This window comes from Tauraco erythrolophus, chromosome 25, assembly GCF_009769465.1.
Source record: "Tauraco erythrolophus isolate bTauEry1 chromosome 25, bTauEry1.pri, whole genome shotgun sequence".
NCBI lineage: Eukaryota > Metazoa > Chordata > Aves > Musophagiformes > Musophagidae > Tauraco > Tauraco erythrolophus.
In genome coordinates, this window is record NC_141489.1 from 2,816,236 (window position 1) to 2,957,400 (window position 141,165).

At 48.1% G+C, this 141,165-nt stretch overlaps 4 protein-coding genes across 18 annotated transcripts; 1 reads left to right on the forward strand and 3 right to left on the reverse strand.

Annotated features, from left to right (window-relative positions):
- Positions 1 to 348: 348 nt before the first annotated feature.
- SPOP (speckle type BTB/POZ protein) lies at positions 349 to 27,375 on the reverse strand. The gene is made up of 10 exons (XM_086626596.1): positions 27,317 to 27,375; positions 12,650 to 12,792; positions 12,173 to 12,294; positions 10,379 to 10,530; positions 10,146 to 10,273; positions 6,335 to 6,512; positions 5,734 to 5,789; positions 5,169 to 5,291; positions 1,420 to 1,562; positions 349 to 668 (listed from the first exon to the last, which is right to left on the reverse strand). Exons 2-10 carry the CDS (start codon positions 12,725 to 12,727, stop codon positions 524 to 526), a joined length of 1,125 nt encoding a protein of 374 aa, XP_086482722.1. The 5' UTR covers positions 12,728 to 12,792; positions 27,317 to 27,375; the 3' UTR covers positions 349 to 523.
- An 11,206-nt stretch (positions 27,376 to 38,581) lies between these two features.
- On the reverse strand, positions 38,582 to 46,223 carry SLC35B1 (solute carrier family 35 member B1). The gene is made up of 9 exons (XM_086626546.1): positions 46,033 to 46,223; positions 45,795 to 45,898; positions 45,004 to 45,134; positions 44,443 to 44,473; positions 44,082 to 44,239; positions 43,623 to 43,749; positions 42,968 to 43,074; positions 42,579 to 42,732; positions 38,582 to 42,222 (listed from the first exon to the last, which is right to left on the reverse strand). Exons 1-9 carry the CDS (start codon positions 46,221 to 46,223, stop codon positions 42,170 to 42,172), a joined length of 1,056 nt encoding a protein of 351 aa, XP_086482672.1. The 3' UTR covers positions 38,582 to 42,169.
- Positions 46,224 to 47,045: 822 nt separating this feature from the next.
- Positions 47,046 to 80,236, reverse strand: FAM117A (family with sequence similarity 117 member A). 10 transcript variants are annotated; one of them, XM_086626748.1, is made up of 12 exons: positions 79,960 to 80,096; positions 79,227 to 79,334; positions 76,489 to 76,626; positions 72,660 to 72,748; positions 62,441 to 63,243; positions 54,777 to 54,937; positions 51,322 to 51,438; positions 50,678 to 50,791; positions 50,227 to 50,361; positions 49,504 to 49,711; positions 49,020 to 49,140; positions 47,046 to 48,542 (listed from the first exon to the last, which is right to left on the reverse strand). In XM_086626748.1, exons 5-12 carry the CDS (start codon positions 62,529 to 62,531, stop codon positions 48,203 to 48,205), a joined length of 1,287 nt encoding a protein of 428 aa, XP_086482874.1. In that variant the 5' UTR covers positions 62,532 to 63,243; positions 72,660 to 72,748; positions 76,489 to 76,626; positions 79,227 to 79,334; positions 79,960 to 80,096; the 3' UTR covers positions 47,046 to 48,202. The 10 variants fall into 10 exon arrangements, with proteins under 10 accessions (XP_086482874.1, XP_086482872.1, XP_086482873.1 ...); XM_086626746.1 differs by having other exon boundaries at positions 72,660 to 72,751; XM_086626747.1 differs by lacking the exons at positions 72,660 to 72,748; positions 79,960 to 80,096 and adding an exon at positions 80,215 to 80,236.
- A 236-nt stretch (positions 80,237 to 80,472) lies between these two features.
- KAT7 (lysine acetyltransferase 7) lies at positions 80,473 to 94,060 on the forward strand. Of its 6 annotated transcripts, XM_086626737.1 has the most exons (15): positions 80,473 to 80,512; positions 82,270 to 82,417; positions 83,723 to 83,899; positions 84,080 to 84,319; positions 84,848 to 84,930; positions 85,166 to 85,255; positions 85,903 to 86,001; positions 86,166 to 86,276; positions 87,138 to 87,329; positions 87,530 to 87,619; positions 88,529 to 88,669; positions 90,161 to 90,254; positions 90,452 to 90,598; positions 91,492 to 91,598; positions 92,236 to 94,060. In XM_086626737.1, exons 1-15 carry the CDS (start codon positions 80,498 to 80,500, stop codon positions 92,335 to 92,337), a joined length of 1,836 nt encoding a protein of 611 aa, XP_086482863.1. In that variant the 5' UTR covers positions 80,473 to 80,497; the 3' UTR covers positions 92,338 to 94,060. The 6 variants fall into 6 exon arrangements, with proteins under 6 accessions (XP_086482863.1, XP_086482864.1, XP_086482865.1 ...); XM_086626738.1 differs by lacking the exon at positions 85,166 to 85,255; XM_086626739.1 differs by lacking the exon at positions 84,080 to 84,319.
- Positions 94,061 to 141,165: the final 47,105 nt, after the last annotated feature.

Below are 141,165 nucleotides of genomic sequence, written 5' to 3' on the forward strand. Positions count from 1 at the left end.
CTCAGCTGGAAGGACTTAAATTCTCTTTTTTGATATAAATACTACTGGAGCTCCCATCAGGTATTTCCTTTCCAGAACCTCACTGGGAATTCTTTTTACCCCTCCAATGCTCTCCAAAGCTAAAATGTCCTCTTGCTCCAGGCATCTGACGATTTGTTCTGTGCTGCCAGACGCAGAGATGTCGTTTTCCCCAGTACCACTGCTGGGTTATTCCGACTTGGGCCGGTGCCTAAACCAAACCCTGTACTTAATTGACTCAGCCAAGTCGAAGGGAACACACAGACGATGCAGCGACAGGGATTCTTTAGGTTGAACAGCCCCAGAGCCCCAGGCCCACCCTCCCCCCTCTCCCCAAGTTACTTGGTGCTGTTTTAAAAAGTCTGGGTGTCACGAAGCAGTCTCTTCCCCCCAACAACAGAGTAAAAGCTCCACAGATTTCGCTGTCTACCTGGTGGTCAAGGTTACAGCAGCAACAGCTGATGCTGCTTCCAGAAAAACATGGGGTGTTGTGACAGGTGGGACTTTAGGATTGCTTCAGTCGCTTCCGTGGGGGTCCCAGAAAGGGACACTGTGCCGAGGCCAAGGAGCGATACGCCTCGGCCACCAAATGGGGATGTGATACTACCATAGACTTCCAGCCTGATGTCTCCATGACGTCAGAGGCATGACTAGAAACAAGAGAGAATAAATCTGAAGTTATCTACAGGGGATAAAAAGGATTAACTAAATAGATTCTTTCCACATGTCCGAGAAACCTGACGTTCTTAGCATACTGTTCCAGGATCACTCCTGATGCCTGTTAGGTATCTTTTGAGAAGACTGTAAGCTTTGGCTCTGCTGGCACAATTGTATGCTGCACAGTCCTTCAACTTCAGGATGAAAAGCTTAAACATACGTGATCCCAGGTGGACGACAGCAGGAACACAGTGCTTATCTGCTCTGACTCTCAGCACACAAGTATTTTAAATCAATATAAGAAGCACTGAGAAAAACTGCATTAACTGACAAACAGGACTAAAAGTGTTTCCAGATGTCAAAGTAGTTGGTAGTCATTTTACAACTACTGGAAAGTCTGTTATGAGTTGCAAGTAGTCCCTCAGTATCAGAGACTACCTGATATCTACCACCTAAAAGTTCTTGTCATCTTAGGAAAAGATCCAGAACATCCCTCAGAGACAGTCCTGCTGTACACTCTGAACAGTCCCAGTAGGACAAGACTAATCTGCCCTTAGGGTAATGCCACTTCTGGGATGTCAGATAAATAAAAGCTCACAATGGGAGAACTAAAAAAAACAAAACAAAAAAAAAAAAAGAGGAGAATTTCCCCTGCATGTGACAGTTCACAAGTTGTGAACCTTATTGCTAATAAACACCACTTTCCTCCGGATTCGTTGCATCCCAGAACAAACGGAAACTCACTAGTTAATGAAGTCCACTGCTTGAGTTTTCAGCTGATCAGCACTATGTAGGTCGGCCAGAATGAGGATTTCAGCTGCGTTTTCCACAGACAGGTTACTGCACAGGGCGTCCTCACACATCACCTTCAGACGCTCCAGAGCGTACTGCAAAATACAAACCAAAGCACGGTCACAAAGAAGAAAACCCCTCACCAGGTGCCATGGAGCCTTACTTGTGCTCCTTCACTCTTCAAGCTACTCTATCATGCTGAACAGACCGTTTTGCTTTGCTATGTGCATCTGAACTGTACTCAAAGAAGTAGCCACAAGCAAAAAAAAAAAAAAAGAGAATCATGATGCGCCCACCCTGAGGAAAAGCAATGGAGAGGAAACATACCCACCATAGCTCTCATCCCGGCCTTCTTGTGTTACAGGCTTACTGGTGCTGTGCTCGTGCTTTGAAATGAGAATTTCAGGTCACCTGCAATACTTACTACCTCAGTTACTTCAAGGCACAGAATGCTAAAGCCAAAGCTTTGTTCTCACTCTGTTACTCCATGACAGGACCACCCGGGTTCAGTGGGAAGACCTATCTAACAGTGAATGCTCCATAGGTGTTCCAGAGATGTTTAGGCAGCTTGCACTCAATTTCTTTGCCATTAATGACAAGCACATTAAGATCAGCCCTGCTCAAGTACATGTTACTAGTTTAATACTAAAATGTTCAACAAATGCCCCTAATTTCTTGCAGCTATCCAGCTGGAAACGAAACATCACGGCACGTCTGTAATGTCCTGGCAAAAGCTCTACTCTAACTTGACATTCTCAGTCAAAGAGTTTCTACCATTCCACTGTGCATTTGCCTCCACATTTTTTAGATCCACAGGGTTGGGCCATGTCAATGGTTTGAGAAATTCAAAGGATATGCTTGGAAAGGTGCTGTCTACTAAATTTTACACTCTGCTTTCCGCAGCACTTCAGTCAGTATTGAAACAAGCAGACACGGCCAAGATTTTCAAAAGCAACCCAGTGGTCTCAGGCAGACTTCTGAAAGGTCAACACTTAGAAAACTTTAAGCCACTCGTTATCAAGAAATGGAATCCAAATCCCAAACTTCAATCTTTTACAATATAGCCGGGAACTGTGAGACTGAGAGACTTCTGAAAATCTTGGTATGCGTGATCTCATTACGGGGTTTGTGGCTCTTTGGAGGAAATAAACTGAATATTTGTGAATAGTTCTGAATATTCTAGATCCCATGATCACACTTCACAGGGATTGGGCAAGTAGTCAATGCTAGTGCAGTTCTTCCATGAGAAATAACGTTAGCACTGCATAAATCGTCTTAAAGATTAAACACAGGTTAAGTCTCCTTCACGTTACGACTTCAAATTGAGTGACATTTTAAAAAACCAAATCTTTAAGATTGTTATTTTTTTTTATATGACAGATAACTGCATTTGAGAGTATCCTTCATGCTGTTTATAAGGCTTTTTTGGACAACTTAAAGATGACATAGTAGTTCTTCAGCCTGTGATGTTGCATTCGGAAAATGGTGCCAGATTTGTACGGACTGTTCCGTTGACCTGAACGGAGAGCTGGAATGAGCTCGCCTGCATGACGACAGGAGCGCTCACCGTGCGATAAGCACTACTACTATACATCGATTTTATATTCTGATTTGAGATTTTCATCTCATTAGGATTAAATTTAAATGTATAATTTCAGATTACAGAAACATTTTTTCAGTTAAGACTCGGCAAAAATAATTGAGTCAAGTGACGCATGTCACCCTTAGCCAGGACGGTTTTCTCCCACCAGAACATCTGAGAAGGCAAATCATATTTACTTGCTTAATCTGTATCACTAACTAAAACGGTTTCAAAGGAGGGGCAAGTCATTAGTTCATGTTATGGTCTGTCAGTAGCTTAAAATGCAGCAAACAAAGCTTAAAAGTTATTCCTTTTGTAAATTGAATATTCTCCTCCATGCACGTACAATTTTTATTTCTTTTTTTTTTTTTTTGCTACAAATAGTTCAGCTTCTAATTACATAGCTGGGCAAAAGTAGCCATTCTGGTCTCTCAGGTACCAAGATTTCCCCTTCCCCCCTTTCTTAATTACACTTTAAAAAACCACCCTACCTAATAGCACACGTACCCAAGAGGTTGAAATAGTATCTCCTGGGTTGAGAAGACGTGCTTTGTTTTGGTTTTGGTCTAATTACATATTTTCCCCAAGAGACAGGAGGAACTCAGAAGAAGCTGTTTCAGTCTCTTGAGTAAATATTAGATATTTTATATGCTTTCATGAAAGATTTTTTATTTCTGCTTTTAAAAGACACGCAATGAGTTTAAAAGGAAAAAAAAGTCTACATTAAAAGCCAGGAAGCTAAAAGTTAAAGCCTACTCTGTCCTTAATGTACTGCTTCTTACTTACACTTGTCTCAGTTAAAGATGGTATCTGAGCTCTCGATCAATACTCTTTAAATATTGAATAAAATATGTGGCAGTGATTATAATCAGGCCAAGAATCTCCTTGTATTATTTCCCATTTTAATTCTAGTTGCAGTGGCCTAATAATGACGTATGGAGCATTTCACCTCTCAAATCAGCATTTTTGATGAAGCCCAGGTCGGCAGCGACAGGGGATCTGATGGCCGTGTGGTGGTTGCGTGGAACAAGGTTACATGCATCCACATCTTAAAATCCACCACTCTAACTGGCACCCACGAGAGATTCCAAGGACTGAAGAAGCATGGAGACTGAACTACGCTCTCACCCCTAGAGGTGGTCCCTCCAGGTCAGAGTTGAGGCACATTGGCAGGGCAGTGTGGAGAATCTTGCACTGCTGCTACCCGTGCTGAACCTGTTCGATGGATAAATTCAGGACTTTAGTCTCCAGTGCTGTCAAACTGGCATCTTTCACCAGCACTAAAGTTCACTTTTAAGAGAAAAAAAAAAGAAAAAGGAAATAAAATTTTGGTTATATATTACGAATTTCCACTGGTTAATACGGCTCACTGGCCAGCAGAGCACTCTCTTCGGTCCTTGGTGCTGCAAAGGGAAGGAGGCAGCGGTTGTCTGGCTGGCAAGGCCACGGTGCTGTGCCTGCTACACGGGGACTACCAGCAGCCTTCCAGGCAGACCATCCCCAACACCTCCCTGGCAAGGACCCTGCAAAACCACAGATGGGTTAGGCAACAGGGCTTTCTCCAGTGCACCCCTTCTCTCCACAAACAGCAGGGACTGCCACTGCAAAAAGAAAATAAAACAACAGGACCTTCCCACTCTTGGCTATCCATCACTTTAGAGCATCTCTTGAAGCTGCTGATACCAGCCAGACCAGAAGGAGAAGCAGGCCCTGTTTGCCAAGACAGAACACTACTTTTGAGATTTGGTAATAATCACACTAGGAAAGAAAAAAAAAAAAATCACCAGGTCCACCTTGAAATTTTCTTCTCTCCCCCAAGTCTTATGTTAGATTATGCTGAATAGAGATGTCCTCTGAAATTTTAAGAAAATGCTTAAAAACGAGCAGTAGAGACAGAAATCCCTGATTGTTATACATTAAGATACGTAATAGAGCTATAGGTATCTTACAAGCATCTATACTACATCCAGGTTTACCTATAAGTCACAATCAATCCAAAGAAACTACCCAACCACGATGATCACACGAAAGCTTAGTGCAGCAATCTCTGAGGAGCTATGTGTAAAGCAAGGCACGTGTAATTCCTGGTTCTCTGAACATCCACAAATCCCAACTGTACCTTGTCAGCAGCTGCCAGCAAGTCATCAGCCATTTTGTCAAGATTTGGTGCCTTCCCCGTGTAAATAAAGCACATCATTTCCTTAAAAACTTCAGGCTCCACATCATTGATTTCAACCCGATTCTGTATCGGAAAAACGAAGCTAATTAAGATTCTGACGAGATGCTAAAGGCTTCCTTCTACCCAAGCTCTTTCAGTATTCAGAAATTTGCTACAGAAATAAACTCTTTAGAATGCGTACTACTTGCAAAAGAAAAAAAAAAAAGGGAAAGATACGTGGATGGAATAAGAAAAATTCTACGGTGTATTTCACATTCTCTACTTTTCCCTATCCCACCCCAGACTCCTTCCCCAAGAGTAACAAAGGTAACAATTGCCTCCTTGATCCCTTTCTTCCTCCCTTCAGGACAGCTGAAGCAGAGACCTGCATCTAACGTGAGAAAAACAGTTAAAAGGTGACAACAGTCACGAACACTGCCTAAGAAAGTTCTGTCCAGTGATGCTAACAGTGGACTAGAGAGCCATTCACCTAGCTGGAGAAGTTCTCCTTCCTTCAGGAACTTACCTTTTTACTCTCTTCCATCTCATGCTCAAACATGGCGCTGAAAACCGGGGAACGCGCTACGGCAGTGGGGAAAATAAAACACAGTTAGAGATGCTCTTTTACGCTGCAGGAAATGCTACGTGCAGCCTGCTAACAACTGTCCTGCTGCTTAATGCAGGAAAAATTCTCCTGCAGTAGACAGGACAAAGTCAGTACAACTGTTAAAGAAGTATAGGTTGTGCCATAATGTAACGTGGCTTCCAACTGAGTGTGGGAGAAGTTCTCACGTCCTTTCAAACAGTGCACGCAGGTGGTAAGTTTCTTCACTTTATAAGAAAGTATTCCTCTGGAAATGCAGTAACTTGTCCTTACAAATGCTTTAGGAACACATTATAGCACACTACAGCCACCAAAGAATCCTCCTACCAATAGGAGGAGACAAGCAATTAAAAATGGAGTAGATATTTCTTCTCTCCCCGTTCACAGTTCACAAAACGGTCTTTTCCTACAGCTCTGCCGTTAAAAGAGCTGCAGAAGCCTCCTTTAAAGAGGAAGCAACTCCAAAAAAACCATCATGTTGTTGCCTCCTATCCTGCCAATGCCCATCCAACCCAGTACCGACCTGCTAGGATGGCTTTGTGAGCCTGGAACTCCTGGCCTGCAACGCACAGGCAGCAGTCCGTGAAACGTGAGTTCTCCCAGAGTCCTCCCAACTCATCCGCCAAGCGGCACTCTGGGACCTTCACCATGTTCATCGTGTTCTGGCCGGAGATATTGACCGAGTCCTGCACCACGCTCACCTGGACGGGAAAAAGAGAGCAAACAACCCCAAAACTCAGAAGCACACACTGGAAAACCTCAGGTCCCTACAGAAGTTTTTATTTCCAGGGCAGGCGAAGGGAAATGGAAAGCAAAACCCACATCTCGCAAGACAAATCACTGTATGACTAAAAATGTCTCCTATTTTTAAAGCATCCTTTCTACCCTGCCTTAGCTTTGTTCTCTGCTCCTCCAGAGTGTCCATCCCAAGTCCTAAATCACACCAGCAGGTTTTCTTCACGACCCCAAATTAACAGCACTTCTTTGCCATTTAATCATAACTTTATTAAATGGTTTCCTAAGGAAGTGGAACCTTATTTTTCTGCTTTTATAGACACCGTTCCTGACCTAGTTTTTTCCTTCTATCAACACTCTGAAACCCTCCCCAATCAATAATGCAATACAGACAGCAGTCCAAATGAAAATGAAGCACACAGAGAGCTCCTAGAGCCGAGCACTGCATCCACACATGTATGCAAGGGCAGCATCCGACCTCCCCAAATGTCTTGTTGCTTCTGGTTCTAAACTTCTTAGAGAGTTCAATGTTTCCATCCCATTATAAAATCAAAGAAATAAAACCCCCCACCTGAACAGTAAGTTTAAAAAAGCAGCTTTATGTCAAGTAATTCGGAAGATTTGGGGAAGGCAGATAGATTCCTCATCACCTGCTCTAGAGCAGACACAGTTAACAAGGACCACAGGTAACCACACTGGCTGATGAGTAACCTGCACAAAGAGAACCCTTAAGAGCCTGTTGTTGTTAAACACGCAGTAAATCAGCAGTAAATCACACCCCTTCTACAGCAGACTGCAATTAGAAAGATCAGAGTGACTAACACTACCCCGCTACAACAAAGAATAAAGGGAGAAGGTGATTGACAGGGAAGCTATTTTCTGGATTTGCTGTCGAGTCCCAAGTTAAATTTCAGCTCTATTAGTAACCAGTGGCCAAAGAACAACAGACAGCAACGGGAGCTTTACAGTTATGTACAAGGAGAAGGAAATTGTGCAGCGATGGAGATAACAGGAGCATCTTCTAAGGAAAAAGCTGCTGACAGCATATACCCTGACTCTTGAGAAACCTCCCGTGGGTTTCTGATGGCAGCCACGTCTTATACAAACTACACAACGCTCAAACCCAAACAAATATCAGATGCTGCTTGCCAAAGAACATTAATAATTAGCCAGAGCAAATGTGAGGAAGCTAGTGTTCTTCATCATTAATTTGACAGCTACAACATCTTTTTGCCCTCTGACATCTAAACCAGCAACATGGACTCAAGGATGGATGAAAACCCATCAGATTCCTTAAAAAGGAATTCTAAGATGTAGAATCCTTGCTGGAGTCCAATACTAATTACAGACCAGCCAAGAGTCTTGCGAACCGTGTCTCAAATCAACAAATACATCCTCTTCATACACGAAAGTCAGTCAGTTACTGGCATGAAAATCTATTTCATGGCTTTTCACATAAGGAGTTTAGGCTGGTAGATTTCAAGTGGTGACCAGCCTCAAAAGTCAAAACAGACAAGGTTTTGCTTAAGCTATTTTCAACATCTTAGCAAGGGAACCAATGCTACCTAGCTCAGAAGAGAGCTATTACCATAACTTTGGGAACACTGTGCTTTTTGGAGATTTACTGGAATGGCATTTACCTACGATGCTGGAATATAATTTAAGCAGCAAAAAGTAATGCAGTTGGGATATGAACATTCAACCCCACCTGCAAAACAGAGGTTGAAAAATCCCCAACTGACAACTAAACGAGGTCAGATTTGAAATGCTTGACAAGGAACATAATTCTCTGCCTTAACAGCGTTTTCAGCAAGACATTATCTGTGTTGAGCACCGGACCAGAGCAGAGAGCAGAAGGCTTTTTCCTTTCAACTTTAATAAAGCAATGGGAAGGTGCAGCAGAGACACTCAGCAACCTTCTGGTCTACAGAAAACTCCAACATATCCCCACACAACAAGCATCTTAACGTCCAACACTGCTAACTCCTTAGACAGTTTCTACATACAAAAACACGCTTGCTGAAAGTACAGATGTGAGCAGCATCGCCTGGCACCTGTGGCCAGCAGGGAAGCATTAGGAGAGCATATGGTACACCAGTTTACATGCTAAGAGACTTATAAGCTCAGGAAAGAAAAAAAAAAAAAAAAGAGGAAAAAAAAAGAAAGGAGAGCAGGGAAAAAAACCCACCACATACAAGCTGTTGAAAGTTCTTGACAAACTGTTTCCAGACAACAAAACCCTTCCCTCTGTTATCACTAAACTTCAGATTTCTTACATGCTAGATGTAGAATAAACTGGAAGAGAAAACAGAAGGTATCAAGGCCAGGTGAAGCCAGCAGCACGTTTTCTCTTCACCCAGAATAAAAAACCACTGAGCTGAAGCTTTTGAAGGGAGTAATTCAGTAAAGAGCGGGCTGGCTTGAATTAGTACTGGTTGCCAAGACTACTGGTGGATCTCAGGATTATCGACATCACACCTCGTAAATTCCCTTCTTGTAATTAATTTTTGAGTTTCACTCCATAATTGTAAGTTTTCTGGCTCTTTTAGCACGAAGGAAAGAATAATTGTCAGATCTACAGAGGTGTCATCTAAGATAGTGTCCTCTTCTCCCCTCGTATCACTGCAAGTGTTAAAGGAAGGGCTCTCTCCACTACAGTAATAATTTATGCTACTGATTGAATATACATCCTTTAGCAGATGTTTGTTAATTTAAATATGGGCATGCTTCTGATGTCCAAACAAAACTGAAAAAAAAAAAAATGGAAAAAAACCCAACAAACAGCTGTTAAACAACTTTGACTGAAGCATTTCTTTCACTCCTGAAAGAAAACACAGCAACAGAAAAGACTCCCATAAAAACACTGCAGGAGATCCAAAGAGAGAATAACTTGTTCTACCTGTCTTCTGACAAAAATCACAGCTACAGGAGGTATTTTGCAGTTGAAAAGACCATGGATGTTGGATAGCAGCAGCTCTGAAGACACTAAAACAGAGCTTGAATTTGCTCATTAAGGTTTCTAAACTGAAATACCTAGTTTTAGAAATAACTGTCCATCTTTGTCTGAAATTAGTATTAGTGAAATAGTAATTTTGCAAGCAGTTGTAGAGAAATACAATGACAGAAGATTGTGGTTATTACAAAGTTCCTTTTTCTGAAATTTTTCTTTTCGCTGGCTGTATAGACACACTTAGGAAAATAAAGAAAAACTCTTCTTTGTTCAGTAGGCAAGTAACAGGTGGGTCAGTTTCCACTATAGAGCCAGTGCTGGTTATTATCCCAAGTGAATTTCAAATTAAGGATTGCAAACGGATGAAAACACTAACCCAGAAGCGAAATGATAATCAAACCTGCTTAATTCCTACCATCATCACAAGCAAAACCAAAAAATAAATGGAAGTGAAACATGATGAATCACACAGACAAAAAGCCACCAGCCACACAAGAGCACACACACACAAACAAAACCTAAGTGCCATATAAACATCCAGCGTCTCTCCCGATACCTCTGACTCCTTAAAAGCAATCATGAAAAATAAGGTCACATCTACCCTAAGCTAATGGAACTGCTATTCTTTCAGCTGCACAGGAAGACGTACCTCACAGAAGAGAGTGAGTTTGTCATCTGGAAGAAGTCCATTGGCCTCATCCAAAAGGAAGTCTCTTCTAATAAATTTTTTGAATCCCCAGTCCTTGCCTTGTACAAATCGATACGCTCGCTGGCTCTCTGAAAGAAAGACATGGTGCTTCAGACACCAGCTGAGTGACTCGCTTGATCAAACAGCCAAAGACAAACAACTGACCCCATCAGTCAGAAAGAGTTTTTACGCACCCATTGCTTTCGTTTCTTCTCCTTTAGCATTCAGGATGGAGAATTTGAACTTTGCTCGAACTTCACTTTTTGGACAGCTCACCAGCAGCAGATAGAGGGATAGATAATCTTTGCTTTCTTCATCCAAGCCTTTCGGGTTCACACGTAAACACCTGTAGGAGCAGGCATCTGAATGAGATGGCAGGAACAGTTTTTCACAGGTCGTTCATGGCTTTCAGAGAAATGGCACTGTAGAATTTTCACAATAAAACATACAGCAAACAAGTTCTGTTTAACACCCACTGAACCACAAGAAAATAATACATAGGCAAGGAAGAGTGGAAATGTGTGTTACAGTCAGCCCCATGCTACATCTCCAAGACACATAATAATATACAGGCAGTAACTATGGACAAACTAAATAAAAAAAAAAAAACACACACAAGGGAAAAGAGGAGGAGGTATGGTTTAAATTACTGGAAAGCACCCTGGATGTCAACTTTCATAAAAGCAAAGTGAAAGAAATAGTAGAACAGAGGCAATGGATTCAAGGAAGTACAACAAATCCAGAGAAATGGTAGGTAGAATTCCACAGGAAGCAACTGAAAGGAAAACAGATTTTCTGGAAGGCTGGCAGTTTCTCAAAAACATAATACTGTGAGATAAAAAGAGAAGAACACTCCTGTGTGAAGAAAAGGTAGTAAGTGCAGGAAGAGGCTAACTCCTAAGCACTTCCATGACCTGAAACCTGGCACAGAATCTAACAAGAAGCAAAAACTGGGCCAAATGACTAACAGCTAAAACACACGAGGACAAAAAAAAACCAGAAAGATCCAGACATTAGAATGAGACCTGACTAGCAAAGGTTATAAAGGTAAGTAATTTAATAACAAAAAGCAGTCCAAGAAAAGCACAGGTCTGCCACCCAAAGGAAGGGAACACAAACTGTATCACACACACACTAAATTATTTAGTGGTAATTTGATACAATCTATACTAAGGAGATTTAAAGAAAAATGGTAAAACACTTAACATCATCAACAAGGGATAAAATAAGGGACCACGTGTCCATGGATCTACAAGGTCAGATACGACTCACATAGATAGACTTTCTGATCAAAGTTCATTCTGAGTTACTGGAAATTACTTGAGAATTCAGGGAAGATAAGAAAGATTTTAACGGAAAAGAAAACGACAAAAATAATGTCATCTTTAAGAAGCAGAAACTCCTGGGCAGGAGTTTTAGAATACAGATATGACCAAAGTACCAATGTCCAGTCTCCTAATTCACAAAAAGCTGCCATAAAGAGAAAGGTGATACAGTAGCAGCAGTCTTAAATTGCAGGATTTAGAGTACAGGCAAAAATTACTTTTTTAACAACATGGAGTACTAGGGACTGAAACTAGGAGGCTGAAGCAGAGCTTGGATACACTGGCTGTGGACTCTCATTGGCTTATAAGAACTTGTTAAGATAAATATCAGCCAAAAAAAAACCCCAAATTAAGACATTAATAATCCCCCGTGGCATGTCTCTGCTTCGAGGCAGGATGTAGTCTCCCTTCCAGCTATGGCTTCTACTCCTGATGTTTTCCATTATCAGAGAAACGCTGCAAACGCCAGATCCTCACGTTTGTTTTGTGTGTCCAAACACTCTGCTGAAGTAACAGTACTTTGTCCCTGTGCATGTTGTACATCCAAGGAAGCAAAAACCCATGTGCAGTGCAAGTATTTTTAAACATATTTCCTGTTATAAAAGCCCAAATTCTTTCACACAGTTGTACAAACGGGCTGAACCTCTCTGCTCTATTTCTTACCATTTGAGTTTATCATTGGCTCCAGATGAAAAGGTTGAGCTTTTGATGACCTCACCCATTTCTTCTCGGCAGAAGCTAAAGTTGTTTATGGTCCACATGTAGGAAAACTTCACCACCTTGATCTTAAAACAGAGGATAATAGGTGGTTTAGGGTCATGCTCATCCACCCAGACCATCTTAAAGGCAAAAACTGAAAACCTGGAAGTTTTACTGAGTCACTTGAGTAACGAATTGCCCCCAAGCCCAAGACAACAGTCTAGAAATGGCTGGCTGTGGCAGCTGGACCACTCCAACTGCCTCCTCCAAAGTTCTGCCAAGGACAGAGGGCAACATTCTACAGTTGTCTTGGTAAATGCCCATTGTTAGCATGCATGGCATTGTCTCAAAATCCAGACTCTAAGCTCGTTTTGAGTAAATTCCTTACCACAGGTTCTAAACTCCTTATGTCAGGAGTATCTCTGCAGAGCGTGGAGTTACCTGTGTGTAGCACCAGCTCTCTGCTACAGGTCCACTCGACATTTCTGCCGGAGGAGGAGGACTCGGCACCCTTGACATCGCCAGTTTGAAGATTAAACAGAATTTCACAACTCAGCAGAAGAAATTTATAATTGATCTTCACCCTGTCAATCCCAAAAGAGAGAAATAAAAAAAACAATGGAAACAAAAAACTTCAGGAGTGCTTTTAAATCTCATCGACACAAGTTAAAGACATCATGCTTTCTCCCCCGTCCCCGGCACCTTCAAAACACGATGTTAAACATTTTCAAGTGTTACCATATGTTTTCTGAAGAGGGGATATATCATCTTCACTCATTCTTTGAATATGCAGCTCCTTATAGAAATAAGCTTAGCATATGATTTCCTTTAAAGAGTTCAAGAATCAAGCAGGAGACTCCCCACTTCACTTGGGACTTACTGCTTTACCCTGAGGCCACCATTTCAACTCCCTACTTATTCCCTATTTTCATTTTGAGAGTCTCAGACTATCAGAGCTCGGATTTAACAAACAAAGTTCTTAATCTGAAAAAGCTACAGGTAGCAACATGCAACCCAAACTCAACAGCAAAACAAAACCCTGGGTCCAGCACGACTCCGGTAACATCAACAGAATAATTCCCTACAGCTTAAACCTTCTCCTGAAGCCTTACTATTAGGAAAGGTGTTGGTAATGATTTCTCTACTTCAAACCGAATCCTTTTGGCCAGAGGGAAGCTCTCGTTGCCTTAATATGCTAGTGAAGCTCCCAAAAACTGTGACCTGCAGAGAACAGATGGGGTTAAAACCACTGCAACACACCTGAACGGATGCACAGGCAGAACTGCCAACACAGGCACCTCGCTACCAGAAGGGAGGTTTTAAACCAAAACAGAATAATCAACCCATCTCTGACTTCTGAGTCCGGATCTCTAAGGGAGATACACAAAATATCTTCAAAGATGAGCTCAGAAACTGGGATTCATAACTTTGGCAGGTACAAAAGCATCGCATGCCTTACAGTTTAGCCTTCTGCTAAACACTTTCTGTTTCACAGGTGGTATTTATCTGCCTTCCTCTTGCTGCACAGGACAGCCAGTGAACCACAAGAACTCTGCTGCAGTTAGTTTTGACCTCAAAAGGATAAAAAAAAAAAGAGTGACTAAAAGACATGAAGTTGTTACTTTGCAATATGAATTGCTTTAAATATAAAGGCTGATATTGAGGTTCATTGGGGGAGAAAGGTAAAGCACAGAGAATATATCCCTAAAAATCCCATACCTCAAAACAAGAGGAGAATATTCACACTAAGAACAGAAACATATATGCACATAATTCCCCCCAAACTGCTATCAACAGAGCTGGAGTCTGTAAGTGCAGTTGCAGGGAAGGTCTGGATTTGAGCGCGGGCTCCAGTTGCAGACCAGACCCCTCCCAAGCAAGGCTGGCATCAGCCTCCGCTCCAGTTTATGGTGGTGTGTTCAGGTTTTGAGTTCTATGCACCTTCAGAAAGTACCTGGAAATACTGGCACACAGGCAGAGGGTGTCCCTGCCCACGGCAGGAGGGCTGGAACTGGATGATCTTTAAGGTTCCTCCCAACCCAAACCATTCAGTGATTCTATGATTAGAATAGTAAAACAAAAGTTGTTTTTTTTCCAAGTTTAATTTCTTTTTAAAAAGCACAAGTAAGCCCATGTAAACACTAAAAGAGAGATACTGGCTATGAGGAGCCAAGAAATAAGTATTTAACCCTGCAGAGATGCACACTTAACTCGTTAGAAATCTATTTCCTGGAGCAAAGCTCAAGGGCAACCAACAAACTCAAGATCTGGGCTGCACACGACCAGCACTCGTGCAAAACCAGGCGCTCTCCCATCAAACTGCTTTGCAAACTTCTTGCATTCGCAGTTTGTGCTGTGCGTGTGGAATGAGGGAAAAAAAAATAATCTAAAAAGCTTGATTTAAAACTCAACATTTTAAAAAGAAAGGCACATCAATATGCACTTTAGGCACTTGCTACAGGTTTTATTACATTAAACTTAAAATTATTCCAATTCCTCCAAAAAATTCAATTAAACCACTGTGTCATTCAAATTAAGCCCAAATTAGCACACTAGTTCTGAATGCTTAGCTAACTGGCCTTCCATGGGCAACATTCAGTCTTGCCTCTGAGGATATCATCATCACCATCATCATTGCTTCACTGGCTCCAGTCACAAGTCTTTGAGGGACAGATAAAACCTGGAATTCCAGCCCAAGCAGCAAGAACCACCTCCTCCTCACCGGGGCTGGGGAAGAGATGCTTTTTTGGTGGTTTCAGTCTATGGGCAGGAGAGACCCAAGCTTTTTCCTTCCCCTCGGGGTTCACAGCAGCACTGCTCAACTCCACCCAAGCTGCTGCATTGTTCTGTTCACAGTTATTTTTAAGCTGCTTTATTCCAGTGATCTGTTTTGTAGCACAGACACAAACGACAGGGACACAAACTCCTGAGGGATCAGAAGCAGCCAGGGAAAGGATGGAGTTTCTTGAGCTCACCTCCTCATTGATGGCAACCTGTCTGCACACTGAGCAACACGGCTAAGCCTAATGAAAAGGTTTGACAGGAAGAAAGCACAACAAATAAATAAAACACAAGAGCGAGACGCGGTATCAGATTTTTGTTGTTGTTGTTGTCAAAATTGCAGTTGGTTTTAAGCGATTTTAGTTTTTAACTAGCATCTTTTTACTCAAACTACTTGCATAAGTATTCAGGTCTCTCTTAAAATACTTCCTTGTGCAAAGTGAGAAATAAGGGAACATTTAAGAAGCATCAGAGGGATGAAGAAAAGATGTAAAAATAACTTAGCTTAGAATAACTTTTGAATTCTCTGAAAAGACGACACTACGGCCCTCCAAACATCTCCCCATACACCCGGCCAAGACAGGTGTGAATTAAACCTCAAGCCACAACCACCTACTTGGTCTTCCTCCTAACAGGGATTTTGGGCACAGCCCATCACCGTGAGACATCCTAAAGCTGCACGTGAAGAATGGCTGGAGTCAGAAGCAGCGTCCATCAGCATCTCCCCAGTGACTCCATGAGGCCACGACCCTGTTCTCCTCATCTGGCTTCAGAACAATCACAAGGAACAGATCCAGATCAGTTTGGATAAGGAACCAACTTCCACAAAAGGTATTTTTCAACAATAAGCAGTTTTCTATAAGAAGACTTCTTCTTCCAGGTAAACCGAAGCAATTAAGTATCTCTACACACACATTAGAGAAGTGGTTTAACAGGAAAGGTAATTACACAGTTAAAAGACTCCAGTGGGTCCTGCTTGAAGACAAATGGGTAAATTTAGTGGTAACACTTCCCTTTATGGCATGAAAATGAGGGATTAACGAGGAGGGAAAGAGGAGACAACAACTTTTTGTGTTACAAAGGCAGATTCCTCAAGCCAACTGGAACACACTGAGAAGGTGAAGGGTTTCCTGGATGCAGGGCAGAAGTTAATCCTAAATCCCTCACCCGTCTCCAAAGAGCAAACTCCAGAAGGCTGTAGCCATCAATCATATAATTGGGGAAGGAAACAGATAATCATGTAGAAGCAAAAATTCAAACTTTAACAGCTACTTTTGGTATTCCAACAGGATTTTAAGGTGCACCTAAATATTACCTCCATCTAACATATGCAAAGAAGTTTTAGAAAGCTTCCGTGGTCTAAAGAAAAGACAAACGTATGAGCTCAAGATACACAAGACTATTTAATATCCTCTGAGTAACTGTCACTTTTATATCTTATATCCTCTCCTCCCAGATGGCTTGGATAGGCAGGTGGTAATAAAAGTTATGACAACGTGCTAATAGAATTGCTGCATGCCAGTCCGTCATCCGTTATGCTTTTAAAACAGCCCAAAGCGGACAAAGGTTCTAGATTTTAAAGATTTTCTATTATTTGGAAAATATTTTCAGTCTGGTACGTCAAAGCTTTCTACAGATGCTTTGTAAGGCAGTAAAATACAGTTTAAAAAAAAAAGAGAAAGATGTTAAACTCCAACATACTCCAGCTCAATATGGCAATCGACCACCAAATACTCGTCATCAAATGACATCACTGGTACTTGTACTGCTGTGGCAAGTCAAAATGGAAATAAACAGGTAATATCCATCACTGTCTTTTGCAAAAATTACCAGTAAGGAAAAATTTGCTGCCTGCGTGGCTTAGCAAGCACACATCCAGCAGAAGCACATAAAAGGTGACTGAAATATATCCTTAAAAGTGTGCCTTAGGGCTGAATCACTTTTCTGGCATGGACCAGTATTAAATGCATTTTAAAAGGAACCACAGCTGACTTTACTAAAGTTTCTGAAATCAGCAGGGCAGCCCTGTGTTTATTTGTTCATGAACACTTAACACTTGCACCAGTTCACACTTCTTCACTAGCAGTTCTGGCACCTCTCAACCAGGAGTGAACTGGAAAGTGCTGCAGGCAGAGGTTTTAGGAAAACATTTTGTAAATAGTTTGGATATCGCAATTCTTTCTGGCCAGGAGAGGTGGGAAAAATTGAAGATATAGGCATAAATATCAAGTCACAGGAAACAAAATACAAAATATTATCTTAGGGACTCCTGTGAGCCCATGTAGTCTGTGTGACTCTTACTTCCTTGGATATAAAGAATAAACAGCACTTGTCTCTGGATATAGTTAAGATTACAGTGAAGAAAAAGAATAATTCTCACTTCACTCAAAACCACTTTCAGATGAAGACGTTTTAGCTAAGAACCAAGCCAGAACAGACCTTTTTGAAGCACAGGAAGTGTTCCATTGCCACTTGGTCCTCGTAATTGCCTCCTGACTTAGCAGCTGTGCCGAGACATCTCAGCTCAAAACTTCATCTACTGTAGGAATCAACAGTCAAAACTATTCCGGGAGCATCAGAGACTTGACCTGAGAGAGGTGAGGAATCTCAACTCAACAAATAATTCCAGAAGAGGCCTCAAAATTACTAGACTTTTGGTAAACAGCCTGTCAACTTCTACTTCTCAAGATAAACCAACTACCTTTTAAGAAACCAGTAGTTTACACCAGAAATTTCCAAGTATATTTGTTTTCATTAAGTTTTATTCCACAAAAGATAACTTACAGAAGTCTGTAAAAGAAATATATTTTTAATTAGGTGTTTCAAAACCTGGGGTGGTTGCTTCTTGGACCAGCAATGTATCAAAGACTATCCAAGAACAGAGAAAAGGAGCAGGACAAAGATAATTGGAGCAATAAAACAAGGGGATGACATATAGGAGCACAGGAAAAGACCATTATCTTCCTGCATTCTTCAAAGCCTTGGAAAGGACAATGGAAGGTTTGAATTTGCTGCTGTAAAGAAAGAAAAAGGGGGAAAAAATATATAAAAAAAGGCAAGTGAAAGAGCAAAGTGGCATTGTGCTATCTAACTAGTGGATGAATAAAATAAGTAAGTTTTCAGATTTGAATGTATACACTAAACAGGATGCAATAACAATGGGCAAAGCACTTGCACAGCCTGTGCTAACGACTGCCAAGGGATACTGATGGCAGGAAATCTTGTCCAGCTACAAATGCAGGTTGAAAGTCAGGCACAAAGAATTCCAGAAGTTCCACAAAGTTGCCCAATTACTGAGACGGTGGCGTAGAAGAGACTGCACCAAGGTAGGAAACAATCTGTACCAAAGTGGTGGATAAATTAAGCTTGAACACTCTGTAAAAACCAGGAGCGTGTGCTTTACACCTTCCTCTACCTTCTGTGCTCTTACACCCAAACCAGATCTTACCTAACCTGTACCCTGCTGAGCACCACAAAACTGCTGAGCTCAAAATGACACATGGAGTTTCATTTACAAACTTCAGTCCTAAGAGAACAGACTGGAAAATCGACACAATCATAGCAGAGAGATAAAAGGAACGAACTGGCATCCAGTTCCAAGACGCACGCCAGGCTAAAGGACCTACAGCTTCCCATTGGGAAGCAGAGACAAACTGGTTTCCTTAAAATACAGTGCAGGTGACCTCTCTTAACAGCTGCAAGTGCCCGTGCTTTCCTCTGGATTCACTGGAATTCAGTCTGTGAGTTGTCCCCACTACCCCACCAGCAGCACTCAGGAACTGGGATGAGTACCTTCCTTTTATTATATCCCAAAGCTGCCAAGTACATTGGAGAAGGCCAAATCCCTGAGGTCACAACAGGGTCCTCTGGACACTGCAGAAAAAGACTTTAATTAAGCCAGACGAATATACCTGAATTCAGTGTACTTCAGAAAACTCATTAGCAAGTCGGAACATCCAGAAATACTTTTTTTTTTTTCCCCCCCAAAGATGACCGATCATGGAAAAGTAAATAGGAGTTACCTAGAAAAATCATTTTCAACACAGCTAATAAGGAGAGAAAGAGTTATCTCAAAATGTACTGAATATTGGCAGCCCAGCAGAATTTAGTAACTAAAATTCCATTTGGAGAAATATTCCAAAACAAAGGGCTTCTTTTCCATTCTTGGATCTTTTTTTTCCCTTAAACCCATTTTCCAGTTATAAAACAGGAAAAAAAAAAGGGCTTGGTCACCTACAAAAATCATAATTTGTAAGAAACTATTAAGGGATGGGACAATTGTCAGTGAATCAGCAGCATTGTCAGGAGAATTACAGGTTTTAGACATTTCCTAAGAAAAGAAAAATTATAATTCTTTAGCTGTAGAGCAGTTACCATCCCTTCCCCCTCCTGCCCAAACCACCAGATAAAACAGCAAACAGCTAAAACTAAACCAAGGAAAGAGAGGAAGTTGGTGGTCAGAAGCAGCCCAGAGTTTTCTACATAACCTTTTGCTTTGATAAACAAACCTTCACTGAAAATTTCTGCTCTTTATTCATTAAGTCGGGTTGTGTTTTTGACATTCTTCTAAGACTGCTTCATGCCTGTTTGAATAGATGCAGAAAACTGTGTCCCCTTTAAGCACATCCAACCCTGACTATAAATCACCCAAAGTATATTAGAAATACATTTACACCAGAAAATACAAAAAATAATCCAAATTCTTAAAAGCAAACATTTTTAATTTTAGAGTTACTATTGCATTTACATCACCACTGATTTCCCTAGATGTTTGCCTCTTCTTTAACTCTTTCTACTTTCATCTTTAATCCTCTTGAGGTATGTCCTGAGATGCTTAAAATTTAAATCGTCAAAACTGTTTTTCCTCAGATGTTCATCTTCCTCGTAATTTTTTAATTCAGATCAGAAGCATGTTAAAAAGAAATGAATCTCTCACTTCCTTTTTTCTCCAAATTCTCCTTTTCACCTCTCTTCCCTCCTGCCAATCCATTCCTGCTCCTTTCTTTCCTCCCACAAGGAAAAATGTTATTTGCACACACAGCTTTGGTCTTACAGGGACAAGCAGCCTGAGCAGAGTTCTGTCTTCAATAAGAAACCTGATCTTATTTTTGGAAAGCAGGGTTTCGTTATTGCCCGGGAACTCTTTTATTTTAGATTCTCCCTCACGGGCAAATCGTAAAAAGTATTTTACAGCTTCAGTTTCTACTTGCTGGGTCAATCGTTACCTGTCACTGGTCAAGCAACTCAGTTGCCATTTCAGCAATTTTTTCTTAAAGCAAAACATTTGCACTTTCATAGCATGTAAGTCATCTTCCAAATTAAAAGATAAAGCCACGAAAACGACTCTTTCCCAGAAAACTTGCTAACATGCCAGGGAAGCCTCTCGCTCCGAAAGCAGGCTGGCAGCAGCAGGAGTTCTGCTCCCCTCTGGAGATTGTTGTTCTCCTGTAAAAGCGACACACTGCTAGGAATACCTCACACCTCTAAAATCCCAACGGATTCCCGGGGAGTTGAAAATAACTGGAAGAAAACGCCTAAGTGGTATAATGCCCAATCAGAGAACAAACAAAAACTGAAAATGAAGCAAGACTGAATTTTCCAATCGTTGTGCTGAGCCCTGGTGCCAAACACTGCTGAAGCCCTCCGCGGGGATGGCAGATCCAACCTCCACAAACCACCAAGACTTTAATCCCCTCCGGAGCCTTTTATTTACATCAACTTCCCAGTAATACAAACATCTGGTAGCCCTCACGTAACATGTTCCAGTTGCCATCCTGTGTTGATATTTCTCAGAGCTCATCAAAATCAACTTGAGCTGAAACACAGGTTCTGCCACCATTATTCCGGAGATTAAGCTTTCAAATTATCAGATGTTAGAGATGACAATGCCTGGCCAAAACCAGATGTCAAACTACTGGATTCTTTCACCTACTTGCCATCGCAGCGTGACTTCGAAACGGTTATGAGAATTGTTTTAACCTGGTAAATGCAAAGATGATGATACAAGTGCCAAATAAAAGCGCTCTCAGAAGCGGCACGCAAACTCAGGTTTTTGGAAAAGCACAGAAAGAAATCAACCACTCGGTTCACTCCGACAGAAAGCTCACTCCAGGACTTGCTTCTAACAGATAATAAATAGCAATTACAAGCACTGGAAGAGACTCCCGTTTCCAGTCCATCCTACCAGGTAATGCTCCTCCAACACTTGTGGGTTTATAGGCAGGAAGAGTCCTTAATTTTCAAAGTTACTTGATTGAGTCTTTTCTCTGACCTTCTCAACATGAGAAGGAATAAGGAGCCGGGAATCAAATTCCAACCAACTTCCACTTCCAAACCATCTGTATTTTCCTTAAAAGTCAGCCGCCGTGTTTTCTCTAAAACATATCACGCTGACTTCAATAAGGCGTGATGGTTTCGCTGGCATAATTTTAATAACCTTACTCACATTACCATCGAAAAAAATCACATCTTGCCATAAATCACACTCCAAAAATAACACAATTACGGCATTCGCCTACACCCCTATTTGAATTTCCTAACCATTCAAGACCAAGATTATTGAATTAACAAGACAAAGAGTAAAGAAAAGATTTGGTAGCTTAGATATTCTATATTTCATATGTTTTCAGTCAACAGGAAAAAAGACTAGGCCAGAGGCATTATTATGTGTCCATTTATATTAGTGACACTCAGAAGCAGGGCAGCAAAGCGCATTCTTTTCACTGCTTTTGGGATTAATGTTGTGACTTGTGTTAAAAGTGGATGCAGGGAGCTGATTGGCAGCCTTTTGGTTTAAATTATACATTCTAAGCTGCTGTTGGCATCAGCTGTTTATTGAATCTTCATAAAAAAACAGTGGGAAACGTAAAAGTACACCAACATAAATTCCCAGGAGATACCTACATTTATTTCCCTTTTTACACCAAAAAGCCACCGCCACAAACCGTGTCCAGCCTTGAAGAATAAACCAGTTCTTGTTGCTTTTGTTTTCTTCCTTTATCCCTTCTGCTCTTCCTGCTATTTTCCCCATCAATAGGAAAACTGAGTAAGCTACTGGGCAATATTATCTAAAAAGAAGTATCAATTCTCTGCCAGTCACAAACCAACTCTAAATCACACAAGTTATAAATCTTGACCACTGAGTAACACCAGGACTTTTATCACACTTGCAGATTTGGTCAGGTTGGCACCAATTCAGCTGAATATGATCAATCATAACACTTGTGCTTGTGCTCCCTGATTAAAATTAAATTATATAAAATTTAAACAACAGTCATTTCAGTGTCATCTTAGTTGCTAGAAAGCAGAGGTCTGGAAGGCAGAACACGACACATAACGGCAGTTTTCAAAACTTCTGGGCTCACACATCTACACCAACATGCTGCTGTTCTCTCCGGGAACCAGCATGAACAAAATCACAAGCTAACAGGAAATCTTCAGAAAATCGTCTGCCTCTCCCAGGCAGTAGGGAAATACTCTTCTCCAAATTTCATTTACCGCCCACAAGTGCTTCTAAGAAATTAATCAAGCTGATACATGTGGTTTTTAAGCACAACTTAAAAGGGAAAAGCACAAGGTTGCACACTTCTACACAAAAGCAGCTGAGGAAATGAAGGCACCAACATAGGGGTGTCATTTAAAATGATTTTGAAATTACAAAGGCAGATCCGGAAGGTCAGGATAGAATCACAGAACAGAATCATGGAATGGTTTGGGTTGGAAGGGACCTCAAAGATCATCTAGTTCCAACCCCCCTGCCATGGGCAGGGACACCCTCCACTACACCACGTTGCCCAAAGCCCCATCCAACCTGGCCTTGAACACTGCCCAGGGATGGGGCAGCCACAGCTTCTCTGGGCAACCTGTGCCAGTGCCTCAGCACCCTCTGAGTGAAAAATTTCTTCCTTAGATCTAATCTAAATCTGCCCTCTTTCAGTTTAAAGCCATTGCCCCTTCTCCTATCAAGTTTAAAGCCATTTCCCCTTGTCCTACCCAGCCTCCAGCAGCCTGCCCTGTATGCACCCAGGGCAGGAACCGTACGACGTCATCACCATCACAGATTCCTGACATGACAACATACTTTAACAGTCAACATGGACAATCTGTAGGCACGATTCAAGCTGTGTTAACTGAAAACTTTTCCACTAGCCTCTCCATGCAGCACCACTTGGGAGGCAGCCAGGCAGCTTCTCTGCATCGCCATCCGGCAGCTCCGGACCACTCCGCGTTTGTCTCCACCAGTCCTGCTGCTAAGAGCATGTCTCTGAAACCAGGGCTCTCACCTGAGCTTTTCCTTCAGGCACAAAGGCAAATTTTAAATAAAAAATACAAATTGCAAAGTATTTCTTCTTAAGAGAAGATAAGTGAGGCCTCGCTAGCTTTAAACGCTCAGCTGAAGAAATATAACTTAATAATCTTGGGAAGTCCCCTACTAGTAGACCACTGCTACTAGAGAAACTACATACAATTATGATATGATTTATGATTTGTCGAACAAATTTCTGCAGCAATGAGCACAGAACGTGGGCAGAACTGTAACTAAAGCCACATTTAAAAAAAAACCCAACACATTCTTATATTAAATTACTTCTTCAGCTGATCAAGTCCCATAAGCAAATTTCTACTTCTTGTTTGGCTCTACAATCAGTAAGTTTTTCTAGACCATGTTCTCTGTCCGTGCAATTTTGCTTAACTATCAGATATTGTTACAGCCCAAACAGAGGTATTCACGTGTTATGTTCACTGTGGAGATAGCTGTTTACGGGTAAACATGAGGACCCAGCCTTCCTGGAAAGAAGGGAAAAAACCAGAACCACTACACATCACTGTTCAAGTCCCACAAATAATTCAGTGAACCTCTGCAAGCACCATTCCTGCATACTCACAGTTTAAAAAGTGTAGTTCTTTATGTTCTGTTTGGCATCTGATGATAGGAGTTTCCATTTTTGGAACATCACATCAGTCTTTTCAGGCTGATGCTGTGCAGATGTCACTGGTACGTCTGATGTCACACGTTAAAGTTCCAACTGTAACTCTGCTAACTCAAAGGGTGGCATGGTAACTCTAGAGTAGTGATTCAGAGTAACTTACACTGCTAGTCAGCAATTTAAGTGCCCCAGTGTCCAGCTATACTCTATATAAATTTACACATCTCATGACATGAAACGTTTCTAAATCAGTAACAAATTGCAGTGTTTAGAGTCCTAAACCTTCTAGTATGTTTTCAGAAACAGTACTACTGAACTTATGGGACTCCTCAGTATTTAAAATGCTTAAAAATTAGCATATTTTCAAATTAATATTCTGACTTTTTCTGTATGTGAGTCCCTCAGGTGTGCACAACGGAGTCCTTTTTTGCTGGAAAATTATTTCTGTTATCAGAAGCTGGATCAATTTTTTAAAAGCATTAAAATTACTGTACATGATTCCCAGCCCAAGCATTACATCAGACCCAATTTAAAATGCACAACATACACACTAGATTTCTAACAAAAGCCATTTTTGAAGTCCACAGTCATACAGTATAACCTGTTCAATAAGACCTACAACACAGGGTAAGAAAAGCTGAACTGAGATCTCAGTATGAAAACTGTAACACTATTTTCTGTAGTCAGTGCATCTAAACTCACCAGGATCCTACTGGCTCCTACTATACAAACGGCCAAACCAGTGTCTTCCAGTTAGGAATTCAGCATTGGAGTGTTTAATCCCTCCCCTGGTCCTTTATAAACTACACAGATGTCCAAAAATCCATGGAGTTGTAAGCCCAGCTACACCTCACAGAACATAACGGCGCAACTCCTGCCTGTAGCCAAAGAATTTACTCACAGTACAAAAATGAACTCCCAAGTCTTTTCCGGGCATTTGCTACACAGTCAGTGGTTCTGCATCTTTTCTGTCCTAAAAATGTAGAGGGGGGGAAAAAAAAACCCCACAAACAACAAAAAAACAACCAACCACAAATTAAATTTCATGTGTGCTACGTATTTTCTTGAATTCTTGGCCAGGCACAGCAGCAAAGAGGAGGAGACTTCCAGAATCACTCAACTTCTCCCTTCCAAAACACTGCTACAGCAGTAAAGGGGCATTTAACAACATGAAAAGAAGTTCTATTTTACAGATAGTTATTGAGAAGCAACAGCTTCTTTGCCTCCTCAGAGGTATGAACACTTCAATCTCAAGTTTAGTTTCCTGTACCATCATGTGTTTCTAGAACTCAGGACACATGCTTTACCTGAGAGGTCTCTCAAGCACAAAGCACGAGACATGACGCAGAATCAGCTGATGAACTGAGAATCAAGCAGCAACACTATCAATAAAGTGTTTTGTTTTCTTCTTTTTTTAAAAAAAACCCCACATTTTTGTTGTATTTGCTCTCTGTGCTGAGTACGAAACACTGGCAGTCAGAGGCTGGAGGAATACAGCAAGATCTTACATAATACTCCAATCGTGCAGAAAATTGAGCCAAAGCTAGGAGCGAAGGAATTTTACAAAATTACAGTGGATATTTCCAAACGTGGAACTCTGAATGCGCTCGATAACACAGCGATAGCTCCTGGTCGTCCAAGAAACAGGTATCTTTCCCAGCTTTACACTCAATTTCGCAGAAATAACGTGCAGGAAGAAAGGAAGCGGATTATTTCAAGTTTACAGGTCCACAGCGAGGCAGTGGAATGGCAAGCCCCACGAGCGAAACGCTGAACGGAAGGGTGTGCCAAGAAGAAAGCTGGTAAGTCCCTCTTATTGCAAACTGGATTGGTAGCTAGAAAAATCACACAGGGCAACCAACTCAGTTCACACCTAACACTGGCTCCGTCTACAGGCTCAGCTGCAGTTCAGAGATTAACCCTAAACCTCCCCCCACACTGGTCAAACTAGCTCAGGGGAAACTGTTTCTAACTAACAGAGAAGACTCTCGTGAACGGAATCGTTTTTAACATTTATCAGGTAAAATAAACCTAATACTAGTGTCAGTGCTGGTACCTTCTCCATGTTAAAACATCAGCAAATTTTAAGATCAATTACACAAGAAATAGGGTTTTTTTAAGGACTCCACTGTGACCTGTGCAATCAGCAATGGTGCTGCTCACTGAGAGCATGTGTCACACCAAACTTCCCTGTTAACTCCCTCCCTGATCTGTATCCATATGCAAATCCTGAAGGTTTTGGGGAGGAAATGCAATTAGTTTTGTAACAGTGGTAACTATGCTCAAGTAAATCAGGATATCAGCTTTGACAGCGGTTTCTACAATCTTATGGGAGGTACAGTTCTGTATTACTGTCCTCTACTGACACAGGGACAGGATGACAGCGTGCAAGGTACTTCTGCTATCACGTTGTCTTGATCTCGCTACGCAGCCATGACAAAGTATCATTAAGAAAAAAAAAATATGTTTTTTCTTCGGGTCACAACGAAACAAGTGGCATAACGAACCCAAATCATTCTGGGCATGTGGTTGGAAATCGTCACTGAAAAAGAAGCAAGTCAGTTACACGTTTTTCTTAACTAATTTAGGGGTTTTTTTATAACCAACAAGTTCTATTTTATAAACCATAAATAATAGTGGAATTCTCCAGACTTTTATAGGGCTTCACATTGACCCACCCCAGACACAAACACTTAGAAATCTAAAGGCAAAAAAACCCAAACAGAAAACACAAAAAAGGATTCTGTTTCATTACATCACAATGATGCCCTACAATCACAAATGTAAACACATCTAGTAATGCTGAGTTACAGAAAAACGCCAACAAATAACATCACATTCCATATTTTTCTCCCCCAAAAAACTGTCAGAAAAAGACAATTCCACCTCACAGGCAGCTTTGCAAACACCAGGAGAATAACATTTTAGCTTTAGAACACCATCTTAGCACTGATCAGGATAACGAGCCGCGAGCATCAGCACTCTGCCATCCCCTCGCCTCAGCGCCACATTTCCCTATGAAAGGGAATTCCTTCGCCTCTCCACACTGCGGGATGCTGCACCATTTCCCTTTAACCCCACCACAGGCCTGAGCCACACCAGCACGATCCCAGCTGCCCCGGGGATCCGATCCATGGGAAGTCCCGAGTTCCCTCCTGATTTAGAAACGCGGCCCTCGGTGGCGAAGCCACGACCTGTCATCCCTTCCTTGGTTATGCCGTTAGTCCCTTCGCTTTTTCCACTCCAGCCTCCATTCTCCTTCTACCGCTCGCGCTTCCTTCCTCAGTTCCCGGCTCCCCACCGAACCTCCATCCCTGGATCCCGAGAAATCCCTCACCCAGCCCCCTCCCCCCCCCCATCCCCGCTCTCCCCGTCGCTGCCCCCTTCCCCCAGCTCTCACCTCCCGGCCCCACGACTGACTCCCGCCGCCGGAGGACGCCGCGCTCCGCGGCCGGGAATCCCGAGCAGCCCTGTCCCACGGAGGTGCGGCGGGTGGGGATGGCGCCGCCGGACTCAGCCCCCGCTCCGCAGCCGGCCCCCCTAGCAGCACAGCAGCGGCCGCAGCTCACTATTTAGCAGCATGTCTTCCTGCCCCGGCTCCCCCCGAGCTGCCGCCGCGGCTCATTATCGCGCAGGTCCCCGCAGCAGCCTCCTGCGCATGCGCCGAGCGCGCGGACGGGCAGGATATGGCCGTTCCCGGCGCTCCCCGCCCCGCCGCGCATGCGCATCGCACGCAGGACACGCCTCCGCGCAGCCCCGCCTCTGACCACTGCGCATGCGCACGGCACACAACACACCCCTGCCCACACCCCTCCCTCTCTGACCCCCGCGCATGCGCACGGCACACAAGACACGCCTCCCCGGAGCCCCGTCTCTGACCACTGCGCATGCGCACTCCAACCCCTTGCACCGCCCTACCCGTCCCCGCGCAGCTGCCGGTCCAGCCTCCGCGCATGCGCAAGCGACTCCCCACACACCCTCGGCTGCGCATGCGCGTCCGTCCCCGCCCTCCTGCCTCACTAGTCGGCGGCTCACTTTGTGGCAGCGCGGTGGAGCATGCGCCGTGCGCCTCGGGCTGCCCTCATCTGGGACACGGCCTCACTATTTGGCAAAGAGCTGCTACTGTCGCAGCGCCATTTAAACAGCCGGCGGAGAGAGGGGGGGCTGGCCCGGGCGGGTCTCTCACCTCCCGCCGCAGGACCAGCGGGGAACTGCCCCACACACCAGCTGCGGCGGGGGGACGACACGACCTTCCCCCCGTCCCTGTGGAGGTTTCCAGTCCTCGCCCGATTCCTTTTGCTTCTTTCCCCCGCACGGCCCCTCCCACCTCACCTGAGAAGGATCCCGCCGCCCGCCGTCCCCGCGCGATCTCCTCATACTGCCCTACACTGACACAGCCGGCCGCCCCGCAACACTCGGCGCCGCGCCGCCGGGCCGGGGGCGGCGCACTGCGCCTGCGCGGGGCGGGAAGGAGGGAGGGAGGCGGGGGAAAAGGCGGGAAAGGCGTCGAGCGAGGTGGCCGCGCTGTCAGCCCTGTTCCTCACGGCTCGGGGGCCAGAGGAGGCCACGGAGATGATGCGAGGGCTGGAGCACCTCTGCTCTGGAGCCAGGCTGAGAGAGTTGGGGCTGTTCAGCCTGGAGAAGAGAAGGCTCCGGGGTGATCTTCCAGCACCTAAAGGGGCTGCAAGAAAGCTGGAGAGGGGCTTTGGACAAGGGCGTGGAGTGACAGGACATGGGGCAATGGCTTTAAACTGAAAGAGAGGAAGATTTTGATGGGATCTAAGGAAGAAATTCTTCCCTCTGAGGGTGCTGAGGCACTGGCACAGGTTGCCCAGAGAAGCTGTGGCTGCCCCATCCCTGGGCAGTGTTCAGGGCCAGGTTGGATGAGGCTTTGAGCAACCTGGTGTAGTGGAAGGTGTCCCTGCCCATGGCAGGGGGGTTGGAACTGGATCATCTTTGAGGTCCCTTCCAACCCAAACTATTCAATGGTTCTATGATTCCGTTGAGGGCTGGGCTTACTGGTGTGTAGTGAAAATAGAAACGTTTCTTCCCCCTTCTCTCACTTCAGGCTGGGTCATAGGCCACTTCAGCACGTGGGTCACTAGTGGTTGTGAAGAACAGCTCCACACACTGCACAGTGAAAATTTCTTGCCAAAATTTAAGATGCTTGGTGAGGGTTGTTTTTTTTTCCAAGGCATAGTGTTTATTTCAACCTTTTGGAAAAAAAAACAAACAAACAATGTTAAAGCAAATATGTGTCATTCAGTGTTGCTCATCAGCCTGGGCTGCGGCTCCAAGGATGCCGTTGCATCTTCCACAGCTAGGAGGAAATGGCTTGCCTTTTGTAGGCAGGGTCTAAACCTTAGTTAATTAGTTAATTATATTCAGTTCAAGCCAGCTGGGTAATAATAATTGGATGCCATAATTCCCCCTTTTTGTTTTACAGTTTTTTGTTTTCAAAGGTGTTTTCAAGAAGGCTTTGTGGTGAGCAGAGACCCAGTCCATTCATTCCAACTCCAGCACGCTTCCCTCCCGCGAATATCACATCGGAGCTTGCGGCTTTACCTTCTTCACCGAAGGACTCTCACTCCAGCTCTGGCTCTCGGCTTGGGCTCCGGCGAGGGAGTCAGGGTCCTCAGGGTCACCAGTTGTTGCTCACCAGCCTGGGCTGCAGCTCCAAGGATGCCACTGCATCTTCCACAGCCAGGAGGAAATGCCCTGCCTTTTGTAGGCAGGGTCTAAACCTTAGTTAATTATATTCAAGCCAGCTGGGTAATAATAATTGGATGCCATAATTCAGGGGTCTAGATCAAATGCTTAAGGGAGACTTTTTAGATGTTCCTGTACCTACAAGGAGGTCATCAAGCAAATGGAGTCAGTACATGGCACGAGGATGAGAAACAAAAGTAAAACCAAGAGAGATTCAGACTGGGTATAAGAAATTTTGTCATCATGAGCATTTGGACAGGCTGCCCAGAGAGACTATGCAGTCTCTATTGGAGGTTTTCAAGCCCTGATTAAATAAAGCCCTGAGCAGCCTTGTGAGCTCTCGCAGGTGACTCTGCTTTGAGCAGGTTGGACCAGATGACGTCCTGAAGTCCCTTCCAACCCAAATTATCCTGTGATCCTAAGATCTTGTCTATGTATGAGTCTTCTCTTCTGGTTTGTAATGGTTTGCAACCAGAGGAAGCAAAATTTTCCTTGTTAGTAGTCCTTAATTACTTCAATATTTGCAGAGAGGTTTATCCAGAGCTAGCCTTTCTTTCCTGCCAGTTTGTCTCACGTTACAGTGAATTAATCTAATTATACATAAAGCACCTCGATAACTGACTTAGCCAGGTTACATAATACATATCACAGCTACACTTACTTAAATGAAAAATGCAGGGGTTTTTTTTATCTCATATCTCATTCTCTCAGATGAAAAATGCCACTTCTCATAGCACAATTGCTCCTGTACACTAAGCTGCCACGTTTGTCCACTACTGACTCAGAGACTACTGTCTGGTTTGTTGCTAACGTTTTCTGCAGTGCCCTGGGTTTTCTTGGCAAGTGTGTCATCCAAGTCATGACCAGTTCTTGGACCTTGCTTGATTCTTTCATTTCACAAACTGCTGCCCACGGTGACAAAACAGCAGGTAATGCTGCACTGTAATGAAGAAATGCCATAAAACTGCCTCTTGGGAAGTAAGGACTTGGTATTAGCATTCCTGTTCTGGCTACACATTTCTCCTAGAAATTGATTTTCGTACCTTATCCATCATCCTGGATTTTATATTCCAAATATAAACTGTGGATTTTTACTAATGTATTTATTCTCTTGTAGTTGAAGTACAAAGGGAAATTATAGCACCAGTTTTAGAGAAAACAAAGAGATTCCTCCCCTCCCTTAGAGCTTTTCAGCTGCAGAGTCTTGATACATAAGGTTTCCAGATAGAACCAACAGAAATCTGGGATTCAACGTTGACCGTGTGTCACTCTGCAGTAGGGAGGTCAACCTCTTTTGCAGTTTATGACATTCTGATCAAAATTCTCTTGTTCCCAGGAAGCAGAAAATTAAATTTGGTATCTGTGAAAATGAAGATCGAATTTCACCTCTCTTCCATATGAAAAAGGTATTTAGTGTCAGTTCTGCCCTCCTCGGCGGCAGATAGAAGTGAAATACTGTCACTTACTCTTCACAAGCCCTACCACCTTCTGTCTGTAACACAATTCTGTAATAAATTACTGGACAATTCCTAGGTGCAGGTACTGCTTGAACCTTCAAAACTCGCACGGAGACGTGCTGATACGTGTGTGTTTTGACAGGAGTGTGCATGAGAGAGTACCAAACTCTCAGGTGGAATCACTTGGAGTATAATTCTCCGTGTCACTGGGATGATACAAGACAGGTGTTTTTTTTTTCTGTATGAGAAGAACCAGTAAATGCTACTGCACATGTGGGTTTGGAGGTGTTACTTTTGTGTATGTGTAAGTTTGATTTTTAGGTGAAGCTGATTAAACTGATGTCCGTGAGAGAGTTGCAGGCAAGAATTTTAAATAGCTCCTGCTTTTTAATATTCACTTCCTCTTTGGTTTTAATTATTTTGTTCCGACGTTTTCCCTTTCAATTTACTAAAAATCTAGAAATGTAATTAGAGAGAGGCTGAACTCGGAGAAAGCTGCCAGCATGATTAAATATATCAGCCATCCCTTTAGTGGGAGACTGAAAAACAGGATTCTCATAATTATCTCCCTGTTATCCAGGAAAGAATCTGCAACACGTACAGATACGGAGTTATTGAAAATGCAGCACTAATTAAAATCTCATATAAGCTCCTGATGATCGGGAGAGTATGAAAACGCAGTTATTCAATTATTTCCTGTATTTGCTATCTTTGTTACAAAACCAAACAAAACCATTCTAAACAAAACCCGTCTCCAATCACTGGGGAGACTTAATGAGGCTTCTGTGTATGCAGCAGTCCCACAAACATCACAAGTTGCTTGGTTCACCTCTCCTTGTACCAGTGGGACATCTACACAACTCGTTTTCCATCTGTAATGCAGCAGGAAAGCTGTGGTACGTTAACAAAAAGTAACGGAATCATTGCGTGGTTTGATATGATAACTGTTTTTTTTTAAATTTAAGACATAAAAAGAATCATGATATTATAGGCCTTTATGATTTTGTTGTGAAATAGTAGTATTTGTCTCATAGCCAGTTAAAAATCTAGTATCTAATAGGTTGTCCTTCCCATCTGACTTCTGCTGGGGTATCTCCTCCACCCTCTTGAAAATGTCATGCTCTCACCTAGCCCCGTACAAAGTAAAAAACATCATTATTATTTATCTCGTTAAAGGAGCCTCAGCTTTGGCACTAGCAGAGCACACCAGAGGACAGTAAGTGCTGATGTGGTTTGTGATGAAAAGAAAAGCTTCTGAGATACTGCCTGCTTTGAACCATGTCAGTCTGAGCATCCTCCAGGGAAAGGAAACTGGTGAGCTTTTTCTTTTGCAGCCCTTTTTCCCAAAATTTAATTTGCAACAGAATAGCACGTACTGAGCTAGATGTTGAGTCCAGTATCCCCACTTTGCCTTCATTATAAATCAAGTACTCTTCAGTGTTGCATGGAGTAGGAGGGTAAGTTGAATATTGCCCATCTTTTAAAACTTTTAGGAGTGTAGAGAAGTTAAATAGCTTATTCATGTATATATATATCAAAAAAAGACAAGATTGGGAAACTGGTTGCTTCTGGTTTCAAAGCAGAGATCCAGAAGAACATAGGAATTAGGCGGGTGTTAGGCATCCGGATTCAAAACTATGACTGAAAACAATTCTTTTCAACAAATGCATAAAATTACAGGTACCTACATTTTTCAGGTACTGCCCTTTCTGATCTGAAAGTTCACTCAAGCGTTGCCAGTTTCTGGTTACGGACACACTCCAAACCGTCGTTCCCTGAGCACTTCAGCAACTAGCTCCTACTGCCATCGCATTTGGATCCTGTATTATTATCCTGTATTATTAGTACCTGTGTCCCTTGGAGCATGAAAGGATAAATTCGCTCTAGCACAGCCACCACACACATACAGCATTAAATTCAGTGCAAAACACAATAATGATCAGCACTTCTATGAGAAAGTGCCTGCAAATAGCGGTGGGATAGTCTCTTTTTTTCACATACAAACCATTCCCAGGTCTGGCTTTACTGCCGTACATATTTCTTGTCAGAATTTGCTTTCCTGACTTCAAAATACTGTAAGATAACTTAACTTAGGCATTGCTGGGATTGAAAACCAGTTTTACTCGTGAGAAAACAAACATTGTTTAAAAAATCTTGACCTGCTTTGGAAAAGCTCTGACTTGGAGATTTTAATTGCAGGGAATCTGTTCATAGTGCTATTTTTGCATGTATTGGAAAAGTATCAAAGCTCATTTTTTAGAAGAGGAAATTATACTTTAAAATGCACTATTGTGAGAAAGTGACTCCCTAATGTCTTTGAGTTGGTGCTTTGTTTCTCGTTAGAAGCATCTCCTGTCTTCCCTGATGAGCCTGCTCTTGTTTCCAGTGCTGGTTTGCTTTAAGATGCTTTTGATCCTGGATTCATTAAAACCTGATCCTGCTGCTTCCCACCAGCCCTAATGGTCTGTGAAATTATTTTCCTTTCTCCAAGACACTGTTAACTCTGCTAGCACCTGCAGAGTAGAGGAGCTCAGAACATTGTCAAAAGTCCCACGATTTATTCAAACCAGCTTTTCTCCACAAACAAGGATTAATCTTCGATGTTAGCACAGCGATCTTCCTTAGCGGAGGAGTGGGAACGAACTGCAACAGAGTCTAAAGGTTATCACTGCTGTTTTCCCCTTCTCACAGGAACAGAGAGATAATTGGACAAAAGACTCGGAAAATCGAGGATAAGATTCACTCTGTATAACAGTGCATGAAAATATGAATGAGCACAAAGGGCTCAAACAGCTGAAAAAAAAAAAGAGGTAAATCAACTAAGAAAGAAGTAGGGAATGATGAAGCAAAGTGATGTAGTGAAGGAAAAACATAAAACTGCATTTGCATTCTGGACCCCAAGCTCTGGAGTCCCCAACACAAGGACATGGAGCTGCTGGAGTGGGTCCAGAGGAGGCCACAGAGATGATCCAAGGGCTGGAGCAGCTCTGCTCTGGAGCCAGGCTGAGAGAGTTGGGGCTGTTCAGCCTGGAGAAGAGAAGGCTCCAGGGAGACCTTCCAGCACCTTCCAGTACCTAAACGGGCTACAAGAAAGCTGGAGAGGGGCTTTGGACACGGGCATGTAGTGACAGGACACGGGGTGATGGCTTTAAACTGAGAGAGGGGAGATTTCGATGGGATCTAAGGAAGAAATTCTTCCCTCTGAGGGTGCTGAGGCACTGGCACAGGTTGCCCAGAGAAGCTGTGGCTGCCCCATCTCTGGAAGTGTTCAAGGCCAGGTTGGATGAGGCTTTGGGCAACCTGGTGTAGTGGAAGGTGTCCCTGCCCATGGCAGGGGGGTTGGCACTGGATGATCTTTGAGGTCCCTTCCAACCCAAACCATTCTGTGATTCTGTGATTCTATGTACTTTATCGCACAAATTCTAGCAAGTATCAAGACTTAAATATTGCCACTCTAGAACATTCTCCCAGACCTGAGCAGCTTGATGAGGAGCTAATCAGCTCTTTGGTTTTGCCCTCTCATTAGCAATGTCCTGCAATGACTTTCATGGCATTAAATTACTGTGGCCAAAGCGGCAGTAATGAGAATTCAGATGTTTTATTTCAGCTGAAGAGGCACTCAGTTATTGCATGGAAAATTCTTCTCTAGAACAGTGATTTCAAACCCAAGCATTCAGAAGTCATGAAGACCAACCCAAAGTAATGTTGTCCATGCAATATTTTGGTCCTGTTGTGGATATTTGCATCCTGTAGTTTTTAATTACATGATCACATCGTCTTTAACCTGATTTCCTAGGGAGGCAAAGCTTATGTTGTTTGATGTTCCCATCTTCCTGCCCCATCCCTCAATAACTTCTAACTCAGCAGCATTTCCCAACCAAATTCCAAAAAAGAAGTAGAAGTTCATTGCATTCTGTCACATTCCATCAAGGTAGATGTTGAGAAAAGGGACCTTCCCCAAGACATTATACTAGTTTAATAAACACTAGTGCATCCCAGAATATATTAACTGTGGAGAAAGCTTAAACGGGAGCCACAATCCACCACAAACCTCACATCTGTAGGAAACCAGATGTTGCCAATTCCTGCATTTACAGAACAACTTTTTTCACTGCACTGTGCTATCCCTTTCTGTGACCAGGTAAGTTTACAAATGATTAAATGAAATGTTGCCAAGTTTTACATAACTCGTACTTCCTAAAATATTTACTGACTGCAAAAATCATTAATTTCTTCCTGGGCATTTCCTCAATTATCAGATAATGATATCTTGCTGCTCAGAAATATTAACGAAGCTATCTTAGCCAGTACCCCTGTGATTTTAAGTGATAATATGCTCGTGCAATGTAAAAGGGAAAATAAAATCTTAGAATTTATGAAACCAGAGAAAATAAAGCTTATGTCAAAACCATGCACTGATTTACAGCATCCAACTCGACGCATCTCAGGCCTTGTTATTCAGAACAGTCGGTAATTCAGCTGTGCTTTGTGTGCTGAGATCCAAGTTTTCCGTCTCTCCAGGTGTGGCTGTGAACACACCTTCTTGCGGATCTAGCCCAGCCATTCATGCAAAAAATATAAAAACTTGGTAAAAAGTTAAACACTTCGGGTTATGGAATTGCCACACAGGTCCTAAGGCAGGGCAGAAGCTGCTAATCCAACTTATTTCTTAATCCTGAGACCAGGATTTTGTTTTTCTTGCCACGTTCACTGTAGAACTAATTAACAAATTATAGCCTGTGACATTCACTGAATGAGATCTCTCCAGACCTTGGGAAAATGGACACTACAATTCCGAGAATAAACTAAATCAGGGCAGGCTGCAAACTGGTCTGGAAAGCAGCCTCAGCTCCTCAAAGCTGATAAGGACCACGAGAGGCAGCCTTTGCCTGGAAGACAGTTTGCATTGTTCTGAGAAGTGGTTTTTAGAAGTTTAGCTGATGAATGCCCGGCAGTCACGCTGCCGGAGGACACAAACCCAACTGTCTACTTGTTCCACTACCACAGAAACTGGAGACAACGATTCCTACTGTTTGAGCACAGTGAGATGCTTGAGATTTTTATTCCCTTATAGTGGTTAATTTTAGGTGGGAAACAGTCCTTTGGAGGACAGTTTTCTGCTGTCGATGGGAAAAGGCCATTCCAGACGAGCCCAGTATGCCTCTATTCGTGTTCCAGGGCCACATTCAGTCCTTAGAGTGGTCTTTAAACAGTTAGAAAGGGGAAATTACAACAACATTTGATTAAAAAGGTGTGGGGTGCTAGTCCCACCTGCAGAAAAGCAAATCATTATGTGCAAGGACCATTATGGAAACCTTTCCTTGCTGTCCTCAAAACTATGTATTCCTTTTAAAATATTTCACTTCATTCCCATTTGCAAGTTTCAGTCGAGCAAAAGACTTATTCTTTATTCCAAGTGATGGAATAAACGATGTTTCTGTGACTGACCTGGCTAGATTTTAACTTCTATGGATTCTTCAGCATCTGCTCTTGAGAATGCCTAATCCTGCGCATTTGTGCTGCTCTTGGAGTAACAAGACCCAGTAAAGGACCTGAACTGAACCTTCTTCCAGGAAAAAACACACCACCACCGCTGACTGGTGGTCTTTTTTTGCATCCTCCTGGCAAAACACCTCTACTGAATGAGTCAGTATTTCAACAGGTACTGTTGAAACCATGCTGTCTTCTGAACACTTTTTTTTTTTTTTTCCTCTTTAGAACAGGTTAATTGCTCATAAAAACTTTGGAACTAGGCTGTGAGCTTACCAAAGTAACTGGACTGTGATGATGAAGAAGGTATTACAATCATTCAGGATCCTTTATGTGCCTAAATATACAAAAAGGATGAAAATGACATTGCAAGTGCTGCAGAAAATTATAGCAAGAGAAAGGAAAAAAGTCATATGATCATTTCTGCTAATTTAATTCTGAAGCTTTAAATGCACTTTTCCTCTTATTTTTTTCCTTAGAATATTTAAAACCTTAAATACCTCATTCCAGTGTGACAACCAGCCATCTCAGTTTCAGTCTGAGGCAATTACTGGTTTTCAGGTACATCCCTGGCACACTGTTGCTGAAATTCTTCAGTTATGAACTGCAAATCTAAGTATGAACCTGTTTATTGCAAAAGTGTGTTTCAAATATCCCATCCCTCTCGGCCTTGCAAACTTCTTCCGTGTAAACTTACTCCGTGCTAAAGCAGGACTCCAAAGCTAGCATGTGTTTTCCCCATGGGTGCTGTTTTGAGTCTCGTGCCTTTCAGCCTGCGAAATCTAGCAGGAATTCCCATCTCCTTTGCAAGACTGGGTGGAATCCTGCAGGAGAAGCTCACGTCACCATCACCGACTCTGAACTGAGTGGCACAGCACAAATCCCAGTTGTTATTAAGAACGGCTGTTGGGGTTGGTGTTTTTAAGCAGGATCTTCGAGATCTGCAATTCACTGATTTCAAACCAGTAAGAACAGCTTCCTTGTCCCTCAAACTGTTGTCATTTGAGTCTTTACCATCCCGTGACCAGGAAATTATCCGTGTTACGCAACTATACCCACCTCTACGCATACCGTAGCATCTACCTTATTCTACGTGCTCTCTAAACATTTTGGGTTTTTTAAACATCTGCTGATGGAGTTGCAGAAAGAGCTCGTAAAAATGAGGAAGATGAAAGGAAAAGGGACGCAGCTGCCAAGTTCTCCCCCTGCGGATGCCATGTCTCAGTGAGCTACAAAAGAAAACTCCACCTTGCTCAGCCGATCCGTCACCAAGTTCCTCGTGGAGGGACGACAGGCGCAAACACGGCAGCAATGGAATCGGCTGTTTATTCTCAGCGTGCGCCTGACTCGTCTCATCTCTCCGGAACCACCGAGAACTGACAAGGTTCCTAGGAGAATTCTGGCAGAAACGTTTTCAAAAAACATCGGCCGCGATGCCAGGGGCTGCTGCTGTGCAGGAAGCCAGCTGCTGGTGTTCCATGAGGACGGAGGACACGCAGGTGTGCACTACTTATTTATACTCACTACTTATTTATACTTGTTTATTTATGCTCTTTGTAACAAAGGCCATTCTGCAGAAGAGATGGTGATTGTCTTGAAGCTTCTAATGACTTAGCTTCGATGTAGTCTCTGCTGATGGTCAAAAAGAGTTAAGCAGAATAAAAATGGAAGAAGACCTTGATTTCCACGTGATGTTTTTACTGTAAGCACAAAGATTCCAGAAGTTATATCACTAATTAACCAGGAACTGCTTTTTTGTTGTTTTTCTCCTTGGGTTTCTTTAAAATGATTGAGATAAGAGTTCCCCCTGCTGGTAACCGGCTGAGTCATAAATGGACTCGGGGTTGGGACCCTGGAGCCAACAAAAAGTAGGAGAGAAGAAGATGGAATCTCATCATAACTTCTCAGTCTGACCTTTATGTTTTGCACTTGCACGGCTTTGCCTAAGGCACTTAATGAACTAATCCCCTACTCAGCTGATTTCCCTTCCTCTTCTGCTCAGAGAAAGACCAGTCACATCTGCTACGGAAGGAACAAACCACAAGCATTCCCTTTTGGAACTACTTCCCAAGTCAGCATTACACAGTGAGTGTCCAAAGCACCTACCACCTTGGCTGCAAAGGGTGATGTTTTACACTTCACAAAAACTTTTCATTTTGGAAAATATGTCATTTTCACAAAACCACTGCTTGCTTACAGCTGGGGAAAGACAGACAGGACACAGGACTAGAAAGAACAAGGTAGTCTTTTTTTATTTAACTAGGTTTCCGCCCCGCTAATAAACTGGAAAATGTCTAAGAAAAAACAAAACAGAGACAAACCGAGCCGTAGAGAACCCGGGCACTGTGTTTTAATTCCTTGAGACCTCTGAACTGCTTATAGGTGCACGTGCTCCCACAGAACTCTTCCTCTTTGAGTGAGCAAAATACAACTTGCCAGCCGTAAAGATTCCTTTGCCCAGCCATGCCCTGGGCATTACGCAGTGTCTATATAAACTGGAGTAAGTTCTGTCAACTCTTTGTACATTACTCATCTCTTACTCGAAGACAGAAAGCTGTTCCTGACTCTTCACCAGAAATTCAAGCATTGCCTCTGAAGACACTTGCACCATTTATTAAAAAAGCCAAAACACTATTAAACATAACTATCCCTCTACAAAAGGTGCCTCAGAGAGGAGCTTCCATTTCTTAATATGGAAAAAGTAACATGGAGGATGAAAACTATTGGATCCTAAGCCAATTCCTGTGAAGTTTACCTTCTTTAAATAAAGAAACAGATGAACTCCAGCAGGAACATCACCACGAGCCACCAGGCAGGCTTCTCAAAACGTGGCAACCAGTCTGCCACCAGGGAGAGGTATTACAGCAATCTTCCTGGCAGCTCAAAGCTGGGGACTTGTTTTGTGGCAGTGGTGTTCGAACTATCCAAGAAGAAAAGCCAGTGCTGATTTGAAAATAGCTTCTGGAAGGGCTTTTGTAGCCTCCTCTGGGATCTCACAGTACGTGAGGTCTGGAGAGAAGACAGCAAGCTGTCCAAGGGACTCTGAAGGATTCAGACTCAAGATAGGTACAAGAGCTGCCTTTGTTTTAAGAAATTCTTATTGACCAAGAGTCAGAGGCACAGCAAGAACCAAGCTGGAGCGATACCAGGAATAGGCTTTAGAGCTAAAGTGGGTCAAGGGAGCCTGCAGCAATCAGGAGAGAGAAAATCTTTTTTATTTTCCTTCTCTTGGCAGACTGATCTTTAAATCTGTGCTCTGAATACAGACAAGTTGAAGATAGTGGTAAAGACAGATCTCAGCTTAGAAAACAGACCCTAGGAAACTCCCAGCTTCCTTCTTTCTGCTCCATGTTGGAGCTGCTGCAGTGTGGGGAAGGGGGCAGACCTGTGGGTTCGAGCAAAAGGTCCCTTGAAACTCTGGTGGCTTCTTTTCAATGGTTAGGGAAAAACTAGCAATTAAGTCTTTGTTTCGTTTTCAAGACACTGTCTCTCCTGGAGCTACACCTAGACTCGGAGCGAGCAGCGCTCAGGAAGAGCACTTTTCCCAGCATTTTCACAGAAGAGGTAACTGGGCTTGAGGTGCTGGAAATCAAAAGATCTCCGATAGATGTCCTTCAGTGATAGCCGTGGAGAAGGGCTGCTGCTTGCTCACTCCTCAGTTTCTGATCCCTCAGCTTCCCAAGAGCTTTAGTGGGTACAGAATTATTGCCAATAAGCAATTCTGCTTCTTGGGAATCAGAGTGATTTCCCTTTGACTTGTAGCACACGCTCTAGAATAGCGTTTGTAACTGCAAAGACTCAAATACACTTAACAGGTGACATGTTTGAACAGAAATTCCAAGATTATCCCAGGGAAGTGGATGGTTGAGAGAGTACTTCAGTGATTTATAATGCCTTTTTCAGGTGTTTGTATTTGCACGATGACAGGGAAGCTGGTCTGTTCTTATGTTACATCACTCATTTAATAGAAGGGAAAACAAGCCAGGAAAACTAACAGAACTGAGAGCTCACCTGGAATCTTTTTGCTGCTTTTGGTTGCAGAGTTTGAGAATTGGTTAAATTTAAGACAGTGCTAAGAGATCGAGGACTGCAAGTCCTATAAACACAGGGAAAAGCTAGTTTTATGATTAAATCACATAAAAGATAATGAATTCTTATCTCTGCCAGTGTTCATGAACAAGTCAGGCAATTTCTCTGCTCCCTTTTATAAAATGGAAATAGCATTCATTACCTGGGAGAGAGACTGGGAAGGAAAACTGTCTTCATGCCTTCAGGGAAGCCCGAATCCCTGAGCAGCTGCTGCACCAGCACATGGTGTTCATCAGGTGGTACTCACGGAGTAGAGGCTTCTACTTCAGGATTCTCCACCACTGAGCACAGGTTTGTTTGCTACTTACCACTCGACCTTTGAGATGGTGTGAGCTAGCAAAGAGGTGAAGGCGACAGAGAAAAACCCTCTAATTGCTTTGGGTTTAATTCTGCAAGAGACACGGTGTCTGAGCAGAACTATGGGATACGAGACAGAGAAAATGAAAACCGAATTTGAGGCCAAAAAAGTTGTAAGAAGTGCTGGAGGTGTGGGGGAAGCAGGGGACAGAAAGAGACACTTACAACGGCCGAAAGGGAAAGGGATCAAGATCCCATCTGGAGGGGCAAAAGGCCAAAGCCACAGAACAGATGGAGACCGAGCGACAGCTGGTAGAAACACGCTTTCATGTGTAAAGTTTGCTCTGTGGAGAATTCTGCTCTCCAGCTCTGAAGGCATCATTATGCCACCAACTCCTCCCCATCCCGCACTGGGGAGCTGGCCTGTGCCGGGAGCGGCGTTGGGAAGCTCGCCGTGATGGTGCTTAATTAACAGGGGCCCTTGCAACACTGAGAAGCTGTTGTCACACAACCTTGGCACGGTTCTGGCAGCAGAGGGTCCTGCTCCTTCATCAGCAGAGGGGATGAAAAGAATTCATTTGGGCCTCACTGGTTAAATAGGTTTCCAGTAAACTTTTACGTACGCCAAGAGTTGCTTCTGGTTCAGAAGGGCTCGGATGAAGGAAATAATGCAGCTCGGTGTTCATACGTATTATCTTAACGGCAGGATGTCTTAACTGGCTGCTCCAGTTATGGAAAACTCATACAATCAAGCAGAAGAGGGGGTTGTCTTCAACAAAGGCGTTTAATCCAAGGATCCTTCCAGGCCGCACCATAATTCCAAGACTTGCCCTCTCCTTGCAGAGAGGTGTGCTCCTTCTCCCCACGGTCAGCCAACGATACTGAAATTAAAGTTCTGGAAAAGTGGCCATTGTCACTTTTTCTTTAATAAAGATATGAAGGTTTTTTTCCTGTTAAGGCAAGAATTTCGTCCTGCTGCTAGGATCTAGTAATGCAGCTTTGATTACAGAAAAAAAAAAAAAAGCTGAATTACAATTAAAACAAAAGTATTACACTTTTAAGACAATTTAGAATTAAAAAACTAAAACAAAAAAAAAAATTACAAACACTCTCCTTCTGATTACCTATCCTGAGTCCAGTTTCATAACAGATTTTGAGGTACAAGACAATAAATTAAAAGTTCATTCCAACTGCAGAGATCAGCCACTTCCTCAATGTGACGTCTTCTTTACTCCCTTCCCGAATTTGGCATCGAGTCCAAGGCCTGCGAAGAGAGAAAATAATCCATGTGCACAGCAAATTTCTTCACGCTTTTTTAAACAAACCTAATACAGGGAACTTTGTGAAAAATCAGCTTAACAGCCCCAATTTACTGATGGTCACTCAGAGATAGGGACTTACTGGTGTGTGGGGGTAAACCAAGACCTACTAGATCTGCCAGACATCCTGTTCCTCCTTTCCTGCACTGATAAGGCTACTAACGCTCTTCCACCTGGTGTTTTCACACACAATGGGAATTTTTTGACCACCAACCATCTTTGGTTGGCTCTCCCCTCACTATAGGTCACCTCTGTTCAAGCTGACAGTGGGAAGTCCTCGGGTGTTTGCTCCCAGACTCACCCAAGAACACCAGGACGGTCCCCACCCACTGCATCGTGCTGATGGGGTTGGCAAACAGAACGACGGACGCTAAAATGGTGAAGAACTTGCGGGTGGTGGTGATGATGGAGCAAGTCAGGGGGCCGAAGTACACCACGGTCATGAAAATAAAACTCTGTAAGAAACAAACAAGACGTCTTTTGTCACTCTGCCTGGAGAAGTACAACGCGGATCATGTTTTCAGACGAAAAGCCATCGAGCCAGAGCCAAAAGAATCTTATTTTGAAACCTGATTATTTGCATGCAAACTTAAACCAGTTTTACTCCGAAGGTAGCCTGGACAGAAGTGGCCTCACTTCTTCTGGGAAAACACATCCCACACTGCGGAACGGGGGAAGCGCGGAATTTACCTGACCCAGCGCACTCGTCAGGCCGAATAGCAGGATGTTGTAAGTGATGCTGGGGTAGCGCTCTGTAAAACTCAGGAACTCCCAGAGCTCTCCAGTGAACAGTATCCCTGGAGGAAAGATGAAAACCAGGAATTACGAGCCCCGAGGCAGCCCGAGCAGGCACTGCCTACGCAGCGTAATTTCGGTTTACGCTCAGAACCCAACAGGAGCTACTGAAAGCAAAGACTAAATTCCACAGAGCGGAAAACAAAGCGAACAGGAGAAAAGTGATCACCTTCCTAATTAATGAATGAATGAAGCAATCATCAACTGCTGATAAAACAGTCCCTAGCAATTAATGAGAAAGCTCCACTCTTTAACTGGAGTGGAAAACTACACTGGTAATGGCTGGAGCATAGAGGTGGCCAGCCAGGAGGACTGCTCCCACCTGGGCACGCGATGGGCAGCTACACTCTGCGGGGAGCGGTGTCCTCTGCTGGGCATGAGAAGATCTGCACTGAGCAGCCCCGACAAAAAAAAGCCAGCCCCAAACATAATGTTATTTGCAAAAAGTGTTCCAGGCCCGTTTTTGGAGAAGGACACATCGTCTCTTCCCATGGGGTGTTCCCGGTCAGTGTCCGGGCACGGCAGCTGTGGGTTTTGCAAAGTTCCTTACCAGCCCCCAGGAACAAGGTGGACCAGAGATTAACGTTGAGCATCATGTGATTGGAACCCGTCTGGTAGTGAGCTCTCATGTGGTCCTGGGACACACCGGTCAGCCCGTCCAGGGTCAGGGACAGCAGCTGGGACGAGACGGAGATAAGGGAAAGCAAAGCAAACCTTCACTCTTCATGGCATCTCTACCGGAAAACCTGGAGCGTTTTCCCTCTTTTTTGACATCCCAGTCACCTATTCGATAGCCATTACATGACCTCAAAACACACTCGTCCACCAGTCTCACCCCACACGCCCCCCACGCCCAGGTGTCCTCCCAAGGAAGCGTTTCCACATCAGCCTTAGGGAACATGTGAGGTACAAAGGGCACGGCCTTATCTGTGCAGTAACCTCGGCTCCTCCTCGGCCCTGCCAGGGCTCTGTGTGCCCTGCCAGGGCTCTGTGCGTTGGCAGCGCTCACCAGGAGAAGTTCTCCGTAGCCAAAGACGTGGTCGTCGCTCCCAGCCCCCTTTTTCGGCTTGTAGAGAAACAGGGCGACTCCCGCCACGATCAAGAGGACGCAGAGGTACTTGGCCGGCGGGTACTTCTTCCGCAGCAAAGTCACTCCTAACAGCATGACTGCGAAGAAACGGCATCACAAACCGCTCCCAAAGCCTCTCCCGGGATTCTGAACTCGGCCCGACGCGACAACACGCGGACGAAACGCCACTCGCGCTTCCCGTGGCGGAGCGGGCAGGAGGAGAGGGGTTTGACAAACGAGCTCCTCCTTGAGGGCCCTGAAAAATCCCCACAAATACAGGAGAAAAGTGGAATTTGAGTACCTGGAATGGGCTTGCAAGATTTGCCGAGGACCTGTAAGAGAAAGGCCGTATTAACCCTCCGCACGCCGTCACTGCCTGCGACAAGAGAGATTGTGGCAGCACAGGGTGGCTGTGCGGGATCGGACCACCCTGATCCGCTCCCTCCGATAAAACACCGGATACTGCAGAAAAAAGGACAAAAACCCCACCACAGGGCGACTGCTAAACCAGCAGTGAACGTTTCACAAATTGCCTCAAGCCAGAGAAGAACACAGAAGACGTCTCAAGCCCTCCAACATCAGCACCAACTCCCAGTTAGCAAATTCCCATATTTTTAGGGATTGCTCTTCCCTTTCTGGAACAGCCCAAGCTCCCTCAACCCCCTCTCTACACACCCAGTGCTGAGTGAACCGCAGCGATCCAGCATCACTACAGAAAAATAAGTGGGAAAAAACAGAGTTTCCCTCCACATCATCTCCCCTCCTGGATAATTATCACCGGCCGGTTCTCCCATGGCATCAGCTGCCCCAGCACGGCGCCTGTTTCGGGGCACCCCTGTTAGGGGGCACGTTTGACGCCCACCTGTGTCGGGTAGCTGACGAACTGCAGAGCCGAGTTGCTGGACACCATGGCGCCCAGGTAGGAGAGTGAGCAGGCGGCGTACAGCCAGCTCCGCGTGCGGTCCGCTTTGACGGCATCGAAGAAGTGGATCACTGGGAGGAAGGCAAAGAAGAGGAAACAAGACCTCAGAAACAAAAACCCAACACAAGAAGGACATGGAGCTGCTGGAGTGGGTCCAGAGGAGGCCACAGAGATGATCCAAGGGCTGGAGCACCTCTGCTATGGAGACAGGCTGAGAGAGTTGGGGCTGTTCAGCCTGGAAAAGAGAAGGCTCCGGGGAGACCTTCCAGCACCTTCCAGTACCTAAACGGGCTACAGGAAAGCTGGAGAGGGGCTTTGGACAAGGGTGTGTAGTGACAGGACACGGGACAATGGCTTTGAACTGGAAGAGGGGAGATTTGGATGAGATCTAAGGAAGAAATTCTTCCCTCTGAGGGTGGTGAGGCACTGGCACAGGTTGCCCAGAGAAGCTGTGGCTGCCCCATCCCTGGGGGCAGGTTGGATGAGGCTTTGAGCAACCTGGTGTAGGGGAGGGTGTCCCTGCCCATGGCAGGGGGGTTGGAACTGGATGGTCTTTGAGGTCCCTTCCACCCCAAACCATTCCGTGATTCCATGAAACTCCGGAGAGCCGCCAACAGCCGCCGCCACCGCGAGGCACCTTAAGAACGTCCCGGGAGAGGCACAACGCTCCCGCCGGTTCCTCCCGCCCCCGCGGCGCCTCCCGCAGCCGGTTCCCGCCGAGCCCGACTTACGGAGCCGGGCGAAGGCGGCGTTGATGACGCACTGGATGAAGACCAGCGTCAGGGCGAACGTGAACTTCTCCGGCTCCGCGCCCTCCCCGTACCGGCCGCGCGTGCTGCAAGGGCGGGACAGCGTCAGGCGGCGGCCCGGAGCGGCCTCCCCGGGGCACGGCGAGACACCGGGCGCGGCCCCGGCCCAGCGGAGGCTCCCGCGGGCTGTGCCCCTCCCGCCCCCCCGGTGCCCGCTCACATGCTCTCCTGCAGGATGCCGTAGTAGAAGTAGCAGGCGAAGACGCCCAGGAAGCAGACGGGCAGGCGGAGGCGCTCGGGCAACGCGGCGCCGGTCGCGCTCGCTCCCATGGCGGCGGCGGCGGCGCGGCCGCTCAGCGCCGGGGCCACGTCCAGCACCGCATCCCGCGGCGGCGGCGCGGGCGGCCTCATACGCCCGGCCTGCGCCCGCCCGCCGCGCAGGGCCCGCCCGGCCAGTCCGCCGCGCTGCCGGGCCCGCCGCGGGGCGGAGGCGGGCGGGCGACGCAGGAGCCCGGGCGGGGCCGGCGGGGCCGGGCGCGCTGAGACTCTTCGGAGCCGCCCCCGGGCCGCCCCCGCCGCGGCTCAGCCGCGTTCACCGCCGCGGGGCGCCCCTCGGGGCGGGCAGTAACCGGGGCAGCCCCGGATTGGGGACCTTCGCTGAGCGCGGCCCTTGCGGTGACGCACCCCGATGTGGAGAGCGGGGATTGGCTGCTGCACGGCCGGGGGCGGGGCTAACGGGCGGTACCCGGTTGGCGTTCCCGCCGTCGCCCGAACGACTCGGGAAGCGCGTGCGCGGGGCGGGCTCGCGCTCCGGTCCCCGCGGCGGGCGGGGGGAGCGGGACCCCCGGGCCCGTTGCGGGTCCTCGCTCGGGAGCGGGAACCGGGGGCCCCGGGAGCCGGTGCGCCGTGGCGGAGGCGATGGCGCCTCAAAGCTGAATTTTCAGATTCCCCGTCCCGCCGGCTCCGGTGCGCGGCAGTTCCGGGGCCCGGCGCTTCCCCCCTCACCCCCGCTGCCGCGCGGTCCCGGCCCGAGCAGCGGAACGGCGGGTCCCGTGCGCCCCGCAGGGTCACCGGGGACTCGGCCCCCGCCGGGCGGGAGGAAACCGGCCCCTGCCCGGCGCGCAGGGGGCGCCGGGGCAGCCCCGGGAAGGAAATGGGCTCATCCCATTCGCGGCAACTCCCCCCAGGGACTCGCTCCGGTTTAGATGGATCTGTCCAATCCCAGAGAAGCGCTTGGGATGCCCGAAATGTTTATTTTGTTTCTCTTTAACCGGCAGCACCAGCATCCGCGAAACCCCCCGGAACACAAACGCCACCGGAACGTTCCTGCGTCGCGCGCTGCGCCGCGGACGTAAAACACCAACTGCGACAGCTGCAAAAATAGTGTCTTTGGAAGAAAATAGAGTTTCTACATCGGATACAAGAAACGGTACAACCCCGAGCTTGCGACAAACACGAAAATCAAACATTTTGTTGTCCAGAGGCTTTCGCCATCCCCGTTCCCGTTTCCCGTTCCGAGCCCAGCCCTGGGTGCAGCAGAGGGGGTCTGTCCCCCTGCTCCGCGCATCCCACCCACCCCGGGAGCCACCCGGGCAGCAGCGGATTCTCTACAGCAGCAACAACCCCCGGCTCCAGCAGGGACCTTCACGCCCCGGCGTTTTCCTGCCATCCCTCCTCCTGCAGCACGGCCAAGCACCTGGAAGGCTTTTGCCTGTTCACAGGGAGACCAGAGCGGCAGCTCCAGTCTCAAACACCTCCCTCACGCTCAGCCACACCAGCTTTCCAGAGCACAGATCCATGGAAGCTGCGTTTGGTCACCGTCCCCATTTAGTACGGGATCCTTAAAGCTCCAGGCTTGCCGTGAGGGCATGGGCACGCAGGGGTGGCATGGCCAGGGATCCACGGCTGCCCTGCCCCCTCGGGGGGGATGAGCTGCCTTCACAGTGCAGATACACAATGTTTTCTGCTCCAGTGCATCCCACAGGCCCCTTCTCCCCACTTCCAGGGCAGCCGCAGGGTGCGGGAAGCCCCACCTGAATTCTCCCAGCTCCACCCTCATTCCCAGAGCAGCAGAGCAGGAGTTCGCCTCCGCTCCCTGCAGCAGTGCCCGGCTGCTCGTCACCAAAATCCAATCACACAGGAAACAAACAACAATCCAACACGGAAAAGTGCTCTGAACGGGGGAGGCTCAGGGAAACGAGCCTCTCCAGCAGCCAGGAGTCCCGTGGCACGCTGTACTTCAGTTTCTGTCATCCCTGGAGGAATCCTGCCGTGGTTCCCCATCCCAGGGCCGCCTCTCGGCTGTCACGTCCCACCTCCAAGGCACTGGTCTCCCCAGGCTGGCACCGAGGAGCCAGCGCGGCTGTTGCTGGTGCACTTTCCCAAGGGCTTCACACCACGAGAGAGCTGTGGAAGACGACGCTCTCCTCCGGCTGGCCGCGCTTCCAGGGTTCGTAATTCCGTGACGGAGCCTTGGACACCTCGCTGAAGCCGTCCACGGCTGCGTCCTTCCGCATCCCAGTGAACGGGGCGGGGGCTGCGGGCTGGCAGGATGTAAAGGTGCCTGCAGCAGGGCTGGAAGAAGCTGGAAAAGCCCTGAAGAGGAACCCCACGTTTGGGAAGAGAGGCTTCACCAGGCTGACGGGGCAGAAGGCAGAACCGGTGGGGTTGAAGTGCACTTTGTTCTTATCCGGGCAGGAAGGCTGGAAAGCCGGATCGGGGCCGGGGGGGCTGAAGGAGAGACAGAGCAGACGCAATTAGGAATGGAGACTCCCAAGGGCACGGAGCAGCCACTGGGAAAACACCTGGAGTTGTGCACTCTGCAAAGAGACGGATTAAAACTGAACTGCCTCTGGGAGCTCCTCGGGTCCAGAGCAGCACGAAGAGCCGGGGTTGTTCTGAAAACACCCTTATTTTCAGGAGAACCACCCCTTCTCCTCAAGAGGCTCTGCTGGCCGCGAAAAACCTCCTGCCTGGGAAGGACAAGGAACCACAGGATCCTTCGGAGCGTGCCTGAGGGTCAGCAATTCAGCTTTCGCCTCTTCCCACCAGGGCCTGAGAAGCCACGTTTTTGCTGGAAGTGTTTCCCTAGAGGCTGCTCCCTACTTTTAGGACAGGGTAGGGGTGGGAATTCCGACAACGGAAGGCTCAGCACCCTCAGGATCAGCCTCACTGAGTCCTCCTCTGCCGACAGCTCCTCATACTTACAGAGTTTCCTCAAAGGCCCGGACCTTCTCGCATCCCTCGGGAGGCTCCCGCTTAAACATGTAGCTGTGGTTGGGTCGAGGAGAAGAAGCGAAGGCCAGGACTGGTGAAGGGCTGCCCTCCTCTAGCAGGGGAAAAAAAAAAAAAAAAAAAAGAGATTTTGAGAAATTTTTAAAAGAATCCAGCAGCTTTCAGGCCCTGGGGCTGCAGGCTATGATACCCCAAAGCTGCATCACTTCATCTGTGTACTTCCCAGCTCACATCCTCCATCCAGTACTGGAAACCACTGCCCTGGAAGACCATTACTGGAGCTTTAAAAGTCCACGACAGTTCAGCCAACTTGGCTGAGACCCTCTCTCCCATCTCAGCCGCAGCTTCCAGCCCGGCACGCAGCCAGGGACGAGGCAGGAGCCGTTGCACGGAGGGTTTTGTGGCACCGGCCCTTTCTGTCTCCCCCACCTCCCAGCCCTCTGCTTCCAGCGTTTACCTTTCTCCTTCGGATCTGGCTGCACCTCGGAGGGCTCCTCTGCCAGCCTCGCCGGGGCGTGTGGAGACAGGCGGAGCGGCACGGAGGGGGAAGGGGAAGGGGAGAGGCTGCTGCAGCTGCCGCTGCTGGGCTCCAGAGTCAGGGACGCGGCTCCGGAGCCTCTCCGGGCAGGCGCTGGCGCCCTGTGGCCATCTGGGACATCCAGTATCTAGGGAGGACATGAGGAACTGTCACCAGCGAAGGTGTAACAGCAGCAGTTGCACCTACAGATAAGCAGATACCCGGGGTGCTGCACTGAGATACAGGCAGAGCCTCTGCAGCCGCGACACTGACCCATCCGTGCCCGCGACACCGACCCTTCCGTGCCCTGCGACGCGCTGCACTCCGGAAGCTGTCTGGGATCACTCCTCCCACATCTGCACAGCACCAAGGAGCCTTTGGATGCCACTCTACGACAGCGCCTTAAAGCTGTCAGCGAGGTGTCATCCATCCCGAGACTCTACTGGCTCTCCTAGCCGTACCTCTCCCAGCACCAGCGAGATTTCAGGAGGGACACCAGCAGCCACTTCACCCAGTTTCGACAGTGACATGCCCAGAACAAACTGGAACTACACACAGAGGCCGTCCCCATGGCCAAGAAACAGATACAGGCATTTCTCTTTAGAGAAAAGGATTTCCAAGACCATCCAGAAGATTCAGGGCAATCTTGTGACCTTCCCTTACCCGCCAGAGCTCTTCATCTCCCTGTTCCTTCACAAACACTTCCTCCAGCTCCTGGTTCAGCCCTTCCAGGCTCCTATGCAAGCAGGGGCTGAGCCTCAAAATGGGAGAGGGAGAAAGGAAGCCTGAAGGAGAGTCCTGTAACAATCCAGAATGAAAGAAGTTCAGAGTTGTATCTGCACAAACTCAGCAGTTACGTCCTGTTCCCACAGCTCTCCCAAAACCTTCCAGGAGGCCGATGGGAGAAGACTGACAGCGGAGTCACGTGAACTCACTAACTGCAGATCAAAGCACAGGGACACACTGCAGAGGTGGGAGACGACAACAAAAATTCTGCCTTCTCAGGCATGACAGCAGAAGCCCGAGAAGGGTTTGGACACCTGCCCGAAAACATTTGCTCTCCACCTCACTAGGACACACAGTGACAGCAGAGCAGGGGGAGACGTGAACGTACCCTGAACGATCCAAGGACAGCATGGTCCCCCTGGAGCGGGGAGCTCTTCTCCTTTTCCTTGCCACTTCTGCCATTTAGCTTTGTTCGCTGGAGCTGCTGCTTCAGTTTGGCAATCTGGCAAACAGAGTTTCAGCTACAGAACCAGCCAAGCCAACACATCTCCACCAAAAAGGATCACACGCCTTGTCTCTCTCCTCCCCCTCTCCTCCACCCCACAGGGAAGTGCCAAAATAGAGACTGTTTCATCGCACAAGCAGCAGCTCCAGCCACCTCTCATGGATGGACCAGAGGTACCCGCAAGGCCTTGTCACAAACTGCCCCGCTGCAACGTGGGCAGTGCCGTTCCTCCAATGGACCTGGGTTATCTCCTGCCCACAGGCAGTTTGGAACCAGCCCCCTGGGACCCACGCACGCCATGACACCAAGGAGCAACGTTTCAGTGGAGCGACTGTACAACAGCTGCCTGCTAGAGGAAGCCAACGAGACTGGTCTTTGGTTGAACCACAGAGCGTTAGGGACAGGAACAAGGGTCTTGTCTCCAGTGGTATCCTGTCCTCCCACTCCCCTCCCACGCCAGCAGGAGCCTCCTACACGTCAGGAACTCAGGCAGGCCTTGCTCAAGCATCGGGAGTGGTCTGGTTTACCTCTCTGCGGTGATCTGTGCTACCCCAAGAAGCAGAACGTTTGTGGGCACTGGAGCTGGCTTTCCCCGCTTCCGCCTCATGCCAGGACACCGGAGTCTGAAGTGATGAGAAACACGGCTGAGAATAATCACAACATTTACTGGTTTGAGACTGGTGTGTAAGTGACTGACTACTGCCCGTTCACAGTCCTGCTCCAGTCTGCCCCCACAATACCCAGTAACACGCGTTGACGTGGCCACCTATTCGTATTTGCCAAAACAAAGTTATTTTGGCCAGATTTGTGCCTATCAGGACACTGGACCTCACAGACCTACAGGGCCAGAGACCTGCCCAGAAGTCAGCGGCCTGATCACCACAAGTATGCGGCGAGAAAAGCCACACCAAACCATTACCCCGGAGAAAAAAAAACCACAACCGCTCCCTGCGCCGCCGCCGCGTGACGCAGGGTTCCAGGCACTCGCTGCACGGAGAAGCGTTACCGGGAGGAAAAGCCTCACCCAACTGGGAGAACACGCAACGCTTCTGAGACCTCAGGCTCCCGCGTTGGAGCTCAAAGGCGTAACCAAAACCGGAGTCTGGACAGCAGACTGCCTGCTGCTGGAGCGCTGGGACAACCTGGCCGCCTCTCCGGCTCACATCCCACCGGCCGCTGGGCTGGCAGTTCTCAGCTGACCCTCTCCACGCCAAAAACCAGCCTCAGCACCAAGTTACACAGCTGTTTTCCGAGCCACAGCTACACTCTGGGTATCAATGGAAATCAGCAAGGGCTGTTAATCTGATCAGCAAAGGGTGTGAACTTCCTTCCCCGGAACTCGGCCCTCTCGGCAGAGCCATCGGAACAGTCCCAAGGCACATCGTTTTCAAGACCAGCCATCATTTTTTCCCCACCATCACATTTCAGTGCCTCTCAAAGCGCTCGCCCTGTGTCACCGCCGCCTGCCATTGCTGTGGGAGGCTTTGGATGATTCTTCCCTCCTCCATCCTCAGCGAGGAGCTGCCAGGAGGTGAGGGCCTGAGAACAGTTCCTCTCCGAGCAGCTTAACTGATCTCCCCAGAGGCTGCTGCAAGAACAGCAGCTGTTTCCAACAACCCTGTTGAGTCACAGGGATGACAGAAGCCTCTTCTCTCAAAACAGGTTTTAAAATCTATTTGCACCAAAGGAACAAGACAAGTTACCTACAGAGGTACCCAGTTTCCCTTCTGTAAAAGGACAGAGGTGATTTCTAGGGAGAAATCCAACCCCCTCCTGCCCTCAGAGGCCCTGACCGAAACCCCTCCTTACCCACAGCACTGCAGGCAGAGCACACTGCGCTCCCCACTGCAGCCGTGCGCTGTCTGGTCTCCGTTCTGCAGTGCCTGTAAGCAGCAGGCGTGGTGGCACAGGAGTTGTTCTGTTCAATTCACAGTTGAGAGAAGAAATTTGTTCAGCCTGAACCGTTGCTCAGAGTCCTGTGAGCTCCGAGCAGTCGGTCGCAGCCATCCCAGTGCTGCTGTGCCAGACAGAGCCAGGGAACAGCCCAACGCGACAGGAAACGCCATGGCACAGGCGTTTCAGCACATGGCACATCTGATCTCATTTCCTACCTCAAACATTCTCTCCTAAGCAACTCAAAACATCATTTTTTGGCCTTTATCCCAAAGCGTTGTGTCATTTCACGTCCCAGCAGATCACACACATAAGAAGGCGAAGGAGAAGAGACAACGGTCTGAGAGACAAGACCCTGTCCCACACCCTGCAAGAGGCAAGTCTGAACTCCAGCTGCTTTGCAGGACGTGATGGTCACTGGAAGCCCCCCCAGCCCCGTTTGAGAAGCCATTTAGTGCTCTGGGTGTGACAGCAACAGGCTGCACTGAGCGCTGCAGCGGTGCTCACGAAAAAATCGGGCCTAAAAAGGAAGAAGAGACACTGGTTGCGATAGGGAGGCCCGAGAACAGAGCACGCCGCATCCCACCGCTCGCAGGCAGGCCGTCGGGGCAGAAGGAAATTACAGCACCTTTTGTACTAACTGTGGCCAAACCGCTTCCTCAGAAAAAGGAGAGGAAAAAATAAAAGCTTTGCACAGCAAGATGAAGCCACAAGCTCCAACCCTGTGCAGCGCTGCCGCCATCCTCACCCCCACACCGAGCACCTGCAGCTCCGGCTCTCACTGAACCACCTTGTGATGGCAGATCTACAGCGCCCTGCAGAACAGCTGACCAGCAGCTGAGCCGGGAGGGCAGCAAACGTGCTGGCTGGCAGAGAAAGTCCCCAGTTTGGTAATTGCTGAGCCTGAAAACACGGAAGGAGTGGCAAAGTCCTGGAAGCTCCAAAGAGGAAGATTAGTTCACGCACAGGGCGGTCTGGACCCGAGGGGTTTATTCCCAGCTTTAACAGACAAGTCGTTTGACACACATGCTGGGTGAAACTGGGGAGAGCAGCGCTCCTTTCCCAGGCGTGTTGCAAGGCAGAATTAGCATCTGCAAGACCCTGGCAGATAAGGGGTGACAGCCTGGGGCACACCGGGCCCATTCCCTGCAGAAAGGAGCAGTCACAGGGATGAATTAACACAGTGCCATCTTCCATTCCGGGAAGGAGGAGGTGCCCCTCCTCACCAACCCTTTTCCCCAAAAGGGCCACACGCAAGAAAATCTAATTAGCCCCAGATTAAGTGTTCCCAGAATTGCTGATGAAGACAGAAAGGAAGAGTGTGCTTCCCTGACTCAGAAATAAAGTTAAATTCTTTCCCTTCCTTTCCAGCATGCCCTCTGCCCTCGGCAGTGCTCTTGGGCACTAGAACTGAAACAAAAGCAGGCAAGAATACTTTGGAAAAGGACAATGGAAGTCCGAATCCAATTGAGAATTTCCTGCAAACAGCCCAGTAATAAACTGTTGAATAGCAAAGATCAAACAGCAAGTTAACAGAGACTGAATGTGCTAAACAAACTGGGTAAGTAAAGGGATACTCTTATCCTTCTGAATTCCTCCAGCTCTGCAGAGGAGAGCACTGTTTGCTGCCATACAGGAATATTTACAGGTTGCTAAGAGTTCCTCGAGGTCTGGAGCTTTTCCATGCTACAGTGGAGCACTGCACAGTCTGAGAGTGAGCCCTTCTGTGGGAGCACCCCTGGCTTCTCCCAACGTGTGGCACACAGCCCGCCAGTCTTATATAAGGGCTTGGCCCAGAGCTGCAAGCCAGAGAGAAAAAAACAACAGAGCGTCGAGCCAGTACTGGAGCAGAAAGCCAGAGGCCATCTGCCTCCAAACAGGGCCAAGGAAATTCTAACTCTGCACCAAAGTGGAATCAATTGAAGCTGAGAAGCTATAAGGGAAAAAAAAAGCCTTCCTAGAAAGTTGCAGCTGGATGGATGGAAGTTCAACGCCTTCCCTGTTCACCTCCAGTTTACACAGCTCGTTTGCTCATCTGCAGCCCAGTCCTGGCTCAGAGATGTCACGGGCAGCCTGCAGGCGTTCGTACCTGGGTGGCTTTGTCGTTCATGCACCAAGTGGAAGCTCCTTCAGCGTCCCGCGGCCACTGTCCCACCAGATACGAGCCCACGATGGTGTCCAGCGACGAGGTGCGGCGCACACGGGGCTGCCGGGGACGGCAGGTCTTTTCAGCAGCAGTGGGAACGCTGGCTGGACAGGGGGGAAGAAAAGGAAATCAGATTTCCAAAGCTCAGATTCGGTAACAGCTGAATCAACAAGCCCACATAGAATCATAGAACAGTTTGAGTTGGAAGGGACCTCAAAGATCATCCAGTTCCAACCCCCCTGCCATGGGCAGGGACACCTTCCACTACACCAGGTTGCACAAAGCCCCATCCAACCTGGCCTTGAACACTTCCAGGGATGGGGCATCTACAACTTGCAAAGATCACAAGAAAGGAACCAGCAGCCTGAAGAAGCCCGTTTACTCTCTGGACACTGGAGTCCTCTTGCTTCCAATGTGCCCAGCGAGTTCCCACTCCCCCGAGAGCAGCAGCTCCTCTGTGCCAGGGCCATGGTGCTGCCCAGCCTCAGCGCGGGCAGTTTTGCTGCTCCAAGTCAGCTATCGAGAACCAGTGGCAGCAGAAACACCACTTCAGTAGGTCAGCAGGGGCTGGTGGGTTCCGTGCCCCACCTGCCCTCCTGCAGCGGAGCAGAGGGGAGCTGTGTTCACACTTGTCACCCACAGATTTGCTTCTCCACGAGAGGTTTTATTGCAGCCTCAGTGGCTGCGTGAAGCCATTGATTAAACATTCCAGCCCAAGTCGAGCAGGCTGCTGCACACCGAGTGAAATACTCGGCCTGTCCACATGCTTTTGCATGAGAAAAACACCCACTGTGTGCTCTGTAAGGTTGTATTTTTTACTACCTGGAGCACAACCCTTAGGGAATTCCAGGCTCTCACCCATGGTAAGACCCAAAAGTGAAAGGGAGCCTGTGTGCCTCAGTTTCCCCCAAGGAAGCGGTGTTATTACTAGCTCCCAGTTTCAAGGAGGCCAAGAGAATGTCTGCAAAGTTCTGGATTCTCCAGCGGGTCATCTGTAGGTGCCATCGGTAGGTGTGTGCATTCAGTTAGAAAGGCCAGAGAGGCAGATGTGCCACTGGTCACTGTCCCAGCCTGTCGCTCGCAGGGCCCGAGCTCAAACCCAGGGGCTCTGGCTCTGCCCAGCTTCCAGGAGACAGCTGCACCCCCCCCTCAGACATTGCTTTGCTAACAGTAGCCAGAGACACGACTAAGAGAAACGTTTGTAAATAAGACTAGTGTAAGTTTGTGTGTCAGGAATCCCAGAATCCCAGACTGGTTTGGGTTGGAAAGGACCTCAAAGACCACCCAGTTCCAACCCCCTGCCATGGGCAGCGACACCTTCCACTACACCAGGTTGCCCAAAGCCTCATCCAACCTGGCCTTGAACACTTCCAGGGATGGGGCAGCCACAGCTTCTCTGGGCAACCTGTGCCAGTGCCTCAGCACCCTCAGAGAGAAGAATTTCTTCCTTAGATCCAATCTAAATCTCCCCTGTTTCGGTTTAAAGCCGTTGCCCCCTGTCCTGTCACTACTCGCCCTTGTCCAAAGCCCCTCTCCAATGATGCACAATTCCATCGCGAGGAGCGAGAGCCAAGCGTCTCTCCCAGCAGGAGACACTTTGCTGCACCTTCCACTTCCCCTCCACCGCGTACCAGCTCCAAACTCGACGTGGGTAACGCGCGGCCCGCGGGCAGGCAGCACGACCGTCCTCTCCTGCAGCCCTGTCGTCACCGCTGCAGCTGAGAAAAGCTGTTATCGCCAAAACCAAAAAGGTGGCAAGAAAGAGGCACGTTGGAGCCAGCAGGAAGGTCTGTTTGCATTTCATTTTGATTAGACATGCAAATCACCCATTAGAACCAGCCCTGTGGCCTCCTGGCAAGATATTAAGGCCCCGCGCAGCGCTCTGCTCCGGGTGCTTTGTGTACAGACCTTCTCTCCTTCCTCCCCAAACGCGGGCATGGCAGGCAGGCAGAGTCACCCACACCAAAACCAGCCTTGGAACTATTAAGCACCGTGTTTTGTTTGCCAAATACCTCTGCACACAAAGGTGCTGCAGCACCCAGGGCAGGCTCACAGCCGAGACTGCTCCAGGGACTGTTAAATCCATCTTTTTATCAGCTAAAATACCATTTTGGCAGTGGAACTGGAGCTCTAGGTGAGGAAAAGGTAGGAACAAAACGCCACGTGGGAGGGCAAGAGAAGCATGAGTCCCTGCACGACAGCCACACCTCAGAAGGTCCACACTGGATTAAAGGCTTATTGTGCCAGGCCCAGCTGGCATTCCCAGGCACACTCCCTGCTCCCACCAGTTAACAGCCTACGACATCTACCACTAATTTAGAAACTCGTTAGTATCTGCAGCTTCCTCTGCAGTGCCTCAGTGCCCCCACGGGCTATGGCACTTGCATCTCCATTACATATGACTTCAGCTGCCTCTTCCTCTCCCGCTGCTCTCCCCACCAGGCTGCTGGCAGAAGAACTGAAGGCTCCAGCTACAGGGCAGCCCCTGTCCCACACTGCTCTGGCAGCACATGTGCCCCCCCCGAGCTCTTCAGGAGGCCCCCCCTTGATCAAGCCAGGGCATCCAGCGTGACTGGGGTCACCTTCACACTCCAAACCAGCCTGGAGGGACCTCAAGAATGGCCATGACCACGAGCAGAGACACAGCCTTGCACGGTGACCGCTGCATCGTGCACGAGGGCTGGCACACACCCAAAGCAAGAGCTGCTGTTCCTTTTCATGAATTACAACTCCACTATCAACCAACCCAGCTCGTTTTTAAGCAGCACGGAGGAGCCCAAAAGGCAGGGGGCAGCTGGGAGAAGCCGGGCAGCAGGGCAGGGTGCTGCTGGAAGCAGGTTACTCCTCCTGAGGGTGCAAAGGCTGCGTGCACGGCATGGCATGCCGGGCACGAGGAGGAGGGCGCGTGAGAAGCAGGGTGGAGCGTCCTGTTTACAGCTCGGTGCTATTATCATCCCCCCCGTGCCGTACCCGGGCTGCACAGCTGCCACCTGGCCACAGGCTCTGGAGCTGGTCCAAGGCAGCTCCACGGCTGAGAAGCGTCAGGTTGTGGCGTTTTAACTTTTCAGGCGACGGCAAAGGCGCTGCAGATAACAGAACCGATAACAGAACCGTCGCCGTATCTCCGGGAGCCACCCAGCTGCCTCCGACTGCTGCACGAGGAGCCACGACTCGGAGACCAGTGCCACGCGTGTGTTTGGAAATAAGAAAATTTTCAGTACTGGAGTTCTAGATTTCCAGTCTCCTGAGTCTTTCCCAACCACATCAACGCTGGGGAGCTCAGGGCTTCCTAAACTGTCTCTTTACGTCAGCCAACCTCTGTGTCTACAAGGAGAAAATGGAAGTCTTCAGTAAACTTTTAAAAATTTGCAGGGACGCTTTTCAACAAGGAATACTTACGGCCGAGTCAAAAAACGATGGCAAGCAAAACTAAAGTTCCCATTACTACTTTCTTTGGAGTTGTAAAACTTTTTTCCTTCCCTCTCCAGATTTCACCCTGGGGAAACTGACCCTGTAATATCACAAGAATGTTTAGAAATTTAGGGACATGCTGTTCAGACCCTGACATTTTTGGAATACGTCCCTGCAAAGGTCTATCTTAAAGTGATGAAGCATAAAATAACAGCCCATGTTTAAAAATAATCAGCTTCCAAGTTAACCATGGAACGACAGGCTGTCTGAGGCAGCTTTCCCTGCGTTCCGTAACACCTCACGGGTTTGGATGCAGCTTTCAGTTCACTGGCCTAAGCAAGAGTTTAAGCTTTCCAGAGAGAATTTGTCACAGAGTTTGAGCTGAGATGGAACCTCAGCAACTCTGTCAGTAATCAACCTACGCAGACATCCTCCACCTCAGTGCAACAGAAATTGCCACTAATTATTCACGTTCTGCATCAGCTTCCCCCATCTACACCTTTTAGTGCTCTTTAGGACACACATCCCGTTCAGGCAACGCTCCCGATGGGATGGATGGACACAGTAAGATAACACAAGTGCCCAAGCTAAATTTCTCATGGGCCTGTCCAACCACAGCAGGACCCTGAGACACAGAAACATCTCTTAGAGGCAAAATATTCACACCAAGCCAGGCTGCTGGATGTGTATCGGTGTCCCATACTGCACTCAAGCACCACTTCCTTGATCTCTAACATCCTCCTGGACAATCTAGCCAAGATCTCTACACAAAACATTTGTTTTTTGCCTGACAGCTACTCACGACACCGCTGACGTGGCACAAGCAGAAGGGACACAGTGCTGTGGTGGTTGCCAGGGCAGGAGCTCTGACAGCAGAACGGAAACAAGCTCTCCTACCATGCCAGAGCATGAAAAGAGCACCTTATGTTCATCTGAAGGACTTTACTGCTTAACGAGCTGCAGCTCTAAGCAACAGTTTTGGTGCAGAGCAGGTCTTGGCCATAGCACCACCCTGAGCTCGCTGGCTCCGATCCCACAGAGCAGGAGGTGAGGTTGGTAAACAGCAAGAAAACCAGCATCTTCCCTTCTCTTCTTTTTAAAAAATTTAACTGGACAAGAGACTCATGCAGGAGTTCCACAGGATGTTAGGAACAGCGATCCACAAACCACACCAGGGAATCCATCTAACCTCATTCTGAAAGATGGTACTTGATCAGAAAACCTATCTCCTCTGAGGACCAAAACCACTTTAACTGGGCAATTCCAGTACAGTGACTGGGAGCGGAAGTGTTGGTGAAACAAAGATCAAAACTGAAGCTTCAACGTTATAACCCGTTTAAATCTCATCTTCATTTCTCTGCAGTTTCATAACGGTGCATCAAGTCACCTGACAGGTTGTTGCCAAAGAGGACAAGAAATTCTCAGCAGCAAGCAAACTTCAGAAATTTATCCTCAGTTTTTATTTATTTTTCCAGGTGGAACAGGTAAAGGAAATTGTGTGTCCTGACTGCTGCACTGAGCAGATGCAACAGAATCAGCCTGCCTTTTCCAACGCTGTGCCTATGACTGCACCCTCTCCACGTTCAGAAGAAACATGAAGATTGAAGAAGCCACGCGGGCGACCATTGCAGTCAGCCCAGGCACTTCCTCGGGCACGCCAAAGCACTGCTGTTGTGTGCTGCTTCTGCAAAAGCACCCCCAGAGCAGACCTTCATCTACCCCACAACCTGAAAACAACACGGGATCACGCAAGGAGTAGGTGCTTTTGCTCCGAGAATCCCAGAAAGCCTCAAAGGAGACAAACAGTTTTACTTGATCTTAATGAAAAATCCCATGCTTAGCACAGTACAGAAATCTGCAAACGTGTCAGAAACCAGAAGCTTTTCACAGGAATCCATGGCATGGTCAGAGTTGACTACCAAGACAGGAATGAAGGCAAGACCAAGAGCTGGAGAGGTGTCGTAATGAAAGTTCTCAGAAGCTGGCGAGAAAAAGAATATCCTCTCCACAGAGGCAGCTACTGACAGGTCTTTAGAAGTGGAGGAGACAAGGGGCAGATGTCAAACTTTAACCAGAAACGGAGCAGGAGATCCAGAGAAGTCTGCCAGAACATGTGTGCTCAAGGTATCAAAGGACAAGCGAGGCTGTAAATCCACCATCTGAGGGGTCACCACAAGAACCTCACCAGAAAACGAAGCCAAGCAGGCGTGCAGAGATGATGTCCAGTACAAGACAGGTGGCAGGCTGACTGCGAGCAAACTTGGAAGGCTGGACACACCGTCTGCACCTTCTAGAAAAAGGAAAAAGATCTCCCTTTATCTCAAAAGCAAGAAAGGAAAAGTTATATTCAGTGGTAACTCAACGGGGAAGAAGAATGCACTAAGGCAACCAGCTGTAATTGATACGTATGGGTAGAGAAAAGGAACAATTTGAATGATAAGGGGCTTCAGAGAAGAGAATGAACCTGGAATTTACAGGCAGATTAAAAGGTAAAATACACAACCCTCAGCTGCTGCTGCAAAGAAAGTTGAGCATCCACAGCATCTGTCATTGAGTCTTTTCACCTGAAGTCTCTGCAAAGGAAGTCTTCTACATCTCCCTCTTGCAGCGTTTTAAAATTATAATCCATTTGCCTTTAAAGAAGATGCACGACCAAAGGGAAACTCACACCCATGCCAGGATGGGATTTCACAGCTCTTTGCTCACTTCAGTAAACATTAATACAGAAATGCAAAACCCTCAGAGCACTGAAATCCACTGCACCTTCCGGTGAGGAGGCAGAAGCTGTGGTTAAACCACTCTGCCCCTCATGACTCTTGCTCAAACTGCACGCGCACAGCCCACGACACCCAAAAAAGTACCCGCTATTCCCAAAGCACAGCCCTCTACGAAGCCAAGAACCTTCCTCCGCTTCAGCACTTGACCAACGCAGAAAGGAGCAACCCACCGAGGGGTGGGGGGACATCAGGAAAGCAGAAGAGTCAAGGGATCCTACAAAGACACCTCCGGGTTGGGAAGCTGGATTCCCATCTGGAATTGCCCCAAAAGCTTTGCTGAACTGGCCCCGAGGGCTTCACAACCAGCCCTGGAGCACAAAGGAAGAAATTCCAGGCTTTGTCATCACTCCCCTCGTTACAGCTGTACAAGAGTCCAGCTGGAGAGAGCTGCCCAAAGGACGCAGCATCTGCAGATATCGTTGAAGGAAATTAATAGGGGACACCAGCAGTTCAAGCTGCCTTTTTTTAATTTTTTTGGACACAGACATTGTTAAACAGCAACTCTGCAGCTCAAGGCCTGAAACTGAACATCCAGTTGATGGAGGAAAAGAGCTGAACTCTTCACCTTCAATTTAATTCCTTCAAAGTTTGTTTTTCAAATGAGAAAACAATCTGAAGAATTTCAACATCCTCAAAGTCTTTGGTTGAAGTGCACGTTTCCTAGATCTGGCCTGATGCAAGGCACCGCCTTGGTGGGATCTCCAAGCAAGCCCACCTCTTACCCTCTGCTACAGGCTGGGAGTGCTTCTGGACTGGCTTTAACCTCCGAAATTTAAGCAAGAACTAGGAAAAAAACAGATGGGCAGGCAGCCTCTCATGAACAATGAGAGTGGCTTAGAAACAAGCAAAAACTTGTTCAAACATTAGATCTTTAGGACTTGTTCACTCCGATCCTGGAGAACAGAGATGACTAAGGAGCTACCAGGATCATCCATGTCACCCGTATCAGAAGAGTGAAACCCAAACAATGAAGACGGAGCTGTGGGTTTGGGTTTTTTTCCCTTTTTTTGTTAACTCTGCGTAAATCAACTCCTGATAAGCATCTAGGAATCGAAATCGTTTTAAAAGGCAGGGCTCTGGCTCTCAAGATGAGAAACTTTTGATTCTCAAGCCCCTGGAAGTCTTCCAGTAGAGAAAACAGAGTAAGACATCCTTGATATTTCCTACAGTTACAAACAAGGAAAAAGGTGGTTTCCTGTCCTTTCTATACATATAACTACATAAATCCCACCAACACTTGATGACAAGCCCTCTTCCCAGACCCAGCGTCACCTTCATCTGCCTGCAGGGCCCAGCGTGAAGCTACTGAAACCACTTTTCAGCAAGGAAAAAAACTAAAATAAATCCCAACATCTGATAGACCTTTCCATTACCTTCCCAGTGCCTTGTCTAACTGGGAAGCAGGACACCCAAGCTAACCTGAGCTCGGTGTTGTAGCTGGCCTCAGCAGTGTAAGCACAGCAGCATTATGCATACGAGAGTTGCACGCAGCAGCCTCGGGCTCAAGCATGCCAGGAGCTGTACAAACTCTGCAATTCCTGTTGGAGAACACTTCCAGCCTGAAAGGATGAAACACAAACTATGAGAAACCGAGGCACGGGGAGGAGAAGTGGCCTGCCCAGAGTCATGCAGCAGGTTCCAGGCAAGCATGGAAAAAATTATCTCCCGTTATTTTCAAAGAATGGGCTAACCACACAATCTTCTTTGATATTTTCCTCATTTCCTGCACAGTCGAACCCTGCATTATCAGGTGGTTTGAATGGCAGCACCACAAGCTTCATTTTTCATGCAAAAAAGGCCTGTTTAGTATAAATTCCAAGGAGGAATATTTTTACAGGCTCAATGCTATGGGTCTGTCTTGGAAATCTTTCTTGTAAAACCATGAATCCCACTAAATCATCCTTTTAAACTGCAGGAGCCATGAGGGAAGTGCCAGGATTGGCTCAGTGGAGTCGATGCTGCCATTTTCACAGCGTTTCGACATCCAAGCTCTGCACAAAGGAACTCGCTGCACTTTGGTGCCCGACATTATTTCTCTCGCAGGGCCAGGCCAAGTACTTGTTTTTCCCTTCGCACCACGCAGTCAGACAGTAAAACATTTACCACACCTGGAAAAGAACAGCTGCTTCTCTGCACAAATACGTGTCCACGTTCCTTCAGTTCTCTACTCACCCCACAAATGTTGAAAACGTCACTTGTGGTCCATGTTAGATAAGCCCCAGCTGAAAGGACGATTCACAAATAAAAATCCATCCAGGGTAAACGATCTGAGAGCTTCCTAGTTCCTCTGGAGCGTTCTGCTGTAGGAGGGACAGATCCAACTGACTGCACAGTCCCATCCCTTCCCCCTGCAAATTTGTTTTTAAATGTCACCCCCAGCATTTCAGAGCAGGGAAAAACTTGTTTCACCCACAGAATGTCAACACAAGTCAAGATTTGTTATAGATGTGTCCTTTGTTTCCCCTTTCCCACACCCGTATCCAGAGGCTAACGAACTGGGAGCAGCAAGTTTAGATGGAAGGGATGATCCATATCAGCTGAGGGCTGCAATGCCATGACTTGGGCTCCAATTACTGTGGGAGAAACTCGTTCTACACCAAACAAAGCCACCTGCAAGGCTCTGCCTCCACACCTGAGCCACGTGTTGTACTCACTTGTGTTCTACACAAAGACTGACTTGATTCCTTGGGACAGAGGCAGGATTCTTCCTGCCTAGCGCAGCAGCAGGACACCTTCAAGATTTTCCCATCCCTCGACCAGTCCCTACATAACTATTTTTCCCCATTACAGCTCCCTGCTTGTGCTTAACCCTTTAATTCTACCTGCCTGCTTGCCCACAGCAAAGCCTTAAAGGCTGAGGCAGAATTACTTAACAGTGACAAATCTCCAAATTCAGAAATGCAAAGTTTGTCAGAGCAGCTGTTTGCACAGTGCAGCAGCACAATTTTCCCATGACAGTACTCTGCAGCCTCACTTGAGGGTTTTTGGTGTTAAAATTCTTCAACAGGGAAACAATCAAAGTGCTACTACTGCTGAGATACCCCTTCTCTACGATGGAATTTTTCACTTTCAAGTTGGGTGCAGAATTTAAACATTATGAACCTCTGCATCCCTTGTTCATTTGCTTAAGCACCCCCTGAAAAACTACAGGTGTTGAACTGCATAAAAGACAACTCAAGAACAGACACCACAAACATCTAGACTGCTATTTTGGTAATGAAAGCCTTTAGACCCATCCCTCAGGATACAAAACCCCATCAGATACCAGCTGCTAAAGCAAACAGTAAGGCCTGAAGAACTTAAAGATACTCAACTAGTAAGATGGAGGGGGGGGAGGAGACCCCCTACACTCCTTACGAGACGCCTGCATCAAAGGAAAGAAGAGGAGACAGATATTGTGACCAGCTCTGCTGCATCACTACCAGGTAGGCAGCAATCCCACGGCACTTTCAAGTGGTAAACTGACATTTTTATTTCTAAAGAAACATTTTCATTTGGCTAAACATACACTCAGACAGTATTGCCTACCAACAGTGTTCCACTCGTCTGCTTCCATAATATACACCAGGCCCAGGGTTAATTCGGATACCAAATAAAGATATTTGGCAGACTGCTCACTTAGTCTCTCTAGCAGGATCCACAGGGCAAAAACAACTGGACATCTCAAAAACAGGCAAGCAACAAAATCCCATCTAGATGAGTCAGCTCAGCCAACAGTAACTTCCTGAAAAGCTAAAAGGCACCACATCATCCTGGGGTTGAAGATGTGGTGGTAGGGAAAATGGTGAATTTCTCTGAATTCTGGTGAAGACATACTGTTAATAAAGCTTTGGTTTCACAGAGGGTTAACATGAAATACAAGACACAGGTCTTGCCAAAGCCATTCCTGAAACCCCTGAATCAACCATACAGGTGAAGATGTGCATGTCTGCATCTCACTGCTGTTCCTCTCCTGTGCCACACCGTCCCTGATAAACAGGCAGACAGGCAGCTGCAGTTACCCTTTCTCCTCCCAAGAAACCTACTCCAACACTTTTTGGAAAAAGCAGTTGGTAGGTAACTCCCGGTGCAGCTATTCATCTCCTCTCACCTGCTAGGAGTGAAGGAGCCTGCTCAGCTGGTAACATATGACATCACTTTGCTTTTCCACTATATTCCATCTTCTCCTTCTCTGTGCATGAACCAATTCAGATGACTAAGCTACTTACTGGCTCATGTTCACAAAACGTTATGTTCACCAATGAGTTCATCAACTAAAATTCAAGCTGCAATTTAAATAATCCTATTTTTTCTAGTGTCACACTGAAAAAAAAAATTAAAAAAAAAAGAGGCACAGACCTCTCGCTGTCTTGCTTGAGAAAATCAGGTTTCAGACCTGCAATGCTTGATGAGGACAGGGGTTACACCCAGCCAGCGGATTGGTAAGTGTGAAGGCAGGCACGGAAACTCTCTGACCAGCACGTGCTTCCGTGTGGGCTTTGGAGGAAACGACTGAGCCACAAGCAGCACGAGCATGGCCGTTAACCGGCTTGAACTTCAAAGTCCCCACAAAGCTCACCTCACCCCAGAGAACACGTAACCTGCCAGTGTCACAGCACCTGCAGAGCTCCAACTGCCCCAGCAGCCACCCCTGAGCCACCTGATGCGGCATCAATGGATGCAACAGGGATGGCACCCGAGGAGGATCAAACACGGGCACACTACGTGCTTCACCACCAAAAGCCACATCACTGAAGAGATAAGGAATTTAAAAAAAAAAAACACACACCGACCCCAGTGACACACATCAGATTCACCACTAGAAGTCCTGACATCCTGGATTTCTAAACCACTCAACTCCCTTTAAAATATTCTCAGACCTCCTTCCCGGCATTCCCCAGCTCCAGCTCTTCCTTTTAACAGAAGCCCTTTGAGAGCCTCAGCAGCTGCTCCTCATCTCAATGGGATCCTCTATTATCAGAGCAGCTGCAGGATCAGACCCCGGATCGCCCTGCACCTCTTCTTCCAAAAGCCTAAGCCAGAAGCACCGAGATCCCAGCAGCAGCCACCACGCAGCTCCAGAGCAATTCAAAGGAGGAAAGATGTGATAAAGCTCCAGACTTCCATGCTCCCAAAAGGCAGGAGCAAAACTCTGAGATTACGAATCACCAGGATACCAGTTTTGGTTAAACTCTGCCAGTTTACTGCTACAGCTCCCACACATGCAGGGAGCAACGTGAAGCTTTCAGAGTGATGAGGAATGGAAACTTAAACACTTCCAGAACTGTAGATGAAATGACTATGATCAAGAGGAAAAATCCAAGCTCCCAGAGCCTGAACAGCGAGGCATGGAGCCAGGAAGAAATGAAGACCAGCAATTCTGGTTCCTGCCTGCAGAGCTCCGGCCGTTTGGCCTTCAGAAAGCTGCGTGGTATCTCACCACGCTGTGGAGCAGGTACAACACAGAGCTCGAACACAACCAGGAGATCACAGGCAGCCTGGCTCTCCTTTCGTTGAGATTTGCTTTATTTTCTTTCTAATATCTGAAGCTGCCAAGTTAATCGCCCTATTAGCAGCACTTCCACCTCGATTTCTGCTTACTGCTGAGAGGGAAGGAGAGACTAGCACTCAACAGAATTTATTTCATTAGCTCGTTTCAAGTGTAAATTGAGCAAAAAGGTTTTTAATAGCTTTCCTAATCAATACCATCCCCGCCAGTGGCAGGAATGACTGGAAGTCCCAAGCAGTGAAAGGCACAACGCTTCGGGAAGGGTCATTAATTCTCATTCTAGGATGGGATCCTACAAATCTGCAAAGCAGATTAAACAGCCGCTGCGTTGAACAAGAGACCAGCGCTCCGAACAGATGCCACCAAGATCAGCTGGCCCAAAGCTTGACAAATATTTCTCTCTGCTCCAGGAGTCTGTTCAGTCTTACATTTAACCCAAAAAGTGTTTCATTACCGTTTTAATACTTCTTGAGATAACGAACCACCAAGCAAAAACACAACACCCAAAAGCAGTCCCATCAACAGCCAAAAGTAACACGTACCTCGAAACAAGCCACAGGCCGTGATTAGGTCATCAAAAAGTTATATTTAAATAAGCATTGCTGAAGCGGCCAGAAAAAACTCGGTAACGCAATTAGGGATAAATTGCCATTAGCACAAATCGAATTATCGCTCCTTTATCAAACCAGATCATAAAGCACAGGGCTTTTTTTTGCTAGCCCACCTCCGCACGGGCAGCTCGCTGTCCCGAGAGCCCGGAGCCCCCCCGGAGGCAGCTCCGTTGACCCCGCGGGGCCGGAGATCAAAGCTCACACCTCGCGCGTGTGATCGCAGCCCACGGGCGGCGATTTAAAGGGCTCGGTTGTTGCGGTTTGAAGCTGTTCCTTCACTCATTGTCCGCGGTGTCGTATCCTCCCCGCTCCCCGCCCCGGTTTTGTGTTCGCCTCTCCTCTACCCTCAGTTCTCTCGTTTCTTTTTCACTTCCACCCACGCAGCATCAATCCGGAGAGGCCTCCACAGCACACGGCAGCGTCCGCTACCCCCAGCGCTGCCTCCGTGGCCCCGGGTGGAACGGGACGTGCCGGCGCAGAGCAGCACCGTGCCCCCGCGCTGCAAGGGCCGAGCCGGACTCCTCCTCGGCCTCCTCTCAGCTGCCAGGGCGCGGGGCGAAGCGGCGCTCTCCGGCGGAGCGGTCCGCACCAGCACCGGCCGCTCCGCGCCCCCGGGAGATACCGCTGGGGACGGGTGGAGCGGCTCTTGGTACCGTTTCGGACCCCACCCTGGGCCCGTCCGCCGCTCCCGGTGCCCCGCTGGGTGCGGGGGACACGCGGGCTGCCCGTCCGCAGCCCCGCGGCTGCCTACGGACCCGGCTGTGCACCGGGGGCGCCCGCCGCCTCCCGCCGTTACCTGCCCGGCCCCCGTCTCCGCGACGCTGCTGGAGCTGGAAGGGGACGGTGGCGCGGAGCGGCTGCAGCCCCCCCGCGCCGCCGCGGCAGCAGGAGCCGCTCGCCCCCGCCATGCCCGGCCCGCCGCACCGACACCCCCCCGCCGCCAGCGCCACTTATCCGCGCGCCGGGGCGGGGCCGGCGGGAGGAGCCCGGCGATCATTGGGTGTCCGCAGCGAAACGGCCCGCCCCTCCGAGCGGCAGCCAATGAGAACTCTGTGCGAGCTCCTCCCCCGCACACGCTGTAACGGTAACCAATCACAAACTCGGCCACCCTGAAGAGGCGTCATCCCTCGCGCCAGAGCCAATCAAAGAGGGAAGGGCACGCTCAAGCCGCGCCCTCCCTCCCACCCCGTGCCAGCGGCAGAACCAATCGTAACACGGCATAGCTGCGCCACGCCCCCTGTGCAGCGAGGAACCAATCGCAGCCCTCCTCTAACGCCCCGCCCCTTCCCCGCGAAGACTAATCAGAGAACCCGGCAGTGCGTCCGCCGGGTCACGTGGGCGGGCCGGTTTCTCTTTCACCGCGGGATAATGGCGGCGGCGGCCGGGCCCGCCTCGTCCCGGGGCGCGGCCACGGCGGGAGCCACAGGGCCCCGCCGGCCCGGGCCTCCGCGGCGCCCGGGGAGGCGGCGAGCCGCGCTTCCCCGCAGCAGGGGCTACGCTGGACGCGGAGACAAAAGAAAAAGGCAGGAAGCTTAACCCAGCCGAAACTGCGGAGCAGGTTCCCGGCGCTAACTTAAGTTTTTTAGATTAGAAAAACCTGTCGTGGAAAATCCTAATACGAGTTTTACTGCTGAGTGAACTTCCAGTTTCGTGCACCCCCCAGCCATGGGAAATTCCAAGACATCTTGCCACAGCCCCTTCTCCCAGGCCGAATTAAGAGGGGTTTTTTTAAAAAATACATATATATAGCTGGGAAAAGAAGAAATCAAAAGGTGAAGTTGGGTTTTTCGGTGCTGGTCGTGAACAGCTCTGTTGGACACAGGGGATACGGTTCCGTGGGGCTGGAGGGGCGCAGGATCAGGCACACTGCCCCCCTGCTCCTGTTCTCCATTTTGTTCCCAGGACATGACTCACTTCCCAGCCTGCCTTCAGGATCGACCCTTCACCAGGAGGTGGACGAGGACCCTTCCCCTTTGGCTCCCTGTCTTTCCCAGCAGGCCTTTGCAAAGTGACCTTCAGTGAGCTGAAGTTTCCAGAAAACTTTTGTTCCTTCCACTGTCCGCCACCTCATGTCCCCTGTACGGATCAACTGCCACTTAAAAGAGCGGGATAAAACCCGAGAACACAGACCCACCCATGGGCCCACAACAGAGGCCGTAGGGAACATGGCCTCGGGAATGACAAAGTCAAAGCTCTGCACAGGGCCACAGGAAAAGCCAAGCGCTCAGGATTCAGGATGCCAAGGATCTGGGGGAGGCAAAGCTGAAGCTTTAAGTACTAAAGATAGTTTTTCCCCAGGGCTAAGCGTTTGGGAGTCCGGCCCCATAGCCTTTTTCATGCTTTGGTTCCTCCAAGGTGCTCAACTTCCATTTGTCCCTGCAGTCTCACACCTGGAGGTGAAGAGGGAAAGGTCCTTCCGCTGCCCAGGGTGCTCAGCAGCCCCTCACCCACCATCCTCTGACCTTCCGTGTAACTTCTGATCACGTACATCTTCCTTTAAACCTTATATTCCACCAATGTTGTCTGATTTCTTCAGAAGACATCACAACATGCAGGCTTTTTTTCCTTTAGTCCCCTAAAACACATTTTTAGTCTAGCTAGTCCTCAAATAAAGGTTGTCACGTTGCACCCTTTCCACCTGACACACCTCCACTACACCCACCAGCAGACTCCACCTGCCACGGGCCCAGGCCCACATTCTGCCCGCGGACGGACGCGGTTACGGGTGTAAGGGAGGGAACATCTGTCCAAGGGAGAAGGGTGGGGCTGATCTCTCCAACCCAGGAGCCTGAGAAACCCTGGCATGGCTAGATAAGGAGAGGGGGGACAGGGTGAGGTGGCAAAGTAGCCTGGGCTTCGTGCCAGCCTCTCTGGAGAGGAGAGGCTGTGCCAGCAGCAGACAGCTCGTCTCCCCCTGCGGCTATCACAGCAGCGCAGCGCTCCTCATCCTCCTCCTGTATCTCTCTGCTCACGAGTGCAGCTGCTTCTGTTTGCGCATACTCAGGCAACAGATGGGACCCCAGACAGTGCCACCGTCTCACCTCTAGAAAAACCCTGGCGGGAGGAAGAGGATTGCGATCCCACAGTTACTGAAGGAAAGGACAGAACGTAACTCCTGATGGAAGCAAGGATGAGACAAACCACAGCTCTGGTTAGTGGAGCTCTGTAAACAAACAGAACGCCACCCACCAAACCAATCCTCCCTATCTCTTCCCGCAAGGAGCGCTGCCAGACCTCTGATAAGGTGGAAAGCAGTCACACAGGGAGGCACAGCGACCTCTGCTCAGGACTGTCCAAGGGTAGGGAACATTCCAGAACAGCAGCAGTGCTACAGGGCATTCCTGAGTTAACAGCATCCACCAGAAGACAGCTCAAGGATTTCTCCGGTCACTTAAGCTTACAGCCTCAAATTAAGTTTTAAACTAAACAAGGGTCCTCAGAAGTCTCCGTTCTCACAACAGTTCTTCCCATCTCAGCTTCCACTGCAGCAGCCAGGTAAAACCATGCTCAGCTGATCTTGGAAACCTGGCAACTACTCCGCATACAGACATTTCTTCAAGTCAAAGACACTCTTCCTGAAAATATTTCCATCCCAAGGAAAGAAAGAAACAGGAAATTAAATGTCAGAAAAGAAATGGAGAGAGAACGACCAAAATACAGGTGTTCAAAAAGAACATAAAACTGCAATGAAAAATAGTTACAAATGCCAAACAAAGGAGCTTTGACCATATTTTCTCACGGACGGACTGGTAGCTCAACTTTTCTAGGAACCCACCGGAGTCAGTCCTTCCAATCTAGAAATTCAAATTCCCCTTTCAGTTTCTCTGCCACACTGGCTTTTTATGGCACTGCAGTTGGAACCCAATACCCACAGCTGGCACAAACTAAAACTCTTCTCTCCTCTGTGCTGTTTCGTTTCAGCACAACAGAGGTCACACAGCTGTGCCTCTGCCTGTTCCCACCGTATCTCAGGCTATAAATACAGCGAGGAATACTGAAAAAAAATATTCAAGTGGTTCAGCACGACTAAGCTAAGCACCACTCCATCTCAAGTCCACGTTTTGCTTTCACCAAACGCTTCCTACAAGGTTTAAAACCCCACATTTTGCTTTATGAGGTAAGAAGAGACCAGAAAGCACCAGCTGTTACCCATTAAACAGGCTACAGCATTCCAGCTCTATCAGCCAGCCAAGTTTGGCCCATTTGCAGCAACAGGCCCTTCTGTGTCTTTCCCCAACACAGACACACACGGAGCAAGCACTATAAAATTTAAGTTCCCACCTTCCTGCAGGCTATGCTCAAGCCCACACCGTGCAGTCATCTCCCCGTAATTAAGGCTCTCTAACGATGTGCTGCACAGCGGCAGAAGTAACCCAATCTTTCACAATTGCTCAAGGGCTGCAGGTCAAGGATCCAGCTTCTCATCATGCTCTGCCTGCTCATTTCCAGCGCTTTGCCACAGCAGCTCCTGCAGCCTTCTCTCCTTGCACGGACCGAGCTGACCGACCACACCACCAGTTAACCGTTCCCAGTTTTCAGAGCCTCAGAGAGCCATCAGCAAACGCCACAGAGCTTCAGATCTATCAAATATATTTCATGGCTATGGACCAACCCATTCAGCACGTTCCAGAAAAATCACCTCTCAACACTCCAGCACTGTCCAGTCCCTCAGGATCTAGGGGTTTGCAGGAGAATATTTTTGTGTAACAGGTCTGGCCTTCCCTTCCCCATGGGACCCCTCCGAGTGCACCCTGCCAGGCAGCCCAGAACTGCTACCAACCACTCTGTAGCTTTATGCCAGCATCACTCGAGGGGGTGACAGGCAAAGAGGAAGCATGTAAGGCTCAAGAGCCGCCACTGCAGTCCCATCATTCCGGTCCAGCGCTCAAGTCCTAAATGAAAATTGTATTTCTGGCTGTTTGCTATGGGTAGGAGGGAGATTTAAAAGTCCTGATCAGCTAAGCATGAACATGGAAGATCAAAGGGTCATTCAGCATACAAGCTAAGCTTTCCCTCATTGTCCTTGAACAAAATTCCTCTCCCTCTAAACTGTGGAGTAAAATGCCTGCCTGTCTGCCTCCCACTCTATCCCCAAGAGAGATGGCTGCATTTCACCACCGGACAGTTTCTGCACTCAAATGTTTTGAGATGAAAAGCTCTAAAGAGCAGCAAGATAAATAAAACTGCAGTTTATTAAAAGAGACTAAAAGATTATTCAGCAGACCAGCCAAGCTATTTCACAGTCTGGTCATGCTTGCAGTGCAAACAGTGGGAGTTTTGGGAACAGAGCACAAGCCCTGCTAAGAGTAAGGAGACATTATGAAATAGATCATTTTCACCAAGCCACGGAAACGCAGGAAACCTCTCCTCATAGTACGAATCACCAATATACCAGCAAGAAAGAGTGCACTTAGAAGCAATCACTGATGTCCAGCACTGCCAACATCTTAACAGAGCATGTGAAAGAATACAAGGAGAGCAAGTCAGTCCAGTACCAACAAACCAGTTCAAACCAGGTGAGGGACAGCAAGTCTCCTACCTGCTGTTGCAGCATCCTCTGCTTGGGCTCCTTTCTACCCACTACAGGAGCCATCGGATCACCCCATTGCTGTGACCCTGCAGCTTCTCCTGCTGGAAAACAGACACAGCAGGGATGACGTTTATCCTCCCTTTGGGATCCTTTCGTCATACGCTTGCAGAAGTTTGGGCACGTGATTTCCAATTTTCTTTTCTATCAGCATTAGTGCTGATGGCATTCCAGGCAATCCCCTGCTTTGTGCCAGGCTGTGCATCCATGCAGGAGCTGGCATGGGACAGTTGGAAGTGACACACAAAGGTTGTCTGCGGCAGGACACAATACACCCAGGGGACACCAGGACTTGTGACCTATGCTGGTAGATCCCAGATATCTCATCCTAAGAGATGATCTTGTTGGCTAATTCCTGAATCCATGTGGTTGGGCATGGAAGGAGAAACATTAGAATCATGGAATGGTTTGGGTTGGAAGGGACCTCAAAGATCATCCAGTTCCAAACCCTCTGCCACAGGCAGGGACACCTTCCACTACACCAGGCTGCTCAAAGCCCCATCCAACCTGGCCTTGAACACTTCCAGGGATGGGGCAGCCACAGCTTCTTTGGGCAACCTGTGCCAGTGCCTCACCACCACCCTCAGAGGGAAGAATTTCTTCCTTATATCCAATCTAAATCTCCCCTCTTTCAGTTTAAATCCATTGCCTCTTGTCCTGTCACTCCACGCCCTTGTCCAAAGCCCCTCTCCAGCTTTCCTGTAGGCCCCCTTTAAGTACTGGAAGGCTGCGATAAGATCACTCCAGATTAGAGACATCGTAAGATTTTCCAGAATACTATGGGCTGCATTAGATGTAAAATGTTCATCGTTAAGGACTGACAGTTTGCTTAGGAGAATGGGTGTTAAAGAAGCACCATGTTTTTAGGATAGGCAAAGCCATGGTTCCTCAGTTTGTGTCAGCAATCAGAGCTCTGGCTCACCCACCAGCTGCTGCCTGGCACTGCCTTTCTATTTCCTGAAGCCAAACTAGATTAGAAAAGTGCTAGGGACATATAGATACAAGGCAGTCCCAAGACACGCTCCCAAACAAGTGCTGCTGAACTTTTCCAGCACATGGAACTTACAAATTTGGAAGAACAGGTAAATAAAATGCTGTGGTAACAACTGGCACAATGTAATTAGGAAAAAATGCAGACGCTGAAGAAAACAACCTACTTGGCTCACCTCGGCGCTCGGCAAGCCAGAAGTTGATATGGGAAGAAACTTTTTTCTTATTTTTTTTTTTTTTTCATGAATAATTACAAAACCAGGAGTTTCAAAAGGAAATCAACAGTTCCAGCTGGCACATCAGCCTTATCCTGGGAATGGCCATCTTGCAGCAGCACAATTCTAATGGGACACAAACCCCTGGGAGCAGTAACATTGCTCACCCCCATCTTTACTTAACTGACACGCTTCAAGACAGACAACATGGGTGTTTTTTAATTCGAGGTATAAAGGACAGTGATGGTATCACATAATACAAACTGGTGTAAAAGCTACTGCTCCCATTTTGTGATCTGCTTCCTCCAGATATATCCTCTTGTTCTCCATCCATTCCGTACTGGCAACTTGAATTCAGTCTGATGTTTCTTTGGCTCCTTCACTGTTAAGGCATAGAGCTAACCAGTCTCCCAGGTCACTAAGGGAAAGATAAACCTGCCCAAACAGAGGAGAAGCCAAATTGATGCATATTTGATATCAGAATAAGTCAGACCATCCCAGTAATGGTGTGGCTCAATACACCAAACTGGTAGTAGTTTGTCCTCGAAATCATTTTGCCTAGCTCTGGTTCTTACTTCCACCTTGTCTCACTACAATTCTCTTACTCTTTGTCTTGAGGCTGCTGATTTTCTTGACCCTTGGCTGTGCATCCAAACATACTGCACCTGTTAGTTTGGGATGACATTTGGTTTCTCTGTTACCTGCCTCCTATTTTCACTCTGGATCTAAACAGCAGGCACATCCTAAATTATCCCTCCACCTCCACTACTGCAGGCAACTACCTACCTGAGGCACAGAATGTGGCGATTTGAGACCACTCGAACTAGTGGAGCAAGCAAAGACAAATTCTGTCCCTGCTATAGCCACACACAATCTGCTCTGAATATTCCCAAAGCTCTTACTACAGTTCAGATATTCATGTCAACTGGAAACTGTGCTAAAAAGTCTGTGGCTCGCTGCCCATAGTGCCACAATCAGTTTTATAAAAAAGAATTGCCCACAGGACAGGTTCAGAAATGCCAAACAGGATAAAGTTTCACCTTTACTTCCCACATCAGTGTCATTTTTGGTGACAAATCTTTCTTACACCTGTGAAAGTTTGTGCCATCAGGCTGAACAACATGAGCAGAGTTTTCCTTTAAGGAAGCACGCAGTGGAGTTGATTGATTAGGAAGCAAGGCATTCACATCAGTGCCAGGCAGTTGGAGAGCACTGCCTAGACTGGAAGGAATGTATTAAAGGAGCAGATCACAAATCCAAAGCAGACAAGAGAATTGAAAAAAATAACCCATTTTGGGAGTAACAGGACAAGGATGGCATAAAAATATCTGGCCTATCAATAGAGTTCAGTCATGCCAGGGCAAAACGTACTTTTATTTCAACTATTAAAATAATTATATTACACTATGAGACCCAGGGGAGAGAGGGAGGGGACCAGGAAGTGCGGCTATATTCAGATGTAACTAAGTGAAAAACTTCTGCTTTCAGCAAAACTCAGACTGGATCTTTTTTTCCATTACACTAAAAAAAAAAAAAAAAAAGAGATGTAGGCCAAACTGGATTGACCCTGCTCCCGATACCAGAAAACACAGGCTCCACTCAGATGTTTGAATGCCAGAGACCCAGGGAAAGAGCAAGTGCATGGATTCTGTTCAAGCTGACTGAAACATCTCTGTCCTTCTACAGTTAGTTGTGCTCTGCAAGACTTTCAGCTCAACGCATGGTACAGAGTCACAATTCTCCATACAAGGGTTTCTGTGACTATTTTTACTACAAGTCAGTCTCCATTCAAATCCAAACCAGCTTCAGGCTTTAAAGAAATAACACACACACCCCCCAGCTGTTCGCTGAACCGTCTGCAAACATATCCTCTCCAAACTGGAGCTCCCCTGATGTGCAACAGCTGACGAGTAAAATGAAAGTAAAATACACTATGCCAATCTGCAAACAAACCCCACAGCCTAGACTGGCTTTGGCACTGTGCCTGTCTGAATTCGAGACGTGTTCCTGCTGTGTTTGCTTCTGAACTGCACCAAGGCCCACTGGGGAGGTGGCTTCTTCAGCTGTAAACAGAAGTCCAGACTCAAAGGCACGCAGGGCCAAGCTTGTTGCTAGCCCAGGTTCCACAGCAGACTTTCCACCACCTTAAATTCTGTGCCTTGCACCTCCTACCACTTGCACACATATATCTGCATTTAACCTGGCTGCACATCGCTGACAACACTTTGTCAAGAACCAAGTTCAAGTTTCTCAGCTAGTGACAGAATAGTTGCGGCTCCAGCCCCCACTCAGAGCCAGGCCAATGGAGATCAGGTTGCTCAGGCCCTGTCCAAAAATACAGCCAGCAAACAGCAGTAACCCTCAGTTATTCTAGATTAAAAGTGCCCTAGTGAGAGACAGTGATGCACTCTCACATGGGTCTTTAAGACACATCAAATTGGATCAGGAATTCTTCAAGCTTGGCTCCAGAGGTTCCCTGATACTGCTCTTACTGCCCAGACCTACCACACCTAAAACTCAAACATTTGAAAATATTAACCTGAAACACAAACCAGAGGGAAGTCTCCTCTACTCACCTTCTGAAGATGAAGGGACAAGAAGCAGCCATCTTGGATCTTCCTATCTGTGTACCAGTGCTCTGGATTTTTGCAGCACTCCGGCATTGTCCTGGCCTTTCTGTAACTCTGGCCCCCAGAGCTGGGCTGAGGCGATGCCTAAAAGCAAGTAAGATTTATTCCAGTAGAGCACTTGAGGTAGTTTTATGGTATTCTTTCATTCTACACCATTTCCCTTCCTTGCCTTCAAACACGCTCAAGTAGGTAACGCAGCCCTGCAGGAACGCATCACGGCAAAGAACACCCGGAGCAAGGAAAGTGAATGCTTTAACATCTATAAAGCACTCGGAAACTGAGACCTCAAGCACTTGACAAGCATTTCTTCTGCTTCAGAAGAGTTTCTACCACTAATATAACTGTTGGCTATATTAAGATCCTGCAGGCAGCTCACTCAGTGCCATACCTCCAGAGCAAGGGGGAACCAAAGTGGAAGATTAGAGTTCTAAACCTAATTTCAACCTGTTGAAGGAGATTGCTTTTGGTGAAAATTCCCTTTTCGTTGCCTGTATTTTTTTAAGGTTCAGCAAGATATTTTTTTAAATACAACAGTGAATGTAGCTAAGCCTAAGTTCTAAAGAGTTTCAGTGAGGCTCAAGGCCTAGGGAGTTTCCAGGGGATTCAGTGAGATCTTCAGGGCCAAGAGATTTCAGGCAGCTAACTCTGCCGACATCAGTGGCAATCTGGCACCTACACGTATTCAATAATTGAGGATTTAAAAAACAAAAATCATTTTTGTGCGATTTTTAAATTTCAAGTCATCGAGTAGTTGATAAACCTTCTGGTGTAGCATGACGAAATTCTTCGTTTCCTACTTGGAAAATTCTGACAGTTAAGAGACTGCAAGTCTGTCTTAAGAACCTTATTAAAGGGAGCTTGACCCCAGTGGAGATCCTTGTAAGCAGAAGCTACACCAGTTCTGCACCCTGAAGAAACGGCTCCCTCTTTTCCCAGGCCAATTCCCGATTTCCACACCTCGCTCAGGGTGAAGAAGTGGTTTCAAGCACTGACATCTAGTGGTGACGCCAACATGGAAGGCACCTGTCGCTATTTGCAGCCTCTCAAGTTTCACATCCCTTTGCGCTTTTCTCCAGAACAAACCTGCACTTTCAGCTCCAACAAACGCCAGGGCTGGAGCTTCTCCAGTACAGATCGTTAGCACACGGCCAAGGGCTGTACACATCCTTCATGTAATGAATTAATGAAAAATATATTTTTATCTCTGCCACAAGCCTCCTAAGTTTGGGCTGAAGTTTGAACTGAAGCGTAGTACCAGCAAGTTAAATCCCTCCAGCTTGTCCTATTGGTAGACACACAGATACTGAACAAGCTCTGCTGTGGTCACCACACTACCTGATCGTTGCTCTTCTGAGAGCACGAGACAGCCTGGCAGACATAAGGCCCTCTTCCTCTGTCCTCTACTCGCAGTGCATCCTTCAGAGTTATGTCAATTCGGTGTTTGAGCTGCACAAAGGACTTAGAGACTGCATTACCGTTTTATCCGGACATGGTAAGAGCCTGGGGAACTGGATTCCTGGCTTCTACTCAAGCACTGCCACCTCTAGGAAAGTTATTAAACACCACCCACTTCTGCTTGCTTTGTTTTTCCAATAACATCCTGCTGGCGGTGGTAAGTCCTGCTAATGTCCATGAACATAAACAACTTATTTCAGACATAAGCTTCAGTAACACCTAAAAGCTCCAATTAATATTTTATTTGGTTACCTGACACCATTAAGCACTATAGCTCTCACATAACAGTTTTTGAAAGAGGAATGCTTTAGCTATCACCAACTAGCAACTATGTAAGGACACAGCAACATGCAACTTTTCACATGCTCATCAGATCCTTTAGTCTTTTTCACTCAAGCAAACCTGCAATTTAATTTTCATATTTGCAAGGTCCAAATATGCTGTTAGAACCAGTCTTGAAGCTAACTGCCATTTTTCTACCATAGGCAGACTCCATTTAACACAAGAAGAGATAAAGGATGAAGAAGTTGCCATCTACAAGCTCTTTGAAAGCTTTTTTTATTGCTCCTAACTGCCCCACATTTCCATCAGAGCCCTTCGCCAGTTTGCAACATTGGACACATTCACTTTGGTGAGGCCTGAGCTTCCTCTCATCAAAAACACACAGGAGATGAGCAACTACAAAGCGTTCACACCAACTCCTCCCTTTTCTTTCCATTAAGGAATAGTACACTACTTTTCATTGTTCCCATTCCTCCTGCTCTTTGAAGTGACGCCCTAGTCCATCCCAAAATTCATCTCAAATTAAACATTTCAAGTCTGTCTAATAACTTGAGAGCACAACGTTCATGAGCCTAGCACTAGACTGTGGCTCAAATGCCATTTGAAATTGTATTCAATTCCAGGCAGTCTTTTCTTTTTTATTTTCTTAGTCTTTTCATGGCAGGTGGGTTGGAACTAGATGATCTTTGAGGTCCCTTCCAACCCTAACCATTCTATGACTCTATGATTTTATTGTTTTTCTTTTAAAGTAGGAAGAATTTGTGCATTTGTGCAGCAGTGTCTTCTCCTGCAGCCACCTTTGAGTCGGTTTGCAAATTGGTTCACTGAAATAACCAGACTTGCTAACGAATCGTTCATGCATCCCTAGCCCTGGGCTTAATGTGCACAATTTTTAGACAAAGTGTGGGCTTATTTGCAACCAATACCTACACTCCCACTCCACGTACCACGCACACTGCTTCCCGTTCCTCTCTGCTTGGGCAAAAGCAGAGGTGTTTCATCTTGACTTCTTCAGGAGGTTTGCCTTTCACAATTTCACAGCGGACCGGAGTCATCTAGGAGCAATAACGATTTGGAACGAGAGAAACAGTATTACTTGCATGACTAAGGATGACACGCACTCATGAGGATTACACGATTAGGCCCCAAGAATTTCATAATCCCTAAAGATAACCATAGTTGGAAAGAAATCACGTGTTCGAGTAAACATCCTTATTTTCCCCCGGGAAATGATTGTTATCGATATGCTACATTATCGATATGTTACATTTAGGCCGGTAGCTGGTTAATCGCAGCCAGGGACACGCAGGGGACCCCCCAGGGTGAACCCGCTGCCTCCCCGCCCCACAGGCCCCGGTTAACGGCCCCGGGGAGCTACAAAGCACCTCATGGGCTCAGGGCAGAAACGCGACGGCTCGCGTTCACCCGGCAAACAACTACAGAGGCAGAGCTTGACGAGAAAACTCCCCCCCCCGACGACATTTTGCGCGCGGAAAGATCAGTCAGCGACAAGAACGAGAGCCTGAGGCAGCGCAGCGCAGCCAGGCCCGCCCGGGCCCGCCAGGCCCTGCGACGGCCCGCCCCGCGCGGAGCCGGGCCCGGGAAAGGCCGCTCCCTCCGGCAGGGCACCCCCTCGGCGGGACGCTGCCCGCCTCCGCCTCGAAAGCAACGGGAACTCACCGCCTTCCTCCACCCCCAACCACTCCGTGCACCCGGCGACGCGCCTTTGCCCGGCCCCAAGATGGCCCCAGCGGGAGGGCTCGGGCTGCCCGCACTCAACATGGCTCCCTGGGGAAAACACCCGTTCCGCTCCCCGCGAGCCCGCTGGCTTCATACCCAGACCCAAGATGGCCGCCGCAGCCCCCGCCAAGAGCCCTCAGCCCAAACCCAAGATGGCCGCCGGCAGCTTCACTCTCAGCGGCGCCGCCGGGATACCTGCCCGAATCCAAGATGGCAGCCCCCGCTGGCGTGAGGCTGGCTCGGCGTCACGTGACGGGGGGGTGTGGACCGTGTCCCGGCGGAAGCGTGAGGGACCGAGCGCGGAACAGGGACTGGCGGCGGCGGGAGCGGGCTGGCGCCGCCGGAGCAGACGTGCCGCAGGACGGGAGACACGGCTGTCACCACGGAGCCCGCCAGCGCTAACACGGCGGCGACCGCCGCTTCGCGGGCCGGGGGCGCCGGGGACCAGCCGACCTCGCTGCCCCCGCCCCCGCCGAGGATGCCGCGCAGGAAGGTGAGCGCGGCCGCGGAACCGGGGAGGCGCCCGGCAGGCGAACCGGCAGAGTCGGGCTACAGCGTTACCCCCTTCCTACCCCCTCCGGTACCTCTCACGGGGACAAAACCGGGGGGAAAATAGCGGCCTTCAGCCCCCAGCGCCCGCCCCGCTCGCTCCCTGAGTGGCTCCCGCACGAGCACGCTGAGCGCCGATTGGCTATCTTGCGCGTCACTCATCGCCCCCAACGGTTATCGTTTACCCTCCCCCGCGCCTGCAGCGCGGTCTGCCTCTTGGCTTTTCCGATTGGGCAGGTAGTTAGAGAGCTGGTCCCGTGTTGGTCGGATTGCCTTGCCGGTCTGGGCGCTGATTGGCTTCTGCGGCTGCCCATCTACGCCCCCTACCGTCACCTCCCCGCGCGTGCCTTGTTTCTCCTTTCCCCCACCTCACTCCCCCGCGCCGCGCAGTTGTTTCTGTGGGAGCGAGGTTTGCACTGGTTGGCTGGTGGCTGCCGTCACTCACGCCCGACGGCCACGCCCTTTCGCTCCTCAAGCGGACATTGGCGGGCTCTCCCTTTCGGCTCCGCCCACGCGCGTTGCGATTGGCCGCCACCGGCGGGTCTCCGCTGGGCGCAAAACAAAGCGGCGCGGAGGCCGCGCTCGCGCCACTGTGCGCGCGGGGCCTCGGCGGCCGCTCCCGCCCCTCCCCTCAGGCGGGCACCGGCCGCGGCGCCATCTCCTCGGGGGGGGGGGTGTCCCTGTCCGCCCTGACCGGGACCCGTCGACCTTCTCCACCTGTGTGGTGAGGAGTCGCTTTGGCCGCTGCCGACGCCCGGCTGTTCTCGCCACCACCCGCTCCCGTGGCGCCTCGGGCCCTGCCGGGCTGTCCCTGCTGGTTTGAACGGGCAGATCGCAGAATCATGGAATCATCTAGGTGGAAGAGCCCCTCAGGATCATCGAGTCCAACCGTTCCCCCTGCGCTGTCAGGGTCCTTAAACCATGTTCCTCAACACCAAATCCACACAGTTTTTAAACACCTCCAGGGATGGGGACTCCACCACCTCCCTGGGCAGCCTGTTCCAATACCTCACAACCCTCTCTGGAAAGAAATTTTTCCTGATATCTGACCTAAATTTCCCCTGGCGCAACTTGAGGCCATTCCCTCTCGTCCTGTCATTCCTAACGCGGGAGAAGAGACCGACCCCCATCTCCCTACAACTCCCTTTCAGGTAACTGTAGAGAGCGAGAAGGTCCCCCCTGAGCCTCCTCTTCTCCAGACTGACCAGTCCCAGCTCCCTCAGCCGCTCCTCACAGGACAAGTTCTCCGAACCCTTCACTAGTTCACTAGGTGGTTTGGGAGTGCTGTGGGCTCGGCAGGGTGGGCCGGGAATGGTCACCTCTCCCGCCTCGAAACTTCATTTACCTTTTGGTTTAAGTAAAATCAGGTGCTGCTGTTGTCTTTCTTAGTGGATCAGTTTGCAGAAACTTTATTATTCAAGGCACTGTTTAACACTGCGTGTTTGTTAAACTAAAATATTTTCTCCATAGTAATACGTTTGGCATTTGTTAGTTTGCACATGTGATTGTCAGCTTGAATTTATCTAGCATCAAATATTTTCTCTCTTTTTTGGTTTAATAGTATAAAACCCCCCATGGCAGGGAGGTTGGAACTAGATGATCTTTGAGGTCCCTTCCAACCCAAACCATTCTGTGATCCTATGAAATACAATAGCAAGTTTAAGTGTGCCTGTGCTAATGTCTGGGTCTGTGGTGTTGCAGAGGAATGCGGGCAGCAGCTCAGATGGAACAGAAGACTCCGATTTCTCTACTGATCCTGAGCATACAGACAGCTCTGAAAGCGATGGCACGTCACGACGATCCGCCCGTGTGACCCGTTCCTCAGCCAGACTTAGTCAAAGCTCTCAAGGTAAATGCTTGGTTTTCTTAAACAAAGACAAGAAAAGCAGCCCCTTCAGCAACAAGTTGATGTACTCCATATTCCTGACCTTTAGAACTTAAATGTATGCAGTTTGTACCTAAATAAAAATATGTAATGTTTTTCATTCGCTATTAAAGGCAAAAAGCAGTCTTTATAAGTGCATTTTGCCCAAATGGGGTAATATAATCTAAATATTACACTGGTGGTGGAAGTCAAACCTGAGTTTCCTCTGTTTTCCTCTGTTCAAAAAGTATCTATTGTTAAAGGAAGTGGGAACCAAACCCTATGATTCTGCTGCCAGCTTTGCCTAACTTTTCTGAAAACTCTCAAAATTTGCTTTCCATCTAGTCAGTTGTATTGGTACCAGAGCCAAGCTAGAGAGAGAGCACATTTAGGGGTGAAAGCTGGTTTTGTTTGCTTTGTTTGTTTGGGGTTTTCTGTACTGCAAGGGAAGATGTATTTTCATGACTTGCTGATGCTGACCCTACTCTGCAATAGACATAATCAATATATTGCCAGTTATTTTGTATGCTTCTACTTTGGCATCTAGATTGTAAGGGGAAACATTGAATGTGTCCTCCTTCTCAGTGTTAGTGTACTCATTTCTTGGCTGTTAGTTAATAAGCTGCCATTTGGCAAGACAGGGAGGAAATGACAGTCGATAGTAACTTCTTTCCATTGCTCCATGTACACACTTTTGAAAATAATCTGTTTTGTGACAAATTTTATTGCAGGTAAGAAATATACATGCAAGATCATCTGGTGATTAGGCCTTAAAAACAAGAGGAAAGCTGGTTTGGATGTGTATGGGATGCCTGTGATATTCTTAGGTTATGACAGCATTATTTTCGTGCAAAATAATTGTTTTATATTCTTAGGAGCAGTATAGGATCACAAAACCACACACAGGGTCCCAAATATAGCTCCACACCAGAAGCAGCCTTGCTATTCCCAAGGGTTATCTAAACACTGATAGTGCTTATTTAAACTAAGGGTTCTTTAGATTTCCAAGTGGGAGCTGGTTTGTAATTACTAGTTAATTAAGTAGTTAAGTCCAGAGAAAGCTGATCTAATTCCAGATTCTTCAGTGCTGGTAAAAGTGTCAAAAGATTTAAGCTCAGAGGAACAGAGCGTATCCTTGTGATGACACGCAGCGGTGAGCAGCAGGACAGAACTCTGTGTTAACACCCAGCTATCAGATGTTGGTGTTACAGACTCTAGAGCACGTGCGAGGCTGGTCTCTGACTTACAGTGGTTATTGTGGGTGTAATTATGGTGTTTCTGTGGAATTAGATTCCAGCCCAGTTCGTAATCCACCATCGTTTGGAGCAGAAGAGCCTGTCTATTCTACGAGGAGGGTGACCCGCAGCCAACAGCAGCCTGCTCCTGTGACTCCAAAGAAATACCCGCTCCGGCAGACTCGCTCATCTGGGTCAGAGACTGAGCAAGTGGTTGACTTTTCTGACAGAGGTACGTGAGGTGTTGAAAGTTTTCAGCATGCTGTTGGAAAGAGCATGTGACTCCGTTCTCTGAGGGCACAGTATAATATCCTGAGGGTCGAGGGTTTGAGACAGCTGTCCGGAGTTGCTTTATGTATTTTTTTGAAAGCTTTCTTTCAGGCAAATTTGTAACATCTTGATCCTTATTCAGACACTAAAAACGCAGCGGATCACGATGAGTCTCCACCTCGTACCCCCACCGGGAATGCCCCTTCCTCAGAGTCTGATATTGATATCTCCAGTCCAAATGTATCCCATGATGAGAGCATTGCCAAGGACATGTCCATGAAGGATTCTGGAAGTGACCTGTCTCACCGCCCTAAGCGCCGCCGCTTCCATGAAAGCTACAATTTCAACATGAAATGTCCCACTCCTGGTTGTAACTCTTTAGGTAATTTCAGCTCCAGGATTAATGTGTTGGGTTTTGCCTTCCTGCTGTGATACTCAAAGTCCTGCTCAGTTGAGTTAAACATCCTAACCATATGTACTTAATTAGGATCAGAAGTATTATCGAGAAGGGGGTATAGAGAGGTATATTCTTCCTGGAGGTGTTTTCTGGCTAGGAGCGTTTGGGGGATGATAGGGTGAAGAACAGGTTAGGAGTGTGAGCACAGATGTGGGAGGAAAATGCAGAGGCTTGCAGGCAGGGTCCTGGTCCCTGCCAGAGGCAGGTTTTCAGAAACAGATTGCAGACTGGATTGTAGTCCTGGCTGCTTGCATGGAGTGCAGCTTTTGAGTTAGCGTGAAAGATTTTCCTGCTTTGTTCTTAAAGCTTGTGCCATGAACCATGAAGTGTTACACTGGTCATAACCTGAGCATGCTCCTTGAGAAGCTCATATGAGGCATCTGCCCATCTAGGATACTTTTTCAACCTCTTTGTCATCGTATGTTAAAAGGGTTTTTTTCTGATCCTTTGCAGGACACCTAACTGGAAAACATGAACGACACTTCTCCATATCGGGATGCCCACTATATCATAATCTCTCAGCAGATGAGTGCAAGGTAAAGGAGGCTTCTGTTTTATCTTCCTTTTTTTTTTTTTTGAACAAAATGCCAAGAACCTGTCATTTGTGAACAGAAAATACAGTTAACATGTTTCAGCTGTAAGACAGCAGCATTTGTCTGTCGAATCTTCTGTGAATTACAGTTCAGGAAGTTCACCTAAATGAGAAATGGAAAAGATGAAAGCTTTGATAGCAGCTTGCTGCAGCGCTGACAGATGAGTTTTGGCTTCCAGGTACGAGCACAGAGCCGGGATAAGCAGATTGAGGAGAGAATGCTGGCCCATCGGCAAGATGACAACAACCGGCACGCCACCAGGCACCAGGTAGGCAGCCTGCACATCGTGGTGCAGCTGCTCAGTTAAAAGTGGAAAAACTCAGCTCGAGGTTTCCAGTGACAATGATTTTAACTTTATCTCCCTTCTTCACTTCTTGGATAAGCTATCATGTTGAATCCTCAGATTTCTCAGCTCCAGTTTGGTTCAGCAAGCACCATTCACCATTACAAAGGAGGCTGAGCTGTTCTCAGCATGATCTTTTCCGTGTGCTTTGATGTGTAGGACAAGAGAATTCCTGCAGAACTGTAAACTGCAATTCTACTCTGACTAAACAGAAAAGAATAAAACCAGGGGAATTACATTTTTCAGTTCATGGGTCTTGGACTCGAGTCAGGATGACTCATTAAGTCAGCTCTGAGCTTCTCCACATGATTCAGCAGTGCATGAGGAGTGCACCCTGTCCTGTGGAACTGAGGTGCATTGGCCAAGGCGAGCTGCGGTAGGAAGAAAATGTTTCTGTTTTACATACCTGTGTTGTACCTGCAGCGCCTTCTCATTAGCACAGGATCTGGTTCAGAGGCAGCAGATGTCATAAAATGAAAGCCAGGACAGAGGTCCTTGAGGGTGGGAAGGTGAAGAAGAATGTTTGATGTGGATGAAGCCTAGTGAAGGTTTCCACCTCTGGTTTCTTGCAGGCACCAACAGAGAGACAGCTGCGATATAAAGAGAAAGTAGCTGAGCTCAGGAAGAAGAGGAACTCAGGACTAAGCAAGGAGCAAAAAGAAAAATATATGGTAAAAGCAGTAATTCTTTCATTCCCTTCTGTCTGGAATGAGACCACTAAGCAGGAGTTTGGCTTTCCCAGTCATCCTGCAATGTTCTCAGCTGAAAAAGCTGCAAGATTCAACAGCTTAGTAGCAGCGTGGCAGCAAAACCTCCCATTATTTTGTTATTGTAGGAGCACAGGCAAACCTATGGCAATACTAGGGAACCTCTACTGGAAAACCTGACGAGTGAGTACGACCTCGAGCTTTTCCGAAGAGCGCAAGCACGGGCATCTGAGGACCTGGTGAGACTTCTAACTCATAATGCATCTCATAGCAAATGTCTTTGTTGGAAACGTGAATGCTTTCTGGGTTTTGCACTTGTGCAAAATCAGAGTTTGGAAAAAAAGCAGCTACAGCCCAGCCAAGTCAGCAGAGTTATGCTAGGGATAACGTTTAAGTGCCCGTCATTCATAGGGTTTGCTGAAAGCACAGCTGGAGCTGAGCATTTGCAGTCGTGAATGCTGCAGTGCCTGCAAGAGGAATAATTAGTAACGGTCCCATTTAATAGGTGTTTGTTTCCAGTGAAAGAAGTTTTCAGCTTCACCTGCTGAAAACGTGGCTAAGTGATGACAGCAAATGACAAAAGTCATCTGAACAGTAGCTGGTGACTGTGGAACAGAGTTCACAACCTTGTGTTGCTGAGGCTTCTGTAGTTGCTTTCCAAAGCTACTTCCCATCTCCAGAGATGAACCAAAAGATACTTTGATGCTTACCAGTGACAGTTGCATCTGGGATATCTAAGGCAGAACATTGGGCTGTATCCTCTCCCTTCAGATGAGGAAGGCAGTGTGAAGTTGCAAGGAGGTTATGCTGCTTTGGTGACAGAAAGAGCAGGATCCTTGTTTCAGCATGCTGCTAAGTGCTGATTCATAAGATGGTTTCTGATGAAAGGAACAGTCAGTGACTGTCCTGCTTCTGGACAGAACTCTGAGTTTGATTGAGGAGAGATCTGTGGGAAGGGTCATTAGATGTGCTCACACCAAAAGATGAATTGAGAAGACTTGCAGTAAATGATTTCCTTAGGGGGAAATAAATAGGCCCCCTTCCTCTCTACCTGCTTTTAAATTTTTTAAGACATAATAATCCATTTTTTTCATTCATAGGAAAAGTTGCGGCTCCAGGGCCAGATCACAGAAGGCAGCAATATGATTAAAACCATCGCTTTCGGCCGTTACGAGCTGGATACCTGGTATCACTCTCCCTATCCGGAGGAGTATGCTCGTCTGGGACGTCTCTACATGTGCGAATTCTGCCTCAAATACATGAAGAGCCAGACAATACTGCGCAGACACATGGTAAGGGTTAGGGCAGAGCTGATTCCTGAGCTTCAGATCTGGTGTCAGCATGTAAACGTTTTAAAACATTATTGTTGTTAACTCAGTTGTTCACTTCAGAAGGTGAGAAGGCTGCATGTCTCCTAATATATCCAGTAGCTGTTGTAATCCTTTCCGCCTTAAAACACTAGTGTCACCCTAACTCTTTTTTCCTGTCATAGGCAAAATGTGTTTGGAAACATCCACCGGGTGATGAAATCTACCGCAAAGGCTCCATTTCGGTGTTTGAAGTGGATGGGAAGAAGAACAAGGTAACTTAACTGCAATCATTAGGCCAGTTTCCAATGTGGACTCGTGTCTTCTGAACGTGCTGGGCACTGCTTTTCCTGTAGAGAAACAGGATGCAAATGGTCTTTTCTCCCTCTTGATTGCAGAGAGGCTGCTAGAGTCTGATCTGTCCATTCCTGCAATTCTGGCAGTGGTTTTGTCTGCATTTTCTTTGTGGTTGTTCCTCAGCCCTGGTGTGCTCCAGGAGTTCCATCCGTTGTCTTGTACTGTGCTTGAAGATGTGCATCAAGATCCCTTGCTGAAAGTTAGCGGGGAGATTCTGTGCTTGGCCTCAGTAGATCGCTCCTGCCCATCTCCCCTCCGCAGTGAACACTCAGCCAAATTTGGGATAGAGTGGGAAGCAGCCTAATGTTATTAAGGACGATGTCCTTAACCCTGAATTGAAGGGTGGGACGTGAATCTGCAACTGCAGATTCAGTGCTGGGCAGTAGCACCGTGCTCGTGCCCTGTCTCTGGTTGTGGCCAGTCCTGAAGGCTTCAGCAGAAAGAGCAAACAAACAAATTCAGCAGCTAAATTCTGCGCTGGAGTCTTTTCTAGTTAGCAGAGAGAACCTTGAAGCGTGGGATTAATACAATACAGTGCAAGCAAGCGGAGATCCAGCCTTCTGCATCCCTTCACTGAGTGTGTGATGTTTGGGCCTTCAGCGATGGATATCGCAAACGTCAGTTCCCATCCTTAGGAAGCCAGGCTTATCGAGTTTCATCACAAATGGAATTGTTTCCTAACCCAGCTGCTCTGTTGGAAATACTGTACGTCATTTCTCAAATGATTCAAAACTTTCTTGTGGTTTCCCATGTGTACCTGTTTCTGTCCGGTCTTGGGCTGTTCCTCTGTAATGAACAGGTGTATCCTCTTCTCCTTCTGCTTCCAGATCTACTGTCAAAACCTGTGTCTGCTGGCAAAACTTTTCTTGGACCATAAAACACTGTATTATGATGTCGAACCCTTCCTCTTCTATGTCATGACAGAAGCTGACAACACTGGCTGTCACCTGATAGGCTATTTCTCCAAGGTGAGTTGAAAATCCATACATATGCCTTGCTTCCTCACTAGAATGAGGTTTAGGACACCAGTTATCAGCACTGAATCTCCGCTCTGGAGTTTTTGCAGGCTCGGGATTTCACAGAATCATAGAATCATCTGGTTTGAAGAGCCCCTCAAGATCATCGAGTCCAACCGTTCCCCCTGCGCTGTCAGGGTCCCTAAACCATGTTCCTCAACACCAAATCCAGACGGTTTATGAACACCTCCAGGGATGGGGACTCCACCACCTCCCTCGGCAGCCTGTTCCAATACCTCACAACCCTCTGTGTAAAGAAATTTTTCCTGATATCCAACCTAAATTTCCCCTGGCGGAACTTGAGGCCATTCCCTCTTGTACTGTCATTCCTAACATGGGAGAAGAGACCGACCCCCAAATTTGTTGCTTTTGGGAGTAGATGAGGTTCCAAACCTGATCTGCATGAATTGTTCTTGCTGTTTGCTGCAGGATTGCAGGTGCTTTACTGTAGCATCTTTCCTCATCACTAGCAGAAACCAAATCAGCTCAAATGAACTGCTGTTGCTAGGAAGCACAGTGGTGTCTTAAATGTGGGCAAAAGTAATGATAAAGAAAATGTAAAGAAATGTAGAGAAAAATACATTAAAATAAGCATCAGTCACCATGATTTTTTTTTTTTAATAAATTGCTCGTAGGATTAAAAACTCTTGGGTGGAGAAGCTGAGACATAACTCAGGTAACTTAAGCAGATCCCACAAGTAAGTCACTGGCCAAACTTAGAGTAGGAGCCAGTTTTCTCAGCTTCTTGCTCAGACATGTTGCCTACCTAAAAATAGCCAATCTGTGTGTTTAATCTCTGCTGCACATTGGTGAAAGCCATTTCCTCGTTGTTCTTCAGTACGTAAAAATGATGATCCTTCTGGACATGGTGGTATCGTGCAACGCAGTTACCAGTTTAGACTTTTCAGTCAGGGAAATTCTGTAGTTAGGAGAATACTCTCCCAAATGAAGTGCAGGAAACTATTTTCCTTAAATAACCTGAGCCAAAACTGAATAAATATCTTAAAAAAAAAAAAAAAAATGCTCTACAGAAAAACCTGCATTGATCTGAGGATAAGTGTGTCTGAGTCTCCTCTTTGAACGTGTCAATATACACCACGTGCTTGTAGTGCTGCTGTTGTGTCGCTTTCTTGTTGCATGTCAACCTGGTAGGTGACAGAGGTGGTGGTGAGAGTGTTACTGGCTCCTTCCCAGGTACATGGCCAGCCATCCTAGGTGTAAAATTGTCCACCAAACACCCAATTTAATGGCTAACAAAGACACTAAGCCAGGTTGGTAGCCGAAGGATGATCGTGATCCTTGTTGTCAGGCAGGTTTTGCTGCTGCTGCTCCTTTCGCCTTGTATCAGTTGCACAGGCTTGTTCAGTCTGTTGGGATTGTGATATACCCGTTGTTCGTACAGATCTAGACCTGTTCATCTGTCCTCTCTGCTCTTGTTTTTAGGAGAAGAATTCTTTTCTCAACTACAATGTTTCTTGTATCCTGACGATGCCTCAGTATATGAGGCAAGGTTACGGCAAAATGCTCATTGACTTCAGTAAGTAGAGAGAGAGAGAAATTCTGGAAACATGTTCTGTCCAACGTGACGATTTCACCAAGGAATCGTAACGTGTCTGTGGTGGTGGTGGTGGTTGAGCAGTTTTCACTACTAACTGGTTTCTGAATGTGCTAAAGAGGGTAACAGCCAGGAGAGAGTAGTTTAGGAAGGATAAATAGGTTTTCTTTCCTTTGCAGGCTATTTGCTTTCTAAAGTCGAAGAAAAAGTTGGCTCTCCGGAACGCCCTCTGTCTGATTTAGGTCTCATCAGCTACCGTAGTTACTGGAAGGAAGTTCTCCTTCGTTACCTGCATAATTTCCAAGGAAAAGAGATCTCTATAAAAGGTATGTTTTCCAGCTGGATAAACTTGTAGTGAATTGGTTCAGGAACATACCTGTGCATCTCATTCACTCATTTTCCTGAAATATGAGGCAGGTCATGCTTGACTCATCCAAATAGGTGTTTGTGTAGCAGCACAGTTAGTGGAATAATCCTATAGCAGGATGTGGCTCCTTTCCAGTCCTGCCACCATTAAAGATAAGCTTGCAGAGTTTTGAAAGTATGTACTGGTGGTTTCTTTTAAAAATATATATTTAAAAAAAAAAAAAGATTCAGCACAGAACTTTGTCCTTCTGTAGATCAGAATGTTAATTTTAGAAAGAAAAATGGCTCCACTGAGAGGCTTTCAAATTATTTGGAAAAGTACTAGGACTATTTGGACTTCTTTTAATAGCATTTTTATGTTTATGGCACCTAGGAGTGTGCAGCATTTCTTATAGATACCAAGGTAGTCCTGAAGAAGCAGCTACATCTTCTTTCAGATGGTTACACCTTATTAACTTGCATCTTAAAATTAGTATCACTAAATCACTGTGATGATTTGATTGTGATTGTGATGTCCAGGCTGGCTTTCGGTTTGCAGGTGAGCTGGGCTCTTTCTGTGCAGCTCTGCAGGGCACCCGTAGCCTGTGGTTCTTCAAGCTCTTTGCAATCAGGCCACCCTCGAGAGTGAAAGGAGCCAAAGGCGAGTCGTGCAGCAGAGCTACAGATAAGCAGGGTGGTGAAAGGGTGCAAGTCATGCAGCAACCGTGGTCCTGAATGTGCCTTCTTCAATATCTGCAAGGCGTTTTGGGTATATCGCCTCAAAAGGAGTCGTGTATAAGTTGTATTTGAGAACTAACAGTTACAGGCTACTGAGGAGGAGTTTGCTCTAACACAAACTGATTCTGGTTTGCAGAAATCAGCCAGGAGACTGCGGTGAACCCTGTCGACATTGTTAGCACGTTGCAGGCGCTTCAGATGCTCAAGTACTGGAAGGGAAAACACCTGGTCCTAAAAAGACAGGTAAGATTTGCCGTAGCTATTTCTGCGTTTTGCTTCGTTGTGTTTAGCTGTTACATTCATGTGAACTCGCTGCAGTCAGTATTCCCTTCGCATCGTGCTGGGTTTTCCAGCCTTTTGGCTACTAGCTGATCAAATATGACATGGGCATCCACCTGGTTCTTCAGTAGTGTGGAAATACACTGTATTGGCCTTCCTTTACTGATGTGTGGAAAAACGTTGCTCATTGGAAGTGGCTTTTTAGGGGAGCAATGGATCAACATTCCCACTGTGCTCCTCATCATGCCTGCTCTTTATTGGGCAAATGGATGACATAGAAATGAAGGGAATTAATGGAATCCTGAATGAGTCCTGTTTGTACCCACTAAGACAAGTGGTTTATAAATCCCCAAATGCAACAGCTTCTCTCTTTTGTTTTCTCCTCCTGGAGACTTCACTTTGTAGCTCAAAGTAGCCTTATCAGTGTGGTCAGAAGGATTTCTAGAAAGCACTATGGAGGAAATGTTATTTTTGTCCCGCTGAGCAGTGAGTAGGCTAGTCATCTTCAGATCTGTGGACTTAGATGTGTGGTGTTGTACCGTGGATAATTCTCCATCACGGATCATTTCTTTTAATGACCCTTTCATGCTCTTTTCCTTAGGATCTGATTGATGAATGGATAGCCAAAGAGGCAAAAAGATCCAACAGCAACAAGATAATGGATCCCAGCTGTTTGAAATGGACCCCTCCTAAGGGAACTTAACTGTCTGTCACTCCTGAAGCCAGTGAACCCCAGCAGTAGGAAGTACCCTAGGGATCTCTGTTGTATCTGTTGCTGTTGTGATTGGCTGGTACAGTACCCTCCCGAAAGATCAGTTCCCCTTGGTACTGTTCTGGCCCAGATCTTTTGTGCACACCACAGACGCTGGTTCTGAGGAACTTTATGTTTCGGCCTCAATGAGGTTGCAAGGATTGGATCTGTATAGGACCCAAACGAAGCTCCTAGCAGCACTGGCCCAAGGAGTTCTGATATCTGGTACTGTACCTGTCCAGTCACTGGTCTTACCCTCACGTTCTTCTTCTGATGAGGTTGTGTTGTGTCCTATAATCTGGTTGTTTCTTCCTTCAGGTTCCTTGCGTTCTGAGTAATGGAGGTAACTTCTGTGGCTTTTGAACAAGGTCTAATAACGCTTGTTTGGGGAAAGTCTGGTTTTCCAACAAGCTGCAGTTACACTGACTTCAGCATTTTTAACTAGTCCTGTCTGATGGACTCTTCCATTCCTGTATCAAATAGCTTTAGTAAGGTAACATGACACCTCTTCCAGCAGTGTTTTCCATATAATATAGCAGGTCTTCACATAGTTCCTCTTGTACAGTCAGCAGCTTACTTATCCTGTAACCGAGTGGTGTGATTGTTAGTGCTGCCCTGGAGGAGTCAAGGCTGAGAGTGTGAGAACATCGTGGTCTGACGTGCTTTATAGAGTTGCTCTTGGTATGTGCTCCTGGAGCTACTGCAGTACCACATCTGTTGGAGACACCTCTTTGATCATAAGTTACTGGTTTTTCCTGGTTTATCTCTTGGAGTTAGTGGGTTCCTTTACACAGAAACAGCCTGTTCAGTATATTTCACTGGAGAAGTTTTTTTTTCCCCAGAGTAGTCTTCCTTGAATTGTAGGTCTCTTTGTATTGGAGAGGATTTTTTCCTCTAGACTGAAGAAATAAAAACTTCAGAGAGATTTTTGCTAGCCTTGTCCAAACAGCCACAGAAACCCTACAGTGCAAATATGGTCAGTTGTGGCATTGCCTACAGTGTACGTTCCGTGCATCGGTGGCAGCTCCAGTTAGCCGTGTGGATGGTTTGCTCCTCTGGCAGTGTGTTCTTGTTTGTCTTGGTAAAACAAAAAAGATTTTACTTCCTCTCTCCCGTCAGCACCACCGGAAGAAACTATCCTACAATGGCTTTCAAGTGTAACCACTGTCCTTGTGCCACAAGTTTCCTATATGGCTCTGGTGTGATTAAACAGGGGGACAATCTTGGGGTGGACGATGGCAGCGTCATATAGTGCCGATTTCACCAAAACCTTCCAATGCTTCCCCATGGAATGGTGTCTGAAATGAAGCACTTGCAATGTCCTGGTAGGTGGGAGCCGTTTCCTGTTAACCACTCACCCAGCCTAACGTGGAAAAGTTCTCTACTGCTCTTCTGATGGTTGTCTGCCTTTCTCTGCCTCCTTAAAAAATGGAAAAGAAAAAAAAGATCATCAGCACGTGCTGTGTACCTTGTGGGCATTACTGAATTTTGCTGTCTCATGCCCTTTGCTCCTGTATTGTAACTAACTACAGATATTCATGAAACTACCCAACAAAGTAGATCTCTTGTGGAGTAGGGAAGAAGGCCGTTCTTGTGCAGAAGCTAAACCCTGTTCCCATGATGTGGTAGAATGTGCTATTCTTGTATCTACTTCCCAATAAAGCATGTTCTCTGCTCAAGATTATGCCTTCTTTTTATTTTTTTTCAGTCAGATGCTATTCTGTGTCTCCAGTCCAGTGATGATGCTGCTTTATGTTGCAAGGGACTAATTCTGAACCCGTCTCTGTGCCTGGTGTATTAAGGATTGTGACTAGGTTGAACCTTTCAGAAACAGCTTTTGTGTTCACTTTAGAGCTTATTGTGCACAGAGGCTACCGTGAGGAGCATATGGATATTGCCAGGTTCTGGAAACTTAAGGATGTCACACAAAACTGGGATAGCATCTGTCAGCCTGAAGTTCCTTGAAGAAAGAAGGGAGTTATCCTAAAAGTGATGGCCCTAGATTTTTAGCTTTTTTTTTCTGTGCTTCCACCAGCAGACTTTCTTGCTTCTGGTACTGTGGGAGGACTTGGGGCAGCGAAGTCTCTGATCTTCAAAAAACAGCTTGGAGTTCAGCACATCTCTCAAACATTTTGAGCCTTTGATAGGTTCTCTGATATAAAATGGTTCATTTACACATATCTCTTCCAGCTCTCTCCAGAGATTCTGCTTTTCCACATAACTCAATGGGAGTTAAAAAAGAGTAGGAAATGTTCTTGGACTCTGAGCTCTGAGCTGCAGAGAGGCCAGGGTGCTGTTACGAGTAAGGCTGACACGTCAGTGGTCGTGGCCTGGAGCTCAAGACACTGCTTACAAAGCAAGAGAGCAAACTAACTGATTAAGATCAAAATCAAGGACACTTCCCTGAACAATGATATTTGTTTACTCAAATCACATCCAATTCTGCCTTGTTTTCCGTAATAAGACAGGTTTTTCAGCATATGATTTGGGAGCATTGCTCTTACTTATTTGAGCATAAGTTTGTACAATACCAGTTGCCTTTTTTTGCCTTCTTTTATTTGTTGGGTTTTTTTTGTTTGTTTGTTTGGGTTTTTGTTGGGTTTTTTTTTTGCAAGTACAGAGAGATGCAGTGGGATTTAGTTTGCAGATAACTGGACAGAGAGCCAAGAAGATAAGGGGTTTATTGCCAGCACTGCTCTGCTGTGTTGCAGCCAGCCCCTCTCTAAGCTTTTGCTTCCCTCCAGTCCTTGTTCTGTCTAGTCTGTTTATGTTGGGACTTCTCTGAGGCAGTGACTGTCTCCCTGTCTATGTGCAGTTCTTAACACGATGGGGTCCCCTGTGTGACTGAGACCTCCAGGTGCCTTGGTAATGCAAACGCTAATTAATTAGTGAGTCATGCAGACAGCCATAAACATTTCTGGGTAACCGAAGGACGAGATGTGCTCACAGTTTCACCACAGTTTATTCATAGCAACTGCAAACTCGCAGATGTTCTATTCTATACGGGCAGTTTGAAGCCCACCTAAAAATTACGATGCTACCAAAAAAGCAGATGGTGCTTTCAGTAAATTTTCCTAGATTGATGCCTTCTTGCCTGCTTCTTTTCTCATTTATAAAAAAAAAAACCACTTGCATTTAGCCTTGACCTAACATAGGAGTAGATAATGTCTGTAATTTTAAGTGCACTGGTAACCCTCCAGAGTTCTTTGCTATGACAGACCCAAAGAAACCTCAGCACAAACACAAATTTGATGCAAGACTGAAGGAAAAGTTGAGAGCGCCAGATGACCTCACCTCTACGCCCCAGAAACAAGTGGAACTGCAAGTCCTGTAACTCAAATAAGATTGTGAATGCCAGTAAAGGTGAGCAGTTAGAGCAGATACCATCTCATAAGGAATCTGCTGGTTTTGAAAGCCTCAGATTATCAGCCCAAAACCAGAGAGGTACCCTCCCAAAGAGGCAGACACCCAGGTCTTCCAGTGCTCAGTTCTGATGCTTTAACACCCAACTCAGCCTTTTTCCATGGGCCAACAATGAAGTTTGTTTGGTTTGGATGTCATCTAATGCACTTCTTAGATATATTTTCCCAAAAGATGGTAATTCGGCAGAGCCAGAGTTAAAAAACCTTGATGTCTCTGCTGTCAGTGAATGAGAAACAGCCCTTTGAAAGCTCGATGGGCGCGGTAGTGGCCAGTGTGTGTACTTCCAGAACAGTATTATTTCCTGTTCAGTTTGTTTCCCAGAGAACTTTCCATGACTTCTGCCCCTTTGCTTAAACTCCAGCCAGTTTACTGACAGTCCCTCTAATCTGCAACTTTTTCCCTGTTTATTTTGCTGTTTCTGGCTTTCCAGATCTCGTAGTTAAAACAACTTCACTTTCTGTTTTAGTCTTTGTATTAAAGTGCAGGTGTGATAGCACAAACCGCGGGCAGGTGTAACATGGCTGTGTGCTCTTCCGAGGATTTCACCCACGTTTCTCTGCTTGGATCGTGCACTTGCTGTTCCAGGGTTAGAGCTTTGCTGCACACAGTCACTGTATTTCAGGCTGGACATAGACAAGCAGCATGGACATATCCTCTGCTCTTGAGCTGGACTCACAAGTGTTTCAGCTTTAGGAAGCTGAACTGAAGAGGAGTTAGTTGATGTAGTTAATGCACAACTTGAGTATTTAAGAATTCCCAAACAGACTCCAAGTTTCTCTGTGCAGTTTAAGATTTCATAGCAAAAGAGATTCTTAGCTCTTGTGCCAGCTAGTGTAGGAACTGCTTGTCAGGATCAAATCTAAGATCGGGTGAACCCCATAATGTGTCTGACAGGAGCCAGAGGTTAATGTTCAAGGTTAATGACTGCCTTAGCAATGTATGTCATCGTTAATTATATCTACGTACTTCTTTAAAGAAATAGATCTCTGTAAATTATGTGTCCTCCTCAAGTGTCCCATTATGGTTTACTGATGCATTCTGAAGCCATCCAGGGCTCTCCTTTATCCTCTGCTCATCCCGGCGTGTATCAGAGCAGCCCCAGGGCTATCCCCAAATGTCCACCCGCTTTGGGAAACAGGGAATAGTTAGAACACACAATACTTCAGCCTCTCCCCAGCTTTGTCCTTGAATCCAGACTCTGGAAGCACAACAGCTGCGAAGACCTCCAGCTGGCCAAGAACGAGCCCTGCAAAGGGCTTTCTCAGGAGCACTCGAACTGCCTCTCCAGCCTGGCGTGAGCGAGGGCAGGGCTTTCTCAGAATCTCTCACTGGAAAATGCTCTTTTGACCTTGGACATAGCTAAATTATTTTTTTCTTCTGAATTTCTTCAAAAGACAAGGAAAGGAAAGCTGTTCCAGCATGGAAGCTTTCCAAGTTGAACCTCTGCCCAGCGCAAGGCAAGTTTTTGCAGTTAAAACCCCAAAAATGATAATTAAGAATGGAGATGACAAAAGACAGTGAACTGCTGCCTTAGATGTGGAATGGTCTCGTTTACTCATCACACTCTGTGCTTTGGAGATCCAGTTTTTGTTAACGAGCAGGTGACCTCTCCGAGTCCTTGGGGCCTGCTCTTGCATGAACTTTCATTTTGCAGTGTGGAAGACTGAGACAAAGGAAACAGGCATAGGGATCCCGCTGCCACGATTCTCTCCTCACCAGCTGCTCAGTCTTCATCCTGAACTTCACAGAGTCATAGAATCACAGAACGGTGTGGGTTGGAAGGGACCTCAAAGATGATCCAGTTCCAACCCCCCTGCCATGGGCAGGGACACCTTCCACTACACCAGGTTGCTCAAAGCCCCATCCAACCTGGCCTGGAACACTTCCAGGGATGGGGCAGCCACAGCTTCTCTGGCCAACCCGGTCCAGTGCCTCAGCACCCTCAGAGGGAAGAATTTCTTCCTTAGATCTCATCAAAATCTCCCCTTTTTCAGTTTAAAGCCATTGCCCCTTGTCCTGTCACTACATGCCCTTGTAAAAAGTCCCTCTCCAGCTCTCCTGTAGGCCCCCTTTAAGTCCTGGAAGGCTTCAGTACTTCCTGGTGCTGCCCTCAGTTGTACCAGCACAGCGTTCAGAGGGACCGCGCTGAACCAGATCCCTGACGTGATGCAAACCTCTCCACCTTTCACTCGTTCTGTCCCTGGACCGTTTAATTTGGTAAACCACAAGACCCCTCCTCCTCACAGGTTTTTTCCCAGACTTTTGCAATGTTGGTACAATGAGAGTTTTCACCACGATGAGGCAAGCTGGTGCTTCTTTTGCTTCGCCAAGAAGACCTTCTGCATGCATCTCCAGGAACTGGTCGGTCGCTGCTGTTCCTTCTCGCCAGCTGAGCACTGGCAGCTCGGCTGCTTTTCCTTTTTGATGTAATTGTTTGGGCAGGATGTGGTCATGTCGCGGCGGCGCTGAGGATCTGCAGGGAAGGAATAGGTGGCTGATATTCCTATAAAGAACGCTAGAGGAAAAGAGACAGCAGGGAAGCAGGAAGGAAAGGAAGCTAAATATGTAAAATTACTTCAGTTGTTTCTATTGTGATGGCTGCGTAACTCTGAGCTTAGTTTAAACCCATGTAAGACAGTCCATCTGCCAGTAACTCCGCCTTCCTGTTGTTCCAAAACTATGGAAAGAACTAGAACACCTACCTCTCACACCAGCTCACAGACAAGGGGAAAAGCAACTCTATTTTTGAGAGCATCCCCTGTAATTAGGTCTGCTTTTTCCCCCCCTCCCCTGGGCTCCTGCCCACACACCGTAAGAAAACACCGAGACCCGAGTCTGGGATGACAGCAGAGGTGTAGCAAAAAGGGAGAAAACCAAAGGAAAAGAAAACATCCCCAGGAAGCCAATGGATCTCAAAGGCTCTTGTGAGTTTTCTACAGTAAAAGATTTCAAACTCAAAGAGAGCTGTTAAACTGGACTTCACACCCTTCTCCAGCGTCACAATTAACTCATGTGCTGAGCAGTGGTAAAATACTTCTGAATTTGTGCCTACTTTGTACACGTATCCACAAATCACAGCAATCCTACAGAATCTGTTACTAGTTGGAAGTAAAAGAGAGACAGGCTTCTCGAGCTAGAGTACATGCTCCCTTGTTTGTAGACATTAATCAGTAAAAGAATGAACATGATGAGCTAAATCAGGCCCTGGACAGCTGACAACCTCTAGAGCAAAGATGCTTTAGCAGCACCCAGTTCAGTGGGGGTGGGTAAAAGGGAGCTGTCTGAACGGGGAGGGGTGGAAAGGATGAAGACTTTCATTTTCTTTGTATTCAGTTCCCCTGGTGCCGGGTAGGTGATGGCACATCAGGCTCTTCCATAGCTGGTGGGTTTAGGTGGAGGTTAATGAGGAGCCTGAGTTAGGGCTTGCAACAGATCAATCTTTAACACACTAACAGGGATGCTGACGTGTAGGAAGAGGTGGCGTGGGAGGTAGAGGGATCTGTGTGCTTGTCAGCCGCTGCCACCCACTCTCACCCATCAGCTGGTCTGAACAAGGAAGTTCTGTGGTTTTACGTTTCAGCCAAAGCGTTGTCTGGAAGGGTGTTACCTGTGCAGCTCTTGGTTTTCACAGCGAGCACAAAAAGGAGACCAGTGGGTTTCAGCTCTGCTGGGTGTTTTCAACTGAAATAACAGAAATTAACCGCTGCAAATTCTGTTGAGAGATTGTGAGATAATTTCTATTCATATGAAAAAAAACTCTAAGGAGCTCTTCACTGCTTCTCTTGAGACAAACATTACCAGAACTGCAGCTCAGGGAAAAATGAGTGGCAAAGGCGGCTTTAAACCCCATTTTTGTATGAGGTGGGCAAAACAGTTGTAACTTGACATAGTTTTCTGCAGGCTGCTGCCAACCTCCTGGAACTTTTCATCTCTCCTCTGCAGTAAAAGACCGATCTGATTCTTTCTTTGTATCAATAGTGCTGACGTTGATTTTGTTCACAGAGCTCTTCTGTGTGGTCAATGCAGAGTCCTTGATCCCTTCTCAGTGAATTAACCTCATGTCTCTCCTGTTTCTGCTGTCCTCTTAATGTCAGGGTAGAGATGAATACTGCACTGGGAAGTCTTTGCCACCCAGTGTAGTGGGCTGCAGCAGGCTAGCTTTGAGAAGGGAATTGCTAGTCACTTGGTTTCGTGATGCCTCAGAGAAAGAAAGGGAACCTCCCCCGAGGTTTCAAGTTGAAATGGAGAAACGATGCCCTCTGATGCGAGACACTTGGGGTGTCTCACTCGTCTCAATGTGATGTAGCAGCCTTGATGGGAGCTCCTGGTTAGTAATTACAAATCCCACCTCCCCACAGCACAGTTTTTAGAGTGGGGCACCAGCTGCTTTCCACTGGAAAACCAAAAACTCAAACCCACTTCCATTTCACTCCAGAACTAGGTTATTCTAGCTCAGCCATTGATTGATTGTCCAATTCTGGCAACTGCTGAGTCCTCTGTAGAGGAATCAATGAGGTATGGACTCATCTGTAGAGGGTTGTATCTCAGCAGAGGTGTTTGAGATGTGAACAAAGGCAATCACAGCTTTGGTTTCACCAGGGATCAACGGCACAGCCGTGCAACTGCAGCTGCGTGGTGCAGCGTAGTGCACGTCACACCAGCCAGGGCTAAAGAAGACATAGAGGTACCATCCACTCTTCCCAGGTTTCCCCCAGTTAATGCACACCTGGGACATCCTCATCTGGCTATGTGTCCTGTCACCACTCTGACCCCAGGACAGTTTCTTGGGCAGAGAAGTGGAAACAGGAAGCTTCAGTCGTGTTTCTCCCACCTCTGGAGATGCAGTTTGACCCCTTGGAGCAGCCAGAAAGAAACAGGATGTCAGTAAACTGTGTTTTTTGGCAACTTCAGTGTATTCTTGATGAGCCAATACACTGGATCGAGATACTTGTTTGCTTTCCATCCCACTAGGGAGTTTTCCGTGCAGACCAATTACTCTCCTTCCAGTGAGATAACTCACTTGCTGCTGGAGCCATTCTGTTTATTACTTAGCGCTGGCGGTGGAAACTGGCAATCAGAAGTCTATAAGCAATCTTTGACAGACTAGTCCTTGTATGAGAAAAACAGAAGTCAGCTGGGGAACAACAACAAAATTCAGTGACTAAGTTTGATATTGGCCAAGACTACTCCTTTTCTGACTGATTTTAACGTCTTGAGGGGTGCTGATTGAGAGGATGGCTTTGCTGTACTTTGCCTACAGAAACACGCGGGGATAATGGCTTGTAGCCAGTAGGCAATAAATTGGTGTCTGGCTTCCTACTTTCTTGTAGTTAGGTTTTCAGTGGTCCTCCTGGCAGATATTTGTGTTCGTTATAGAGTAGGAAAAAGGCCAAGGGATGTTGTCTGATCTGATCCTACATCAGATAGGACCTTAGATGCACAAGGACACTTTCAACATTGTCCTGGACCACGCGTAGTCATTTACACCAGTGCCAGGTGGAGGTAGCAGCAACCTGCTCATCCAGGAGGAGCTTGGTATTCACACTGCCCTGTTGTGTAAAGACACCAGGTATTAAAATCCCTGGAAATGAGAACGGATGTGTCTGTTAGAAAACAAGACGCAGGTGAAGCTGGGTTTGCTTTGAGTGTGTTTGTTAACCTTTAGCAAGCTCTTCTTGGATCAGACAATGCTGTTGCCCAACTCTGAGAAGATGGTATACCTATGTATAACCTATGTCCTAAATACTTCTTTCTTCTTTTCTTCACTTTTTGTATTTTGTTAATTTGGCTAATTCGACCGCATATGGATAAGCAGTTCAATAATTCCAAGAAAGTCCACAGAGTTGGAAGCAGAAAAGTTTTGCTGTTTTGTGAAAAGTTTGCAATTTAAGATCACCTGTTTACGCTCACCATGACAGTTAATTCTTTGCAAGTTTTCCATTAAAAAGCAGACACTTGCTTGATGGGGCTGTGAGAAATCCATTTCCCACATTTAAAAATCACACTTTAGAATCCTAAAACCCGTTGCCCACTCACCAGATGAGGGATGTATTTATTAGAGTATGACATTGCCACTCCAGGAGTCCCGCTCTGATCACGCCCTGCCTTGTTTCCTAGAACCACAAGCAGTTGATTAAAAAGGTTTTAAAAGTTCCTGTTTTTTTTTTTCTCAGTTAAATTTGATAATTCATCATCTGTAGCTGGTAGAAGAGGCATTGCATACAGGACTGAAGCCAAGCAACCTCAGAACTCCCTGGAAATGCCCAGGGAAATGTGAGTGAAGGCCAGGAGGCTTTCCAGCAAGGTCTGGTTTGCACGGGGAGGGCAGCAGAGGGTGCTGCCTTCCCAGGGCAGCGAAGGTCGCTGTGCAAAGGCGCTGCCAAACCAGCAAACAAACCCATCCACTTTTCTCCTGAGAGCTCAGTTTGACTTCTCTGTCCATCTACCTGTATTTTCTGGGCAAAAATAACCGTTTGTGCTCGGGTATGTTTGATTTGCAGGAAGGGTACGGTGAGAGTAATCACTCTGCACTGCCCAGTGCGTGTTTCTAGCCACCACCAGCTGTAGAGGATGTCAGTGTAGGACCATGCTTTAGGAGAGGTGCAAACTTACTCTCAGAGCATTGACTGGTGCTTGGGAGGAAATCCTGAGTTTTCCTCCCAGGTTTGGCACAGGCAGATGGCTGAATGTGACAGGTGGTTTCACCACTGTGTGCCTTAGTTGCTCTGTTTTTCATGACTCTCCTCATCCTCTGCCATGAGTTTGGGGGTGCCTGCTGCCCCATAACTCTCAGGAACAGGATATTGAGGGTGATGAGGCATTGGACCAGGTTGCCCAGAGAAGCTGTGGCTGCCCCATCCCTGGAAGTGTTCAAGGCCAGGTTGGATGAGGCTTTGAGCAACCTGGTGTAGTGGAGGGTGTCCCTGCCCATGGCAGGGGGATTGGAACTAGATGATCTTTGAGGTCCCTTCCAACCCAAACCATTCTGTGATTCTATGATCTATTTTTCTCCCATCGGAGAGGTTTCTGTATTATCCTGGACACTTCACCTGGAAGCCAGTCAGCCAGATGGGAACCCAGGTGGGGGTGCCTTTGCTGCAAGTGGACGTGACCCCTCTCTTTTCACATCACCCCGAGCCACAGCTTCTCTGCTAGCACCATCTGCACCCACTTGGCTGGGGCACTCTCTTTCCATGCAACAATTTTCCCTCTTCTCAGCCGACTGATGACAGCTCGGAGCAGCAGTGCCTTGAGCCAGACCCGTCCCTGCTCCCATCCCCTGTCCCAGCTCAGCACGGAGCGCAGCCAAGGCAGGATGTGGTCCATAGATGGCACTGGGCTTCCACCATCAGTGTCCCTGGCCCTGCCCGGTCCTGACTAACCCAGCTTAAGCCTTGGACTGTCAGCAACACCTACGGCCCCGCAGTTCTGATGTCACCCTTTGGCAATGGAAGTGGGCAGCTGAAGATGTCACCAGCAGGCTGTAAATTTTTATTTATTTATTTTGATATCGTGCCGTGCACTTAACGAGGGAGCACTTTAATAACTTGCTGCCTGCAATATGTGAAACCAGCAACAGGAGGCTCCCGGCCTCCTGCACCGAAAGGCACTTTGAGGTCGGTGGGTTCAAGTCAAGCTGCTCTGGTTTTGCAGTTTTCACTAAAATTGACTAGACCTGCCCCAGAGCTCTGCAAGTGTAAGAAAACAACGCTCAAAATTTTCCCTTTTCAGAGAAGGACTCTCAGTCTCATTGTAGGATCCGTTACAGCTCAAGACATCATGGTTATTTTTTTAATTTCCATTATGTTAGCTCCTCGGTGCCCTAATTAACATACAGACTTCATCATACTGGTGGGCCAACAAGCAGGGAAACATGCTGTGGGATGTGAAGGTGTCTGTGCATTGGTGTCGGGAGGTGAGGGAGGGTTGACAGCTTTTCCGAAGGGCCTGTGTCTTATCTCCTCCCTGAAGGAGCAGATGGCTTTTTTGTTGTGACCAGCTCCAAGCTGACGTGCTGCACGTTGTTGTAAATCTCATTCTGACTGTGGGCAGTAAACCCTGTGGAAAATTTTAGCCTTCCGGCCGGAAGATGACCACTGACAGAGTTCAGAGGACAGTGGTAAACTGGTCCAGAGCTTGAGGGACTGGTTTGTGACAAAAGGCTGAATCAGATGGTGGGGAGGGGCTGATACTCATTCTTGGAAGATGCCCAAGGAGGGAGAAAGATTTTTTTAGGGGATATACAGAGCTCAACAACTGGTATGAAAGAGAGAGGAAATACAGGACGACTGTCACCAAAAAACAGGAGCCCTCTGAGCCTTTGGTATGTTCCTGTAGCCCTGGGAAAAATCCAGACACCAGGGTCACTAGGAAAAGACCTAAGGAGACTGTCTTCTGTTGACCCTAGAGAGATGAGCTGGATAGGACTCGAAGAGTTTTGTCTTTCACAGCCTTTCCTGTGATTATTTCTGTCATCTGGGGGACAGAGTGAGGTCTGGCTTTAGCAATGCCAACCTGCTGCTTTTGAAAAACAAGTGCGGAGGCTGCACTGGTGAGAGTGGGAACTACATGAAGTCAGGGTTTGGTCTCATCACTCGCATCAACCACAACCTGCTGGAGTCAGTGGGCTCTGCGGGAGGTGGCTACAGCACTGGAGGCAGTTGGGCTGCCATGTTGTAGCCTGAGAGCAGTAACTCCTCAGCAGTGGTCTGCAGGTCAGCGGGGACCCAGCGTTTTCTTCCCACAAGTTTCAATGTGCACATTAATGAGAAAGGTGCAAAGTGAGCCATGAAGAGGTGAGCCATGACTTTGGCCAGCTCCAAAGCAGGACAGGTCACTGGCTGGACCATCAACTGAGATTTCATGGACCGGCTTCTATCCCTCTACAGATTGCCTGTACCCCACCTTGGCCGTGTCATTCTCTCTGTTTCAATTTCCCTGCACAGCACGTGGCCTCACACAGGAATTAGGGGGTGCTCTGGATGGTAGTGGAGACTGTGCGAGATCTTCTCCATCAGTAACCACCAAATCAGACTTTTTTCTAGTGCAGTGGTTTTTATTTTTCTACTTTTCCAGTCCTGGGAATGACTTCTTCCCATGATCCCACCTCAACTCCCAGCAGGAACCCAACATTGGAAAGCCTGGTGGAAAGTGCCTGCCCTAAAGCACTGGTTGGAGAAAGGGCTGGATAAAAAGGGGAGGAATTTTATTCTGAGAGTCATCATTAGGGCTTAGACCTTTCTTGCTGACAAAAGGCCCCCGTTAGTGTTGCCTGCATCTAGTAAAGCCATATCAGTGTAAAACAAGTTTGCTACTTGAGGTTACAAGCTTTCACCCACTTTGCACCATTATATCCAGGCCCACAATCCGTATTGCTACTGGTTTTGACTGGCCCCACTTCTGGCATGTGCAGGTTCACCTGGGTCTGAGGGACAGGGAGGGTGGCACTGGAGATACATCATCCCTGCCCAGTTTTGCAAATCTGCATCACGCCTCGTGCCATGGTCACAGCTGTGCGAGTGCCCAGGTCTCCAGCCAGGGCTTGTGCCTGCCCTTCTTGGGCCAGGCAGGTTCTCCACCTCCCGGGGCTGGCTGAGGGTGCTGCAGCATCCGGTTTGTGTCGTGTTAAACTCTTGAGCTCTTCCTTTATTCCGCCACCTCCTCCCACACACGGAGAGATGCTGCCAGAATGCCAGAGGCACGGCAGCGGGGAGCCAGGCTCGCTCTCCTGAGCGGGGAAACAGGCAGACAGAGACAGCGCTGGGAGCAGTGAATGGAACAGGGAGAGCCAAGGCTGCCAGACAGACGCAGACAATGTGCAGCCAACAGGCAGAGCTTCTGTCCTGCCCAGACGGACAGACGGAGACTATCAGGCTGCGGAGACGAGATAACCAAGCCTCCTCAGGCGAAGGGAAAGGATGTGGCATGGGGGAAGCACTGCCTGCCCCATCTTGTTCCCGCTGTGAAACCACCGGTGGGTTGCAGAGGGAGCAGGAGCGCACCTTGAGTGCCCAGCGTGGCAGAATTCAGCTGGAGGCTGTCATGTCTGTGGGGCTGAGCACAGCCCTGGAGACGGGCGACGTGGGGAGGTGGGTGCTCTGAGCTCAGGCTGCAGCTGGCTGCGCCACCTTAGGCAAGTCGCTCCTCCCTGTGCTTCCGTTCCCCTCCATCTGTCGGGAAGGGACTGTCTCTGGGACAGATTTGTACAACAGCCACCATGAAGTTAATTCCCTGGATACCCCGGGGTCTTTACATGCTTGCTGACCACAGTCAAGCCCATATTAAGTCGAGAAGCCCCGATGGAGAAGAAATCCCTCCATCAGGGTTGTTACTGAGCAGAGACACCCAGGGCAGGCCCCGTGATTCCTTGGCCAGCAGCCCTGCAGCTCCCAAAAGCGAAGCAGTGTTTGGCTTGGTCAGTTGATTTCTGCATGGGAGTTCTCCCCATGGAGCCGGCTTGTGCAGGAAGTTTTGCTGATGATTCAGCAGGTGATGCTCTTCCCTCTGAGTCACTCCCAGGCAGGCTAGGAGGGGGGAGATGATGCTACTGGAGATGCTCTGAGCCAGACCAGATTCAAACCTGATGGCTTAGGTCATTAATTGCGCTGTGATGGCTTAGGATACTGCTTATCCGAAACTGATAAGAGGAATTGCTGCGTGGCTCCCGTGCTCCATCCCAAAGGTGGATTCGTTTCGGTGGGGGAAGGAAGGAGCGTGAATTTGCAGTCAGTGTAGATAAAGGGCCTCAGGACTACTTTGTCATCCACTGAAAAAGGCTCTTGTTTCCTCCATGGAGTTCGTCACCTGTAAAAAGGAGATGCAGCTAGATGCTGAAAAAGCCATTCATTAAGTTTGGGTGTTTGGACCACCTCAGAGGGACAATTAGGTAGCAGGAGAATATCTAAATTATAGCAGAGTAGCAGCAAACATGACTTAAATGCTGAAAATTTCTTGTTGCCCTGCACCTGCCTGTGACCCTTAGAAGCGGGAGCCTCTGTGCTGCCTTTTCATCTTCGGAAAGGTTTCGGGGTTAAACATGGTCCTGGTGTAACTGTGTGTTAGCTCTACAGGCAGCATTCACAGATGGCCATAAATTCCCAGTTCCTCTTCAGCTCGATGGAATCACGTTTGTTTACACCAGCAGGGCTGGATCTGGGCCTCCACTGGGAAATCCCTTTAGTGTGTTGGTCTGGTGGCAGGCACAGGCTGCTGCTCCTGTCCTCCTTGCTCTAGCCCTCTGCCCTGAAAAGTCTCAACTCCTTGATCCTGCAGGTTATTGGAGGGGTCAGGGGCTCAGCAGACCCCTTCCCTGCATGGAGCACCAGCTTTTCCTTCACCAGCTGTGATCACGCAAGAGTAGAGAAACATCTTTCCTTACTTTTGGTTCTCTGTCAGGCTCGGGTGAGGACAGGCACCGAGCAGAGGACTTCAGCTGCCTCAGATTCAGCTCATGGCTTGGTCTCACGTTCCCCAGAAACTGGTAGAAACCCTTCACACCCCACATACTGCCAACGGCAGGGGTGAGGCAGGTACCTCCATCCCAAGGGCAGCGTTGAGAAGCCTCGCTGAGGCTGTTGCCCATCCTTTCACCCTCCCTCAGCTCTGGGCTGCGACCTTGGGGCACCCCACGAGCTGCCCACTGCGTTGCTTGTAGAAGATGTCCCAAAGGGATGAAGCGAGCTCTGTGCTCGCTCGGGACAGGGCAGCGTGTGTTTGGCTGGTACAGGCACCTCGCAGAGCTCTGGCCGGGCTTGCTGGTGTCTCTGACTGCCACAGGGCTTCCTCGCAGGCACGTTTGGGCTTTTGGGGCTCAAGGCAGCTACTGGTATCTAGGAGCTTTCCTGAGAGGTTAAAATCTGCCCATCTATATAGGAACAGCGAGCCTGGAGCCTCAGTTACCACTTACCAGCAGGGCCAAGAGCTCTGAACTCCAAACACCCTTTCCCTCTGTAATTATGTTTTATTTTTAGATGTCCCTTCCTTTTTCTATTTCCAGCCTGCATCCTCCGCAGAGTAAACCGGAGAAGGTGCACCGAGCCGAACCCGCTGTGTTTGGGAAGCAGTAAAACGAGGCTTCTAAACTGGGCTCGGAGGCGTAGGAGCCATTGGCGAAGGCTGGCAGGGAGCCCTGGCACAGCGCAGACCACAGCTCTCCCTGCACGAGGCTGCCAGGGGGAGAGAGGGTGGGGAGAGCGGGGCGAGGGGGGCACGGGGAGCGGGCGGACCGGGCTGCGGCCGGCGTGGTGGAACGGTGCTGTCCGGTCTTTTTGAGGAGCAGGTGGCTGTGTGCACTGCAGACCTCTTCCTTTCCCACTCGGGTCGAATCCTCAGCGGGTTTGCACGAAAGAACCGAGTTTGATGCCTAAACGCGTGGAGACTCGTGGCTTTAGCGGTGGGCCCAGTTCCATCTTTGGAGCACCAGTGGAACTGGTGGTTGTCCTAGTTCTGCAGAGCTGCACTGGAAATGGAGCTTCTCTTTCTTTAAAGCATCTTGCCAGTCCCTTCGTTTTCCATTTGTGTTTATATGACCTGGTACTGGGCTTGCTGAGCACTTCGTGGGTTGAATAACACTGTGATAGTGACATTTTCCGAACAGCAGCTTCCTTCCACTGCAGACCAGTCACATCCAAGCCCTGGGAGGGCTCTTACCGAACTGTCTGTCCTCAGGTCTTTCCCATATCCCTGCAGGAAGGATACTCATCCCACCACGGTATCACCTCAAGCTGTCAGTAGAATGAGCTAGGTTTAACCTGGCTGCTTTTGGCTAAACCAAACTTCTCATTGTGCCGTGCCTCAGGGCTAAGAAATGCTCGTTATTCCCAGATTCCTCTACAGGTTTCCTCTTACAGACTCACTAGGTCTTCTAGGAAACCCCTTACTGCTGAGCTGAGCTGCAGGGGGGAGCCAATGCTGGAGTCTCTCCACTTTGTTTTGCCAAGAGACTTCAACTCCGGCCATCCCAGGGTAGGCTCTACCCCACTTCCCGAGGGAACAGCCTTTGCAAAGCCAAGGGGAGAAAGGGACGAGGTGTCGAGCTGCTTTTGCATTCTCCCAAGCAATGTTCAGGCTAAACCAGCCCCTTACTCTCAGCAGGAATTTAAACAGCCTTGGGAGTGCCCTGTGTTGGAGCTGGCTCCCACGGGACGCTGCTGAGCCTGGAGCAGCCCCGAGTCTCGAGATGCATCACGACTTGGGCTGCAGCTCCATCCTGCTCCCATCTTTGTCAGCCTGGCCTGCTGCAGGCGTGCGGAGCTTCCGGGGTCCGGACCTGCATGTGAGACAACGGTTGGACCCGGGACAGCAGATTTACCATTGCAGATGGTTTTAGTTAGTGCTCAAGACACATTAAAGCCGGCAAGGGTTTATATTTAGCTGGTTTTCTTGAAGAGGAAAGCCTTTTATCCTCCTGGCTGGTCATCCATCAAGCCCTTGGGAGGGCGGGGTCGTGTCTCCAAATAGATCCCACGGACAAGCAGCCACTGTGAAACCACATTTCCTCCTGGGAGGGCCCTCCAGAGACAGGCGCTGACTGTGGCTACGCCGCCGGTCGCCAGCGTTAGAGCAGGCTGGTCACGGGAGCTGGCAGGAATGCAAAGCAGAGGCAGGGACACAACCAACTCGGGCACTGCCTTGACATCATGGCATTTGAACGGCCTCGTAGCCCTGATCCTACAGTTCTCGCTTCTGCTGCCTGGAATGGAGATTGCAGTTGGAAATCTTCATCTGGTTTTAACCAACAAATCACGTTTGGAGCTGATCTTGTAGCCACTGGGGTGTAAACCTACTGGTTTACTGGAGGGACAAGCAGTGGCACTGCCGTGATAGAGTCTGCTGAGGTGTCCGCTGCAGCTGATGGCAGTTTTGCTGCTTCTCAGGGCTGTGAGGCTTACACCATCCTACTGATCCGAGCGTCATGGGCATCAAAATTTAGGTGGCAGCTAAAGGGAAGATGCTGATGGTAAAGAAACTTTCCTGACGCAACGCGAGGTAGCTCTGCTGCAAAGGCCCTCGGAGACCTGGCAGCACGTTTGCCCCGAAGCATTCCCCCCTGAACACGGCCCCTTGGACAGTTTGGTCACATTTCTGGGTCTTCAGGTAGCGTGGATGCATCACTGCCATGTGGACCATCAAGCTGAATGCCCTGGCATTCCCCTTGGGAAGGCTTCCTCTGCCAGGGTCCTCCTGCCGCTGCTGGGGATGGCTGCAAGACGCCCACAGTGCTAATGCTTTAGCCACGGCTGAGAAAAATTCAGTGAAGGAGAAACCTGCTGTCAAGGACAGGAAAAGTTACTTGGCTGGAAGCTTCTTTTACTCAAGCCAGGATAAATTTTAGTGGATTTACTTCAGGTTTATATTGGCATTGATGAGAGGGGAGTTGGACCCTGTTTCTGTGTTTCACAGCCCTTGTGAGAGCATGAGTGCATCTGTGCATTACAATTCCCTTGGCTTTTTTGAGGACTGGGTATCACTCACGTTTTAATTGCCACAGATGGATTTGGAACCCCAGATTGTCCTGGTTCATTCTAGCATTGCAATTCCCACCACCAGCAGCACGGTGCTCTACCCCAGCAGTAGCAAAGGGTGATTTTTTTAAGCTCTAAGGACGTTGATGTCTGAAGTACACAGGGTAAATTACAGCTCTGGGGCAGCAGGACCCATCTTGAATTATACTGCTGATTCTAAAGAGGTTCCCTCCCCTGGGAAACTACCGGGACACTTGGGAGGGGCTTTGTGTGTGCACAAGCAAAACCAGTTTGGAACTGGAACCAGTCTGAGATTAAACCATTTCCTTTGCTCTCTTTCCAAGAATGAACTTTATTTTTCCAGTTGATCTGAAACAGGGAATATTGGGACTTGGGTTGTTGTTTTTTTTTTTACTCTTTCCTTGTGTCTGGATGCTTTCCCAGAAAAACACAGAAAATGAAACATTTATTTTTCTTCCCAGTGAGAAAGTTTCTTCTTTTCTGGGAAGAAGTGCAAGGGTCGGAGTAGAGCTACTATCCTCCTTGCTTTGTGAGGAGCAAATGCAGATAGGGAACGCCTAGCCTGGTCACAGAGCCCACTGTCTGGTGGAAAGGGCTGAAGGGCAAGGGTGTGAAATGCCAGAAAGTCTGCACTTGTGACTAGAGAGTGTATCCGTTCTTGATGGCTCCACGCACTTGGAGCCCTTCGGATTGCAAGGCTTCTGTGCTTTGGGGAGAAGAAAAGAAGGGATGACTTTCCCACTGGAGGAAATAGGGAGATGCACAGGAAGGAATATGTTGATTTAACTCTCACTGGATCAAGCAGTGTTTTAATTCCAGTTTCCAGGCAGGACCCAGTGCCAAGCCAAGTGGATGCTGTAGAGAAGGCTTCATTGACCCAGGAATGGTCTTACCATAATGCCTCCTGGTCAGCCTTGGGAGTTTGGTCTCCATTCCCTTCCAGGGGAGCAGAAGGAAGGCTCTGCAGCCGTGTGTCCTATTCTAGTCCTCTGCCTTCCTGGGCTGGAGGTGGTGCAGCTTACCAGGGAAGGTAATGGCCTAAGACTCATGAGATTTAGCACCTCATTCTCCCAGTGCTTTTCTCAGGTGGTTTTGCTTTCCAGGTTTCTCATTTCATGTCTTGCCTTGGAGGTAGGGGCAGTCTCAGCTGAGGGCCTCTAAGTGCCTCTGCAATGCAAAGAACAGTGGTGTTACTGAGTATTCCAATATTATCCTACAGTTTTGCCCAAGACCAGCTGCCAGTGACCCAGCCAGTGAGCAGGTCCAGCCCTCGAGGAGCACACAGTGCTTCCCAAGGAGGCTGTGCTGCCTTGGCTCCCTTCTCTCCAGGCTCAGTTTGCGGCCACAGCCAGCGCAGTAGAGGAAGGGGCTGACAATTCCGTTTTGCTCCCCACCTCCACTCTCCTGCTTTGAAGACCTCCCAGTAAGTAACCCAAGCCTGGAGCTGTGGTGGCAGATGCTGTTGGGGAGGAACTTCCAGTCTCCGAGGAACCAACCTCTTCATCCCCACAAATTACAGGCTCCTGCCTGCCCTTTATAAACTAGCAGGGAAATGGATGAGAGAGAGCACGGAACAATCCCCCCTACCACCAAGCCGCCCCCCGCGCACCCCTCCTCTCCTCGAACCCGTTATCTCCGTTGCGAGATGAAGCTCTCAGCAAGGCTAATGTGGTCTCCTCTGTGTGTGTGTGGATTAACCACCCCCAGGAAAGGGCTGCACTGATGTGTGAGCGCTGGAGCCAGCGGCAGACGGCTGTAAGCTCCAGCTTACCACAGTCTCCCCTTCTTCCACCCCTCTCTCCAAGGGCTCAGGCACAGGCGTGTTGTGACACCTCTGCAGCGGGTGAGGAGAGAGTTTGGAACGTAGCAGGCAGGATGCAGGAAAAAAAAACTCATGTCAGGAAGTATCCAAGCAGATGCTCAGGGGGCTTGTTTGCTCCCAGTCCTCCCAGAGCAGAGCGGATCAACATGCTGGGGAGGGAGGTGGATGTTTTCTCTCGCTTCTGCCAGCGAGCTGCAGCCCTGGATAGCTGCGGAGTCTGGGCATTAGCTCATCCTGTGCAGATGGGCAGCATGAAAGTTTCTCGTGATTAAGGTATTGTCCTGAATCCAGATCCAAAGTCCAGCTTTGCTGTGGGCTCTCTAGGTCTTCGCCATGCCCAGTTCCTGTCTGTGAAATAGGGTCATAACTCAGCTTTTTCACTATCCTTTCTAAGGTCCAGATCTTCATGTGTGCTCAGGCTCCAACTTCCCATTGCCCCATGAAGTCGAAATGTGCCTTCCAAGAGTCCGACCCAAGTGCTTTGGATGGGGACTCTCCTCACTCTGTGTCTTGTGCAATGGCCTCTTCCTCTCAACAAGCAGCTATGGGCAGAACCATAACCCCAGTAAATAATAACACAGATACAGGTCAGTTGGTAAATGCTGGTCTCCAGCTCTGGCAATGGAAATTAAATTCAGCTCCGTATGAAAGATATTGAACCACATAAAGTCCCAGAATAGGCTCTAAGTGGCAGCAGCACAGTGTACATTGACAAAGCAGGACCAGACCTGTGTCCCAGGGCAGTTTTTTGTGTAAGAAACCTCCGTTTGGGGGTCAAACCCAGAAGGCTGGTGAGAAAACTTAAGAACTAGCGAGAGAAAGGCGAGTGGCAAGGCCAAAAACTGGAAAAAGTGATACTGAAATGGTAAAGAGCTGGGATGAAGTGGCACAGGGGAGAAAGGCTGGTGCTAGCCAAGGAGATTTTGATGGCCCATCGGTGTCTGAATCAGCAGCTGGGCCAACTGGAGGTCTGGCTGGCTGTGCTCTGCGGCGATGGGTTCTTCTGGAGTCATGCTGCACAAGAAGCAAGCTCAGATGCTTTGCTGACTCTTTCCTCCAAGCTCTGGTTGTAGCAAGCGCTGTTCTTCCCTGGAGTTCAGCTCAGGTCCCCTGGGAGCTGCCCATTCACTTGGAAGCTGGGGAGAAGGAGGAATGTTTAATAAGGGCAATGTCCAAATTAGGAGGTGAAGGAGGGCTGCAGATGCTCATAAATATTGCCCTGCTTGTCAGAAATGCTCTTCTGCTTTTTTGTAGCCTCTGATTTTACGAGCTGGGCCAAGTGCTGGGCGGTGTGTTGCTGCCAGGCTGGAGGAGACACACGTGTCGGTGTGTGTACACACGTGTGTGTGCACACCTTCACGTGGGCAAGGTCAGTAGTGTGGCGCAGGTACGGATTCTGGCTTCAAATTGCTTCCCTCCTGTCATTCAGAGGATTTCCAGACTGCCTGAAAGACCAGGCTTTACAGGCTAGGTTGGGACAAAATTCTCACTGTGTCCTGGACTCCTCTCAGCTGGTCAGTCAATCATAGAATCACAGAATGGTTTGGGTTGGAAGGGACCTCAAAGATCATCCAATTCCAACCCCCCTGCCATGGGCAGGGACACCTTCCACTACACCAGGTTGCTCAAAGCCTCATCCAACCTGGCCTTGAACACTTCCAGGGATGGGGCAGCCACGGCTTCTCTGGGCAACCTGATCCAGTGCCTCACCACCCTCAGAGTGAAAATTTTTTTCTTATATCCCATCTAAATCTGCCCTCTTTCAATTTAAAGCCATTGCCCCTTGTCCTGTCACTACACGCCCTTGTGAAAAGTCCTCCTCCAGCTTTCCTGTAGGCCTCCTTTAAGTACTGGAAAGCTGCTATAAGATCACCCCGGAGCCTTCTCTTCTCCAGGCTGAACAGCCCCAACTCTCTCAGCCTGTCTCCATAGCAGAGGTGCTCCAGCCCTCGGATCATCTTGGTGGCCTCCTCTGGACTCATTCCAGCAGCTCCATGTCCTCTGTCTGTCTGTCTTATTTCTTTTTTAATACCCTGTGAATAGTTTGCCCACGCACGCTTGGGGAAGTTCCTGGTGTGTAAGAAGTACAAGGTTTGTGACCACACATACAGAGTTCATTTGCAGTAAATCCTTTAGATTGAAAAGCTCTCTTCCAAATATGAAAATATCCCCCATATTTTGGCATTCTCAGGCAGTCTGAGCTAGTTTTAAATTGGCAAGTCAATAAGGTGTTGTTTAATGCAGGGATTTGACCCAAATGCAGAGGTTGTCCTAAGTCATATCAATTCTCCACGTCCAGTGCTATTCTACAATCATCTCGTAGACAAGCAAAATCCCTAAAAGATAAGTGGTTTTGGAGTTCTCAGCAGTACCATAATTTAACGCTCTCTAACGAAGTTAGAGAGAGTTAGCTGACTCTAACGAAGTCAGTGGGAGGTTTTCCAGTAGCCTTTCCTTCGGTGGCTGCAGAGACGAGCTGACACTGAACACTTACTTGCAAAGACCTTCTTGGTTTCACACCAGCAGGGCTGCACCAGCTTGAAAACTGGATTTACTTCAAGACTGCCAGTTGTGGCTTATTGATTGCCAATTGTGGGCAAGGCTGCCTGCCTAAAGAACAGGGTAAACATCTACTAAAGACCAAGAAATGAAACCTTCATCTTCCTTTCGATGGAGCTAAGGGGCTGCCAGTAGGGTGCTGTGGCTGGAACTGAAGAGCTAAACCCCTAAAACTGTCACGTTATCAACCAGACTGGAGATTTTACGTGGAGACTCTCATCCTGGTTTACACTCACTTCCCTCTGCTGACTGGTAGATGTTTGCGGGTGGCTGGCAGTTGGGAGGAATGCCCCCAGCATGGCAGTTGGGAAGTGTGTTCTCTTTCCAACAGCTCCTGGAAAGAATTAGTGTCGTGAAACAACAGCCAAGCGTTTCTCCAAGCCTGAGTCGTGTTTACACGCCTGAGTAGGGCTCACGGAAACCAACCTGTGAGGCAACACGGGGCAGCGCCGTCTGCTGACTCCAGCCCCGGAGAAGACTCCAAGAGATGGCCAATTTGCCACATCCTTTGGTAACATGTACTAACTTAATTACTTTCTTTGTTAACAATTTGCAGTAGTTATTTATTCATAAAATCCACTTACCGTGCCATAAATTTACACAGTCAAACAGCAACAGCGAGGAGGTTTTTTTCCCTTGCCACCCCCCTGGGTTTGCCCTCAAGCACGCTTCCTCCATGGAGACTACCCCACCAGTGCCTCAGCGACTGCTGGGCTGAGTTTCACTGAGTCATCACTACCAGCCACATTCATATTCCCATTTCAGTTTGCCAATTCACGTTTTATTTAGCAACTGGCATGACTCACCCATAGGATGATGACAGTGGAGAGATAAAGTGATACTGACGTTTCATGCTCAGTTTCTTAGGGCCAAACACTTCCTATACGTCTTCGCTTACATCATGGGCTGAAGAATTAGGTTTGCCACTTACCATTGCCCCGGAGAGGAAAGCGTGGAGGCCTTCAAGAATGCAGAGAGAGCCTCAGCCACTGCTCTGGGGCAGGAGAGAGGAGGACACATCCAGCACAGAACCCATGGGGCTGAGCATCAGCCAGAGCTGTGCAACATCAGTTACAAAACATGAAACTGGGCTCAACTTCCCTGGTTTCAGGTTTCACATCATGCTTTGGGCTTCAGCCAGATACTTTGAGCCCAGACTGGGGAATTTTGGGGGGTGACTTCCAGCAGCTCTGGCAGTGTTAGTGGAGTCTTGCAGGTTTTGATATTTGTCTTACAACTCTTGGTTTTGAGAATCAGCCTACTGAATCTGCAGCTTCTGTACAGCAACATCAAGCAAACAAGTTTTTAGCCATCACAAAGCAGAAAAAACTCTCAAGGTCAGCATCTAGCACGCATTCTGTAAGTTGAACGGGGAGAAGAAAGGAGTCTATTAGTAATTAATTTTATAGAAACACTCAGGATTGCTTTGCCACTTTGCCTGGCTAGACTGATGACATCTGATTAAGAGTGGATGGGAGGCCTGTGATCATATATCATTTATATCTTTTAAGCAACTTCACTGGCTGGAATTTAGTTGCATTCACCTGAAGGGCTTATAAGATGGGCATTTTCATCAGTGCTGAAACATTTTCCTGATTTCTACTATATTTTTAATTGCAAGATGCTTCATCTTGATTTTATTGTATCTGACTTCGTTTTAATTTTTTATAAAAACACCATTTTACCAATATGTTTTATTTGTAGCAATGTTTTATATTTGTATATATTGCAAAATGCCTTGTTTCATATTACATTCTGATGCTTTGACATGAGAAACTTCCAAGGAAAGTAATTTTGATATCCAAAATCTGTATTTTTGCAAAGATCAAGAACGCGTTTTTCTCTGATTTGGGATGTAGTTTGGAACGGAACGGTTTGACATCATTTCCCATGCAATGGAAATTTGGTCTGCTTTCCCAAATGCGAGCTCCTTTTGCATTTCCTAGATGCAGTGGGATCTTCATTTCAAGGCACTCTTCCCAGGGCCTTAATCCTAAATTCTTCACCTTAACCTCTGCGGGGCGAAGGTATCTGCCCCACTTCTCCTGTGCTGGCGGAGCTGCCCGGAAGCCGTTCCCAGGATCAGAGGCAAGAGGTCCTGATCTTCAGCGAGCGCTTGGGGTGACAGGTGTAAAATGCCTGTAGGTTTGTTCTTCGTGACACTATGGGATGTGCCTGCAGTGGCTCCTACCCTCCTTCTCCAGCTCCTGCAAGATGCTCCCCTTTGATGCCGCTCTGCTCTGAGCTACTTCAAACAGCCTGGGAGGGTGGTTCAGCCAGGGCGTAATTACACCCTTTTGCAGCTCACTGGTGCTGCAGCCCCTTTGAAGTGATTTTACCACCCAGCCCGGTCGCCAGGAGCCACACGCACGCACACATACCGTGGAGTTCCGTCTCCCTAGCAGCTCTGCCCTAGGGGCCTTATGGGAAGGTGGGAGTGGACGGGGGACAAGGAAACGAGATGAATGAAGGCTTTAAAAAAACCCGAGAAAGCCCATAAACCATCGACCACATATTTTATTAACCCTTCAAGTGCCCAAGCATGTCCTTGGTGGGGCCCATGCATGTGCAACCAGCTGTTTCCACTCCTGAGCAAAACCAGACTGTGTCAAGAGGTTCCTCATCAACTGGAAGGAACAGGGACTCTCTCCCTATTCTGGGCTGGCTGGCCCTGACCAGCTCCATCCTCTGGCCTGAGTGGCCTGGCATCACCTGCCACCCTCGGACGGACACATCCTCTATCATCTCTCAGCAGGCTGAGTGCTCCTGTTGCTCCCTGAAACTATTCTGGGTATAGGCAAGATGACTTCACTGGCTGTGATGCTTTGTAAGAGGTCCTGCTTATGACATCTGTTTAGCATGCTAGACCCTTACTTCCATTTGTACAACCTCCCTATAGACTCATTTATCTACCCTACGTCTTCGTATGTCCGTTGTGATCACAGGGTCTGAGGTTAGGTATGTTGTCCCCAGGCTGCCTCTCCCAGCTCAGCCTGGGCTCTCTTTTCCATCTATAAGAACTGCCCACCCAAAGTGGCACAGAGGCTGCAGCAGGGTATGAAGTGGGGCCATCCAAACCTGAGATTAATGCCTAACTGCTGGGCTACTCTTCTCTTTGTAGACTGAGCTGCAGGCAGCAGTGTAAATGCAAAGAGCAAAGGAAACAGAGACCAGGATGCCCCAAGCCTACTCTTGGTTTGAGGAGAGCACCTTTAGACACGCTGACTGTTGAGCACCGGTAGCACCTGTTCGTCTATGAGAAATGTTGAACACTGACAGTAATCCACGACCTGGAAAGATTTGAAGCAACTGTTCTAAAGCATCTGGCACCAGCTGCTCTTGGAGACAGGAGTCTGAGCAAAATGGACTCTTGTTGGGGCTTGGAAATGTCCATGTTCTAGCTGACCAGGAGCTCATGATGGCAAACAAGGATAGCATGGGCCCCTCCCTCCCTCCCTTGCTTTGTTTGGTGGAGATCGCAAACCTGGATGTTTATCCTCTCCTTTGGCTGCAGCCAAGTGTCTCCCTGATTACAGACACAGACCATTTTCTGTTGGCTTGGAAGTAATTTGGTTGTGCCCTGGCAAACCCTCCTGGAGCCACACAGCCCTAGACAACTGCACATCCCTCCTCCCTCCTCACCACCACCTTAATCACCAATGCTCAAACATGCAATTGTCTGGCAGACACACTGCTCTTTTGAGGGCTGGTGAGGGGTAGCTGGAGGGAGCAAAGGCACATGTGTGTGAACTGCAGCCTTCTGGCTTTTCATCTCCAGCAACACCACAAGTACCACTGCATAATGCAGAAATGATCTTTGTCCACAGCTAGCATTGCAACAATTTAGGTTTATCCCAGCTTTTCCCATTAACCTGAGACTGCTGGGGCAACTAGTGATAGCTTGGGTTTGGAAGGTCATCATATTCCAATCTTCTTGAAACTGGAGGTGAAAACTCCTTGTCATCTTCCAGTCCTCCATTGCTTCCTTGAGAAGGGCTGTCATAGACCTCCACTTGAAAGGCTGAACGCATCCATGAGAACAGCAGGTCCTATCCAAAGCAAAACTTCCTGCCTCTCCCATCAAGGACAGCGGTATTCTGGAGGTTGTTCCTCCAATGTCAAGGCAAGGCTGGTGAATCTCTGTGCTCGTTTGAATTTTGAAGGTCCGGATGAGCCTGAAACTGACTTGAATTTGGTTTTGCAAAACCAAACATCGACGTATTGATTAACTAATGTCATCCCATGAGCCTGATCTGCTCTGTCCATGAGATGACCAAAGACACTTCCATGTTCACTGACTCATTAAATCCCAGTATAGCTACTGCCAAAGAGACTCAAGCCAAAATCCTCATTCCCTTGAACACGGACATACCCTGATCTGGATTGTATAGCTTGGGGCCATCTCACATTAGTTGTGTTATATTTGCTTGTGCAATGAGCTTGCTTCCTTAAAAGAGCAGTTGCAGCTGTGAAATGCAGCTGTTTTTTAAATTCCTGGTAGCATATTTGCTCCTTAACAGTCAGAGGCTACAAACAGCATGTGCACGCTGACCTGACAGGCACGAGTTGGGTAATTGCTGTTGCTGTGACTAAAGGGCTACTGGTATCACGGGAGCCGGGAAGTGGCTTCCATATGGGATGAGACAAAATAAGAGTCTCCTGCTTGGAGAAGGGATTTGAAAGAGAGTGTGATAAAGGTCTAAAAAACTCATGTTTGTCTCAAAACCACAAGAAATAGGAGGTACCTAACGCAATTATCAGGCACATATTTCAAACAACAAAAATAAAGGAGAAGCAGCTGAGAGGGTGTACCAGGAGAAGGGCTGCTCTGCACAGGCGTATTCCTCCCGTCCTTGCACGGGGTGCTGATCCTTGGCACGGAGCGTAACCAGTGCCCAGGGAGCCCTTGGTCCAGCCTGATAGGATCGTTTTTCCAGCTCACGCTGCTGAGTGTCTCTTGCCCCCGGAGCCAGGTTGCTGTGCAGCCCTCATCGATAGTTCTCCTCTCGAGAAGGAGGAGAAATTTGCTTATTTTTGGTTTAGTCTCTAGCAAGAAAACAGGCGGGAGTTGGGCTGGGAAAGATTTTGCAAAGACCAGGGAGACAGTGCAGGGCAGTTTTAAGGATAACATTGCTCACTGGAATTTATGGCCACAGAGAAACTCACTTTTTGCCTCCTTGATGCCTGTAGGGAAACTCCTGAGCCGCGGAGAAGGCTCAGCAGCCTCTCACAAGCTTAGTTTGAGTGAGATTCCTGCTCCTGTTCCTGCTCCCAGGATGACATCAGTGTGTGAAATCAATAAGCATGTCATCTGAGGTCGGGAGCTCTCGAGGACTGCTTCTGCTTTGCTTACAGGCGGCACCAATGCCCACGTCTGGGTCTCCTAAGCGTTATTGCGACACGTCGTGAGTTCTAACAGCTAGTACTAAAGCGAGAACTGTGGCTTTGATTATTCAATAGTTGGGACACGCTGGAAAACAAGGGGCACTTCCACAGCTACAGAAAGAAGTTCTTAGTTCCAGGTATCGGAGGTACCGTAACGTCTATTCAGCAACATTCAGGGAGGGGAGAAGGCAGGGCACGGAGGAGATTGCAAGAGGAGCCGTGAGACAAAACAAGGGCAGGGACCTCAGAGGGGTGGAGGTGATCAGAGCCGGGAGGGTGGAGACCAGCTTAGGCAGCAGAACAACTTCCAGTGCTGTTTTCTGCATTTTGCACCTCTGAGTTTTTAAGATCCTCCTGGTTGCAGCGAAAGCTGCGATGGCGTCAGGCAAGCCAGGTGCGACAGGTGAAAGATGCCTCATGCTCCCTCCCTGGAGAAAGTTGTCTTTTGTTTGACATCATGACAAACAGCCTCAAATCTTTGTAATCGAAACAGAATTTTTCTCTTCTGTTCATTTTCTGAGTGCCAACCTCCACGGTAGCTCTGTGCAAAGGCGGATGTGCCGTTTCCCCCATCTGAACTAATCCCTGACCCCAAACTCAAATCAACAGGGAAACGTCCATCTTTCATTTTAACCCGGACCTCAGGTTGTTTGCTGATGTACTGCTGTATGCTGAGAAAGGGCAAAGATAAACCTTTGCAAATAATTAGGAAAATGGGAAGCCCCAAATAGGAAAATGCAAAACATCAACAAGTTAGGAGGACTCCAGGAGGGTCACAAGAGGCAAAAGAGAGGCTGAACTAATGAATGAAACTCCAGTCTGGTGTTCCTGCAGAGACAACCTGCTCTGCGGTTGTTCTTGATGGCTTAGAAGAAAAGATGAAGCCAAACTGGATGTGGAAGGAGCGTGGAAGCCTGGCAAGGTGTGGGAAGCACTGAGGATGTGTGCTCAGAGTGAAACAGCAAGCGTGACACCCAGGGATTACCCCCGTACGGCAAACCGATGCCTGCCTACAGCATGGTCACACCGGACCCTTATTCCTTACAACTTTATTTGGGGTGAGAAGAGCCATTTTCTCTAAAGGCATCACAAACTGCATCTCTGGGATTTACCAGAGACTGACACGTCCTCTTGTTCCTGCTTTTCCACCAGCACCTCCTCCCAGTGTAGTGGAGGGTGTCCCTGCCCATGGCAGGGGGTTGGAACTGGATATCTTTGAGGTCCCTTCCAACCCAAACCGTTCTGTGATTCTATGATTCCACTGGGGCCATGGTGGCTCCAGAGAGGGCTGGGACGTTTTGGGGGAACGGCAGAGGTGGCGTGTGGGAGAGTGTGGGAGCCGGGAGCCGGAGCGCTGCCCCGTCTGATGTGTCAGCCTTTGATGCACACGCCTGAGGACAGATGGCTCAGCTCCTGGTAGGACAGCAGGGAGCCGTCCCGAGCAGCCCGCTGCCTTCTCCTCCCAGCCCACCCTCCCACCTCTCGGCTCTCAAAAGCACCGTACCCACCGCCCTTCCCAGCGCCGGCGCTCCGCGGCTCCGCGCTGATTTACCGGCTCCGTCAGCGACTTGGCAGCCGCGGGATGCCGAGTGCCCGTAGGGGTACGTGGGGGTGTGGTGAGCCGGAGACGCCCCGCTTGTTTATTTGGTTACCGTTTTGTGGTTTTCCAAAGGTGCCTGCAGGTCTGCAGGAGAATCTGCTGCGAGATGGGTCTCGCCCTGTTCCCGGCTCCTACCGGGGCCCGGCCGGTGCCGCGCGGGCTCCGGCTCTCCGGGTGCGTGTGTGTGTTACACGCGTGAGTGTGAGAACGAGCGAGGGAGAGCAAACCCAGCCAGGCTGGGGCGTGCATCCCCTTGCACCTTCTTGGACTTTGCCATGCAGCAGGTAGCAAGGGCTCCCAGGCACCCCATAATTAACCCTATCCTTTCGGGACGTTTTGGGGGAACAGCGGAGGCGGCGTTCTTCCTCTCCCTGTCCTTCTTTTACCTGTAAAAGGTGCTCCTTTTGCAAGGTTAGAAAGGGGAGAGGACTCTTTTGTGTCTTTCAACTTCCTTAATAATTGTAAAATCCCTCATGCAAGGTTGGAAGAGCGGAGTGTCTCCAGGGCTGGACTTCAGGGCAATGGATGCGTCAGGCCGTGCAGCTGCTCCGCTTCCCAGCGTCCAGAATTTGCACCACACTTTGGGAGATAACAACAAAGGCTGCCTCTTCTTCCCCTTTCTTGTCCTCATAAGAAATCCATCTCCAAATATTATTCTTGGCTTAGCATAAGATAGAAAACAGATTTAAAATATAACAGTTAATTATGGCAGAAATTGCAGTTATGAATATTCGCATGATTTAATACCAGCTTATCCCATTCGCATTTCTATTCCTCTTGCCTGTGTGACACTCACACGTAGGGGTTCGAGCCGAGAGACTCCTAATAAAAATTGGACAGACTGCAAGAAAGGGTTGCCCACCTGAGAACTCCCTGGAAAAGACAAGAAAGCGTGATCGTTCCCACTCGTAGGGTTTGAAGTGCACAGGAAGGATGTGTTTCCCATGGGCTCCCAGCTGAGAGGTGATGCAGATTTTCTGATTCCCCCTTGAGAAACTGAGCCACAAACCCACCCTTTTCCTCCGTTGCAAAACGTTCTTGCAGCACCACTGCCGTGCAGACCCTTCGGGGTGCAGGTTTGCGCAGTAGCACTAACAGTTTAGTAACATGTGCTCCAAAAACTGAAAATAAGAGGAGAGATCTCTGCTGTGTGCCATCTGCTGAGCTGGAACCTGGCCCATGCAGCACGTCCTGCTTTTCCTGCAGAGAGCGACGGGGCCGTGCAGATCCCGGGAGCCGCACCGAGTTGGGAGTTTCACACTGCCCAGAGGGGAGAACCCCACCTACTGAATCACCCTCCATGCTTCCTGCAGCACCTCGCTCTGCTCCGTGCATCTCCCGCCGGAGACTGACCCAGCCCAGGCCTGCTGAGCTGCTTTGGCTGCAAACCCCACACCTGAGATCAGGGGCTGGTTTTCGGGTGGCGTACGGGAAGCACTGGGGGTAAAAAACCTGCTGCTTCGTAATAAGGCCACTGCTTAGATGTGTTTGTTTGACGTCCCTCAATCTCAGTGCAACGTCGAGCTCTGAGAAGGAGTTGCAGGGCTGAAACGTGGTTTTAGGACCCACGATGTCAAGCCAGCTGTCAGAGAGCAGAAGAGATGGTTCCCGGTTCCTTCTGTGACAGCCTGCCCCTCTCCAGTCTCCTGGTGCTTCCTTTTCCTCTTGTCTGGGCAGAAGCAGTTGGCATCTTGGCTTCGGGCTGCATGGGCTGTGTAGCTGGTGCATGTCCTGCTCTGGGAAGCAGGATGGGGATGGAGGAAGATTCTGATAGCACTCTGAGTGCTAAGTGTGGGAAGATCTTCTGTTGCCAGTAAGGGCTTGCTGGTGATCACAACTCCTTCAGAAAGGTGGCACCTTTAGTGCGGGTTTAATGTTAACCTAGAAGGGGAGTTGTACCACCTGCAGAGAAAGTCTTTCTTCTTGGGAGCCAGATTCGGATCTTTGGAGGGCTTCTTGACTACTGTAGGCATGAGATGGGCAAGCCCTTCATTCGTGACCTGACATTAAGAGCTATTCAGAACGGGCTCTGTCTTTATTTTGGCTTTTTGCAATGCCAGCAGCATGGGATTGTCGGCTCTGCCTGCGGATCCGAGGCTTTACAGTTCAACAGATATTTGTAATACTGATGAATAAACATTGCACCTGACCAGTGGAAGGGCCTCTGGCTATGAGGATCTCCGCTCCAGGAGCTGCATTAGCAGAGAGTGCCGGGTGCGGGGCTAATCCTGCCTTCCTCGCTCCTCTGAAATCAGCACGTTCCAGCTGCTGAGAAAAACGGGCTGGGAAAAAAAAACTGTAAAACACCCTGATCCATTTTCCCCTGGTAACTGCTGAGTTCAGGGGCTCCATGTCCTCCACATGCGCTGATAGGAGCCTCTTTTGGATTATTTGTTGGGCATACAGGGTGTTTATTTGCTGTTTTTATAAATGGAGATGCATATTGAGAAGGTTCAGCTTGGTGGGACGCTCAAGCAGTGCAGCAGCAGTTTGGGAGGGGAGGTGGCACGGCCACCAGCGAGAAAGGTCAAGGGTGCTGGGGAAAAAGGTGGTGGGAAAGTGGCTGATCTCTGAGCACCAATCCCTGCCCAATATTGATCCTTTGTCCGTGTGAGAGCCAGACTCCGTGTCTGCAGAGGAATCGGGATACACCCAGTACCCACCCAGCCTGAGTCTTCGTTCAGGGTAGGACTGAATTCATCAGGTTTGCCTTTCAAACAGGGCCAGGCCCAGTTTGGGGCTGTTCTCCTGCAGGGCCTGGGGGCAGGAACTGCACAAGTCGAAATTTAATTTGCTGTTTCTGTACACAGACTTGCAGAACTGAGAAAGTTCATCTTGGCTGGACGTTCAGATTTTGAGATTTGTCGGAAGCCAGATCGTAAAGCGAATTACTTTAAGGGGAAGAGGGTGTGAGCAAGGGGTGTAGGGCAACCCATCAGTGAAGAAGGAGGAAAATATTTTCTTGTGCTGGAAAGCAGTGAAAGAACATGATTCTTTTATAGCTCTTTGTTTTCTAATCGCCATGCCGTTTTATTACATATATACCTGCCATGAGTACCTCACCAATCCTTTAATCCCCCTTGCTCTCTGGCATAAATCATCTTTCAGGTCCCTTCCAACCCTAACCATCCTATGATTCTATGATTCTATAAATCATGATTAAGACAGAACTAGACATGAGAAAAAAAAATGGTTCTTCGGTCTTTCATGGTTGTACGTGACTCCTGACATCTTTGGCTTCACAGACTTCTCAGTTTTGGATAGCTCGGACTTGGGATGGGACCTGGGTGACCAAAGTTTCTTTACTTAACATCTTGTGTTTATCTAGTGCCTTTCTGCCAATAAGCACAAACACGCTTTGCGAAAATTGGCGATTTTAACTGTGGTCTTGCAACTGTGAGTCACAACAGCGTCGTATTTATTATCCCCTGTTCAGAGATGAGTGGAAGCAGAAGCTATTTGCTCGGTGTCCTGTTGTGAGGCAGTGGGATAGCCAGGAATGCAGCCCAGGATTCTTCACTCATTATCCCCATCTCTAACCACTAAGCGACAGTCGCAGCGATAGCTGAGAACAGGATCCAAGTGACTGGTCCCTTTGCTGTAAGTCCCTCAAGCCGGGCGCAGAGTCCGACATCCTGACTCCCAGTTCCCTTTCTATCTCACACTCCCACCCACAGCTGGAAATAGAGCCGAGGAGCCCTGGCCAACAGCCCCTGCTGCGGCCACCAGCGCCTCCTCCACTCCCTGCAGAACACATTTAGTCCGTGTCCCGATGAGAACATCATGGTTGTCCGCGAGTCACTTGAAGTTGGGTTTTTTTTGGTCATTTCCTTAGCACTACCCACTCCCAGAGCAGAGCTGGGTTTTGCCCTTTAATCCTTTAATGCATAGCCCGGCAGTACGTGGGGAGGCAGGAACTGCCTTGGGTCGGGAGCACTGGAAGGCGTTGATGGTGGTGGGGGGCTGATCCAGCTCATGAAATCACGTCTGAACTGAGCAGTGCTCTCCCTGGTGACCGAGGGAAATGAAATGATAGATTGCTGTCTCCTTGAAGGCTACAATTTAGTCCTCCCATTGCGATATTCCTCTGCAGTTAATAAGCACCCTGCCTGCTCGGAGGAGGCTACTGTGGCTGGAGAATATGTAAACCCAGAGAGGCTGGAGCTTTCTAGGATTCAGGGGAAGGCATCTGGTAGGACTGAGGGTTGGTCAGGAGCTAAGCCAAGCATGACCCTAAGAAGCGGAGCTTAATTCGGACAGAGCTCTCGGAGGTAGTCGTGGCCGATGCTCTGTGCTCAGCTTGGGCCTGATTCATCTCCAAGCGCTGCATGACCTCCTCTTTGAAGTGCTGCTGCGTGGCAAACTGGCTGCTGCACGGCAGTCTTGTGTCTCTATTTCATCCCAGGTCTTCAGGAGAGCTGGTAGGGGCTTGCAGAGTTCAATGGGAGACTGCTTTATTTTTGGAGACCAAGAAACCTATAGCAAAATCCTGCCTCCATTAAATTTAATGACAAAACACCCCTTGACGTTGCTGAGTCTAGAATCCTGTCCTGTTATTTAGTTCTTTATTGTGCTGCCAACTCTCACATCTGATGATATTTGCCATTTTCTTCTGGAGCCAGGCTCTGGAGTGGTGTGATGACTCGGGGAGATCAGCTTTCATTTAAAACTGAAAAGTATGTTACTAATCCTCATTACGGTGGAGGAAACCTGAAAAAAAACATTAACTCAATGAGCTCAAAAGCCACGAAGCAAATAGAATAAAATTAATATTTTGATAAATCTTTAAAGCTAATCCATGGTTTGGGGGCATGATGTCCAACTGCGTTGGACAGTCCCGGTTTTGGCTAAGGTCTTGCTTGCAGTCTCTTACTCTAATTAAGAGAGTCTCTGAGAGCCCCTGTGTTAAGGGAGATCAGTTCCCAAAGAATTCCCACTTCCACTCCTACCACATGAGCAGCATCTCAGGATATCTGACATCTCACAGTTTTCCATTTATTCCACCATCTGCAGCTATTGAATTCAGGAAAGAAATCTCTATGAATTCAAGTTATTTGGTAAATTTGGCTTCAGAGATAAAGAACTGTAATTCCCTGTTCTGAGTGTCCTATTCTTCCTCCAGCCAGAACTGGAGCATAGTTCTTCAGGAAATCATCCTGCAAACCTTTGGCTCGAAATTGGCACCGCATGTGGTCACATAAATGGAATCTCCTGGTCCTGTTTGCATGGAAGCAAACTGGAGTAACGCGAACGAAGACAAGATTTTCACTGTGGTCAGTTTTTCCCACCCACGTTACACCGGTTATCAGGTATCTTCGTTGCAGCAGCCTGTGCAATCTGGCTTTGGCTGAAATGTGAGACAGTTCTTGGTGTCATTATAGCCCATTCTAGAGGAGCTATAGGAGACCTCAGTCCCCTGTCCAGGCTGCTTTGCACCAGAGGTGGTTGCATTCTGTCTCCCTGACTCCTCACTCTGTTTCTGAATCATAGAATCATGGAGTGGTTTGGGTTGGAAGGGACCTCAAGGATCATCCAGTTCCAACCTCCCTGCCATGGGCAGGGACACCCTCCACCACGCCAGGTTGCCCAAAGCCTCATCCAGCCTGGCCTTGAACACTTCCAGGGATGGGGCAGCCACAGCTTCTCTGGGCAACCTGTTCCAGTGCCTCACCACCCTCGAAGGGAAGAATTTCTTCCTAATAAACAAGAAGAAGAAGAAACCTTCATCTCCCTTTCTGTCCCTCCTTGCACAGAAGTGTTCCTTGCCACATCTCGTGCCAAACGCAGCTGCGGGTTAATGCTGGATGAGATAAGTGCTTCTTGGTGTGCTCCTGGTGAGCGTGCCACAAAACACGGGGATCTTCCTGAGAAGCGTTAATGCCCTCTGCTTAGCACTTCGTGTGTGTTCTAGCCACTTCCTTCTCACAGCCCCTTGCAAGCAGAGGGCTTTACAATCATTTGCAACATGTTCAGGGTCTGGATTTGACCAAATATTTAAGAACACGATAAAAGTGTTGTAAGCAGGTACTTAAAGTTAAGCTCGTGTTTAATTCCCATTGAAGTCAGTAAGCAAGACTATCGATACTTAAAGCTGAGCCTGTATGTGAGTGGAGTTTTTTTGGGATCAGAGCTCAGCCTTGTAGGATTGAGGTTTCCTGGATTTAGCCCAGGCCACAGGAAGCTGTGGGGGCAGCGAGGTTCAAGTCCAACTTTTTCAAAGTTCCTACTTATCAGGTATGTGCTCTGCCCTCTTGTAATAAGGTGATATTGCTAAAATCCAGCTCTTACAGGGCAGTTTCAGTTGTAGATCTCAAAGCATTAGTAAAAAAGGATTGACACCCATGCACAGAACTGGAAACAGGAGTCCTGAGTCCCTGTCCAGCACTCTGGTCTCTGCCTCCAAGCCTTCTATATTATTGTTAATTACTTACCATTAATTGTTTCTCATTTGATCGCAATAAATCCAGAAAGAAAATGCATCCAACAGTTGTAGTGCCAAGGATTTGGAATGGAAAGGTACAACACAGACTGTCCGCAGTGCCCTGAAGTACTTGCTCAATTCATTATCTTTGCAGATGTCTCTGTAGCCTCCCAGGAGCTCAGTCCCAACGTGAATATAGAGTCTGGTGAAAGGTCTCGAGGAGCACTGGGACAGGCTATGCAGTCCTGGAAAATGGGGCTTAAGTGCTGCATCCTCTGTGCCCACTCCCAGGATGGAAGGGACCCCAGGATGGGCGCCCTTCCTGCAGCGGTGTTCTGCACAAGGCTGCCCTTCCCAGAGCTGAGGAGTGGACAGAGGTGGTTTTAGTGGGGCTTTGCACAGCTGAACTGGCACAGAAGGAGAAATGCCCTAGGAAATGGCTGGAACAGCTGATAAATTGGACAACCTAATGTATTCCAGGCATCTCCTGCTGACCTTCACCTTCAGATCAGCATGTACAACACGATTTGTCTAAAAACTCCCACCTGAATTAGCTTTCTGCAGGAAAGTTGTTTCAAAGCATGCTTTTGTTGTGGAAATGTTTCCTCTCTCATCCACAAATTTTAATTCCAAAACTTTTGGAAGTCAACAACTTTTTCCATCAGAAAGTGGAGGAAATTTCCATGGGAAATTTGAGAGATTTGAATGAATTGTGTGAGAAGATGTATCTGGGGCAAGGTCTGATTTGTCCCCTCACTGTCTCACTACCGCTGGAGGACATTGTTACTCCAAGAAGTCAATACTCAGCTCTTGGGAGAGAAAATGGTTTGAAGCTCTCAATAAGATCTCTAAACACACATTCCTGATTTTGTGAGGACGCTGCATATTCCTGGCCCTGCTGGAAAACATATGTTTATGGATTTTGTTCTGTATCATCCTAACTAAGATGAGAGTCCTGGATTTCAGTGTTTTATATTAGATACTCTGATCTGAAAATTATATTTGCTGGCCCCAATTCTCGAATGCAGGTCTGTAAAATTAGGTACACAATCAGAGACCTGATTCCTTAGAATCTGAGCATCCCATCCCACATCAGCACCACCAGACATGATGGGAACGCCACACTTTGAAAGGTTTGCTTGGAGACTCCAAGGCTTCTTCTGGAGCGTAAGACCTCCTCCAGAAGGTGATATTTGTTGAAGAAGGGAAGAGATGATGAACCCTGTGCAGCAAAAGACAGAGGCCTCTGTACGGGGAAGCAATGGGAGACTCTTCCCAGCTTAGGGATTCCTATGGAGCGGCTGTTAGTGTTGTAGCTTGACATGTCTGAAGCTATAAATCCTGCAGATGAATTTGAGTCAGAGAGGGAACACTGGCACCTCTTGAACATGTTCTACTGCTGAAGGGGGTTATTTAGGTCTCTGCCACCCACGATGTATGATGTGAAAGACATCACCCAGGTTCCTGTGGAAACATTAAAAGAAATAGAGGGGCTGGCTCACTTTCCTTTGCCAATTACCATTTAGCTGAGTTGCATTTGCAGGTAGGTGCAGGCTCGGGAGAGAGGGGGAAGGAGAGCGAGCGCAGTCTTGGAATGAACACCTTGTAGCCCAGGGCCTCTTTGCAAATGAGGGGGATGATAAACCCCGGGGATGGTGTGTTGCACTGCATGGGCTTTACCCCCTCCAACCAGAGAAGCTCCGATTTTAGCACAGAAAGTCCACAGCTCAATCCCCAAAGGTCGTCGTGGCTTTGGCGTTGGATTCTGCACTCCGTATTGCTGCCCAAAGGAGGAACTTTCTGAAAATCAGGGCGTCTGATATTAGAAATCAGAGTCAGACCCTCCTGCGCAAAGTGCTGGGGACTGGGGAGGGATAATCCCGAATCTGGAAAGTTTAAACAGAGGCACCAGAATGGACATGAGATGTGGGAACGCTCTTCTCTCGTGTTACTGATATGCAAACAGAGCACAAAGAAAGCAGATGAATTTGCTCAAGGCTACGCAGGAAGCCCGTGAAGAACAGCCACATCCCTGAGCCCCATTCCATCGCTCCAGCTGTTCCCCTCTCAAATATGCAGCGTTCCCGGCACCTCCACCATCCTCCTTTGTGGAACGACATGAGAGACTCGGTTCTACCGGTGGCTGAGGGCAGGAACCCATGGCCGGAGGGGACAGTGGCAGGGATAGAAATTCCCAGGGGATCTGTGCTTCTGCCTTGGATGGAGTGAGGGCTGGGAGCGCAGGAGCACTGGTGTCCCTGGCAAAGGGGAGCGCCGCGCTTTGTTCTCGGCAGCCCCGTGGGCAGAGGGAAGGAGCAGCACTGGGCTGCGGAGGGAGCCAAGGCCGATCCTCCCCGCTGGAGGGGAGATTCTTTGTGAATGTGAGGAAGGAAAAAAGGAGGATTAATGAGTGTGAAGGGTGGGGATAGGGCCCAGGGCCTGAAGATTCCCAAGCCATAATGTCTCAGATGTGTACATATATATTTATATAAATATATGGGAACTGTTCTGAAGGTTGAATGAAGGTTCAGTGTGTTACAGAGGAGGGATGACCCTGCGGTTAAAGTGTTGGCCTAGATTTCAAAAAACCTGCTCTCCTTTCATGGTTCTCCATGAAGCTTTAGACAAATTGTCGAGCTTTTCTCTGCCTCAGTTTCCCAAACTTCTGTTTATGCACTGCATCCCTTCCTATTGCCCATTCCGTGGAAGAAAGGACTGCATCTTCCTTTGTATCCCCAGTGCTACATGTGGTAGGGCTCCAGGCAGGTAACTCATCCAGATAGTGTTGTAACCCTGCAGGTAGGGAGATACACCGGGAAATGTCCACAAAGTAGCGAGAAAAAGGTTGAAGACTTGGGGAAATGGACTATGGAAGCTTCAGGCTCCCGAGGTGGCCATCCTAATTAAAGTTTCTGTAGCCGAAAACTATGGTGGAGGTGGGGGAATAATGCAATTTTCTGAAATCTGTTCTGTTTTGGTTAAGTTTTGCTTTGCAAGTTTTCTGCAAGGAGAAAAATACTTTTTTCTGCCAGTTGTAGATTCCATGTCGCGATAACTCTGGGGCAGCGAAGGAGGGAGGGAGCTGAGGTGCAGCCTAGGCTCAGACATCTGGAAGGTGGAACGGCTTTAGAGATGTTTAACTCATTCAGTCGCACTCTACAATGACACAAGGGACTGGGGTTCAGTGGGGGTCACTGGGGTCTTCTCAGCACCACTCGATGGTGGAAGGAGAGGTGCTCCAAGAGGGAAGCAGCTGCCTCCTCCAAACAGGCAGATTAAAGGGACAGGCAGAGACAGGGCACTGACAGCTGGGTAGAGGTAATCATTATTTCAGCAAATCTTGAAACCTTTGATAATCTCCATCTCCCCACTTTCATCCCAATCTCTTTGAGTCTTCACTGGATGCCAAAGGTAGATTTCTAGACAGACATTCCCAAGAAATGATGTCTCCTGCCTTTCCTGTGCTTTGATACCTTTTCCATCACTTTGCCCACTCACGTGACTTTGGATTTACCACTTTTGCATGACAAAATGCCCCTGCAATGGGATTCCTTCCAGTGGCCATCCCCTCCTGGGTGTCACCCAAAGCTGCCAGGAGTTGAGCTGAGTTGACTTGAGTCTCCATGCCCATCCAACCCCTGGTCTAGCCATGGAGCCTGCCAGCGAGGATGTTTTTACAGCTACCAAGCAAGGGACAGCACTGATTTCCTATCGTCCTGGCTTGTGTTCAAACCAGGGAAGAGAAGAAACATCTTCAGGCTCATTCCCATTCTCTTTAGCCATCTGGTCCTACGTTGCCGGAGCCTTCCCTGCCTTAGAAGGAGGCCCAGATTGGCTCTTTGTGGTATCTTCCCTTCTGCCAGGCTCCGTCTCCGCTTTCATCCTCGGTGCCATGCCCGCCCCCTCATCCCCTTTGATTTTAGGACCTGAAGAGAAGACTGGTTTAGGGAATGTCTTGTCAAGTCCACCTCCCCCCTCCTCCTCCCCAAGGGCCTTCTGCATTGTCTCCCTGTGGTGCAGACGGAGCCTGGGAGATCAAAGCCCAACCGTCTTTTTTTAGCTCGGGGAGGAATGCACAATGCCTCCTGCTCTTGGAGCTGTCGCCAGCTCGAGCAGAGTGTTCCTCTCCGTAACTCGAGACTCCCATGGCTGGAGGCGGCTCCAGGATTGACAGGTGACACAGAGCTGCTCTGAGCAGGCAGGTCCTCTGCAACAAGTCTGACTTTGCACGGAGAGCTTTCCGTCAAGGATTTGAAGATGTCTGCGGTTACGATGGGATGTGCCTCATAATATTCAGCTTTAAAAGAACTTACCTGGATGGAATTAACCCTTTCCAGAGCGTGGTCTTTCTGCTCCAAGTTATAGTGATGCACGGCCTCTTTCTCTTATTTAATTGTGAATGATTTTCTTTCTCTCTTCCTTGCACTTGCCCATCACACAACACCGGTCAGACCTGTCTCCCTGTTTTTCAAGACTGCCGTGACATTGTGGAGCTGCTCGCCGATGGGTTGGTGACGGGAGAGGTTTGCTGGGGTGACACCTGCATGCAGGCTTCATCAGCGGACGACTGCAGCCGGGATCTTACTCACTCGAACCATAAACTGCCATCACTTGAGCTGAAAAATCACTCCAGTGTGTTTCCCACAGTAGCAGAAGACTCTGAGTCACCTGTTGAAAAAGTTCATGACCCGCTGACCTTGAGGGTTACGTCGAACTGGTATCTTTTGCTGTGAAGAGCTCTGAGCCGGGGAGATGTGTCCAGTATGGGACTGACATCTTCTCCGAGGCAGATTCAGACTCAGAGTTTCTACACGTGAATTTTTCCCAACCCCAGCACCGCTCTGGGCAGGGACTGCTGGCATCCATAAGGCAGCAAAGATGGGATTCCTAAAACCCTGGAGCCTCGGGCAGGTTTTCTGTGCCTCTGTTCCTGGCAGGGAATGCTCTGAGCTGCCAGTAAAACTCTGATAAAGACTTTGCTCAAAGGGATTGTTCGCTGAATAAATGACAAGGAAACAGCATGAGTAGATGGGGAGGAGGTAAATTCCCTGCCCTTATCACGCGCTGATTAACGAAGACCTCAGCCCGGGGAGAAGTGTGTACGACGAAGCCATCGTATGCGTTTGTAGTGTTCATGCACATCGTTAGGGCGTTTCTCTTGGACTGCTGGAGTCAAGTCATTCCTCTGCTACCTTCCCTTCAGTATATCAGGGAAGTCATCTCGTCCCCCTGGACCCCTTTGTTCACCTGGTGTGTTCATACTGGGAGCTCTTTAGATGAGGGTTGTCTGGCTCTGGGCACGCACAGAGCCCAGCGCAGGGGGCACAGCACCATCGCCTTTGACAGAAGGAATGAGCCTTTGAACTAGAACAGTGTGCCTTCTCCATCCAAAGGACTCGCCGAGCCTTGGAGATGCTCTAACCAGTCCTACCCGGCAGATCCTCAGCCTGATTTCTTCAGCGGGGAAACTGAGGCACAGAACGGCACTCCCGGGTCATATGCTGATTCTGTGGCTGAGCAGCGAACGCAGACAAGGTCTCTTGCCTGCTGGGGCTGTGCTTTAGCCACAATCCATCTCCCTGCCCAAGGCCCTTTCTGTGTTCAAAGTGTTCCACAAACAATTGAGGTCTTTGAACTCCTCCTCATCCTGGTTAGTTTGAAAGTGGAGGCAGGGAAGGAAACACCTTCCTAAACTTAGCCCCCAGCCAGCCAATACTTTTGGGAACTGTGTTTGATTAGGCCTGGGGAGCAGTAATTTGGTCTGAGGTTTATAAAAAAATCCTTTCCTCTCTGGTTAGGAGGCTGCTGCCTATGAACAGCAGAAGGGTTAGGTACTGTCTTCTCCAAAGCAGAGCTGGCTTACCGCTCGGTGAGAGTTATCCATACTCGCTCCATCGCTCGTGACGTGCCCCTCTCCGCCAAACCAGTGTTTCCCCTGGCCTCCAGCCCTGGCGTTTCTCCGTTAGATGCACAGCCAGCGTAGGAGAGAGGAAGGCATGGATGGACCACGCTATCCTTTGGAGCTGCCGTCAGTCTGGAAGCACCGACACAGGCTCTCAGGAGCTGGGCAGAGTGGTTGGAAATGGATGTCTGTCCCAAGGATGCTCCTGATCAGCCACAAGACAGACAGGTCTGAAAAAAGCTGGGGTTTTTTTTTTCATTAAGAAAATGAGTTGCAAAAGAAAGAGTGGGGCAGGACAACCCCTAAGTCGAAGCAGGGGTAGATGCCTGCTTAGCCTCGCTGTCGGCTTCCCCAGCGCTTCCAAATGTCCCGTCTTTTCAGCTTCTCGTCCAAGCAAGAGGGAAAGGACTGAAGGTTGATGAGAAAAGCTGATCTTGTGGTATTTCCTGCTTGGACTGGAAGCCGGCCACGCGTGAGCCTTTGCCTGAGATTCACAGCCCAGGAAAACACACAAGTCAGATAGTTCGGACGGAGAGTCGTGTAGTTCCGCCACGCTCTGGGGGCGGGCGAGCTGCCAGCCCCACACGCCCGTGTCTCTAAAGCACTTGGAGATGGTTGTGCAAAGCCAGGACTGGAGGTAATTACGCAGCAAGCAAAAGTGAACTTGATTTCTTGGTTTCACTGCACGGGACTCGGTGCAAAGCTCTCAGCTGATGGGTCTGGTTGTTTACCAAAAACGTGATATTGTGTGTTGCCTTTACCAATCCAGTGACGATCTTCCCTAGAATTTGGGGTCTTTATTCAGGGCTCCAAATGCCCAGATATTGGGCAAAAGGAAAATACTAAAAATTTTGCCTACAAATCCAGAGACTGAACAAGTTGCACCGTCATCTTTCACTGATGCAAAAAAAACATCTTCCGTGGTCACTCACTGCCAAACTCACGAGTCGAAGTGTGTAATTCTGAACGGGGGCGCAGGGAAAGTGGAAAAACGGATGTCAGAGGAGAGGGACTGCGTCTCCCGCGTGTGGGGAAGGTGAGCTCCGTATGGAACACGGCACTGAGCAAATCACCAAACCTACGATGTGACCGCCTGTGGCATATCGTGTGCGGCGGGTCTGACCGCCAAGAACGGTGGCAGCAGCCCTGGAGTGGGGCTGCCCCGGCGGGACTGGTGGCTCCCACCTCTCCCTGAACACCCAGGGAGCTCTGACTGCAGGAGACGCGTGCGGGTGCCTGCACGCATGCATGTGCCTGTGTGACTTCCACCTTCAAAGCGACGAGAAAAATGCAACAAATCAGATTACAACAGGCAGGTGTTACCATTGGTTGGTAGTTCCAGCTGTCAAAGGCGTGTGTTTGCTTCAAGTGCTTTGGGAAATCTTAATAATGGATGATCTTAGCAAAAGGAAACCGCTGAAAGTCAGGTAAATCTGGCTTTGAAGTAATTCTGGATGAATTACAAGTATCAAACAGTTGCTTTTTGCAAATAGTTTTTCCGTAACAGCACAAGCTTTAACTCAAATCCGACAGTATTATTTCATTTCCCACTTCCAATGCCATATTCTGAACTCAAAAACAGATTTTTGAGGCTTTTTGCTTCATCTTCTCAGCAGATGAAAACGCACATGACTTCACTGAGATGAATTCAGCTGTTGTTGGTTATTAGCTGCTGAAGTTCCGCTCCCGTGTTTTTAAATAATAACAACAATTGTGATGCTTGAAAGATGCCCTCAGGCCCCTGAGCATAATTTATCTTTTCGTCTGTTTACACAGCAGCTAGAACAACGGGATCTATATTCTGATAAGGGGTTTTGGTCATTGCAATAATATTTATAAGTAATATGAGATGATAGGGAAGAAAAAGGGAGCTTGTAGGAAAATATTTGGAATGCCTTCTCTATTTATTAATTTCAAAGTCTGTAATATTAAAAGATCTTTAATTTTGAGTTTAGAAAGTTGCAACTCGTTCTTACTAAGACACTTTGCCTGATCAGGCTCCCAACCACAGGCTGTTTGCTGCTGTCCAGGCCACTGAGATGCCAAGGAGACTAGATGCAAAGCAAGCCAAGTGTTTCATCAGTGTGCTACCAAAAAAATAAAATAAAATTAGAGCTGGTCTCATGCCAGCTGTTGGGGAATGATTTTTTTTTTAGGTTCCAGCATCTCAGTATTTCTTATAATTAATTGCGAACATTTTACTGAGTCTTGCTGGCACACCAGCAGGATGGCGAGAGAGCTTGAGCTTGTCTGTGGGTGGAAAAGGGGGAGCACTTGGTACCTTTATGCTGTCTTGATGGGTTTTGGATGCTGAGCCCGTTTCCTGACCTCACCTCCTGTTCCTTAGCCATTGCCCATTACACCCCAGTTAAGGGCACGAGCCCTGGGACAGCAGTGCACCCATCTCCGACAACGCGGCAATTCTGCGCTGCAGAACGTCCCGTGTGATGGCAGCAAGAGTTTGTTTCTGTAGGGCCACAGGAGGGGAATTTTGCAGGGGGATGAGTCACAGGCAGAGCTGTGGGGAGGGTACTGACCGCCCGGAGCGCAGCTTTTGGCTTGGTCGTAGGTTTTCTGGCTGGCTTGGACAGGACATGTCCCTCCTCAGTGCCTTAACACCTCGCAGTCCCCATCCCACTGCCTAATGACTTTGGAATACTGCTTCTTCCTCGCCTCGCAGGCAATCGGTTAGTGCTGGCGAGGCGTGCAGGTCTGTCGCTGCCGTAAACCCAGATCGCAGAAGCTGGTCCTGATTGTCAATATTTACCCCACGGGTATCCCCGGCAGCCATCTCCCGTGGAGCGCTGCCGTGTTTCCTACCAAAGGGAAGAGTCTTCCCCATCCGACAGGTCTGTTCACATTTCTCGGTCCCGAGGAATGAGTCTCCTTCCCCTCCCCAGCGCCCCGTTCCCATCACCGCGAGATGTCCCTGTTCGGCTGCACCCAGGCGGAGCGCAGCGTTTTTGCAGAGGGATGGGTCGGAGAGGGGAGAACGTCAGCCGGGTGAGGGAGATCTTGTTTGGCTTAGAGGGAATTAGAGTAGAAAATCTGAGCAACTTCCCAAAGATCTCTTACTTGGTCTTGCTGGCGTCCCCTTTCATGTGCCGTGCTAAGCAACTCGGTGGGTCACATCCTCCTCCGGAGAGCTGTGCATCCCGCTGGCACCGCGGCCGGAGCCTCCCGGAGCTTGAGGTTTCCTTCTGAAAGACTTTCTTGAAGCCCTTGAGCTTTGCTGGGAGATCACACAACTCTGGGTACCTTTGCATCTCCCCACATGTCTGAGAGACTTCAGGAGATCCTGCCTGGACTAACATCGTTCCTCAGCAGGGTCTTCAGTGAGAAATAACATGGTACTCATCCTGCAGGAGCTTCCAGGTCCCCGAGGCCCTGTCCTCTCCTCCGGGATGCTGTGGTGCCATGGCTGCAAGGAGACTTGGGGAGTCTACCAGCTGCAGTTACGTGGTCCCAGCAGCAAGATTCAGGGTAGGGGACAGCAAAGGCTGTTATGGACACAAGCCGCTCCCATGAACATTAACAAGGAAAAAAAGCCAGGAGGGTGGAAGTTTTTGGTCACCCACTTGGCTTTCAAGAGGAGCACCCAACTGACCTGGCTCCACAGCCCTAAAGACAGCACCTATTAATGTTCCCGTTCGCCAACATCGCTTGGTGCTCTCGGACCTCGAGCCACCCAAGGGAAAGGGACCGGCCGGGTTAAAGCTCCGTGGGGCACGGTGCCATGTGGCTGTGTCATCCCGGCCTCAGCTGTGCGTGTGGGCAGGTGGCAGAAGGAGGAGGTGCACAGCTGGCAGCGGGTGCGAGGGGTTTGCGGAGCGGCTTGGACTCGGCTAATTGGGTCCCGGGGGAAAACGGAGGCATTACGTTATTTAGGGCAGGCTCTGCCGGTGCCACCTCTGCTGCGAGCGGGCAGCCTGATAGATGTTTTTGCATCCAAAGGATTTCTGTGGAGCATCCTTCTGCTTATCCCTGGGCGGAGCGGGGAGGTGCAGAGATCTCTGGGCCATAGTAGAGCAACCACCACCCAGTTCCAGCCTCTCCTGGTGGGGTGGACAGAAGACGGTGCTGTGGTCCTTTGTGGCTGTCCTGGGGTGAGCCCTGGGGCTCACACGTTGCCACGTAGCCTGTCTCTAATTCCGCCTTAGTGGTAGCAGCAATCCCCTGGTGGCGATTGCTCCAAATCTCAAACTGGTCAGAAACGACCATGAAGTTCACTATTCTGGAGTCCAATGGCCTCCACCCCCTTCTCTTCTGTCTCCTCAGAGATCCTCTTAGCAAAAGCCTTGAGAAAACACAGTCTCCACCTTTGCCTTCCACGGCCCAGAGCTGTCTCACTGCTGGCAAGGAGTGATGCCTGGAAACGGGGAGAAATACTTTGACTTTGCTGACCTGCTCCCAGCAACCAGAGGGACCAAGTCCATCTTAATTAAGTGCCCATTTGGGATCTGAACATACAAGAATTTGGCTGGAGTGCCGCTGAGGCATGGGGATGGGATGTGCCCAGGACAAGGTCCCTCACATCCATCTCAGCTCTAACACAGCATCATTCATCAACAGGCTTCAAAGCGACTCGGAGAAGCCAAGGAATTGCAAAGGGTGAGGTGACACACTCAGGGACAACACAAGTGGCAGTGGCAAAGCTGAAGCTGACACTGAGTGCTGTGCTGTAACCACTGGGCAATGCTGTCACAATATTTATTCTCTACTCTGGGCCTCAGTTTCCCCACCTGCAAGTCGTTCTGGCCTCCACATGTAGAGGAAGGTAAGGTGGATAAAGAGCACAGGCCCACGTGTGCTCAGGATTCATAGAATCATAGAATCATAGAATGGTTAGGGCTGGAAGGGACCTTCAAAGGTCATCTAGTCCAACCCCCCTGCAAGGAACAGGGATATCTCCAACTAGATCAGGTTGCTCAGGGCCTCGTCCAACCTGGCCTTGAACGTCTCCAGGGATGGAGCATCCACCACCTCTCTGGGCAACCTGTTCCAGTGTTCTACAACTCTCATGGTAAAAAATTTTTTCCTAATGTCCAATCTGAATCTACCTCCCTCTATTTTAAAACCATTACCCCTTGTCCTATCACAACAGGATTGTTGTTACAAAGAGCGTGGCCGGCGCATGATCCTGCTACGCCAGTTTACCACTGCCAGTTCAGATCTTGCTGGAGATGGTGCCAACAGCCAGGAAGTGCCAGCTGCTGGCACGTCTGGGGGCATGTTGGAGGGAGCCCCTTTGGGAAACGAACCTCCCAGACTCCCAGACGAGATAAGGGGATCCGGGCAGAGGGTGCAGTTCAGACTGTGTCTGGAGCAATGTTTTCGTTCCTGCTCCGCGGAGCGTACGTGGTAGGGAGAACCTCAATAGGTGGCCTTGCCGGGGTGGAGGATGTTGCTGGAGCGTGTGCGAGGTGCTGAGAGCTTCCAGGCAACCGAGCAAGGCAGCTTAAGCGACTGAGGCTTTGGGGAGACGAGCCAGGGAAAATTCTCTGATCGCTGCATGTTAAAGCCGCCTGGTGCCGAAACCCTTATTGGCGCGTCCGATCCTAATTGTGATGTTTGCATGTGCTGTTCTGTACTTGCCTTTCTAACAACAAGGCAACTGGCAGGAAAAGCAGAAGGGATGCCCACGGCAGTCTGGGCTTGGATCAGCTGCAGAGATTTTGATTTCTGATAAGGTGAAGCCGTGGTGATTTATACCCCCTCCACTTCCTTCCTCGTGGGGATGAAGACATCCTGGAGGAGTCCTCTCCTTCCCAGGACATTCTTGGGTGATCTCATCTTGCTCTGCCTCTGCCTGTGCCGGCACTGGCAAAACCAGTGCTTGTGCTTTGCACATGAGCCCGGCTTCATGGTGGCGGGGAAGCTGAGTTACATAGTGATGGGCATGAAGGTTACCCAGGGTATATCAAAGAGACCTGATCCACTATTAACTGAGCCCGTGGAAAAACTTTCTCAGAGACTTTAGCAGGCTTTGGACCGAGTGCTTGGATAAAGAACCCGTTCCCTTCCTTTCAGCCCCACATTGTGGAGCAGGAGACAAAGGACCTCCTTTTAGCTTGTGGCGTCCGTTCAACTCGATGAAGTCACAGATTTGGCCACTTGGGAATTTAGCTCAAGGCATAGGCTGGAGGTGAAAACCCCCTGTGACCCTGGGCACTTCCCCGAGTCTCTCGGGACTGCTCCTCAAAAGTGGAGGTGATGGGATAATAATATTTCCTTTGTCTGGTGAGGCTGGAAGCCTCGCAGGGCTGGGCTCCCTCTGCGAGCATGTCTGTGCAGTGCTCAGCACAGTGGGGCTTGGAGCTGGCTGAAGGCCCCCGGGCACTATCCTAATATAAATAATAATGAAGCATGGCTAGAGATAAAGTTTAACAGAACACCAGAATGAAAACAATGCACGGGGCTCATTAGGAGGCACTGGAGCCCCAGAGAAGATGAGATAGACTATGATCTTCCTGGTTTCTGACTCATCTTAAAACACAGTGGGCTTCTAAAGCTTCACGAAATACTGGGATCTCTACTTCACACCAAAGCCTGAATGTTTTTCCTGGGGAATATCATCCTAGTGTTTCTCCAGCTTTGTAAATTCCCCTCTAGGTGCTTCTCTGTCTCTTCTGTAGATGTATGGGGAGAATCCATGAGAGAAGAAACCTCAGTCTGGAGAAAGGCACGATCAAAACCCATTATTGGACTTCTCAAAAAAACCCCATGTCATGTGTTTCCTTAGGGATTTAGATCATCCCAACTCAGCTTGCAATTTAGCCTGCAACTACACCCAGAGCCAGGGCAGAGAGTGCCCAGTGCATGTACAATGACTTTCTATTCCAAGGAGAAAGAAGCTCCTTGGAAGAGTGACTTCAGCATCCTGCTGAGGAGAGGAGTGAAAAAGTTGGGAACTTCCCCTGTGATAGCCAGAGCAGAGCTCTGACACCGCTGGGACATCATGCTGCTTCCAGAAGAGGTGGCAGCTGCTCTAAGATTCACGCTGGCACCGTTTCAAGATTTTGTGTTACATCTTCTTTAAAAGAGCCACTCCAATGCTCTGGATGGCGTTGGGATCTCCATACTCCAGAGGCGACCCAGACCGGCTGGTGGGATCCTTAGCAAGCTGGGCAGGATCTGCTGCTCTTCTCAATCTGTGGCATCTTCCATCATTTCCAGTACTTGGTG

What these genes read in the sequence shown, in the direction of transcription:
- KAT7 (XM_086626737.1), top strand. An exon ending in GGTTGACTTTTCTGACAGAG is followed by an intron (nt 83,900 to 84,079) that starts GTACGTGAGGTG and finishes ATCCTTATTCAG; the next exon opens with ACACTAAAAACGCAGCGGAT. An exon ending in CAAAATGCTCATTGACTTCA is followed by an intron (nt 90,255 to 90,451) that starts GTAAGTAGAGAG and finishes TTTCCTTTGCAG; the next exon opens with GCTATTTGCTTTCTAAAGTC.
- SLC35B1 (XM_086626546.1), bottom strand. Translation starts at nt 46,223, where the DNA reads ATGAGGCCGCCCGCGCCGCCGCCGCGGGATGCGGTGCTGGACGTGGCC. An exon ending in TCGTCAGCTACCCGACACAG is followed by an intron (nt 44,474 to 45,003) that starts GTGGGCGTCAAA and finishes TTTCTCTTACAG; the next exon opens with GTCCTCGGCAAATCTTGCAA. An exon ending in GACCGTCCTGGTGTTCTTGG is followed by an intron (nt 42,223 to 42,578) that starts GTGAGTCTGGGA and finishes CTCTCTTCGCAG; the next exon opens with GCCTTGGACTCGATGCCAAA.
- SPOP (XM_086626596.1), bottom strand. Translation starts at nt 12,727, where the DNA reads ATGTCAAGGGTGCCGAGTCCTCCTCCTCCGGCAGAAATGTCGAGTGGA. An exon ending in AGAAGAAACGAAAGCAATGG is followed by an intron (nt 10,274 to 10,378) that starts GTGCGTAAAAAC and finishes TCTTTCTTTCAG; the next exon opens with AGAGCCAGCGAGCGTATCGA. An exon ending in TGCTGGCAGCTGCTGACAAG is followed by an intron (nt 1,563 to 5,168) that starts GTACAGTTGGGA and finishes TGTATTTTGCAG; the next exon opens with TACGCTCTGGAGCGTCTGAA.
- FAM117A (XM_086626747.1), bottom strand. Translation starts at nt 62,531, where the DNA reads ATGCTTGAGCCCGAGGCTGCTGCGTGCAACTCTCGTATGCATAATGCT. An exon ending in CTGTCCTTGGATCGTTCAGG is followed by an intron (nt 50,362 to 50,677) that starts GTACGTTCACGT and finishes GGATTGTTACAG; the next exon opens with GACTCTCCTTCAGGCTTCCT. An exon ending in CGGGCCTTTGAGGAAACTCT is followed by an intron (nt 48,543 to 49,019) that starts GTAAGTATGAGG and finishes TCTCTCCTTCAG; the next exon opens with CCCCCCCGGCCCCGATCCGG.